The sequence below is a fragment of the Telmatherina bonti genome (genome assembly GCF_933228915.1).
Source record: "Telmatherina bonti genome assembly, chromosome: 9".
Classification (NCBI taxonomy): Eukaryota; Metazoa; Chordata; class Actinopteri; order Atheriniformes; family Telmatherinidae; genus Telmatherina; species Telmatherina bonti.
Window position 1 is genome coordinate 6,210,627 of NC_136627.1, and position 144,179 is coordinate 6,354,805.

The window sequence follows — 144,179 nt, forward strand, 5'->3', positions numbered from 1 at the left end:
TCCCAGCAATTAGCAGAGGCAGGTCCAGACCCCACAACCCTGAATTGGACTCAGCGGTGTAGAAAATAATGTTCACAAGCTGCAATTTGCAAGTAACCAGCAGGGGACAGTGTATGGCCCAGTTTTACCAGATATAATGAAGCAGGATCGACAGTAGTCGTGATTGAAAGTTTAGAAGACAAATTTGTTGACAAAGTTTGAAATTATCTGAATTTATGCTACTTTTTTTTTTTTTTTTTTTAAAAGATAAAGAATATTGTTCATTGGCCAAACAAATGAAACATATTTGCCATTAGCCATGTTTACATGACACATGGCAATCTGGAGTATAAGTTTATGCTTTGCCTCAAAAGAATAATGTGAGAATTCTTTGAGGCTCTAGCGTGGTCATCCTGACGGGGAGTCCATCAGCTAGCTTTAAAGAAAAGCATCGATTCACTAATTCTCTGTGAATGTACGTAGACCACTGGCATAGCGCAGGAATGTAAAAGGGCAGTGTAGTCATCTGCCCTTTAATGTAAATGAACTAACTGTACATGCACAAACACAAATCGTTGTGATTGGAAAATCATAGCAGCACGGTGCTTTCAGTGGAGACGGTCACCTTAAACGTGATACGATGAAAGGATGTTTTGTGGCTTCTCTGTCTGGTCAAGAGGAGGTGCTGTTGAGTCATTTTCATTTAGCGATAAAAAAAAGCTCCAAACACTATCAGTTTCAAATTAATAAGTAATACAGGTTTAAATAAATAATAATTAAAACGATTTTAAAAACCCACAATGAAAAAATATCAAAGGTCATTATTAAAATGGAGCAATTTGACTTAATCCTTTCTGTCCTGTGTAGGCACTTCCTACCCTGATTGTACATCTCTGATGTTTACATGGCTAATTAGCCATTTTTATTAACACATCTACATGGCTAAGTAGTCATGTTAACCAACATGTTTACATAACCTATTCGCCATATTTACTACCATTTTTATGTGGCTAATCAGCCATGTTAACTGACACGTTTACATGGCTATTTTGCCATATTTACTAGCACGTTTATATGGCTAATCAACCATGTTAACTAACACGTTTACATTGCTAATTTGCCATATTTACTAGCACGTTTATATGGCTAATCGGCCATGTTAACTAACACGTTTACATGGCTAATTCGTCATATTTACTAGCACGTTTATATGGCTAATTAGCCAAGTCTACAAGGATGTTTACATGGCTAATTAGTATGTTAACATGGATAAGCACTTATGTTTACTAGCATGTTAATATGGCTAACTAGTCATGCGTAACAAACACCTACAATAAATGATGTTTATTTTGCCGTAACTTGAAAATGAACCAAATACTATCCTCCTCTTATGTCACCATGTTGCTTTGCTAACCCTCTACATGCACCATGAGTCTTCTGATGTTCCCCCTGGTGGAAACCTCTTGTAACAATAAGCATAGTATGCTAAGTGTGAACATTTAGGCTCATGATGGCATTGGTAAACCTCATGAACGTGACGTTAAAAAGAACATTTATTCTCAACCTCAAAGGAAAATGTCATTTAGGTTTTTTTTAAAAAAAAAAAACAACAACCCAGCCACCTGTCCAGGGTGTTCCTTGCCTCTTGCCCAATCATCGCTGGGATAGGCTCTAGCTTCCCCATGACCTTTGATTGAACTAAGCGGTTAAGAAAATTGATAGCTGGGTTGATGGATGGTTAGTTGGACAAAGCTACTGGCGTCATATTTCACAGAGCACAGAAACTAAATATTACTGTAGATGTCATCGTTAGCCAACACTAGAACCTGTATGAAACACTTAATGCACTCAATGAAAATTTCTGCCCATAATTTTACTCAACAATTATTTTAAATGATGATCTATAGCAACCAGTGATGTAATAACAACCAAAAAGTTAAAAAATTTTGGCTATTTTAAATTCAGTCATTACATTTTCAAAGAAATTTTGATAGTAGGCCAATAACCAACAACTAACATAATAACTTATCAGTTCAGGCATTTATCGGTTATTGGCAAGTTATTGTATTTAAAAGGAAAAAAAAGTTTAGTTACTGGCAGGTATCATGTTATTAGTTATTATTACAACATCAGTAGCTACAGGGACAACATATTCACCTTTGTGGATGCCAAGCAATGTGCGTGGAAATGTCCCACACCTGTTCACATCTGCTGCAGGTGAGCTGCAAAGTCCAAACCAGCAGGGTCCTGACCTGTGAGGTCCAGCCCAGTGAGGTCCTGACCAACCAGTGAGGTCCTGACCTGAAAAGTCCTGACTGGTGAGCAAAGTCCTGACCAGCGAGGTCCTGACCAACAAGGTCCTGAATGGCGAGCGAGGACCTGACTAGCGAGCAAGGACCTGACTGGTGACCAAGGTCCTGACTGGTGACCAAGGTCCTGACCAACGAAGTCCTGACCAATGAGGTCCTGACTGGTGAGCGAGGTCCTGACTGGTGACCAAGGTCCTGACCAACGAAGTCCTGACCAGCGAGGTCCTGAATGGTGAGCAAGGACCTGACTGGTGACCAAGGTCTTGACTGGTGACCAAGGTCCTAACCAACAAGGTCCTGAAGTGACATCACTGTAACCATGAGGTATGACATCACAGTAAATAAATGAGCAGTTTTCTGAGCTGCATATAAACGTGTGATAAAACCGTCAACCTGAGACACAGATGTTTTATTTCTGCATGCTGCTATATTTCTGTCCATATCATTAAAAATAAAAGCTTAAAAATAAATAGATAAAACTGGAAGACATGTTAAATATGATCAGAGCTCGTATGAAGAAGCTGCTGGACCAGAATCAAAATGCTGCTGATTGTCAATAGTGCAGGTGGTCCGACAGAAGATGCTGCCGGTTCATCTGGTCCCACAACAGAGATGTTAACGTAGAGACGTGTTGTTATGGAAGCATCAGGACAGTTCCTGGTGGACACTTGAAGGCTCTGCTGATGTGTCCACTAACGGTCGCAGGAGCAAAGATGCCTCTGTAAAATAGTTCAGAAGCAGCTGATTCCGCAACCAGGACTCCCCCCAACCCATCATACTCCCACAGACTGCCATGGGGATGTGGGGGGTGGTTTCATTGCAGGTTTGTAATGGTGGGGTTGGAGTGTCAGTGCCGTCTGTAGGAGTATGATGGTGGTTCAGATCAGATATCATTCCTGCATGAGGGCCTCCCTCCAGTCGAAGGTGTGGTTTGGTCCGTGTGTGAGGGGCAGGATGGGAGGGTCCACCAACTGCCAGACCCCCGTGTCTCCCTGCTCCTCGCAGGAACAGAAGCCCAGGTATGGGATCTGAGAACCAAGCAGAGGCGTTAACATCACAAAGGTTTCTTACTGTCACACCAGATAACTCCGTTTCCTCATAACAAAGATTGCTTAAGATTGTTACATCCTCCTAGAGAAGCCAGAAGAAAAACGTTGGTTTTGGTTCGGTTTTTCCTCCACAGGAAGCTTTGTCTGCACCGAGGATTGCTGCTATGAACCCAATTACTTAAGATTTACTGTGAAACTTAACCGTGGCAGGATGAGACAGTGAATGCAACAATGTCTCTGTCTTTAAACACGTTGTTAAAACATGTTCCTACTTTCTCACCAACTTATCCAGCTGTTCATCAGAACTATTTGTTTATTATAAGTGTCAACTTCATGCTTTTCCTCAAAGTCAGACCAATCACACAACACTTCTTGGACAGAACAGGCTTTAGAAAGGTTGGAAGAGACTGGACAGACTGGTTGGAGATGATAGAAAGACAACAGGAAGTCAGATAAGCACTGGTTCCAACCAAGATATGCAGAACATCATCTCTGGACACACAACACGCCCAATCTGGAAGCAGATCAGGCCCACAGCGGGTACACTTCTTGTCAGCCTGGTGCTGAATCAGTAAAAAAGTTTCCTACAGGTTCCATTTTTGCAGTCCCAATAAACAGTTTGGACAATAATGCTGGTGGTGGTGTTGGAGGGGGGTGTATAACTGTCATGTGACCAGAGGAAGAGGCTGTATTGTTTAATGGCTTTACAGACCACCTCTGCCAACTGGACTCTCTTCTGAGACATCATCACGACCCCCTGTACCCACTGGCTTGTTTGTTGGAAACTCGGAGGTGAACTCTGCCCCCTGCTGGACAAGTCGGCTAACAACCATGCTAACTAAAGTAATAAAGTTAATAAAGCAAGGGAAGGGACCACTAAGGGAACATAAATGAGCCTCAAAGTGATACCTTCTGCCACAGATATCTACAAGTCTTCATCATCCACCGTCGTTAGATGTATTGCTAGTTGCTATTTCTAAATAAGGAGATGCTAAAGGTTCGAAAGTTTTGCTAAATAAAGCAACAAGGTGGTCAACCATGCTAGCAGCAGCGGAGCGGGAGTTACTTCCAGACTGGCCTTCAGAGAGAAAGAACTGTGCACGTTAATCTGAACATTACACACATAAAACTGACGAAAGACCTTCACATATCGAGTGTTTCGTCTGAATATTTCACATGTCAATACTTTTTTATGGAATCAATATCATCAGGAACGTTCACATCAGTGACCAAATTTCTTCCTGTGATTTAGCCATTTTTTATTTTATTTTTTTATTTTTACATTTTTGTTGATTGATGAGGTTGATTTTTCTTAATATTCACATCTATCTAACAGATACATAATCGACCAATCAGAGGAGGTGTGTTGACAGTGTCACCTGAGTTGGTCGCGAGTAATGCAGGCGTCACTTTGTCACTGTTACTTAATTCAAATTTTGTATCACCATGGCAACCATGGCCGAGCGTCTTATTGTCTTGTTTTTCTCAAGCTATCAGCTAGCCGCTGAAGTAGATCCTCAAACTGTCCTGGGTACATCCTAAAGTCCATTCAGTAGCGGTCGTGGTCCAGCTTCAGTTAACTGGACTAAACAAGTTCTCTGTTTTCTGGATCAGTTCTTACAGCTGCCACCAATTTCCTCTGATCACTCCACTCATTCAAGTATGGGAAATCTACTCTGGTATCACCTGGCTGGGATCGCCTCCTCCTCGCCAACCCACCTTCATCTGTATCAATAAGTGGCTGCCCTCAGAACCAATGACAGTTCTACACATCTCCACTCCAGTATAAAGAAGCTGCAGCTCATCCATTCCATGGCAGCTGTGTTCTGGATACGGGTTGCCCAGTTTGAGACTGGTTGTTGTTGTGCAGAGCCTTTAAGGCCTTTTGTGCTTTTCTGTTGGCTTTTTGCATATTGTTTTGAAGTAGTTTGGTTGTTTCATCTATGTGTTTGATGTAAGCTGCACCACCTGCCCCTCTCAGTTGGGTCTTTATTGATTTTCTTTCCCTTTTCATGTGGCTCAGTAAAATTCCTAAAACCAAGGCTTTTATTTTATGTTACGGCCTTTACCCATAGCGAGCCGGGCCGTAACACAGCACCTCTTCTTTCTTTTTTTTTGCAGAATCACAACAATATTGTCGTCGCTTGATGTTTGTTTTTGCCACCTTGTCAGTTTGTTTTAAAATCTTCATAATTTATTCACAAGTTAGCAAATATCTTGCCATATAAAAGCATATAAAGGCTTTTAAATGGCAAGATTTATAGGTTTTTTCTTCAATATCCCTGTCTTTGTGACCATTTGGAGCCCTATCAGATATTACCATAGTAACCGGTAGATCCTGATCAACATGGTGTGTCTCCATCTTCAAAACACACTAGCATTTCTGTCTGACATACTCTCTGGGACCACTGTAGGGCGACAGAGAGCTCCGCTACGACATGCTGATGCGTATTTAAGATCGATAACACAGACTGTTTATTGTTTTAATACGTCTAAACTTCGATGGCGTAGACTGGTGATCACCAGGTGGACCTGATCATGGTGTTTATATTAAGTTACTTGGAAAAAAAATGAATAAACTGTTAATTTATGCAAAAGTGAAATAAAATCAATCCTGAGTGACTTTATAAATATGATGACAGGCCTTAAAATGGAGTCTTTCATCTGTCAGTTACATTTCTGATTTAATTTACAGAATAAATTCATTTCTGCCATGTTTCACAGAGTTCAGATGAAGCCAGATGGATACTAGGAACTGAATGTGGGATGAAGTGACCGCACCTTTCGGACCACTTGGATGAAGTCCTTGGCGTTCTGTGGGCTGCGGCCCTGCAGCTGCCGTGTGCAGGCCTCTAAGGAAGATGCGTGGGCTACAATCAGCACATTGTTTCCTGCAGAGCCAAACCAGACACCATGCACATAAGCACATGAAACTGGAAGAAATAATTCAGCTGAGATAGCAGACAGTGTCTCCTACCAGTGTTTTTGCAGTCTGACAGGATGTCCTTGGTCACCTGATAACTCCGACTCATGTAGTTGTTGTAAGATTCAGGCACGGTGAGCTTACTGACTGGAATCAAGGGCCTGCACACACAAACTGCATTTATAAACAGAGATGTAGCATTTCCAGTTGGACCATTAAGGGGCAGTCATCAGGATCGTCTGCTAGACCCGGTCCGATGGAGGACTTGGCTCAGTTGTAGGGGGGTGAATCCATGCAGACTGAGATCGCATAACTCTGTTTGCTCCACTTGAGAGCTAAAGTGGAGACGAAATTATTGCTGTTTTGGTTTTTATTTTGTTTAACTGCAAGTATACTGCAGAAATACGCCGCAACAATGGACGCAGTATGAACAGACGAGGCAGAGGACCCTCAACACGATCGCTATGTATTTACCCACAATGTAATGCTACGCCAAATGCAGGAAATGACTGTTTTCTTTAGGTCCACTTCCTGTATTTGGGCCGCTTTAAACAGGCCGAGACTTGTTTTTAAAGGCGGACCGAGTCTACTTCAAATCAGAATATGTTTGGCGCATTCACATTTCCCCAAACAAAGCAGACTTTCCGGGCAAAAGGACTCAGATTCCAATCAAAAGGCTGATGTGAATGTGTCCTTAGAGATGGAAGCAGTTTCACAGACTTCTCCAACATTTCTGATGTCGCTGATGAAGATATGAACAAAAACATGAATTAAAACGTATTGTTTTAACTCGTCCGTGTTTTTGGACTTTAGACTCTCTTTGGTCTTGGCCATGTTAGTAGTTGGAGTAATACCAATTGTATGAGGTGGACAGGTGTCTTGATGCAGCTAACAACCTCAAACAGTTGCTTCTAATAAGTGGAGTGGAGGTGGACCTTTTGAAGGTGGACTAACAGGTCTTTGAGGGACAGAATTCTAGTTGATAGACGGTTTTTTGAAGAGGACTTCATGTTCCTCTTGTGGCCTGTAAGGGAGGTAAACTGAAGCGACTCCACAAGGTTAAAACTAACATTAACAACAACCTTCAGCTCCAGCAGATCTCACCTGTAAGCGGTGTCCACGCTGAAGTCAGCTGCTGCCAGGTCGGTGGGGGGTATCCATGCAGGCAGTGAGGTCCCGGACACCCACTTAGTCCACTCGAACAGACCAGGTTCCACTCTTACCTTCAGCTTACCGTCCTGCTGCAGACCTGCTTCCACCAGCAGCACAAATGAAAGGATTGATGCTCCTCCTGCTCCTGATGATGCTGCAGAAGATGCAGGTTTTTTACCTTTCAGGATGTTGTGTGCAGTCTGAACACATCTCAGAGACGGCGAGCAGTACACCACATCTATCAGCGTGTTACTCTCCCGCAGAGCCTCACCTGCAGAAGCAGCACCTGCATGTGAGTGACCCATTTTCACCTCGTTGTGTTTGTGTGTTCAGATCATGAGGACGCACCGGTTAGTCGGGCCTGAGTGGATCCAAACACAGTGATGGGAGCGTCCATGTCATAATCTCTCTGTCCTCCCCACAGAGGCAGACTGGGAGGCATGTTCAGGTTGGATCGGACATATCTACCTGCAGGGCAACACACTGGGTTATTTGACCCAGTAGGGATCCAGGTCTAACTGGGAAAGCCTCCACAGGTACCGGACCCATCCTCACCTTTACCATCTGAGCAGAGGGAGAACCAGTGCTTCCCAAACACCACATCCATCCTCTCCCCGTGCCGGCAGACCAAAAGCGTCCGCTTGGGTTGCCGGGGGTGACCAGTGCTGAGCCGCAGGACTTGCTGGAAGTCAGACGGGTTGATGAGTAGCAGGCCGAGATGCCACAACGGTTCTGATCCACTTACACATAAAAACCCCAAACTACCTGCATGGGATGGCAGATGAGGCTGAGGGTGGGTGTGTCTCCGGGGTTGTCAGGGCGATGGCTGTCCAGCAGTCCATCAAACACCCCTCTGTCTTTACTAGTCTTGTCACTGGGATTGCAGCTGAAGAACGAGTGGGACCTGCAGCAGAGCAAGACAGTAACCCCTTCACATCTGTTTTTCTTTTTCCTTCTTTAAATTAAAAAACTAAATAAATGCAGTAAAAATGAAGAAATACTAGATTAAAAAAAAAAAACATATTAAATACACGAATAACAATAAAAAAAATAATTTAAAAATAAATAATAGTAAATAATCAATAGAATAATAAGAAATAAAATAAAAAATACCAGAAAAAAAGGGGATAATTTTTATTTTTATATATTTTTAGAGCATCAGTGATTCAGAGTATGTTTATAGACACAAAGTTCTGGACTTGGATCAGTATTTTATGAAAATTATAATGACACCAGTCCAGAATAATTCATTAAATAAGAAAAGTTGGCACATATGAGAAAAATGTTAAATGGTCTGATTCCTCCTCTAACTCCTCCGACTGCTCCGATCTGGTCTTTGCAAAATTTGTGAATCGTACTCTTTTGGATCAGATGGGAAGCTGATATGTGTGGAAAGTTAGAATAATGATGCTGAAGGGTATTTTGAAGGCTGCTTTCATGTCTGACCACGTTTCTTTGGAGTCAAACGTAGCCGGGCGGTGAGGTTGACCTGCAAGATGCAGCTTCAGACTGGAGTATGAAGCTAAACATGACTTATTCAGTAAAAATAATGATAAAAATGAACACATGCTGTGGTACCTGTAATAATTAAAGCTCTGTAACAGTGCTAACTATATTCTATGCTTCCTCTCAGTCCATATAAGTGAAACTTCAGAATTACCAAGCGATTTCAAGAAAAACAGTAGTGTGGTATGGACTGAAATAAACACATTTAGACACTTGTTGATCTTTGGCTGCTCCTGATTGGACATCACCATCAGTTTAAGCTCTCTGATTGGTGGAAAGCCTGACAGGAAGTGTCTTCATCACCATGTCCAGGTGAAAATAGAGGTCTCTTAGCAACATAGTAGTGATGAAGATGTGCTAAATAAGGGTGTTATCATGGATCATTGGGGATTATTCTCTGAATAAACACTACATGCTGTGTCTGGATTGTGAACCTCCTGGACCGATAGAAATGCTGGAAAACCCCCGTAGATCAGCTACAATGGTCAGATATCCATCACAGAGTTACACACTTCTGTTCCTGATGGTAGAAGAGACAGACCTCACGGGATCTGATTGAGGTTTAAGGGTTAAATCCATATTTAGACACTTTGAACAGCAGAGCATCATCTTGAATTTAAGATCAGGTCATTGACGGGATTAATTTATTGAAGTACAATTTTTACCCAGAAAAAGAGCCTAAATTCCTGAAAGCATGTATAATAGGGGAGAACAGGGTCGGATAAAAACAGTAATCAATCATCTTCCTACAGACACATGATGTTAACTCTGTTTCAGTGTAAGGACCCAATATGGTGTTTTGAGTGACACTCACCCGTGGAAGACCCAAGTGTCGGACTCATCCGCCAGGCTGACGTAATTCTCCGGCAGCAGACCAGACAGCCCGCTGCCCAACGAGGTCCCGTACACCCATCCCTCGCTGGTGCTACTCTGATCCATGGAGGACATGAAGATGTAATCTCCAGGAAGAAGCTCCAGCTCGTCATCGTTCTGAGGTGTGTAGGGGTACATGACCCTCATGGTCTGCACAGTGACAGAAACCAGTTACGGCCCATATTTCAACTGTTGCAAACAAGTGTTCATCTGAGTACCTGCTACCTCGTGATTAGCAAAACGAATGTCCCGTGAGAAGAGGACAGCAAGCCAATCACAGCCCAGCTTTACTTCGATGCCCTTCGCCAGTTTCTCCAGGGAGGGGAGGTGGTCCGAGGGGAAGTTGTAGGCCAGAGTCACATGGAGCTGCTTCTTGTGAGCCTCCACGTGGACGTCTGGAAGAGATAGACAAGATGCTTGGTTGCAACATCTGACGGGTCTTCTGACTGAATGTAAATTTTGAATGGGACAACAGGTCTTGGACCTGTATTACAAACCAGGCTGTCGAACACACATAAGCACAACTTAAAGTGTTGCTAACCAGCCCCACATTGCTGACAACTCACAGTGTGACTAACCACCCAAAGTGCTGATAACCATCCACAGCTGTGCTAACCACAGGGTTGCTAGACAGTCACAGTATTGCTAACGACCTACAGTGTTGCTAATCAATCAGTGATGCTAACAACCGACAGCATTGCCAACAACCTAGCATGCTGCTAACCACCCACAGTGATGCTAAGTACTTACAGTGATGCTAACTAGCCACAGCATTTCTATTGAGCCACAAGTTGCTAATTAACCACAGTGTTGCTAGCAACCCACAGCATTGCTAACGACCTACCGCATTGCTAATCAGTCACAGTGTTTCTAACAACCTACACTATATCTAACAACCCAGAGTGCTGGTAACCACCCACAGCGTTACTAATCAACCACAGCTTTACAAACCCCTTACGGTATTGCTAACTAGCCACCACATTTCTAATGAGCCACAATGTTATTAATGTGCCACAGTGTTGCTAACAAGCAACAGCATTGCTAAGAACCCAGAGTGCTGCTCACAACCCACAATGTTGTTAATTTGCCACCAATTTGCTAACCACTTATAGCGTTGCTAACTAGCCACTGCAATTCTAATGAGGCACAGTGTTGCTAACAAGCGACAGCATTGTTAACTAGCCACCTCTTTGCTAACCACTTATAGTGTTGCTACCTAGCCACTGCATTGCCAATGAGCCACAGTGTTGCTAAAGATCCACAGCATTACTAACAACCCACAATGTTGTTAACTAGCCGTCACTTTGCTAACCACTTATAGTGTTGATAACTAGCCACTGCATTTCTAATGAGTCACAGCGTTGCTACTGATACCACAGCGTTGCTAATGAGGCACAGCATACAACCCAAAGTGCTGCTAACAACCCACAATGTTGTTAACTAGCCACCCCTTTGATAACCACTTGTAGTGTTGCTAACTAGCCAATGCATTTCTTATGTGCCACAACATTGCTAATGATGCCACCGCATTGCGGAAGATGCACAGCGTTGCTAATGAGCCACAGTGTTGCTAATAATCCACAGCATTGTTAACAACCCAGAGGGCTGCAAACAAACCAAAAGTTGTTAATTAGCCAGCACTTTGCTAACCACTTATAGTGTTGTTAACTTGCCACAGAGTTGCTAAGGAGCGATAGTGCTGCTAACTACCAACATGGCCAGATGTGTGAACAGCCACATCTTATACAGCTTAACAGCTTATAATGGTGGACCTTCTTAACAGTTTAGAATTGAAGAAACCTTTTAGACAAGACAAAAAGAAGTCCAGAAGCCTTTGATTTAAGCTCAAACTGCAAAGACCTGGATGACAATCTACACAAACATATTACTGCCAACTGCATTCCACATGACTGATACAAACAGATTCTTATGTTCTTGCAAACAGGATAATTTAATTCAAAAGATGTGAATTAGGACAATTTGTATGAGTGAGTGATGAAAGATGAAGACGTGAATAATTTCCATCACATCTCAGCGTCACTGAATAAAGAGCAGAAAGAAAACATTTCTCTCTGCTCGACAGGAAGCAGATACCTCAATGATTTTCTTGGCTCTCACCATGAAGCAGAAATGTGACGGCTCTGATCTGATCTGACACCTGCTCATTGCCCTCATTTAACACCGTTTAAGGCCATCAGCTGAGTGAACGCTTTAATTTACAACTTTGAAGGCCATCCATGCCGGTGACGGCTGTGAGGTCTCCACATATTACACGGTGGCTCCTCAACATAAAGCCATGCAGACAGTCAGCTAACAACTTATGATTCCTACCTGCCTTACTGGCCGCCTCAGTGGAGAAGTCAGCTGCAAACTGCTTGAGGACGTCGGCCACCTGCTCCTCCACGAAGAGGCCAATGAAGTTAGAGGATGTGTAGAGCTCCAGAGGCAGCGGGCTGGGAAAGCGACCCCGCCACTGCTGCACTGTGGCCTGCAGGGCCTCGCACAAAGCGTCCACTTTGTTGTCTGAACACTGAGGGAAAAGAAGAGGTACAGGACTGTTTCATGTAGATCCAGTAAAAGTTCTGCATTGTTCCTGGTCCTCACATGTGGCTTCTTCTTTGAAAGATGGAGCTTTAACCTGCATGTGTGGATTTCAGGGTGAACTGTGTTTACAGACTGGATTTCTTGAAGTCCTCCTGAGTCCATGCTGTGATTTCCAGTAGAGAATAATGTCTGCTTTTATATGAGAAAATCACCAGCATCCAGCTTTGCCATCTAGCATACAGAGATTCCTCTTGATTTTCGGAATCTGTGGATGATATTCTACACTGCAGATGCTGGCATCTCCAAAATCTGAGGAACATTATTTTGCAGTTTTTAACTCCAGTTTGTCTCAGACTGGTGAAGCTCTGTCCATCTTTCCATCTGAGGAACTCTGCCTCTCTGAAATGCTCAATTTATCCCCAGTCATGTCACTGACCAGTTGATAATTAACCTGATTAGTTGTTTCTGGTTTGTACCAGTTACTTTTCCAGCCTCCTGTTACCAGAGACATAATTATTTGCCATATGAATACAATAAAACTTAGTCATCTGAGGGGAATTAAAACATCTTCATTATAGGAAGTTAAATTTGTTTTAGTTCAGGGACCTGCAGGAAAATCTGATCAGTGCAGGAAAATAACAGCATGACTTCATTTTTTTTTTTTTAGGAAAGATGTGTAAAACTGTTTAGATTAAGGATCTTTTGGGTCCAGCTGGACTCACCATGAAGAACTGGCAGAGGGTGATGTGTGGGAAGATGTTGTGGGCTTTGTTTTTGCCACAGGTGACCCGACTCTGCTGCCAGAAGTGGGAAAGCTGGTTCTGTAGCGGCCCGCTGGGTCGCAGGTAGAGGACGAACTCCCTGGGCAGTGGGTCGTCTAGAAATGGGTCGTCCACGTGGGAAAAAAGCCTGCACAAGACAAAAGCTTCTCATCTGGTCTCACACTTTTATTTTCAGTCTAAGTGATGCAGGTTTTCAGAAATCGCCTGCGGTTGAGGTAAAGTAACAGCGGCTGCTTTTATTTATTTATTCATTTCTACTGGTGACACTGGTGATGCCTCCAGCAGTGACAGCAGAAATACTCTTGGTTTAACCTGCACCTCCTGAGGCTGCAGGAAGCCCATTAACCCACTGAAGGGCTGCAGACCTCTGTGCTGAGTGTATTTTGTCTCTATATAAATGATTTAGAGGCTAAAGTGGGCAGAACATGGTTTCACAGATGAGCTGGTTTTGTAAAGCAGCAGATCTCATGAATCTGCTTTTAACATCTCGCCACACTCGCCTAAAACTGATGTTAAATGTAGAAAAAACATTCTACTCTGATGCGTGGAGGAAGCACTTAAAGAAAACTTCAATTTTTTATGACAGTGTTCATAATTTAAGGCTGTAAAGCCTGTAAAGTGGTGCAAAGGTCCAGCAGACGGCGCTGTAATGTACACTCACATGATGAGGATCTGTTTAAACTTACCAGTCACATGCTGCCTGCACGCTCCGGCCTCCAGTTGACACCAAGGCTTTCAGCCTGTAGAGGACAGAACATAATGGTTTGTTTATGACTGGAGCATGTGAACACGCAGCAGGTCTGTGATTGGATGGATGGATGGATGGATGGATCATTGATGGATGGATGGGTGAATGGATGGATTAATGGATGGATGGATGGTTGAATGAGTGATGGGTGAATGGATGGTTGATGGATTGTTGATGGATGGTTGGATGAAGGATGGATGGATGGATGGATGAAAGATGAATAGATGGTTGGATGGATAGATGGATGGTTGGATTGAAAATGGATGGATGGGTGAATGGATGGAAGATGGCTGAATGAATTGTTGGTGGATGGTTGGATGAATGATGAATGGATGGATGGATGGATAAATAAAAGATGGATAGATAGTTGGATGGATGGATGGAAAATGGATGGGTGAATGGAAAGAAGGTGGATGGATGGGTGGATGGGTGAATGGATGGACAGATGGATGGATGGTTGGATGAAAGATGGATGGATGGATGGGTGAATGGATGGAAGATGGAAGATGGATGGATGGATAGATGGATGGTTGGATGGATGGATGAAAGATGAATAGATGGTTGGATGGATAGATGGATGGTTGGATTGAAAATGGATGGATGAGTGAATGGATGGAAGATGGCTGGATGAATTGTTGGTGGATGGTTGGATGAATGATGGATGGATGGATAAAAGATGGATAGATAGTTAGATGGATGGATGGAAAATGGATGGGTGAATGGAAAGAAGGTGGATGGATGATGGATGGATGGGTGAATGGATGGATAGATGGATGGATGGTTGGATGAATGATGGATGGATGTATGGATGAATGATGGATGGATGTATGGATGAAAGATGGATGGATGGATGGTTGGATGAATGATGGATGGATGGGTAAATGTATGAAAGATGGATGGATGGTTGGACGGAAAATGGATGGGTGAATGGATAGAAGATGGATGGTTGGATGAATGATGGACGGACAGATGGGTGAATGGATGGATGGTTTGAATGGATGGATGGATGAATGATGGATGGATGGGTGAATGATGGATGGATGGGTGAATGGGTGAAACATGGATGAATGGATGAATGATGGATGGATGGATGAATGGGTGAAACATAAATGAATGGATGGTTGGTGAATGGATGAATGATGGATGGATGGTTAGTGGATGGATGGATGGATGGGTGGATGGGAGATGGATGTAAAAAATTAAAACTTATGTAAATTTTGTACTTTTAAATCTAAAACCAATGAAACATAAAAAGTCGAATAAAATAAACAGAATTAATAAAACAGCTTCAACAGTCAAACTGAGAAATTTCTGAAAAAATAAAAACTGTCAACATGATCATTTTTACTGTCTAAATTTCTCCATTTAACAGGAGTATAAACGACACCACTCGAGCAGATTAACGTAGGCGTACGAAGGACATGCAAACCTCTGATGTCAGCAGTGTTTGTGACGAACATCTGGGTGACATTCACGGTTCAAGTCGTCAGACTGAAAAACGTCTGAGACAGAAGTGGAAAGGAGAAGTGGATCATGTGACGTTTTGGCCATTCGCTCTGTTATCATGACGGTAAACATTTACCGTAAAGCTGGTAAAAGCAGTCTCACTTCTGGTTTTTACTCACATTGAACTCTGCTTATTGGCTTGAAATGATGTGTATGTAAAGTGCCCGGTGACAACATTGTCGTAAAGTGGCGCTAATACAAATAAAGCTGAACTGAATTGAATTATATTGAGTTAATGTGAGTAAAAATGTGAGTTTAATGAGATACGACAGGAAACAGCTCGGTCCAACCCTGATCGACTGAGAGTTCATCTCCATGAAAACTGGAAGCAGATCTGTTTCCTCCTTTCTGTTTCATCATGATGAATGCTTTTTCACATGGATGCAGAGCTGTAAAAACGCTTCATCCTGATAAACATCCAACATGAAGCCAAACGTCCCCAAATCACAGCAAAATTAATTAAAAGTAAAAGCTTTTTAGCAATTAATTATAGAAATTTATTCTATTTATTAATTCCTTACAGTAATTGATTAATTTCTTTAATAATCTTTGTAATTTCATTAGTTTGTTGCCAAATTAATTTATGTATTTTTAGAATAAATTTTATTAATTTATTTCTGTACTCAGGCACGTCTACATCTTGTCAGGTTTTTATTTCTAACCTGCAGCGACAAAAGCTGCACTATAATACACACACAAAGGAAGCAATGATCAATTAAATAAAAATATTTAATTAAAACTGAGTTGATATATAATTATATAAAATTTGTAGTAAAAAAAGGAAAATTTTAATTCAGTAACACATATTTATTCACTTCTACATTATATCCATGTTTATTTCCATAGTAACAGATGTTTTTATTGTTACCACGTGTTGAGTGTAAAAAAAGGTTGTCCTTCCTGCTTTTTAAACGTGTCTTTTTGCATCAATAATAATAAATAAAGAAGTTTTAAACAACAGTTTTCAACAGTCATTGAGTAAACTTCTCATCTAACATTTCGGGTTGTTTTTAGACGACTCAGGTTTATTTCTGCTTGATGGATGATATTTAGAAGCAGCGCTACTAATAACGTTCTCGTTGTACAATCTTTTTGTAGGAGTGGAGATCGTTTACGCGTGCCCGGGGAGCTTTGGCCTCATATGGCTGTAATGATGGGAATTTTTAGCAAGACTCGCTCATTCCAGACCTTACGTTGACATAAAAGAGTTCATTCTAGCTGCCGTGTCTCGCTTTCAGCTCTCTGTGAACTGGATGAGTAACGGCGGTCAGGTGACTAAAACACAAAGAGGGGAATCTTCGCTGCTGGTAGACATCATGTCATACTGCTGTCTACTCTGAGATTTAAAAAAAAAAAAAAAAAAAAGACCAAAAAAAATAGGTAAATAAATATAAGAAAATAATGATCTCGGCTGTTACACAGAAGCTGTCTGGTAACTGTCAGGGACGGCTGTGACCCTAAAGCTGAAAGTGTCCTGAAACTGCTAAATATTGTCCAGTGGAAGAATGTAGGGCATTAATCTTTACACTAGTGGCTTTATTTACAACTTGTTTCCAAGAAAAGTTTGTCCAGCCATCCAGGAAGTCATAATTAGTCCTTCAGCAAGACTTTCCTTCAACAGAGCTGGGGCAGTATGACTCCACTTAGAGGAGAACAAGACCCAGCTTTGTGGTGAAGGAGAAGAAAAACATCAGACATAAACAAGTGATGAATATCCGAAAGCAGCAAAGTAGATGAGTAACATGGAGAATGTTCCGTCTGCGGAAAAGCAAACATTCCTCATCATGACCTGAATGAGGGTCGAGCGGCATGACAAACAAATTCCTGTTTCAGTCGGATCACAGAAGGTCAACATGTTGGTCTGACGAGACCCACAGATCTCAAAGATGCAAATAAAAAATGGAGTTTAGCTTCATCAAGACTGAAATGAAACCAAAGTTTCATCTTTCTGCATCTTTTTAGTAAAAACAAGTCATGTGTGTATTAATGTTGTTGAATTTCTAGTTACATATTAGCAGCGTGGCGAGGATGAGAAACCATATCACTGCCCAGCATCACCTTACTGCACAACGCAACACGCTAGCAGCTACACACAACACGCTAGCAGCTACACGCCAACACGTTCCACATGCTTCACTAGGCATTCATGCAAGAGATCTCAAGAGAACATTTTCAGAGGAACAGAAGAAACAAAACAGAGGAAAGAACAGTTAGAGAGAAGGGACAACATCACACTGACTTTTATTGGCTTGAGAGATCTCAGAGAAGAAACAGGACAAAAATTATGCCAGATTAGCCATTACTATGGGAGATCTCAGAGAAGAGACAATGAAGATGATCAAATCAAATTAAATAAAACTTTATTTCTTGAGCACTTTTCATGCCACGGGCAACACAAAGTGCTTTACAAGATAAAATCAAGTCATAAGGATTAAAACAAACAGTGGATAACAAGGCATTTAAAAATAATACAGACACAAGCTCTTTCCACACACACACACACACACACACACACACACACACACACACACACACACACACACACACACACACACACACACACATTCCCCGAAAAACATCATTCCCTGAATACTGTCTCTTTAACCAAATGCAAGTTAATTAAACAACTAAAAACATTAATTAAGTGAATTCTGACTTGGTGCTGATGTGAGGAAACGATACCTAGGGATCCATCCACACCATGCTCATAGGGGCCGCTGCCACAGCAACCGCACAACTCTCAGGCAGCAAAGGGGCAACCCCGCAGCCGTGAAGCTGCAGTGCTGGACCCCGCGCCACCCAAACAGCAGTGTTCGCCACGACAACAGCCCCCAGACCAAACAGACACTGCTCGTTAGGGGAGAGGGTTAAAATCTATCTATCTATCTATCTATCTATCTATCTATTTTTGACGATATGCTTTTGTCCCGATTCAATTCGATTCTGATTTTTTGGGTGCCGATTTGATTTAAATTGCAATTCTCACAATTCTTCCATATTTTTGTAGATTAAAGACAAAAAAAAACATGTACACAACTTTTTTTGCTAGTCACTTTTCTTGATTTCAGTTAGGAAAAAAACAACGCAGCAGCCAGACTGAAAATTTAACTAGACTACCTATTCCTAAATCAACACAACTGTGTCTACTGGGAGACCAGTCTCTCGTGCCTCCTGGATCTCCAAAGGAACTGTTTGGACTTGTGGTGGACGGATCTGTTGTGGATGTGCAAGACTTATTCTGTGAAGCTGGAAGAGTCCCCACAGGCCTCAGATTGAGGATTGGGTTAAACTCATGATGGAGACTGCATCGTTTGAAGCTCTAATTGCTAAGCTAAACAATGTCCAGGTAAAAACAGGCCAAATATGGAGTTGTTTTCTGTCATTTATCACATCACATGACTTTGCTTCCAATGTTTAATACCTTCGAATGTGCCATTTTTCCTTTTATGTCAAACTATGTTACTATTCTCGTAATATGTTTGCTCTTTGTTCACTTGTATAGAAAATCAATAAAACTTCAATGACAGTCACCAGACCATCATTCTGCTGCTACAATGACCAAGAAGACAAGTAAAAAGATCAATAATAACAATTAAAATGAAATTTTATACATTTTTTTATAAAGGATTATTTTTATGTATTAAAAAAAACAACGATTTTTTAAGCAAAAAAATTCTGGTATTCAATTTTTTTCATTTGATTTTCCCACCCCTACTATCTATATATCTATGTAGATAGGTAGTAAATGTAAATGTCCATCTTGTGTCTTCCACTGCATCATGTCTTCTTGTGCAACGCATGTTCTAGCATTGCTCTAAACAACCTCTACTTCTTTTTCCTCATGCTGCACTTCCTTTTCCTGTGGAAGTCGCTTTTTTACAAGAGCTTGACGTTGAGTCACACATGGCATGTAGAAATTAGCGGGTACCTGGGGAGGATCCATGTAAACACACTGCAAGGCTTGTTTGGGATGGAAGCTAATTTAATTTAGTCATAAAAGGAGTTTAGGTTTATGTGTCCAGAAGCCTGATGTTAGGTTTGTTGATGAAAGCAATGGTGGATTAGGTCTGATGGAAACTGAGAAGTGGCTCGCTGAAGCTACAATGGCCGACTACTCACCAATCCTCACTCTACAAGATGACGGTGCAACTTTGTGCTTCAGCCTACACACTTTTACAGAAACTGTGCTAAGCAGAAGTTAGTGGCTTAAAGGAGTCGCTACTACAGCATAAATGAAGCTGTCAACTAAAACCACCAAAAAAGGACACAATCTATGAGATTGATGCTCATTCACACGCAGACCGGCTCTCAAAAACCAAAGGTCACGTGACAGTCAGAATATTTCACCCGTGTCTGACAACACATGTAGACATGGTGAAGATGTCCAGCAAGATAATGCATCATGTCACATGGCTCAGATCATCTCCAACATGATGGTGTTGTCACTGTACTGCAGAATCCTCCATAGTCACTGGAACGAGCTGTTCATATTTCCACAGTGGGAGTTTTCACTGCAGAATAACTAAAACCTTCCTATGTCATACGGAAACATCAACAAATATGAATTTAACCGCAAAAGCTCAGATCAGATCTTCCTGACGTCTCTCTGTTCTATCATCAGGAATGGTAATGTGTGAATATCTTCCCCTTCGGGTGATCTATGGAAGTTTTCCAGGCATTTATATCCCATCCAGGAGGTTTACAATCCAGCCACCACATATAGAGTTCATTCAGAGACTCCATATGATAAATCCACAGTGATCCATGATAACACCATAATTTATAACACTTTCATTCCTATCACTACTATGTTGCTAAGAGACCTCTATTTTCACTTGGACATGACTTCCTGTCAAACTGTCCACAAATCAGAAAGTTTAAATTGATGGTAATAAGTTAGCAGAAAAGCAGAAAAATAATTATCCTCTATGGCTGGAATAAAGCAAAGAAGATGTTGAGGTGGAGGTGCTTTAGTGAGGATAGCAGGTAAATGATGTGCAGAGGAGAAAAGGCTTGGTCACTGTTGATCTGTGTGTTATTTCTACAAAGTTTTGTTTTCTTTGTCTGGTTAGTGTTTATCATTACATTCATTTGAAATAATTTTAGTCTCATAATCTTTTAGCTGAGGCTTAAAACATCACGTCTGCGTGGAAACATCATGTCTGCATGTAAACATCTGCATGGAAAAAAATGTCTGCATGGAAACATCATGTCTGCATGGAAACAACTGGATGAAAACATCATGTCTGCATGGAAACATCTGTATTGAAAACATTTGCATGAAAACATCATGTCTACATGGAAATGTCACATCTGCATGGAAACATCTGCATGAAAACATCATGTCTACATGGAAACATCATGTCTGCATGGAAACATCTTGTCTGCATGGAAACATCATGTCTACATGGAAACATCATGTCTGCATGGAAACATCTGCATCTAAACATCATGTCTACATGGAAACATCTGCATGAAAACATCATGTCTACATGGAAATGTCACATCTGCATGGAAACATCTGCATGAAAACATCATGTCTACATGGAAACATCATGTCTGCATGGAAACATCTTGTCTGCATGGAAACATCATGTCTACATGGAAACATCATGTCTGCATGGAAACGTCAAGTCTGCATGGAAACATCTGCATCTAAACATCATGTCTACATGGAAACATCTGCATGAAAACATCTTGTCTGCATGAAAACAGCTGCATGGAAACTTCATGTCTGCATGGAAACATCATGTCTGCATGGAAACATCTGCATCTAAACATCATGTCTACATGGAAACATCTGCATGAAAACATCATGTCTACATGGAAATGTCACATCTGCATGGAAACATCTGAATGAAAACATCATGTCTACATGGAAAAATCATGTCTGCATGGAAACATCTTGTCTGCATGGAAACATCATGTCTACATGGAAACATCAGGTCTGCATGGAAACGTCAAGTCTGCATGGAAACATCTGCATCTAAACATCATGTCTACATGGAAACATCTGCATGAAAACATCACGTCTGCATGAAAACAGCTGCATGGAAACTTCATCTCTGCATGGAAACATCTGCATGAAAACATCATGTCTACATGGAAACATCATGTCTGCATGGAAACATCTTGTCTGCATGGAAACATCATGTCTACATGGAAACATCATGTCTGCATGGAAACGTCAAGTCTGCATGGAAACATCTGTATCTAAACATCATGTCTACATGGAAACATCTGCATGAAAACATGTCTGCATGAAAACAGCTGCATGGAAACTTCATGTCTGCATGGAAACATCATGTCTGCATGGAAACATCTGCATCTAAACATCATGTCTACATGGAAACATCTGCATGAAAACATCATGTCTACATGGAAATGTCACATCTGCATGGAAACATCTGAATGAAAACATCATGTCTACATGGAAACATCATGTCTGCATGGAAACATCTTGTCTGCATGGAAACATCATGTCTACATGGAAACATCAGGTCTGCATGGAAACGTCAAGTCTGCATGGAAACATCTGCATCTAAACATCATGTCTACATGGAAACATCTGCATGAAAACATCATGTCTGCATGAAAACAGCTGCATGGAAACTTCATGTCTGCATGGAAACATCTGCATGAAAACATCATGTCTACATGGAAACATCATGTCTGCATGGAAACATCTTGTCTGCATGGAAACATCATGTCTACATGGAAACATCATGTCTGCATGGAAACGTCAAGTCTGCATGGAAACATCTGCATCTAAACATCATGTCTACATGGAAACATCTGCATGAAAACATCATGTCTGCATGAAAACAGCTGCATGGAAACTTCATGTCTGCATGGAAACATCTGCATGAAAACATCATGTCTACATGGAAACATCATGTCTGCATGAAAACATCTGCATGAAAACATCATGTCTACATGTAAACATCATGTCTGCATGAAAACATCTGCATGGAAACATCAAGTCTCCATGGAAGCATCATGCCTGCATGAAAACATCTGCATGGAAACTTCATGTCTGCATGGAAACGTCATGTCTGCATGAAAACATCATGTCTGCATGGAAACATCATGTCTGCATGGAAACATCACATCTGCATGGAAACATCTGCATGAAAACATTATGTCTACATGGAAACATCATGTCTGCATGGAAACATCATGTCTGCATGGAAACATTATGTCTACATGGAAACATCATGTCTGCATGGAAACATCATGTCTGCATGGAAACATTATGTCTACATGGAAACATCATGTCTGCATGGAAACATCATGGCTGCATGGAAACATCATGTCTGCATAAAAACATCTGCATGTAAACATCTTGTCTGCATGGAAATTCATGTCTGCATGGAAACATCACGTCTGCATGGAAACATCGCATCTGCATGGAAACATGTCTACATGGAAACATCTGCATGGAAACATCATGTGTGCATGGAAACTTTATGTCTGCATGAAAACATCACGTCTGCATGAAGACTTAATGTCTACATGGAAACATCTGCATGGAAACATCACATCTACATGAAAACTTTATGTCTGCATGGAAACGTAAGTCTGTATGAAAACTTCATGTCTGCATGGAAATGTCACATCTACATGAAAACTTCATGTCTGCATGGAAATGTCACATCTGCATGAAAACTTCATGTCTGCATGGAAATGTCACGTCTGCATGAAAACTTCATGTCTGTATGGAAACTTCCCGTCTGCATGGAAACATCTGCATGGAAACATAATGTCTTCATGAAAACTTCATGTCTGCATGGAAACGTTACGTCTGCATGAAAACGTCACGTCTGCATGGAAACATCACGTCTGCATGGAAACTTCACGTCTGCATGGAAACATCACGTCTGCATGGAAACACCACGTCTGCATGGAAACAATTTGTCTGAATGCTGACTGGGATTAAAAGCTTCAGCTTCTACAGGCTGGTTAATTTGAAAAAAGGTAAAAACAGCAAAAAAAACCCAAAAAAACGTAATTTTTTAAGAGTAAAATAGTTCTTTAATGGCGTATTTGCATGAGATGAAATGTTTTGGCAGCATTATAAAATGTAAACAGTTTAGGAAGCAGAAAGAGAAACATGGCTGCAGACTTCCAGTCAAACTGTGTTTACAGAGTGTTGGTGGCGACCGCTCCCTCCATCCCCTGATGCAGCGGCACATGCACAGCTGTTTGACCAACAGTCCAACACAAACCCTTCCCACCTGCTAGCATGCAGCATGCAGGCTGAATGAAGCGACTGTAGGAAAATCCCTCCTGGTGATGACTTTCCCATCACTAACAAAAAAAAAACAAACTGGAAAAGTTCTGCTGAGTGCGTTTCTAAAGAGAAAACATGAAACCTTTTCTACTTCTAGCTGCTGCAGCTGTGGAAGACAACACTTTCCAGCTGTTATCAGCTTCTGCTGAGGAAGAAGAGGAGGAGGAAGAGGTCTCATCCCGCTGCTACACAACAGAGTCTTTATCTTTAATGAACTATGAGAAAAACGTGTCATTCTCACCACAGAAGAAGCAAGTTTTCCAGCGTACAGATTCTCGGTTAGACCGACTCAGACAGGAAGAGAAACCAACCCAACAGAGTGCTAAACACCCACGTATCAGCGCTCAGACCTGTTCATCACACAGCGCCTAACACTCACCTTCCAGCTCAACATTAAGCACCTCAAAGCAAATGCAAGCGCATCGAACAGTCTAAATAATGGAAACAGTTGCAGACTGACAGCCGGCGATAAGAACCGCTGCGTCTTCTGACTTTATCTAAAAAAACAGACCCAACGTCTCAAAGTATCATCTAATAAATAGAAGTCTCTAAATAACACGTTTATCATGTCAGACAGTAAAAACCACACAGCATTTCTAATGAACTTCAGCTCTGAGGTGTGGACCGCACCAGGACCCACCCACCCCCACCCCTCTCCATCCTGTCATGATGAGATCTGGACTCTGACTGGACCACACCAAGACCTCCTCTCCTTCCATGGCTGCAGGTGTCCAGATGCTCATACCTTCACTGAAATGCTAATAATGATGCGCTTTGCATTGAATCCACCACCACCAAAACATTCATAAACCAGTAAAGTCGACACTGAAGAGACAAGGAGAGCCAAGTGTCTGATGGTGGGGGTGGGGTGGGGGATGGGGGGGCTGTCCCTACCATACGGATGCTGGCGCTTTAAAGGCACCGTCAACTGTAATTAAAAAGAACATGAGAGAATATTGTCTCAGATGGTGGAGCTCATTTTCCAGTGAACTGAACCAGTCTGAGTCTTTCATCCTGAGTTAAAAGGAAAATAAGTAAATCAATAAAACAGTTTTTTAATTTTTCATTTTGAAATTTTTTTTAGCATTTGTTGGTGAAACGGACCTAAACAGCTTCCTTCCATCCCAGCTTTAAAAAATAAAAACCTAAAGAAGCTGTCTCTCTTTTTTCCCATGTTTTGCATCTTTCACAGATAGAAGCCGTCTCTAAAAGATGCAAAACATGAACCTGAGAAGCATCTGAAGCGTAAAATACAGAGGTTCACCGCTTGGATCCAGACCCGGTGGTCTGGATGTGGAAAGGATGCACTAAAGCCCCTCCCTCCAAAGTCTGACACCTGCAGAGGCATCATGGTTCACCTGTTTCCACAAAGCAATGGAAGAGGTGTAAAAACAGGCCCTGATCGCAGCAGCTGCACCGTCCATGTCCACATGAGGACATCGACATGACCCAAAACATGAATAACAGCATATTTAAACCTCTCTGATGAGGTCATGCTGTTTATCAGCTGTTCTACAGAAGACCCCCACCCACCCCCCCATCTCAAAGGAAACACACCACCCACTCACAGCCAGCCTCTGTCAGTGTGGGAAATCCCACAGCTCAGTGTCCTCTAGATGCATGCATCCTCACACTTCCTGTTTACAAGTCTGACAATACACAGAAATGTCCAGGAAGTGTCAGAAATGGAATAAGGAACTTGGAATCAGGTTTGGGGACGATCGGGATCACCTCCCAGTTCCAGGAATGATTCTTTACTAGGAACATGGAGGATTTTACAGTTTGAGCTTCAAACTCAGAACTAACATCACTGGTGCAGGTCTGAGCTCTCTTAGTGACTATAGTTTCCTTTGTCCTTTTCTTTCTGTGAATGTCCCTGAAATGACTCCGTAGTTTTCCCTGTGACACACTAAATAAAAAAAAAAAAACTTCACCATGACGGATTGACATCATAAATAAACTTAAATCCCACAATTTTGATAGATTATTCAGGGCCGTTTCATGAACAGATTGATAGGACCATTTCTGGTTTAGCTTTAAGCCCCGCCCACTTCCAACAGGAAGAGCTTTTTTTTTTCAACATTGTGCAATTATTCTCTAATAAACTTAAAACACCTGAAACTGCTTCACAACATGTAGGACCCTTTCAGGATGCCACTGTTAAAAGCTGAAGCTGCTAAGCCAAACAACCCATGGTGAATAAGGCTCCAAAGCCATGAAACAGGAAGTACCTGGAACTTAGCCAGAAAACTTTAAATCTCAACCAGACTTTGCAACCTTGATGGCAGTCACGCTGTTAACGGAGTCATGTAGAAACATGTTGACAAAGTCTTAATATAAACAGATAATGCTCCGCAGAATATTTTAATTGATTAGCCCTGCCCACTCCAATGAGGGCTTGTATGAGGACATGCATATAATTTGGTACACAAGTGCTTCTTGCTAAGACCTACAAAAAAGCCTCTTGGACCTATACCATAGACTGTATATAAAGAGATGGACGGAGTCTCCGTGGGCAAAGAGGAAGAGCTGAGAGGGCAGCCGTGAGTGTCATGGCTGATGATTGACATCGAGCGAACTCCGAGCTTTCTGTAGCTAAAAGCTAACCAAGCTAACCCCGAGATAACGGGAGCTACCCAGCTAACGGAGGTAAGCGGGCTGAAGCTAAGTCACGTTGTTAACCGGCTAAAAACCACGGTTGTTCTATGTTCTTCTTACTTGAAGCCAGAGATTGGTACCTGTCAAATTTGCCAAACTTCGAGATTAAATTACTTTAAAACGGGCAAGTTTGAAAAAAATTCACTCCCCCCACAGTTCTCATGAAGGTAAACCTGACCTATAAACTGAAAATGGATTTTTGAACCAGGCTGTAAACATGTTTATTTCTGCCATGAAGTTGGCCTTTTTAACATGGGAGTCTATGGGGATTTGCCCGGTTTTAGAGCCAGCCCCTAGCGGATGAAGGGGGAACTGCAGTTTTATGCACTTCCGCATAAGCTTCACTTTTAACCGTCATATATACGTTAACCGACCTATACGTTAAATGAAACAGGAACTCAGCCATTTTGAAAAAAGTGCCATTTTTGGCCATTTTCTTAACCTGTCCATGGATTTTAACATTCCGACAAGATGCTCAGAAGGCGTGTGGGATTAAAAGTTGTGTTATCCGTTTACAGGATCCAAGGTGTGTACGGGCGGCGGAGCCTCAAAGCCATGAGAAAAGGAATGAAATAACTCCAACATAAAACAACATATATGCAACAAATTTCATACATATGACGCTAGTTCCATCTGAACCACGTGTTCTTCCCAGTCATTCAAGTACAAATTAGCTCCGCCCACTGGAGACAGGATGTGACCCATTTTAAAGCCCAAATCACCTGATGTGACACTGGCTGTAGGTGAGGGTGAGAGAAGCATGGGGGAGGTCACCAGGTGGAAATGGGCTAAGTAGCACTGTAGGTGTGAGGGACTTCATCATTGCCTGCAGCTTTTATATAATCTTGAAATTTGGCATAATTTAGGGCGCATCCTTTTGACTGACAGGAATCGGATATCCGGCACCAAGAAGACAGAATGAAGCACCATCGTGGTTTTTAGCCGGCTAACAGTGTGATTTAGGTTTAGCGCTTAGCTGGTTAGCTCCCGTTAGCTCTGGGTTAGCTAGGTTAGCTCTTAGCTACAGGCAGATTGGAGTTCAATAGACGTCAATCATCCATCACAGCCCCCCTAATTGCCCATTTTTGTATTTTCTGGGAGACATGGTACGAATTAGGCTGCCAAGATAACAATGGTAGGAACTGCCCAATGAGCCTTAAGCTCTTCAAAAACCTATGAGTGATGTCATGGAGGCTCCGCCCATCTTTTATAAACAGTTTGTGGTTTTCAAGCAGCTTTGCTATCTGTTAGTTGGCACAGAAAAGGGAATAATACAACCGGTTTTCAGTTGTATAGCTGGTACACAACCAGCAAAAGGAACAAACCAGAGAGGAAGAGGAACAGGAAGAAGATGGTTCAAAAACCACCAAATAGACATCTGGAAAAAAACAAGATAAAAAGTTGAAAACAACAACAAACTTTTGCGGTCTTCATCTCTTTTTGTTTTTTCCAGATGGTTGTAAACAACTTGATGAACTTGGTACATTACCGCTACCAACTGGTGTCAAAATGTAGAAGTGAACTCTGTACCGCTCACTAGTGGATAAACTGACTTAACAACCATGGCAACGTATAAAATACATGGAAGTATGAGGATTATGATGAATGACAACGTCTAAAACGGACGCCTACATTTACGTACATAAGGGAGCAGAAATAGGCCGCAAGACTTCACATTGCTCTACTTTTGATTTGCATCATCCTGCAGAATGTCAGCCATCAAAAGTTTATCAAACTTCTCTCTGTTTTTCCATCATTTACAGCAAATAAAAGACTTAAATCGCTTGTAAAAAAAAAAAAAAAAAAAAAAAAAGTAATAAGGAATTCCTGCTGGGATTCCTGAAAACATATTGGAGCTGTTGGAAAAGCAGCCAATCGAGCAGCGCTGACCAGCTCCATCAGCTCTGGCTGGATAGGCAGAGGTCTTGTTGCCATGGTGACCCAGCATTGTGTTGTGTGAGGCAGTGGGGGATCCAAACTTCCGTCCGACTTGATAATCTCTTTCCTGTGTTACTGTACATTGTTCCAGAGAGTCTGGACAAAACCAGGTCAGGATCACCAGGATATGTTGAGGATTTCATAGACCTGCAGGGTTCTGGTTCAGTTCTTTGGCAGCATTTATCAAATGAGACAAACTCCACTCATGATGCTTTTACTTCACAAGGAAGTATATGATGGCTTACGTCTTTGTTGTCTCGTACTACAGGTTTTCTCCTGCAGAGGTCTTAGGCCGGCTCTACCTCTCTGAGACGCTTCTTTAGCTACAACTTTAAAAGGTCTTTTATTCATCCTAAGAATAACGTCATGATGGGAACTTCATTACTGCCCTTTCTCCTCTAAACTCATTTACGTTAGTTGGTTGTCACTGTAGAAACACACCTGATGTTCCGGCTAGACATTCAGGTCAGCTTCATTCAGCCACTGAATATTTATTATGGGTGTAACAGCACATTGATTTACCCTGATATATCAATCAGGTGGTCAATAAGCCTGTAACATTGATCCAAAATGCAAATATTGTTAAAAAATGAATAAAATAACCATTTATCAAACCAAATTTTAATTTGAAAATTCTGTATTTTGAGTTGCCTTCAGTGCTGTCTTTATTATACAAACTTTTTCTTAAGTTTAAATTAATTGATTTAAATATCTTATCAAAGGAATAAAATGGGTGCTTTTCTAGGTGCTTTTAATATGATTTTGATATGAATAGTAATAACAGTTAGCTGTAATGTAATTTTAATATCAACCAGTGAAATCGGATTGTGAACAAACTGAAGGAATCGGCAAACATTATATATTGTATGACAATCAAACTGGCGATTTATACATCTATTATTCACACATGTTCATGCAAACAGTGGGGACGGAAAAGCAGAGGTGAAAAGAAATGTGTAGAGTTTTTAAGACTTTCTGTTGAAGTAGTTTCAATCTCATCATAATTTACAAGAACCAATGAAAGAACAAACCGTGAGGTGAACGTGTTCCCAGTGTGTCCATGATTATGAAATGAAACTCCTGGACTAACCTAAAAGTTACATTTGTTTAACGCCTTCTTCACCAGAACCCCTGTACAGAAGCACCAATGCCAGCATGCAGCGTAGCTGCAATGCCAACATGTAGTAAAGCAGCAATGTTAACATGTAGCATATCAGCAATGGTAACATGCAGTAAAACAACAATGTTACCATTTAGCATAGCAGCAATGCTATCATACAGTAAGTCAGCCGTGCTAACATGTAGCTAAACAGCAATGCTAACATGTAGTAAAGCAACAATGTTAACATGTAGCATATCAGCAATGTTAACAGGTAGCATCGTTGCAATGCTAACATGCAGTAAAGCAGCAATGCTAACATGTAGCATGGCAGCAATACTTACATGCAGGAAGGCAGCTGTGTTAACATGTTTTCGTAGCAGGTGTGCTAACATGTACCCAAGCAGCAATGTTAACATGTAGAAAACCAGCAATGTTAACATGTAGCTTATTAGCAATGCTACCATGTACCATAGCAGCTATGCTAACATGTATCATAGGAAAATGACAGGAGAAACTGCTAAAAGACTTGACCAGCATCAACATTCAAACGCAGTTCAAACCCCAAATAGAAAACAAGAGAACATCATTTCCACTTACAGCTTCTGATCATTTCTCCACACAGACAAGGAGTCATATGAAAGCAGAGACTCTGTTGGCTACAGAGACGTCTGTCTCATCAGAACTGACTTTACGCATTTCAAGGACGACTTCATACTGACACAGCAACATCAGGTTTATTACAGTTTTTCTGTTGCTTTGCTGCTTTTCTCTCAGCATCCTCATAAACTGTTAGTTCAAACTCAACAATCAGTTCTTCCAGCATATCAGAGCAGCATTTCTCATTCAATTTTCTGTTTTAATTTCGTTTTGTTTGCTTTGCTCTTATCAGTCAGCATGAAGTAAACTAACAAGGCTGGAAAGTTAAGCCCCAAAGACTGATCCTGAGTCATCACATACATAAGAAATGTCAAAACGTCAGAGAAGAGGATTCTCCACTCTCGGACAACTTCAGATTGTGCCTCGGAGATCTGACTGTTTTGTATTCAGAAACACTTGTTAGTCTTCAGTGGTGAGTTTTCTCTGACAGTTTCATTGACATAAATACTTGCTTTTAAGAAATAAACTCTCTTTAATAAGTCTGCAAGTTCTGCGCCAGGTTCTGCAGTTTGTACCGTTTTGAGAAACACATTACAGCTGTGCAAATGTTAATTCTGTTCAGAAACATCCCTCACTTGGTAAAGTGTTGCAGCAACTTGGGAGGAGCAACACCTCCAACCATCATGCAGGTTTTTGACCGAACTTCACCGACATGAGTGGAGGATCTACATGATCATCAGACTGTGGCCTGATGAGTCAGTGTTTTCACATTATAACATCTTTAACTCTTTATCAGGCAAGTGACTATTGTTGATCACTGTGGTTTGTTTTTCTTTCATTTTCACCATAAAACAAATAAAAAAAATGTAACAGAATGAAGGTCTTGGAACACACCAGAAAGACAATTTTAGGTTAAAATGACCCTATAAAGGGTTAAAAAGGGAAATTCTGATTGGTTAAAGGTAAAAGTCAGTTAAAATGGTGGTAAACAAGAAAATAAAGTGTTAAAAGAGACAAAAGGAACAAGGATTTTCACACAAGGGTGAACCCGTGTGACAGCACACCCACAGTGGCCCAACCACGGTCATGTATGTAAAAGTTCACACGTGTGGAACTGAAAGACAGCGAAGGAACAAGAGGCTGAAACTTCACAGTTCTGCATGAACTTTACTGGATAAAACTTCTCATACTGTTATTTACTCAGTGTGCATGGTGTGTGTGTGTGTGTAGCCTTTACGGCTCTGGGTTATGTGGAAAATGTGTTTTTATTCCTTGTCAGGTTGCATGATGCAGCTTTTTTCTCTGAAGCTGGAAGTCCAGACAGCGGTGTTGCCGACGTCTATAAGCCAGAACACAACCAAACTGAATAAAAGCCAGTAAAAACGAGTAAATGCATCAGAAACATGTTTAGAAACATTACACCCTGCATCTGGTCTGGTTCCTCCTCCTGCAGGACGGAGCAGGAAGCAGCTCCGACACGGAGAAGCCGATGGAGGGAGTTGGCAAAGCTACGGTCAGGACAGATGGCCTCGTCATCACTGAACACATGCACAACCGAGGACGACACATGAACACACCCACAAACAGGAATATGTGTGTGAACACACACACAGGCCACATGGAATTAGGGATGAGATTAAACGACGCATCGGTTTATCTGATGACCTTTCCAACTTGGTCTTCCTGCTTTACACAAATAAAAACAACAACTCTGCTCACAGATTAGCTGTGATGTTGGCTGGAGGAACTCTGGCCGTGATCTCCAGCCCTCACTTGAGCGATTCGCAGCCGAGTGTGAAGCGGCTGGGATGGGAATCAGCACCTCCAAATCTGAGACCATGGTCCTCAGCCGGAATAGGGTGGATTGCCCTCTCCAGGTCGGGAGTCAGGTCCTGCCTCAAGTGGAGGAGTTTAAATATCTCGGGGTCTTGTTCACGAGTGAGGGAAGGATGGAGCGCGAGATCGACAGACGGATCGGTGCGGCGTCTGCAGTAATGCGGACTCTGCGCTGGTCTGTTGTGGTGAAGAAGGAGCTGAGCCAGAAGGCGAAGCTCTCGATTTACCAGTCGATCTACGTTCCTACCCTCACCTATGGTCATAAGCTGTGGGTCGTGACTGAAAGAACGAGATTTCGTATACAGGCGGCTGAAATGAGTTTCCTCCGCAGGGTGGCCGGGCTCTCCCTTAGAGATAGGGTGAGGAGCTCGGTCATCCGGGAGGAGATCAGAGTAGAGCCGCTGCTCCTCCGCATGGAGAGGAACCAGTTGAGGTGGCTCGGGCATCTGGTCAGGATGCCTCCTGGACCTCCCTGGTGAGGTGTTCCAGGCACGTCCCTCTGGGAGGAGACCCCGGGGAAGACCCAGGACACGCTGGAGGGATTACATCTCTCAGCTGGCCTGGGAACGCCTCGGGATCCCCCCGCAGAGTTGGCAAATGTGGCTGGGGAGAGGGAAGTCTGCGCTTCCCTGCTTAGGCTGCTGCCCCCGCGACCCGACCCCGGATAAGCGGCAGAAGATGAAGATGAAGAGTCCTGGAAAATATAAACCAGTCCCAGAGGGTCCTGGAAAACCTTGACTCTTATCAAGACCTGGTGAGTCCTGGAAAACCTGGGGTCTGAGCCAGACCCAGAAGATCCTGGAAAACCTTAAGACTGAACCAGTCCCAAAGGGTCCTGGAAAACATCCAGACTTAATGTGACCCATATTGGATCATTCTATAACAGTCAAGATGGTTTTTACTGAAAGAATATATGTTTTCATGTGTAAACTGATGGTGATGATGATGATGATGATGAACTTCCCACCGACATCATCATACCTGAACTACTGCGGTTATTCATCTTTGTATTTCTTCTTCAATGTTTAAAGCAGGTTTATGTGAAGTCTAATGTGAAACTGTCCTCTTGCGTAGCAGAGGGAGAGGAATCCGAACCAAACCAGCCTGGTCCTAAACACAACCTGGCAGGAGCAGCCATGTGATTGGCTGGTTACATGTTCAACCAGCCGTTGAGGAGGTGTGGCCTCTGAGCAGCGCAGGAAATCCAACAGGCAGCATATAAACCAGCTGAAAGGAGGGATGTGGGTGTAACTAAAAAACCTCCTTACAGAGAAGCTACTTCCTCTAAATAAGACATGTTTGTGGGTAGTTTGTAATAAAACCACCCTCTTCCTCCACAGTTGCACTGTTTTGAGTTAAAATGATGACGGTAAGTCATGTGAGCGGCTCTATAATGTGCTTTCCTGCTTCCGGACATGATGAAGCTGATATGATCTGAGCTTCATCCACACCGGGATGCTCCTCCTGCTGCAGGGAGGATAAGATGTGGACGAGCTCCTCACTGAAATATGATAATGGAAATTCAGACATAAATATTTAATAAACAGCTTTGCAGATCTTCTGCATTCCCTCACTGAAAAGAAGAAAATAAACAAGGAAATGACTCAATAATTCATGAATCAGCAACTTCCCACTGGAAGGACAGAGCATGCTCACATCGGCATGTCCACATCTTCCTCCTGCAGGTCTGCACAAACCAAGCTCTTCTCTACTTAGGCTCATCTGAAGCCGTGTTGGATTCCACATGTTAACACCTCAACACTCTGCTGGTGTGTGTTATAGTTTATCTGCACACACACTATCTATGCAGGAAGTGAGTAGGCGTATATTAACACAAGAACACACACAGATAAACCCACAACATGTGTGTGCAGAGAAAACATCAAGCTACATACGTGTGTTACATGCAGAGGCTCCAGTAAGGACCAAAGCATGAACCTGGGAGGAAAAATGCATCCAGTTTGATTATAAAGTCAATAATTCCTCAAACCTAAACTGGAAGGCAGGTGGGGGGGGTGCATATGTGCCACATTTTCTTAATTTAGGTCGTATAATAAGCCGACACAGTTCAAGTGGTCAGGATTTCTACACGCGTGTGGAAATGTTCATGCATGTACATTAAATAATAGTGTTTCTCAGTGGGGGATGGTATTGCCCCCCAGGGAACATACACAGACCAGTGGGGGTTGGGGGACTGGGAGTAATATTGCTGCTCTTAAGGGGGGCGTTGACAATCCACTGCTGATGATTGACACTTATTACGACCAATCAGGGAAAAATGAAGGTTAAACTCCAAATTCACATTGGAAAAGGATCCAGAAGGAAGTGAACCCAAAGGTGGTTTATTGTAAGACGATGACACACTCGAACCAAATGAACTTTTCATCTTTCTGTACCCTGAACCTTTGTGAGTCAGTTCCATCTAACAGAGAGTGAATAGACAAGACCTGAGCAGCCTTTTTCCACCCAGAATTTAAGCTTTCACCACAAAATGGAAAACATAAAACAGAACCATAGACCGTGTGTAAAAGATCGGCGGAGCCTCCGTGATGTCATGCATAGGTTTCTGAAGAGCTGAATTGAGGCTCATTGAGTGATTCCTTCCACCACCAATTTGGCAGCGTCACACGTGGCGTCTCACCCTGAAAATACAAAAATGGGCGAAGAGGTGAAGCTGAGAGGGGGGCTTTCAGTGTCATGGTGGATGATTGATATCAAACTCTGAGCTGCCTGTAGCTAAGAGCTAACTGAGCTAACCTAGAGCTAACAAGAGCTACTAACCAGCTATAAGAGGTCAACGGGTTCAAGCTAAATCACACTGTTAGCAGGCTAAAAACCACAGTTGTGCTATGTTCTGCCTTCTTGTAGCGGGATATCTGGTACCTGTCAATCAAAAGGACACACCACTAAATATGCCAAATTTCAAGATTAAAATACTTCTAAACAGAGTTATAAAAAAATTCACTCCCCCCAGTTGTCATGAAGGTAAACCTGACCTATTAAACCGAAAATCTTTTTTGTACCAGGTTCTAAACATGTTTATTTCTGCTATGAAGTTGGTCTTTTTAACATGGGAGTCTAAGGAGATTTGCTCTGTTTTGGAGCCCCTGGTGAATGAGGGTAGAACTGCAATATTTGGCACTTCCACATCAGACTCACTATCACCAGAGGTTGCCACTTGGGCAGAATTTATGATTTTTATAAAGTTTTTAAGGTTTTATTTTGGCTTCAGTGGATGTGATGCTTGACAGCAGGAAGGTACGACATCAGGGTTCAGTCGGGTCTTCCATATGAAATCCAGCCGTGATAAATGTGGGGTCATACGTAGAGCAGGCATCGCATAGTCCTCCACTTAGCCTGTGTTCTGATGGTTTGGCATACCTAGTCAGAATGACTAGTTCACATTTATGGGTTAATCTGTAGGTTTTGGCTTATTGATTGAAACAGCAAATTAATTATGCCTAACCCAAGCAGTTTCCCTAAAATGAACCACAAAAGACATTACAGAAGACTTTGATGTTAGCTGTCATACGTTTCATGTGCTTAGTTTCATGATGGTATGATGCGCCTTAAGCAAAGCTTTGCCATCATGATGGGTATGCTAAGCTGGCCTGTGATGCAGGTCACCTCCTGGTCTATAAAGACCACCAAACTCAATTGACTTTTAAAAAGTAGTGTAATTACTGTCATTTGTGGGGGTTGATGGTGGAGATAAATTACTCTGCAGTTCTCCGTTTACCTTACCGTGATTAACATCACTGATTTCTATTGGATGCCTTCAATTCAATTCAGCTTGATTTACAGATCAATTAATAACAGAGTCATCTCAGAGTTTCACAGACATCATGGAGACTGACAGACTGGTTATGCTGTTTGTGATCTACAAAAGTACTGGGAGAGCGCAGATTTCCCCCAAGAAGCACATTTCCACCCAATACTTCCACAATTCCTTCCACATCATTCCCAAATTTTATGGAATCTAAGTTAATTTTCAGAGAAAACATCACAAAATCCAACCAGTAGTTTTTGTGTAAAGTTGCTAACAGACAGATGCGGGCCCCCATGATGGAGGTAATAAGACTTCATCTGATGTTCACGTTGTTGAGCGTTGCACATGTACTTTCTGTCCACATGTTGCAGTTTCACTGCAGGGCTTTTAGGATGCCGACATTAGATATTCTGGGAGTAGACTTCAACAACCAGGGCTTTCAAGTGCGCCCATCATAGTTGCACATGCGACCAAAGGTTTGTTAACTGCGACTGACTTTTTCTTTGTGTCACCAGAGAGCCTGATGTCTCACAGGTCCAGGTGAAGGACTTTAGTTTAATCTCTGAATGTCTGTCTGCATTCATTCCCTGCTTACACGGACTCAGAGTAGAATAATAGTGTGATAAAAAGGAATGGGGCTCATCTATGACCCCTACTGTACACCATGTTGTATGTTGGTTTGCACATCAGTATAGTGAAGAAGGACAGACGAGAAACGCGGACAGAAACGGTGATCGACTGTGGAATGTGGTTCAATATGATCATGGAGGATTGTCATCTTTCAGATCCATGGTCCATTTAAAAGATACACAGACAAGACTCACAAACAACAACAAAAAATAGACATTTTAAAACAAACAATCATGCTGGAAAGGAGTCGCACTTCAGGGACATTACTAGGTGCTGGTGGTAGTGCAACGTTGCCCTTTAGTGCCATGTTTTGTAGCACATGCCCTCCCTGGTGCACGCCTCTGCAGGTGTGTAACATGGGCATCCTCCTTGGACATCGGGGGACCACCACCCGCTTATCAGCAGCTGATGGTCCACACTGCCGTTTGTTTTAATAAATCCCAATAGTTGATTGTAGTTAGCGAATGATGGGTCTAATATGTACGCCAGCTACATAAAGTAGACCCCAGGAACCATAAACTAAAAACCAGAGAACAGGAACGACAGAGTTGGAACCACCAACCAAAAACCAGAGAATAGAAACCCCAACAAAGAACCATAGAATAGAAACCACAGACCAAGAACCAGAGGCTAGAAGCCAAAGACTAAGAACCAGAGAACAGAAACTATAGACCAAGAACCAGAGAATAGGAACCACAGACCAAGAACCATAGAATAGGAACCACAGACCAAGAACTAGAGGCTAGAAGCCAAAGACTAAGAACCAGAGAACAGGAACTATAGACCAAGAACCAGAGAATAGGAAACCACAGACCAAGAACCAGAGAATAGAAACCACCAACCAAGAACCAGAGGCTAGAAGCCAAAGACTAAGAACCAGAGAACAGGAACTATAGACCAAGAACCAGAGAATAGGAAACCACAGACCAAGAACCATAGAATAGGAACCACTGACCAAGAACTAGAGGCTAGAAGCCAGAGACTAAGAACCAGAGAACAGTAACCATAGACCAAGAACCAGAGAAAAGGAACCACAGACCAAGAACCAGATAATAGAAGCCAGAGACCAAAAACCAGAGAACAGGAACCATAGACCAAGAACCAGAGAATAGGAACCACAGACCAAGAACCAGAGGCTGGAAGCCAGAGACTAAGAACCAGAAAACCGGAACCAGAGACTATGAATCATAGACTAGGAACCAGTACTAGAGACTAGGAACCAGAACAAAAATATCTGCAATCGCCCTGACCTGACAGTTACTGCAGATCCTTGTGTCCAGGTCCAGCACACAGTCCTACTGAGACAAACTGACCCAACATGCATGTTTTTGGATCATAGAAGGAGAAAACCTACTCGTATATAAGAACATAGAACCCCCACACAGAAAGGCCCGCCAGGCAGCACGCCGCCGTGCAGCCGCTGCCTCAGCGTCAAACACTAAAATACGAGTTCCTCAAACACGAACTCCACATTTAACTTTAACACGTCTTTCTGCTTTAATATTAAATATAGTTTATTTTTCTTCTTACTGCCCCCCCACTTAAAATCACAGACCTGCGTGCCACTTAGAAAAGCGCTCAGACATCTCCTGACTTGTGCCACAGCGACGCCTGAGCAGCTGGAAACAAGCAGGACTCTGCTTCATGTATAATTGATCATCACATTAAGACTTGCCTGACATGCACAAGACTGTCATTTAGCGTGTCGGAGATGCAGCTCCTGACTTCCTGGAAATCAGTTTTCTCTCTGGAGAGCAGAACAATGACCGCAATCGATCCTGTTTTCAGACAGATTGAGACATGCAGGATCCAGCAGAAGGGATGTGATGCTTTTACTTCAGTTATACGTCATCTAAATGAACGTCTGACTATCTGACTGCTATCAAACATCTTATGAATTATTAAACACTCAGTGCATAAAAGATAATTCTGGATTTTTAATCATTGATCAGCTCTGAGTCTGTCTGCTGTTTATCCATCCTTAAAACTCAACACAACTTTATTTATAAAGCCCTTTGATTCAACCAGTGTTGAAACAAGGTGGAGTACACGACTGGGCGGAGCAGCCAATAAACAGAGAAAATAAATATATGATCAAATATTTGTTGATTTAAACAATTTAAAAACAATAAGCAATTATAAAAGAATAAACAGATGAAAATAAAACAAAAAAAGAATAAAACCAATAAATAAAACAAACCACAGAACTGAAATAAAAACAGTCTGATGCCAGAATAAAAACGGGTTTTAGGTTGAGTTTTAAGAATAAATGACAGGATATTTGTCAAATGTAGGGGGTGAGGTGGGGGTCAGGTCCCATATAGTTTTGGACCAGCAAATGAAAAAGCCATTTCTTGCTAAATCTGCTCCGCCTGGTTTATTTAATCTAAACCTGTAAAATATAAGAACTTTTAATCCCAGTCAGGCTGCAGAAATAATGTTTCCATGGAAACATGATGTTTCCCTACAAACTTGATGTTTTAATACAGACATGATGTTTCCAAACAGACGTGATGTTTCCATACAAACCTGATATTTCCATGGAAACATGATGTTTCCCTACAAACTTGATGTTTTAATACAGACACGATGTTTCCAAACAGATGTGATGTTTCCATGGAAACATGATGTTTCCATACAAACTTGATGTTTCCATTCAAACTTGATGTTTCCATTCAAACTTGATGTTTCCATGGAAACATGATGTTTCCATACAAACTTGATGTTTTAATACAGACATGATGTTTCCAAACAGATGTGATGTCTCCATGGAAACATGTTTCCATACAAACTTGATGTTTTCATACAAACTTGATGTTTCCATACAAACTTGATGTTCCCATACAGACATGATGTTTTAATGCAGACGTGATGTTTTCAGCCTCAGCTGTCAGAATATGAGGCTAAAATGATGTAAAAATGCAAAAATGTATGAATAGATATAGAAGCATGAAGAGCAACCAGAACAAGAAAATAACACACAGATCAACAGTGACCAAACCTTTTCTCATATGCACATCCTTCTCTCATGTCTGAAACAAACACACAACACAAACTATTTACATATTTACCCTTTCATTCATTCATTCATTTTCCTAACCACTTAATCCAATCAAGAGTTGTGGAGAAGCTGGAGCCTATCCAAGCAGTCTTTTGGGCAAAAGGCAGGGTATACCCTGGACAGCTCACCAGTCCATTGCAGGGCCTATTTACTCTTTTAATTAGCTAAATATTATCACATAATATTATCTGTTAAACTTGAGACTTGACCTTGCAAACATCTTTTTGTTAACATGCTTTTGGTGCATCACAAAACCAGGACTTAATTCATATTCAAAGAAGAAAGCAGCGGGCCAAGTACAGATCTCTATGGGACACCTCTGGAAATCTTAAAACTGCATTGAAAGGCATGTCCACTTAGCCTTTTTGATTCGAATCCTAGTCTGTTTGCTCGGAAAGTCCGCTACGTTTGGGGAAATGTGAATGCGCCAAACTAATTCTGATTTTGACCAAAGAAGCGGACTCGGTCTCTGGAAGCAGGTCTTGGTCCTTGAACTTAGGGTGAACTTGAAACTTAGGGTGCATTCACATCAGGATAGTCCACTAGACTTGGTCCGATTGGGGACTCAGTTGTAGGTGGGTGTATCCATGCGGACCATGCGGATTGTGTTCACGCTGCACTTTGGTCAAACGAGCCAAACCTTGACAATAATATATCCCCATTCCCACCAAAGGTGGCACTGCACTAGTATTTAACAAAAGAGAGGACAAGACCCGGGTAAAGAAGAAAATGCCATTTCTATGTATTTACCCACAATGCACCGCTACGCCAAATGCAGGAAGGGACTTTTTTTTTTAGTCTGCTTCCTGTATTTGGTCCGCTTGAAACAACCAGAGACCTGCGTTTGTAGGCGGACCAAGTCTGCTTCTTTGGTCCGAATCAGAATTTGTTTGGCACATTCACACTTCCACAGAGAAAGCGGACTTTCAGAACAAACGGACTCCAATGAAAAAGGCTGATGTGAATGTGTTCTTTTTGGCACTGAAACAAAAACACAACAGAAACTATTTACATATTTACACTTTTACCTCATTTCCAACTATACCTGCTACTATGAACCTGCTATCCTCACTAAACCACCTCCACCTCAGCTGCATCACAAACACCTTCTCGGCTTTATTCCAGCCATAGAGGATCATTATTTTTCTGCTAACTTACTGACTAAGGCTGCAACAATTTGTCGACAAAGTTGACAACGCTGACAATGAAATTTCGCGTTATAAACGCCCGTAACGGCTTTGCTAATAAAACGGTGCGCCAGGCAACTTAACGCCATTTACCAACCACGGCTTTACAGACAGTATAAGAACTCTAAACACCAAGCAAATGACGCAAAGCACCACAGGAATTGCTGGGGGCAGTATTGTCATTTTGTGGAGCGTCTTTGTTTAAACAACAAAGAAAAAACTAACGGCCCCCAACCTATTAACAAAGTTTGGGGTTATTTCACATTAAAGTGTCAAACAGGTGAAATGTGTCGTCTGCCACGGCAGCATGACAGACTCCCTCCAAGGACTCCAGAAAGGGTGGGTACTCTGAACTGCTGTTCGGCGCATAAGCACAGTGTTGTGAGGGTCTGCTGGGAACGTCTGGCTGAGTCCCCTGTCAGAGCGAGCTTCAACGCCCACCTTCAGCAGAGCTTCGAACATGTCCCGAGTGAGGCGGGGGACATTGAGTCCGAATGGGCTGTGTTCCATGCCTCTATTGCTGAGGCGGCCAGCCGGAGCTGTGGCTGTAAGGTCGTTGGTGCCTGTCGTGGTGGTAATCCCAGGACTCGTTGGTGGACACCAGCAGTGAGGGATGCAGTCAAGCTGAAGAAGGAGTCCTATCGGGCCTTCTTGGCCTGTGGGACTCTGGAGGCAGCTGATGGGTACCGACAAGCTAAGCGGCATGCGGCTTCGGCTGTTGCCGAGGCAAAAACTCGGGCATGGGAGGAGTTCGGCGAGGCCATGGAAAAAGACTTCCGGACGGCTTCGAGGAGATTCTGGTCCACCATCCGGCGGCTCAGGAGGGGGAAGCAGTGCTCCATCAATACTGTGTACAGTGGAGGTGGGGAGCTGCTGACCTCAACTCGGGACGTAGTGGGTCGGTGGAAGGAATACTTCAAAGACCTCCTCAATCCTACCAACACGTCTTCCGATGAGGAAGCAGAGCTGGTCGACTCAGGGGTGGACTCTCCTATCTCTGGGGCTGAAGTTGCTGAGGTGATCAAAAAGCTCCTTGGCAGCAAGGCCCCGGGGTGGATGAGATCCGCCCGGAGTTCCTTAAGGCTCTGGATGCTGTGGGGCTGTCCTGGCTGACACGCCTCTGCATCATCGCGAGAACATCGGGGGCAGTACCACTGGATTGGCAGACTGGGGTGGTGGTCCCCCTTTTTAAGAAGGGGGACCGGAGGGTGTGTTCCAATTACAGGGGAATCACACTCCTCAGCCTCCCTGGTAAGGTCTATTCAGGGGTCCTGGAGAGGAGGGTCCGCCGAATAGTCGAATCCCAGATTGAGGAGGAGCAGTGTGGTTTTCGTCCTGGTCGTGGAACAGTGGACCAGCTCTATACCCTCTTTGGGGTCCTGGAGGGGGCATGGGAGTTTGCCCAACCAGTCTACATGTGCTTTGTGGACCTGGAGAAGGCGTTCGACCGTGTCCCCCGGGGGCTCCTGTGGGGGGTACTCCGGGAGTATGGGGTACCGGACCCCCTTGTACGAGCTGTCCGGTCCCTATACGACAAGTGTCAGAGCTTGGTTCGCATTGCCGGTAGTAAGTCGGATTCGTTTCCGGTGAGGGTTGGACTCCGCCAAGGCTGCCCTTTATCACCGATTCTGTTCATAACTTATATGGACAGAATTTCTAGGCGCAGCCGTGGTGTTGAGGGGATCCGACTTGGTGGCCTCAGGATTGGGTCCCTGCTTTTTGCAGATGACGTGGTCCTGTTGGCTTCATCTGGTCGTGATCTCCAGCTCTCGCTTGAGCGATTCGCGGCCGAGTGTGAAGCGGCTGGGATGAGAATCAGCACCTCCAAATCTGAGACCATGGTCCTTAGCCGGAATAGGGTGGATTGCCCTCTCCAGGTCGGGAGTAAGGTCCTGCCTCAAGTGGAGGAGTTTAAATATTTTGGGGTCTTGTTCACGAGTGAGGGAAAGATGGAGCGCGAGATCGACAGACGGATCGGTGCGACGTCTGCAGTAATGCGGACTCTGCGCTGGTCTGTTGTGGTGAAGAAGGAGCTGAGCCAGAAGGCGAAGCTCTCGATTTACCAGTCGATCTGCGTTCCTACCCTCACCTATGGTCATGAGCTGTGGGTCGTGACCGAAAGAACCAGATCTCGTATACAGGCGGCTGAAATGGGTTTCCTCCGCAGGTTGGCCAGGCTCACCCTTAGAGATAGGGTGAGGAGCTTGGTCATCCGGGAGGGGCTCAGAGTAGAGTGGCTGCTCCTCCGCATCGAGAGGAACCAGTTGAGGTGGCTCGGGCATCTGGTCAGGATGCCTCCTGGACGCCTCCCTGGTGAGATGTTCCAGGCACGTCCCTCTGGGAGGAGACCCCGGGGAAGACCCAGGACACGCTGGAGGGATTATATCTCTTGGCTGGCCTGGGAACGCCTCGGGATCCCCCCCTCAGAGTTGGCAAATGTGGCTGGGCTTCCCTGCTTAGGCTGCTGCCCCCGCGACCCGACCCCGGATAAGCGGCAGAAGATGAAGATGAAGATGAGGTATTTCAAAACCAAACAGCATTCTTGGTAGCTTCTTGTTTAAATGGCCCTGGATCATGTAGCAATAGCTTAGTGTGAAATGTGAAAATTTTATTAAACATAGTTGATGGTTCCGAAATACACTCACTGTCAAGTACATACGGCATTGATTCCCCACATTAGCTTAAAGCTAATCTCGTGCTAGCATAGAACTAGCTTGTAGCGTAGAACTAATTAGCACTGCTATTGGCTTTGTGCTAACGTCAGGTTAACAGCCTTACAGAACATTAGTTGTACCCACACAGGGACAAATCTCTGCTAGTAATGAGCAGAAACATGGAGATATTTTTAATTAAAATGTTTGGTTTTTTTATTTCAATTAATGGTTCTCAACTTTGGTTCTGCGTTGCACGCGTGCTGTGAAAGCTGGAAGCTGACACACATGTGGCCAAGGCCAGATTATCCAATAGACATTATGGGCACAGGCCCAGGGGCCCGGGCCCGTGCCCACTTGGGGCCCATGTAGGGAAAATACCAGCAGTTTGGACATAAAACAAAATGTACATAAAACCCAGATAGTTACACCACAGTGTCCAGTGTGTTGCTATTGGTACCACTGGCTGAGAGATTGTTAGAAATGTTGTTTCTAACATCTCTCAGCCACAGTGTATCATTCACAATTTTCACAATGTTTTGATGGGGAAGGGGGCCCCTGGAATACTCTGGGCCCAGGAATCTCTACACTTTTAATCCAGCCCTGCGTGTGGCAGCTGCTTTCTTCAATTTATGTCAAAGTTTTTACACATTAACTCATTTATCCAGATGAAAGTAAAAGCAGCAGCTGCCCTGTGGCCACAAACAGCCGCATTGTCGTTGTTTAGCCAGCAGCTGACGGGACAGACGTGAATTCCCTGATCTGGCCGAGTTTCAGGACCCATATGACCCCACCTCCACGCGCACAGACCCCAATCCACACCGGGCTCTGGCGACACGCAGCTGGATTACAGCTGCACACTGCTCTTAATCTAAACCTTTACATTAAAACCGACCGTCATTTTGGACTTCCAGGACACCGAGCAAGGCTCGCGCTAACTCACGCGCAGCCCTGGTGACAGCTGCGCGTGAACATGGCTAAACAGGACGCAACTAAACTCCCTAAAAACTGCAAACTAGGATCAAATCTGGCTTCTAGCGTGGGAAGACTGCAAAATGAATTAAATCAGAGTAAATTATCTGAAATATGATGGTATTTAAAGTGGTTTTCATCTAACCTTACGCTCATGTTTACTGTTATTCTCTTTAAACTAGTTTTTCTTTCTCTCCTCTCAGCTGATGGTTAAAAGCTCCTCCGCCACTTCCCCAGCTGTTTAAATTAATTGTTCCCGCATATCTGGCGTGTTTTTCAGCCTTATGAACGGAGGAGCAGCTAACTGCGGGCGGTCCGATGCTGCACCGGTCCGTTCGCTCTCCTCCTCGAGCCAGAGTGCTCCCATAGCGGCGAGCTGCACCTCAGATGACCGTTGACTTCCATGCAACCCTCCATCCCGCACACACACGCACATATCCAGCCTCTGGGACAGGCTACTTACGCCCTGGGTTTGGGGAAGCCCATGGACAACAACACGTCCAGGTTGGAGCCGCCTTTCACCGAACCCAGCCGGTTCTGCCGGAGCCTCCGCGGGATGATTTTACTGTACAGATCGTCTTTGGCAGCCATGGTTCTCCTTCCTCCGGCAACTCCTGCTCCGCTACGAGTCCCACGCGGTTCGGCAGCAGATGTCCTGCTAGTCCGTCAGCTCCAATAGGCGGAGGGAGAAGCATCAACACGGAGCGGGGCTGAGAGCTGCGCCAAGCGGACACACAGAGCCGTGTTACTCCGCCCTCTGGAAGAAGCTGCGAGTTAGATCCGCTTACTCAATCCACGGTCCCACATCACAGTAATACACCACAGTCACATCCTTCAGTGGATCCTTTATTCAGCCGAATGGTTTATCTTTACAAACACTCATATAATTACAATTTAGATTAAAATAATCTATAAAAATTTACATTATTATACAAATGTACGTTTATTTGGTATCTTTCTAGGTAATTACAGCATCAAGGGTAACATATTAAATTGGTCAGAAATTTTGTTGATAATTTAACATTAAAAGTTGAAAATTATGATCTGGTTACTATGGAATAATAATACCAGCGGTAACCCTGGTTATTGGTTCAGTTACATCTCATTGCCATGACGGATCCAATCAGGTGATCCTCTGGTCCTACAGCAGACACATGGAGGCCCACAGTCCTGTCCGAGCAGTGAGGAGGAGCATGAGGTTAGCGTTGACCTCCCACAGCCATGGCAGATGGATTGTATGGCGTGATGATGCAGAACACGCAGCCTGCCTCCTGGAAAGCTTGCCTCATCTCCACCTGGTGGGCCGAGCACACACTGCATCAGTCACACCTCACAAACCTGACCTGAATCATTACTCCAATCACACACACTTTTTATATTCCCCACGGAGCTCTTCCTAAGGCACACCCACCCTCCACTTCCTCAACTCCACCTGTTCTACTTCCACTTTACACCAATATCTAACCAGCCAATCACATGGCAGCATGTAGTCATGCTGGAAGTTCAAACTGAGCATCAGAATGAGGAAGAAAGATTTAAGGTTGTTGGTCTGATTATTAACTGCGATTTTCACTAGGAAACATCTCCAGGGTTTCCATTGAAGAAGAGAAAGCGTCCAACAAGCAGCAGTTGTGTGGACCAGAATGCAGCAGAAGACCACACCGGGTTCCCCTCCTGTCAGCTAAGAACAGGAAACTGAGGCTATGATTCTCACTACCTGGGTTCCCATCAAGCAGCAACCTCCGCAGCAGAAATAAACATGTTTCAGGACGGTTGAGTGAGTAAAATTAGGTGGAAAATAACCGTCCTGAAACATTATTCCACATTAAAAATGTCTTTTCTTAAAGAAAATCGACATTTTTCTTTCAGTAGAAAAATGCGACTTGAAGCCATTAAAGTCTTTCTGAAGCAACATTTCATGACTCCGAATGGGGCTCCCTCATGGGAAGACGTGTTGGTAGGATTGAGGAGGTCTTCGAAGTATTCCCTCCACTGACCCACAACGTCCCGAGTTGAGGTCAGCAGCTGAAGCCGCATGCCGCTTAGCTTGTCGGTACCCATCAGCTGCCTCCAGAGTCCCACAGGCCAAGAAGGCCCGATAGGACTCCTTCTTCAGCTTGACGGCATCCCTCACTGCTGGTGTCCACCAACGAGTCCTGGGATTACCACCACAACAGGCACCAACGACCTTACAGCCACAGCTCCGGCTGGCCGCCTCAGCAATAGAGGCACGGAACACAGCCCATTCGGACTCAATGTCCCCCGCCTCACTCGGGACATGTTCGCCCTTTATCACCGATTCTGTTCATAACTTATATGGACAGAATTTCTAGGCGCAGCCGAGGTGTTGAGGGGATCCGACTTGGTGGCCTCAGGATTGGGTCCCTGCTTTTTGCGGATGACGTGGTCCTGTTGGCTTCATCTGGTCGTGATCTCCAGCTCTCGCTTGAGCGATTCGCGGCTGAGTGTGAAGCGGCTGGGATGAGAATCAGCACCTCAACATCTGAGACCATGGTCCTCAGCCGGAATAGGGTGGATTGCCCTCTCCGGGTCGGGAGTCAGGTCCTGCCTCAAGTGGAGGAGTTTAAATATCTCGGGGTCTTGTTCACGAGTGAGGGAAGGATGGAGCGCGAGATCAACAGACGGATCGGTGTGGCGTCTGCAGTAATGCGGACTCTGTGCCGGTCTGTCGTGGTGAACAAGGAGCTGAGCCAGAAGGCGAAGCTCTCGATTTACCAGTCGATCTACGTTCCTACCCTCACCTATGGTCATGAGCTGTGGGTCGTGACCGAAAGAACGAGATCCCGTATACAGGCGGCTGAAATGAGTTTCCTCCGCAGGGTGGCCGGGCTCTCCCTTAGAGATAGGGTGAAGAGCCCAGTCATCCGGGAGGAGATCAGAGTAGAGCCGCTGCTCCTTCGCATCGAGAGGAACCAGTTGAGGTGGCTCGGGCATCTGGTCAGGATGCCTCCTGGACCTCCCTGGTGAGGTGTTCCAGGCACGTCCCTCTGGGAGGAGACCCCGGGGAAGACCCAGGACACGCTGGAGGGATTACATCTCTCGGCTGGCCTGGGAACGCCTCGGGATCCCCCCCGCAGAGTTGGCAAATGTGGCTGGGGAGAGGGAAGTCTGGGCTTCCCTGCTTAGGCTGCTGCCCCCGCGACCCGACCCCGGATAAGCGGCAGAAGATAGATGGATGGATGGATGGATGGATGGCGAATGGGGCTTGACAGGTTCCCCGTCCTGCATCTTACCAGTCTGGTCTGGTCCAGACACAGCCCCACCACGGCCCCCCCACTGCCAGGTAGCTTCACCGCTGAGCCAAACTGTGAGAAAAAGCAGAACCTTTAACACCTCCAGCTGAAGGTGGAGAACAGACGCAGGACAAGAAGCGCTCAACCCTCACCTGCCGCGCCAGCTGCACCATCCGGAGATTTCCAGGACCCAGACAGTCATCGGTGTAGACAGACCTGCAGATGGCGTTAGATTGGTGTGAGTTGCAACCAGAATAAGTTTCTACACATGATAGAATATCTTCACTTATACTGACTGGAAATGTAAAAACAAAACTCCCAAAAAATATGTAAAAACATACACACAACCCCCCCCAAACTGAGCTCGAAAACTTTGTAGCATCACAGGACAAATGTTCCTAAAAGTTCCACAATAACAACAATTTTCTGATTATTTTATTCAAAGTCCATTTAATGATGCAAGTCATGAAGGAAAACATCAAATATCTACATTTTTAAATATATACAAGTTTATTATTTATTGTAATTATGCTTATACTTCTTTTCTTCTACGTCCTTTAAGCAGAAGAGATACAGTTCTGCTTCTAAGCCACTTTAGTGGCGGTAATACGGTTCTTCTGCTACGTTCTTTGAGCGGCAATGATACGGTTCTTCTTCTACGTCCCTTTAGTGGCAACAAAACGGTTCTTCTACGTCCTTTTAGTGGAAGAGATACAGTTCTGCGTCTACGTTCCTTAAGCAGCAGCAATATAGTCCTTTTACATCCCCCCTTAGTGGCAACGATATATTTCTTCTTCTATGTCTCTTTAGCGACAGCAATACGGTTCTTCTGCTACGTCCTTTGATATGGTCCTTTGACATCCCCTTTGTGGTGGTAATACGGTTCTTTTTCCATATTCTTTTAGCGGAAGAGATACAGTTCTGTTTCTACGTCCCTTAAGCGACGGCTATACGGTCTTTTTACATCCCCTTAGTGGTGGTAATACGGTTCTTTTTCCACATTCTTTTAGTGGTAGATGTACAGTTCTGCTTCTGATGCCTTTAGCCGTGGCGATATTGTCCTTATACATCCCTTAAGTGGTGGTAATACTTTTTTTTTTTTCCACATCCCTTTAGAGGTAGATGTACAGTTCTGCTTCTGCATGCCTTTAGAGGCGGCTATATGGTTCTTTTACATCCCTATAGTGGCAACGATACAGTTTTTCTTTTGTCTCTTTAGCACAGGGGTGTCTAAAGTCGGTCCTTAAGGGCCGATGTCCTGCAGGTTTTCCTGTATCCCTTTTCCGACACACCTGACTCACATTAGTCGGATCCAACAGCCAATGAAGTTTCTCACAGTGACGGCTTAATTAGAGTCAGGTGTGTTGGAGCAGGGATAGATGGAAAACCTGCAGGACATCAGCCCTCGATTTAGCAGAAGCGATTCTCCTTCAATCAAACAATCGGATTACCTTCGCAGCTCGAAGTTGTGGTCCATCAGCTGTGCCAGACGGTTCCAGTCTCGGTCCTGGATGGCCGACCTGAGGAGGAAAACATTTTGTTATCAGAAGCTCGTGCTTCTAACGCAGCTGCAGGAAACAGACTCTGCGTGTCATGTTTTATGGAACCGACCACGTGAAATTGATCCCCACCTCGCCTGATCAGTCAGCTCTGCAAAAGACTTCATGGCATCGACGACCATCGGTTCCCCTGCGGAAACACGTGAAAGTACAAAAAAACGTTTTGTTCCAGCTGAATTTGCAGCGTTTCAGTTTCCAACACAAGGAGCAAAGCAGAAGATCCTGATCCTTCCTCTGATCCAGAAGATCAGAGGAAGAGGTGCTAGCACTGGTGTGAGTCCAATCCAGCAGGTCGTCAACGTATCCCTGCTTCAACAGACTTGTTTCAGACTAAATTCAACCAACAGCCAATCAGGTTCTGCGTAGAGACTCACTAGTTAGTCAGGTGTGTTAAAATAGGAAACACTGAAAACCCGCGGAACTGCGGCTCTCGTAGGACTGGAACGAGTACCCCTGAACCAGGTTTTCATCAGGGCCGGTGTCTGCTGTGGCTCACACACTTAGGTTAAATCTCGCCAATAAACTAAGCTACACGCATGTGCATGTTTACTGGTTACCATATAAGTGACATCAGAGAACCAGTGGAGCTTCACAGTCTGATTGGCCAGAGGACAGCAGGATCAGCTGATCAGAGCAGTTTCACATGACGAACATGAGACAGACAGTCTGGAGACGTTCTGCTGCCTGCAACATCCTCCAGTATGACCAGTTTGGCAGGACAGTGATGGTCTGGGGAGGCAGATGCTTGGAGGACCGCACAGACCTCCGTGTGTTAGCCAGATGTACCCTGATGACCATCAGGTACTGGGATGAGGTCGGAGGACCCATGTCAGACCTCAGTAGGACCTGGTTCCTTCTGATGCAGGACACAACTCTTATTCTGCATCATCTGGAGGCGTTTCCATAGAAACTGGGTCAGACCAGGATCTAATCTCTGGATCCAGACCTCCATGTAGCCCTGGTTTCCATCCATCATTCTGATTTCATCCCTCTATGTGATGAATAAAGATTTTTCTGGAAGATTTCACTCATAGAGTTCCATCCCATCATATTAAACCAACGTAAACAATCTCACATGAATTTGTAGTTTTCTTATTATTTTAAAAACATTTTCATATCGCCATTTAGAGAAAAGATGCGGCTGCAGAGTCCAGTCATACCACTGAGCCAACGCTGTCTGATGTTGCTGTGGATGCGACCAGAGTCGCTGGGATCACTCAGGTAGGCCAGCCAAAACGGTGGGAGGTCCCTCATGTCCATAGAGACATAGTTACCTGGCAGAGAACAAACCACAGAATAAGAACATGCGGTATTACAGAGCCTTCACATCACCGTGTCTGACAGGAGAAAGCAGAGAACACGGAGGCAGACAGGTCCTGCAGCGTTCACACAACCTGCAAAGTCCAGGTGTAAATGTGATCAGTTACAACCCCACTTCCACATTAGTTGGAACTCTGTAAATATAAATAAAGCAGAATCCTATCAGCAGGAGATAAACAACATATAAGGTGATAAAACTGAGATCTTTTATCATTTGATGGAAAATATGAGCTGATGTGAATCTGATGCAGCAACACGTCTGTAGAAAGTTGGAACAGAAAGCTGGAGAAGTAACTGGTGCAACAACTGGAGGAGCAACTAATCAGGTTAACTGTCAACAGGTAACATGACTGAGGATGAAAGCTCCATCATATGTGAAGAGGATCCAGAAACACGCCGTCTTCTCTGGACCAAAGCTCATTTAAAATGTTCTGAGTGGAAACCTGGATGAAGATGTGGAATAGTTTGTGGACAGCATGGACGGCGTGTCCTGCAGACTAAAGAGGAGAGGGAGCATCCAGCTTGTTATCAGCCTGCATCTCTGATGGGATGGGGTTGCATTAGTGCCGATGGTGTGGGCAGCTTCCACATCTGGGAAGCTCCATCAATGCTGAAACATCTGCTCCCATCCAGACAACGTCTCTTTCAGGGAAGACCTTGCAGGTTCCACCATGCTGGACCACATCCTGCTGCCATCAGCTCATATTATGAGGTTTGTACATGACTTAATCTGGTTTTATTTACATTTTACAACCTTTACAGCATTGTTATCATACTTATTTGTTTACTGTTTACTGTAATGGACTTTGATAAAATCATCATCGGTACCGTATCCCTGCTCTTCCATCAGTTTCCTGCTGAAATCCATGTAGATCAATCCTTCATAGACCTGCAAACACAGGAACAATCAGTTCTTGTCAGTGTTGTTCTGAGCTGTCAGTCCTGACAGAAGCTGCTTGTTTACGTTCCTCACCTGCACGACTCTGTCCTGCAGCCCTGCGGTGATGAACAGCTCATCCGTCTCCACGTTGAGGATGAAGTTTGCTCGGATCGGTTTGGGCAGATCCTTCAGGACGAGAACGAAACAGAGCAGAAGCAATGAAAGAAACCTTTCATGAGGAATAAAAGAGGGACACATCAAACACACTTACATTGTCTGTGATGTTGTAGAATTCCATCAGACACTTCAAAGTAGCGGAGACGATGGCGCTGCAGCAGAAAAACATACAAAACTTAGGTTATTAAATTAAAGGTGAGAAAAGCTGCCTAACAAAGGAGATGCTGGAGTTATTTACCTGCTTCCAGCAAGACCCTTCATTAAAAAACAGAAAGAATGACATCAGTGACATTTTATACGGCATTAAAGTGCTTCATTTCTGCACATCTGGGCAGATTCTCACCACTTGCCGAGGAATGTTGGTGTCGTACTTCAGAGTGAAGTTCTGCTTTGTCAAAGCGATGCTGCAGAGAACACAGCAACATGTTGCATTAGTGATGTCGTCGGGAGTGATCCTAAAGCTAGAAACTCAAACTAGAAGAGAAAATCTCCGGCTGTTAGAGTGACACGTTTTAAGCCAACAGTCAGGTACGTGTCCTGACCCTCTCTGTCATCATGGTAGCACTGCTTATGGCTGGAACGCAGATCCTCTGACAAGAATCAGGTACAACATGGACAAAGCAGCAGATAGGTCCCTCCCTCAGGTAGTGACCCCATCGTTAGTAGGACCCACATTGACTTTTCAGCCCAGCCACTCTATCTGGCCTGGTTAAGCAACAACCTCCAGTGACAAAAAGTGAAGCCTATGTGGGAGTGCCAAAAACTGCATTCCCCCCTTCATCCACTAGGGGCTCCAAAACAGCAAATCCCCATAGACTCCCATGTTAAAAAGACCAACTTCACAGCAGGAATAAACTAAATGTCTACAGCCTGGTACAAAAATCCATTTTCGGTTTAATTGGTCAGGTTTATCTTCATGAGAATTGTGGGGGGAGTGAATGTTTTTAACATAACTTCTCTGTTTAGAAGTAAATTCATGTCAAAATTACGTCATGTCCTTTTGATTGACAGGTACCCGATAACCCGCTTCAAGAGGGCAGAATGTAGCATTACTGTGATTTTTATCCAGTTAACAGCGTGATTTAGCTCCAGCCCACCGACCACCATTAGCTGGTTAGCTCCTGTTAGCGCTGGGTTAGCTTGGATAGCTCTTAGCTACAGAAAGCTCGGAGTTCGCTAGATGTCAATCATCCATCCCAACGCTCACTGCCCCCCTCTCAGCTCCACCTCTTTGCCTGATTTTTATCTTCCTGGAGAGACGTTACATGTGACGCTGCCATGATGGCGGCGGGAGGAACCGTCCAATGAGCTTCAATTCAGCTCTTCTAAACCTACGGGTGATGTCACAGAGGCTCCTCCCATCTTTTATATACAGTCCCCAGAGACCTGCACCTTGTACAACATACAGGTCTTTGTGAGCCGCCCTTGATCTGGTCCCTCACATAGAACCTGTTCATCTTGGGTGGCCCAAACAGGGACATAAATTACCCAAAACTAAGTTCCTAGGATCCTTAAGTAACCCAACCCCTCCAGGAGGAACTACAGCTCCACTTTCTACTGCAGAGACTCTTAATTTATCCTGGATTTTATATTAAAACCCTTCAAAAAACGTCCACCAACATCGCCCAGTGCAATGTTCCACTCATTCCCAAAGTTACCCTGACAAAAGGATGGATGGATAAATGGATGGATGGATGGATGGATATATTTTAGTTTTTTAGTCATGGTTGTTTATTATTTAACAGATTACAGGGAGCAGTTTCCATCCATCCATCCATTTGTTTCCAGTTAATCAGAACTGATAAAAGGTGGGGGTGTAAGGCTTGTCTGGGGGGGGTCTGAAGGAAACAACACGATAACACCAGAGGTTCCAGTGATCTGTAGGGAAACTGATACTGTGCCATTCTCTACAGGAAGCTCATATTTCAGAAGCATGCCCTCTCTGCTGGGAAAGAAGTGCGGTGGAGGTGGTGCTGATCTCACCCTTGTTTGGAGCAGAACTGATAGAACTTCTTACATGTGGCCTGCAGCAGCCGCAGACCTCCCAGATACCTGCAGCAGCAACAAAAACAGATGTAAACATGCTGAACTTGAGACAGTCCTGCATTTCAGCCCATACTCACCCCTCCTTCCTGCTGATGCAGAACAAATCCTGTAGGCTGCCAAACTCTGTGGGGTCGTTGAGAGGATGAGGGACTAAAACCTAAAAAGCCACAGAACATTAGTTTCATCTCCATGCGTCCCTGATGGAGGCATTCAAGCTCCTGTGCAAAAAGCTGTTACCAGAGTCTGACTCTCCACCAGAGTGACCTCGGCCCAGAAGTTAGAGATGCTCATGGCGATGGTTTTCCCATGGAAGCCATCTGATGGATTCCCCATTAATCCAACCCTGCGAGGCAGAAAACATTTAGAAAACAGTCCTGAGAGGCAGAAATGGTGAATTGATGTTTTCTCACCTGGCATACGAACGGCACGTGATTGGTTTAGCAAGGTTATTTTGCTTCTTGGTGGAGTAGTGAGTAAGCCACTTGGTGTAATCCGACAGGCCCTGACGCAGAAACGCAATCATATAAATATGTTTCCTGAACACAGGGGCGGAACTAGAGGGGGGCAGTAATTGGACACCCCGTGTCCACCTCAAGTGATTGACAAGTCACTGATGGAGGACAGAAACACCACTACACCATTATCACCAGTATTACTACACCAGTATCACTATACCATTTTCACAATATCACTACACCAAAATCGTTACACCATTATCACTAGTATTTTGACACCAGTATCACCATACCATTATTACTAGCATCACTAGACCAGTATTGCTACACCATTATTACTAGTATGACTATACCATTATCACACTACTGCTACACAAAAATTGTTACACTGTTGTCAACAATATCGCTACACCAGTATCCCTATACCATTATCACAATATCACTAAACCAGTATTGTTACACCAATATCGTTACACCATTATCACAATATGACAACAATATTATCACTAGTATTTCAACACCAGTATTACTACATGATTATCCCCGGCATTGTTACACCAGTTTTGCTAAACCATTATCACCAGTATCGTTACACCATTATCACCAGTTTCGCTACACCAGTATTGCTACGCCATTATTGCTACACCATTATCCCAATATCACTACATCAAAATAGTTACATCATTGTCAAGTATTTCTACACCAGTATCACTATACCATGATCACAATATCACTCCACCATGATCACCAGTATGGCTACACCAGTATTACTATACCATTATCACCGGTATCGCTACACCAGCATCACCAGTTCCACTACACTAGTATTTTTACACCTTGTTTCCAGATTCTTCCTCCTTTAAAATATCTCCATGTTCCTGCACATTTCCAGCAGAGATTTTGTACCTGTGCAGGTACAACTACTGTTCTGTAAGACTGTTAACCTGATGTTAGCATGAGGCTACATAGCAGTGCTAATCTAGTTCAATGCTAGCACTAGATTAGCTTTAAGCAAATATGGGGAACACATGTCAGATTTAGTTTTCAGAGTGTATTTAGGGACAACACATCAACTGAGTTCATAAAGATTTTTACATTAAAACTAATAATAAACCATAAAGATACTCAAAGATTAGCTTAGCGCTGACTAAGTCTGCGCTACATGATCCAGTATCATTTAAACAGGAAGCTACCAAGCATGCTAGCTGGTTTTAAAGTAGCTACAGCATGAAAATATGGAGAAATATATCCTGTAACCGCATCAGGATCCAGTCTACCACAACCTGACAGCACAGCAGAACTTGTTTCAAAGCCAGGTATTTAATAAAAATGTTTATTTCTCTATGATGTGACCATAGTTATCACACAGAGGTACGCCGCTATATCCTGACCCTAATGAAAAAGTCTCCACCCCCCTGAGTCTACCTCTGACTGAAACAGATACAGACCACTTGTCCAATGAGCTGGAATCCAGTAGGAAGCTTCATCCCAAACACATCCAGCTGTTTCTGATTGATGATCCACTCCTGGAGACGAGAAGCAGATTCATTGTTTCCAATGTTGTTTCACCATTTTTCAGGATGAGCAGCGTTACGAACCCAGAACCATCCAAACGTTCTGTTGGCGGCGTCAGGCTGCAGGCTGAGGAAGTCTGACATGTGGACCAGCGTCTCCTTCTGGATGCAGTAAAACACCACGCTGGCCAGTCGAGACTCTGTCAGCCCGTCCTGCGGTTTCTCCAGGAAGCCAGTTATCCTGGAACAGAGAGCAGATTAAAAACAGATCCGTGAGGTGGAATATCTGAGCAGAAGCAGCCTCACCTGTTGGTGTCAGGGCAGACCTCCACCATGCCCCTGGAGCTGCTCTTCTCTCCTTCCTCCAGCTCGTAGTAAATGATCAGATCTCCAGGCTGCAACAACAGGATTAGTTTTAATGCAGTCAAAGTTTCTTCTGCAGACAAACATCTGTTCAAATCATCAGTTGGAAGAAATTAATTCCTCTTTATGGTTAAATTCCCCAAATGTAGACACCGTGGAGGTCTCACCTGAATATGAAATGAATGGATCAATAACAGGAGTAGCCGTAAATAAGATCCAATCTTCCTGCATGTGTGCCTCATCCTGGTCTAACCAAGTCCACAGAATCCAGCAGACAGATGCTGCATTTAGCAGTCAAGACTTCAAGATTCAGTTCAGCTTTATTTATATCTCTTCGCAACAACGTCATCTCAGGACACGCTAGAGACACCAGTTCCAGCCAGTTCCTAATAAATAACCTAGTTAGGCAAAACCAGCTGATTGCATCAAATCTGGACTGTGATCCAATCTGCGATGCTGGGCTGCACGAGACCACAGTGACGCGAGGATGCGGTCCTTCGTGAGGCGACGCGGTCCTTCGTGAGGCGACGCGGTCCATCGTGAGGCGACGCGGTCCATCGTGGGACGACGCGGTCCATCGCGAGGTGACGCGGTCCATCGTGAGGCGACGCGGTCCTTCGTGAGGCGACGCGGTCCATCGCGAGGCGACGCGGTCCATCGTGAGGCGACGCGGTCCATCGTGAGGCGACGCGGTCCATCGTGAGGCGACGCGGTCCATCGTGGGACGACGCGGTCCATCGCGAGGTGACGCGGTCCATCGTGAGGCGACGCGGTCCTTCGTGACACGACGCGGTCCATCGTGGGACGACGCGGTCCATCGCGAGGTGACGCGGTCCATCGCGAGACGACGCGGTCCACCGTTCGTGGGACGACGCGGTCCATCGCGAGACAACGCGGTCCATCGTTCGTGGGACGACGCGGTCCATCGTTCGTGAGACGACGCGGTCCATCGCGAGACGACACGGTCCATCGTTCGTGAGACGACGCGGTCCATCGCGAGGTGACGCGGTCCATCGCGAGACGACGCGGTCCACCGTTCGTGGGACGACGCGGTCCATCGCGAGACAACGCGGTCCATCGTTCGCGAGACAACGCGGTCCATCGTTCGCGAGACGACGCGGTCCATCGTTCGCGAGACGACGCGGTCCATCGTTCGCGAGACGACGCGGTCCATCGTTCGTGAGACGACGCGGTCCATCGTTCGTGAGACGACGCGGTCCATCGCGAGACGACGCGGTCCATCGGGAGACGACGCGGTCCATCGGGAGACGACGCGGTCCATCGCGAGACGACGCGGTCCATCGCGAGACGACGCGGTCCATCGCGAGTGACGCGGTCCATCGCGAGGTGACGCGGTCCATCGCGAGACGACGCGGTCCACGCGGTCCATCGCGAGGTGACGCGGTCCATCGCGAGACGACGCGGTCCATCGTGAGGTGACGCGGTCCATCGTGAGACGACGCGGTCCATCGTGAGGTGACGCGGTCCATCGTGAGGCAACGCGGTCCATCGTGAGGCGACGTGGTCCATCATGAGGCAATTCTTCTGGCGAGTCCTTCAGCACGAAGGCATCAGCTGTTCCAGAATAAAAATGCCCCTGACTGGATTTCGGGAGTCTGACAACAATACGCAGAATGCCAATTAGACCACACAGGACCAGTCTGATCACACGATTCCAGTCTTTATGATCATCTTAGAGATGCTGCATTCTACTGGAGCACAGGTGCGTTAGTGGCACTGGGAACGGATCTTCTGGGAAACTGGTCCGGTATTGATACCAGTACCTGATCTACTGGAGCACAAGTCCATTGCTGAGACTGGCACCAGATCTACTGTGGAACAGGTCCCATAAAGAACTGATACATCCAATCTTAACATTTCTGCATATTTAAGTTTTTCTTTCTTTCCAAAATAAAAGTCTGGTTTGATGATTTTTTTTCTGTTTTCTGTCAAACTGAAGTTAAACAAACTAAAATCTATCAGGGTTATAGATAGATGTCATAGATATCATTAGTGACCAGATAAACCTCAGTAAAGAGCTGTCAATGATTGATCAGGTTCTTGTAAATACACTAATGATCTCCCTCTCAGCTGGACCTTGTTGAGCTTTGATAAATCATCATAATAAAAACTTTATTTCCATCATCAGAAAAACACGGTCATCAGCTTTAGCTGGAAATGTGTTGGAATTTATTTTCTAGTAAAGTTGCGCTGAGTCCTGTTTGGAGGTGAACTTATTTTACTCTGAATGTTACGAAATGCAGGCTGGAACTTTATTTTCTACTTCAATAAATAATAAGATGACTCCTTTACAGTTACGAAAGAGACATTAAACGTGTCAGATAATAATCACACTGTTAAAGTATGTCATTTTTAACTCAATACACCTATGTGAGATGGTGGTATGAAGCTGATCTAACTTGTGAAAACTTTGGAGGATCTCACCTTTGACCTGAAGAAGCGAATAACCTGAGCCAAGTCAAAGTTCTGGTCTGCACACAGCATGTCTCCTGCAATCTGCTCACATGCAGAGGACATGCTTTTCTTACAACACGGAACATCTGCATCAGAAAACATGAAGAAATCAAGTAGAAAGACCCTTCATACCACCATGATGTCATCCTGCAGTTTGCGGCTCCGGACGGCCAGCTCCAGATCCGCCACGGCCCCAAGCCGGTCCTCCAAGGTTGTGCTGCCATCATTCACCACATTTTCCACTGGGAAGTCGTTAGCTGTGGCCCAGCGCTCATAGTGCTTGTATCTGGAAGGAGGAGAGATGAAAACTGCTTTCAGCTGTGAGGAAACATCTCATCCACATCAAACTGGCGGTGAGACTCACTTATCTGCATTAGTGACCAGATAAACCTCAGTAAAGAGCTGTCGCCTGGACAAGACAAGAATCCATGAGTTACAGAAGACAATACAGATGCACAGACAGAAATGTGGACATGATCTCCAACTTACATGTTCACAGCTTCCCACCAGAAGTCAAGGATCTTCTTCCCTCCAATGCCAGGAAGTAAAGCCTTGGGTACCCCTGTCAGGTGGCTGTATAAACCTGTTTCATCATTCTGAGCAGAAAAAACAAAATATATCACCAATTATACGCATTAGTTCATTCATTCTCACTTCAAACAGAACCACTGCTGGACTGTCAGGGTCCCCATCGAGCTGCTTTGCTGCGCCGCTTCGGACACAGATACCAAACTCCACAGCACAAGTTGACCATTTTAGGTTTACGTCCAAATTTTAGTAAATACACGATGTCATCAAATTGCTTAAATATGCTGTCTCAAATACAGCATTTCTGGCCATGATTCGGCATAACAAATAAGGGATAAAAATATTTTATTTAGACAAAAACTCAACTTTCCAGAGTTTAATCTCACCGTAATGCTCGGCGCAGAACTGCGCGCTAGACAGACGCAGGTTATGCACATAACGTGACATTTTAATAAACTTATACATTATTTCAAGATCATATATGAGCCGATCTCCCCACAGTGTGGTTCAGATCAGGATAAAGTAGTTGATGACAAGCTACAACACAATGCGAAGGTAGAAACATAGCGGTGATTAAAACGCCAACTTGCTGAAGGCAGTTCTGCGGCTGCTTTCTAAAGGACGTGAACTTTGCACAGTTTCGAGTTGTGCAGAAAAACAAGACAAACTAACCTTAATCTGCGTCTCTAAAACTGCGCCGTGACCGGCTACCAGCAGAATACAGATCATCTGGGAGACGTGTTTGTCCTGATCTGGTCTTTTAACTGTAAAAGAAAAGCCTCGCTGCAGTTTCTGCAACACCTGAACGTAAAGCGTCCGAAAATGGAACCAGTTCCGGTAAGACCCTTCAGAGTAAAATACCTGAGCGCATGAACACCTTTACAATTTAAATAAACACAACTGAGAATTAATCTGACATACAGTACATCATTTTATATTTTATTATAAAGACATCCAGTCTAGGTTACAACCCATTTATCTAATTACTTACATGCCGGCAATGTCATCATTATTACCTTCATGAAACATAGAAAAAATACAAAGAAAAAAACCCAAACTATGACTTGCATGACAAACTTGGTATGAGAAGGTCAAAGTGACACTTGACAAAAGATATGCATACATTTGGAGAAGTTAAAAAGAGTGCATTTGATATGAAGAAGCGCAGTACTGCAGAGCTGAAGCAGAGAGATGGCGGTGTTTTACAGAGCTTACTGTACTGGAGGATGACAACAATCATGTTGGAGGAAGGCATTCAATGAGGGCTTCTGTCATGTTAAATGATTGTAATTACGAGGTGAAGGACTTAAAATGCTCTAAAATGTTTCATAAACCATCTTGAATCGAGTCCAGAGAAGATGAATTTGAATATTCAGGATCTCCCCACAAACATTTCATGCAAACCTGATGACAAGATAAGTATCTCAAAGCATTTAAAGTCTTTTGGCCCATATGTGGTGGTCCTCAGATACTCCTGGTCAACAGGCCTCTCACTGGGGGTCTGAGCTGGATGATCCCACAATGCCGTGCTGTCGCAAAAGGTTCCTCAGGATCTGATTCTTGGATTTCCAGTCTTCTACCTGATAAGGACATGAAGTTTAAGATCAGATCAGACTTCAGCTACGACGGACACACAAATATCTACATTTACAAGTTTATTTCCTGATTTTGTCCCCAAATTTCCATCAGTACACTAGGAGACGGACCAGGGATGAGGACACCACGTCCACATTGAGATTAACGGTCCAACACCATGCAGTCTGATTGGTCAGAGAACGCCCGGACCAGCTGATTGGCTCCATGTGGTCTCCATGGATCAGAGCAGGTTCACATGGAGGACATGAGACAGAGGTTAGACAGACCTGAGACAGTCTGGAGACGCCGTAGGGACGTTCTGCTGCCTGCAATATCCTCCAGTATGACCAGTTTGGCAGTAGATCAGTGGTGGTCTGGGAAGGCAGATCTTTGGAAGACCACACTGATGGTCATTATGGGATGAGGTCCTCAGAGCCATGTCAGAGACCTGGTTCCCTCTCATTCAGGACATCCTCTGCCTCTCCTCAGACCTGAAACCAGTCCAGCACCTCTGAGACATCATGTGTGGCTCTATCCATAGACTGTCCAGAGCTGAACCTGATCCTGGTTTGGGAGGGGATCCAGGAGAACATGGTGTTCTCATCAGAAGTCCAGACATAGGAACCGCAGACCATGCACCACTAAATCTCATTCTGTATCATCTGGAGGAGTTTCCATAGAAACTGGGTCAGACCTCCATGGAGTTCTGGTTTCCACCCATCAGTCCCAACACATTCCTCTATGTCATCTGGATCATTTTATTAATGAGAATACCCCCGTGGAGGTAATGCTGCTACGTTCGGTCCAGACTACCCCACAGAGACAAACTGAAGAAGGAAATCCAGAAAAACTTTTATGAACAGCTGATAACTGATATAAATGAGGACGTGGGTCAGCCACATCAAGCCTGCGGAAATCACCTGACCACCACATATAAACAGGAAGTTTCGCTGCAGTCTCTCCCCATCAGCAGTTTATTTATACAAATTTTCTCCAGGAGCAGCTCAAACACACAGACTGACTTTGATGGAATACATTTTCCAAACATCTGGTTGTTCTACAACACGGTGCATTAGCATTAGCAGCTAATCTAAGAGCTAATAAGCCTGCAAAATAAATAACATATAAAGGCTTTAATTTGCTTTTATTCTCATTTCCCACTGCTGCCCAGACATATAAAAATACTAAGACACGTTTGGACCTCGAGCGGCACCAAAAGAACCACTGAACTTATCAACTCAGGACATGACACATCCTGTTATCCTATAGACTGTATATAAAGAGATGGACGGAGCCTCCGTGACGTCACCCATAGGTTTGCAAATAAGCTCGGTGAATTGAAATTTGAAATTGAAGCTCGGTGGGCGGTTCCTACCATTGCCATCGTAGCAGGGGCATTCTTGTTGTCTCGCCCAGAAAATACAAATACGGGCAAAAAGGTGGAGCTGAGAGGGGGGCTGTGAGATAAAAGTCTGATTAATTGTCCAGCCCTACCTCCAGGTATCGGACCTGCAGCAACATCTGATTCAAATAAAAAGGATCTCCAGCAGCCTGAGCTATGGAGTATGGATTATCAAGTTGTTTGCTATGAGCTGCAGCTGTCTATGAACCCAACAACAAGGAAACAATTGGAGTTGGTTGTACGTCCAACACATTTATGATGAACTCTGCCAGTCTTGGCCTTTCTCCCAAGGTTCTCTCGCAAACCATTGGGCAGAATTTCTTTTGTTTTCGCCAATTTGAATGGGAAGGGGTCAAGGGTGTGGTCAGGTGACAGTGATTTCCAGGAAATTAGCATTCTGCGATAGCATGAGCAGTGGTTTAGCATTAACAGGGGTGACTAGCAGCCATGTGTGAAGCAATTGTGATGTAAAGGAGACACTCCTTCCACAAGCTTGGTGGGATTCCTCAATGGGAAATGGCTGTTCATCTCTTCTTAGCTGCTACAGAATTTGATTGATAAAGTGGAGGTTGCCTGCACTTCTAGTTCTGTTCATTCCCTGACTGGGCCTGGACCAGTTTGCACTGGAAGAGTTGGGTCCCATTATAAAATCAACCCATGGTCTCCAGATATTGGTCAGGTTTTCGGCATGCATGTGACCCACCTCCTGTCTGAGCAGCTGGTTGTCGGCCCGCAGACGATCCAGAACACCGATGTCTTCCCCCAGCTTCAGGTTGCTCTGTCGGAGCTCCTTGATGTACTCGCAGGCTTTGGATAAGATTCCTCCTTTACTCTGAGACCGAAACACACAGACTGAACTTCTACCGTCTGTCCATCCTTCCTGACACACACAGCCGGAGATATGAAGACCTGGACCTGGAGCACTCACCTGACCCGTCTTGGTGTAGTCGATGTTGCAGTCTGGGATGGCCTTGGAAAGCTGGACGATCCAGTTGTTGATCTTGTCTCTGCGCCGGCGCTCAACTGTTGGAACAACGCTGGGATTTACCACCCGCACTCAGACATAACCTTTCACCCTGCGACCGAGGCGAGGACTAACCTTCGTTGTGCTGCGCTCGCCGCTTCTCATCCCTGGAGCCCCGAGGCGCCTCCTGCTTCCTGGAAGTCGGAACAATCACATGAAACGAACCCCACCTGCCGATTTTCTAGTTAATTACTTTCAGGCGTAATGTAATTACGTGATGTATGGCTGAGTTCGAGGTGCGATTGTCCTTTGATTGGATCCTGTCAAAACTTCCTGGGGAGACATCATCACATAAACTTGTCCTGTAACAGAAAGGCCACCGTCAGCTGCAGAGAACAGCCCCGCAACTCATCGTCATGAGCTAACACAGCTCGTCACAGCTGACAGATGTACAGACCTGTTGGTGTGGTCTGTCCCAGCAGCGTGTCTGATGCCTGTACTGTGGTCACCATGGTGCCAGTGGTTGCATCTGCAATGGTGGCTGGGTAGTAAGTGTACTGCGTCTCAGTGCTGCCGTCGCCCTCCATCGCCTCGGACTGGGAAAAGACCGCCTGAAAGCAGCAGAACCGTGAATATTGAAGGTTGTTTTGATGCATTTGGTCATGTAGACGTGGTTGAAACAACTCGCTGAAGCTCAAAGTCTCAGCATGAGGAGGAACCAAGCGGCAACCTCTAAATGTGAAGCCTCTGTGAAAGTGCCAAAAACTGCAGTTCCCCTTTCATCCACTAGGGGCTCCAAAACAGAGCAAATCCTCATAGACTCCCATGTTAAAAAGACCAACTTCACAGCAGAAATTAACATGCTTACATCCTGCTACAAAAATAATTTAGGGGCGATTAGGGACAATCAAATTAGGGGCGGAGGGTGATAACACATCTGCTTAGATGTTATTTATTCTAAGTAATTGAGGGGTGTGTCCTTCTGACATGATATCCATTGAATAGAAGGCAGAGGTGGCAATTCCTGGTCCAGAAAGTCCTGCCATGTTTTTGGATCTACCTATACATTTAGAACAGGTGTTTTCACCATAGATTGTACATAGAGAGATGGGCGGAGCCTCCGTGACGTCACCCGTAGGTTCCTAAAGAGCTGAATTGAAGCTCAGTGGGCGGTTCCTACCATCGCCATCTTGGCAGGGGCATGTGTGTCGTCTCGCCCGGAAAATACAAATATGGGCAAAGAGGTGGAGCTGAGAGGGGGGCTGTGAGCACATGGCGGATGATTGACATCGAGCGAACTCCGAGCTTTTTGTAGCTAAGAGCTAACTGAGCTAACCTGGAGATAACGGGAGCTAACCAGCTAACGGAGGTAAGCGGGCTAAAGCTAAGTAACGTTGTTAACCAGCTAAAAACTGCGGTTGTTCTACGTTCTTCTGACTTGAAGCGGGAGATCGGGTACCTGTCAATTAAAAGGACACGCCCCTAAATATGCCAAATTTTGAGATTAAATTACTTTTAAACGGGCGAGTTAGAAAAAAATTCACTCCCCCCACAGTTGTCATGAAGGTAAACCTGACCTATTAAACCTAAAATGGATTTTTGAACCAGGCTGTAAACATGTTTATTTCTGCTGTGACGTTGGTCTTTTTAACATGGGAGTCTATGGGGATTTGCTCTGTTTTGCAGCCCCTAGTGGATGAAAGGGGAACTGCAGTTTTATGCACTTCCGCAGAGGCTTTACTTTTAACTGCTGGAGGCTCCGTCCATCTTTCATATACGGTCTATGGTTTTCACTAACAGGCTGGTTTACCTGGCAAATAAACTCTGCTCATTACATTCAGCTCGTTTAGTGACTGGTTGGAACAGCTGCCGGACAGGACTTTTACTTTCTGGACCAGGATGAGTACTACTTTCTGCTACCTCTGCTAGAAGGCGAAGTGTAGCACAACGGCTAACAGCCAGCTAACCTTAGCTTAGCCCGCGTACCTCCGTTAGCTAATAACTCCAGGTTAGCTCGGTTAGCTCTTAGCTAAAGTCAGAGTTTGATGAGTGTTAATCATCCATCCTCACAGCCGCCCTCTCAGCTCCATCTCTGCGCCCATTTTTGTATTTTCCTGGCAGTATAACATGTCCAAGATGGCGAGGGTGGGAACGGCCTACGGGTAACCTCACCGAGGTGGTGTCCAACTTTAAACACAGAACCCATGGGAAGACCACACCGGGTCCACTCCTGTCAGATGAGATACAAAAAGCTGAGTCACACAGACTCACCAAACCTGGACAATAGTAGATGTAAAAACTGGTTTCTATTTCAGCTCCACATTCACATGGAAGGGTTACAAGTTGCTGGAAACATCAAGGAAACATTCATCCAACTTCTTTTCCCACTTTGGGCCAGTTCTAACATAGTTTAACCACTACAGACTCAGTCTAGCATCTTCTGATGGAAACTTCCAGCAGGTTGACGCACCATTTAGCAAACCTCACGAAATCTCCTACTGCTGACGTCTTTATGTGTTCAGTGGACTACATTTTTTAACCTGCGCTGAACCTTTTACCTCAGTATGAATACAACAGATGCACAATGCACAGCTGAAATCCTCTTTTAGCTTTTCTCTGGGTGCTGAACCAGCATGCAGGGGCAGAGTTTAGAAAAACTGTCTGAGAGGTGATTTTAAAGATGAGTTACGTAACTTTCTCACCTTAAAACTGCGTTTCTGACTTGTTCAACAACACGGTGACATCTATCGTGTATTTCTAGAGCCGCTGCTTCCCAGACAAACCAACACTATACAACTTTTACATCCGGGACGCTGCGTGACGGTGCAGCAGAGTTTCACACACACCAGTTAAACACACAACATCGCTGATTCAGCAAAAAATACAAACACAAGAAGATTAAAAGAGAGAAAGAGACAAAACAAGAGTCGTCGTCAGATCATCTTCTGATGGCTGGAAAGAGCGAAAAGGTTGGGTAGGATGCAAGATGTAGGCTGGATTAGCCGTCATAGGGAGAAAAGTTCTGTAGTATGTCTTTAACTGGTGTGGAAAATCAACAAACTGGCAACCAATCAGTGTCGTCTCACCTGCGTGACAGTCTGGGTAGTTGCAGGGAAACCAGCGACGAGGCTGACGGCAGCGGCTCCATCATTCTGACCCTCCAACTGGCCATCTGACACCTGGATCACTCTGTAGGTCACCTGCAGCACAACACAGAACGCTGAGTGGTTGATATCTGATTACCACACCTGGACAACACACACACACACACACACACACATCCGTGTTTTACTTCTTCTGTTGGAGATTTACAAGAGATCTGTCCCTTTTGCCAAACATGTTAAGTCAAAACCAAGCCATGAAATTCCAGGAATCAGTGCCAGATGGTTGTATGTGACAGACATGAATGCATTTTCTATTAAACCCCCCAATCATATTATTGTTATTAGGGTTGGGGAAATCGAATAAACAAATCAAATATCAGGATTTTTTGTTTCACAATTTTAAAAGAAATTGATCTTTTTCTGGTTAAAAAAAGTAGAATTTTTTTTCAAATTAATAAAAATCATCCAATATGAAATTTTTTTTAGTTTTTATTGATCTTTTTATTCGTCTTCTTGGACGTTATAGCAGCAGAATGATGATCTGGCTATTGGGTTGTTTTTTCCTCATTGAAATCAAGAAAAATGACGAGCAAAAGAAAGTTTTGTACTTTTTTTTTGTTTTTAATCTACAAAAATCAGCAATTGAGGAATCATAAGAATTGCAATTTAAATCAAATTGGGACCCAATCAGAATAAAATCGGGACAAAAGCATATCGTCACAGCCCTGATTGTTATAATGGTTTTTATGGATTTTTTGAACTGAGACAAGGTTTTGTGTTAGATCTGGAAACAAGAGCAGAAAACTATCATTCTATCATTGTGATGGAGCATAAACTGCAGGAACAACAGTGAGTGACTGCTAGCACCGTTTCTAAGATTTATAGTGCCGGATTTCCCAATTAATCATGATAATGATCATGAAGGTCCTTCAGTAAAATTCACTTTCCATACAGTCTCATGTCAGAACCATACAGTCAGGTCACCACAACTCATACATGGAACAAAGCTGCACAACATTCAGGAGTTGTGGGACTGTCCTGGACTGCCAAATGAACCATTAGCCATGCTCGATCTGGTCGCATATTCCCAATTCTCCTCTGTCCACTTAGCTGTGAAAACCTGCAGCTGGATCTCTGAACCATTTTCTAAGGTCAAACTCAACTTCTGATTGGTTATTAATGTGTTTGATTGCGAGCAAAACTGCATACTTCCCACTATTATGAAATGAACTCAACCAGATGGAAGTCCACATCACTGCATATTAAAGTATTAATTGGTATTTTGTCACTTTTCGTCACCATAAGAACTCCACAGGCCAGAAATCTGGTGTCTTATTGGTTTAGCGTACCCATTATAGTAGCAAACCGTTGCTTAATGAGCATGTGTACCATTGAAAGTGGTGAAACTTAGTGAATCATGCTTATAACAGTTTACTAACATTAAAGTCATCTGTAATGTCCTTTTGGGGTTAGTGTCAGGGAAACGGCTTGGGTTAGGTGTAATCGGTAGTTGTTTTGATAAAGAAGCCAAAACCACTAAACAACTAAACCAATGCAGGAGCCATAATAGTATATTTTGAATATTCATGAGGTGGGACAGGTGACGCTCAGCATCAGCATCCAAGTGGTGGATGTGTTATGGCCCTTTTCCATCAGTAACAGCTGTTCTCAACTTAACTCGTCTCGGCTCGGTTTTTCGGGTTTTCCACGAGGCTTTTGTACCCGTTTACCGGTACTTTTTCTTGTAACTCCTCAGCCCAGGTTCTAAGCGAGCTGAGTCGGGTTGTGTGATGTCGCCAGACTGCATGCCGCTATTGATCAGGGGCGTGGCCAACCAGGGGCCAGGGAGTGACATCACTGGAAGAGCGACTCCAACTTGCAAGTTTTTTACATTACGTGACAAAAAATGGTGTAAAAAGTCTGTTCCCTGGTCGAACACTGAGGTGGAAACGTTTCTTTGGTTGCTGAGGAAAGGATACAGAGGGAACTAGATGGAGCGACATGAAATGAAAAAATCTATCAAGAGCTTTCCGACTCAATGTCTACGGCTAGCAATGGAGTTTTCAGCAGTGTTGAGAGAAGCTGAAAAAGCTCCAAAGTGACGATCGGCAGGTCAACCACGTAGGTCAGAGTGGATCAAACAGACGAGACTGGAAGTCGTTCCAACAGATGGGTATGATTTATGGTCAGCGACCGGCGAGCTGCAGACCAAGTAACAGATTGTCTCTAGGTCCTGTGTTGTTATAAAGCTTGCCGTGCACAACGCTGACGTCACAGTGATTTCACACCAACCCCGCCCATTTTAGACCTGGTACTAAACTGTAATGGAAAAGAAACAGGACCAAACTGAGACTAGTTAAGTTGAGCCAAGCTGATATGAATGGAAAAGAGGTATTAGTGTGTCACAAAGGTTGACATGTACCATCTCACCTGTGTTCAGATGAATAGATGAGGAAGTGGGGTGAGCTTGATGGTAGTCAAATTTTTTGTTAATCGTGCATCACATATTTTATAAGAGTCTGTTTAGTCAGTATATTGTTTATTCATTCGTTGGATGTGATTTTGGAACTGTGGATTAGAGAATAAAGGTATTGCTGCTGATACAGAAGTACTTTGGAGTTTATTGGATCACACGTCTGGCAGGGAACCTCGAGTTTTGCCCTCAGACTCGTTACCCTTTCCCACAACAACCTATAAATGTGAACTTGTGACACGCTATTCCGACAAGGGAAGGCCAAACCAGCAGAACACCAGCATGGCACCGGCGTTCTACCAGTTTGGGATTCCCATCAGGAAGGCATACTTTTGCTTAAAGCGCATGCGTACCATCAAATGGGGGCAAAACCATAAGTGCGTGAAACATATGACAGTTTACTAACATTAAAGTAGCCTGTCAAAGCCACAACCTACAGATAAACCTGTAAAAATGGGAACTTGTGGTTTTCCAAACGGACAGACACACTTTACGACCGGTGTTCACCTGTTTAAGCCAGCATCCGCCAGAGAGCATCACCTGAGCGATGAAGCCGACGCCACTTTTCTGAGTAATTTATGCATATTTAGACAGACTTGAACCAGCGCGTATGAGCCTACCTGGCCTCCAGCTCCTTCCGTCTTGAAGAGGTACTTGATAGGTTGGTCAGTGAAGGTGGCAGCAGACTGGATGGTGGCGATGGCTGCAGGATCCTCTGCAGTGGCAACAGACCCTGAAGCAGCAGCAGCAGCACATTTAAACATCCATCACTTTGTATTAAGGGAAAATCTGGTTATTCCATCATCATATTAAACATCTACACTGAAAATACTTGCAGTAAATGTTATTACAACACAAATAAAAAGTTGTAAACTGGGTTTAACTCCTGATGAAAATGTACCTTCCTCATTGACGGTAACAACTCCGTCTGGTTCTGGGCTTTTCTGTTGGCTGCAAACAGGAAAACACAACAAAGAAGACGTGTTTTGTTTAATTACACTTACATTAACTTCTGGTATGTGGATATTTATTATTATTTTATTGTTATTAGTTAACAAAGACGAGCGCACCTCTTCATCTCTGGCGAAGCTCTTGTACAGGAGTCACTCCCACAGCCAGGCTGCGGAGACAATTCACAAGTTTGACCAAAACTAAAAGAAATATCAGCTTAAAATTAAACGAAACTGAGTGTCTGGATAGCTGTTAACATTATTTGTGCAGGTGTGGAGGAATAAAGCTGGAATAATGTTGGAAAACGTAAGGAGTTAGCTAGCAGGACGAGCCGCAACTACCATTACCGTGGGTGAAACCGGAAACTCCACAAACAGCCCTTCAAAATTACAGCACAAACTTGAAGAGTATCAAACAAACAAGCCGCGGATTTGGAACAACATTGCTAAATAACACGTTTTAAAAGTCCTCTTTTGATTTAGGTTTTAATTAATTTACAGATTCAATGTGTTTGATTTCCACAAAGTAAAATAAAATAAGGCCATCTTAGTATTTTGGAGTTCAACCGGAAGTGGAATGCATAAATATCGGTATTTGACAAACATTCTACCTTTTTACCACTCGGCCCCAGCGGTTTTTACAGATGTTTAACAAAGCACACTAGTTTATATTCTCTATGTTGGGTTAGTTTCCATAGCAAGTAATAAACTAATACTCGTAAATGACAAGAGTACTTCATGCGCACGTCGGTAAATTGTTGCTAATTTATTCCAGCCTGAACAAAGATGCACTTACGCTGCAGTGGTCCCTCCTCCGCTGTTTGTCAACACCAGCTTAGTCGTCGGTACGCATGCGCAACAGGACATGACGTCACTCCAGATAAGACGCAACACATTCAACTTTTTCATGTTTTAAAGCGGATTGAAGTGAGAGAAAAAAACACGATATAAACAACAAGCGCAACATTAACGTGAAATGTTAAAAGACATAAATGTATTTAATTATCACGATGCATTTGAAGAACTGAACGTAGAGTCCTGAAACCTGACACGTAATTTAAGTAAACAGTGCGTCCCAGTCGACAGGGTTCACTGTTGGCTGCTGGTGTTTTTCAGCCTCGGGTTCATGTTTATTACCAGAATTTACATTTACTGAAACGTTTTTTCCTTCATCAGTAAAGGCAGAGTCTAGCTGAAGGAATAGGAACTAAATTTTTGTTGTTTCAGAGCTTTGTTTCACTCACACACGGCTGTTTTCTCTGGTCAGCTTACTGTAACTGTGGCTGTAAATTTGACCATTTTCTAGGTTTAAGAGTAACTCAGACAGCAGAGGAGGCAGATGACGGGGGGAATAAAGAGAGAAAATGAAGAAAAGTAAAGAAGTTTGAGTAAAACATACTGGGCAGCACTCGTGGTTTGAGCCCCGTGAGGGACTGGAGAACTCGACAACTAGTTGAGAAGAAGTAACCACTGAGCTAAACCAGTACAGTCACTGGGTAGAGGAATTTGCTTTATAAAGACTACAGTACTGCAGACGACTCCCGACCTGAAGAGGAGAAATAATAATAACTAAATCTGTTTATGTAGTCATCAACGTGATAAAAGCGATGTTTTACCTCTTGTTTTGGAAACAAGCACACCATTCAAACCAGTCTCTGCTCTTCTTTCCATTACTGTGTACAACATGAACCATCAAAACGTGACCCTAAAGCCAGCTATTAACCATCGTTTCAACCCACTGGATCAAATATTTCACTATCAATTCAATAAAGTCAGATTTATTTTTACAGAAAAAGTTCACAACAAAGTCATTTAAAAACACAATTTACTTAAATACGATGAAACACGATCTGCATTCTTTTTATTGGTTTTTATTAACTTTGAGCTGCTATGATTATTTATCAGAACCAGGAAGAAAAACCTCCATCAGGACCAGAACCAGGTAGGAAATACTTTTATCAGGACCAGAACCAGGAAAGAAAACATCCACCAGGACCAGAACCAGGTAGGAAATACTTTTATCAGGACCAGAACCAGGTAGGAAATACTTTTATCAGGACCAGAACCAGGTAGGAAATACTTTTATCAGGACCAGAACCAGGAAAGAAAACATCCACCAGGACCAGAACCAGGAAAGAAAACATCCACCAGGACCAGAACCAGGTAGGAAATACTTTTATCAGGACCAGAACCAGGTAGGAAATACTTTTATCAGGACCAGAACCAGGAAAGAAAACATCCACCAGGACCAGAACCAGGAAAGAAAACATCCACCAGGACCAGAACCAGGTAGGAAATACTTTTATCAGGACCAGAACCAGGAAAGAAAACATCCACCAGGACCAGAACCAGGAAAGAAAACATCCACCAGGACCAGAACCAGGTAGGAAATACTTTTATCAGGACCAGAACCAGGAAAGAAAACATCCACCAGGACCAGAACCGGGTAGGAAATACTCTATTAGGACCAGAACCAGGGCTAGGATACCTGCTGCCTGATTAGTTTTTGTATTTTGTATTAAACATGTTCAATCAGAATTTCTGTGTTTTTATAATAAACATGATTAAACGTGAATAACTTGTATGTTAACTTTCAGCATGTTGAGACAGAAATGTAAATACATCTTTTAACGTAAAAAAAAAAAAAATCTGATCTGAGCTGATGATGTTAGTCAGGACATCAGTTCTGCCTCCCAGCTCATCATCCTCAGATGAAGATTCTGCCATGGCGTCGCTCAGCCTGATCGGACCGGACATGTTTCTCTTCACAGGGTATGAAGAGAAGAAACTGAGAATAAAAAGTCAGATCAGCTGAAATGTTTGATGGTCGGCCAGAAGCAGATCTTCATCATCATCACAGCTGGACCTCGCTCAGTGGACCAGTGACACGGAGTCAGGATATTGGTGGGCTTGGTACATTTATTAAACAAAGAGAAGGAAATTGGACTAAAAAATATGTTTTCCATAAAGTAAGAAGCTACACTGGTCAGCGCTCGTGGTTTGATCCCATGACAGGATGAATGCAGCTAATCTTCTGGGAAGATTGTTGAACGAAGTAACCACTGAGCTAAACCAGTGCAGCTGCTGCAACTTAGAAATCTGCTCTATAAAGATGACAATGTGCTGTTTTAGCACTCCCCTGTGGACATCTGAGGAAAAACAATCAGCATTCATTTCTTAATTTCTTTCTTTCTGTCTTTATTTCGCTCATGGTTTGCACAACAAAACAAATCTTAGTGCGCCACCATAATTGAAAAGAAGCAGGAAGAAAGAAAACTTATAATACCTGCCCCTTTCTTACACAAAACACACATATAAAAGGTCTGTCAGCTAATTGCTAACACTCTTTCACATGCTCATTTAGAATCCACATAATACCCACTGCCCACTCTGCATCCGTCTGCCTCTGATGAGGGGGAAGAGTGTTAAAGGTGGAAACACCCTATGACCCAGAGCAACAGTACTGTTGATGCGTCCTAAATTCAACACCCCTCTTTTTCCAACCTTCTTACATGGGTCTATGAAATGAAAATACTTTATTAATCCCCAAAGGGAAATTCAATATTGTATTTTATAATTAACTTGATGTCTTGTTCCGGAGGCTGATGGCTGCTGGCTGCTGGCAGGAATGATCTTCTGTATCTTTCAGTCTTGCATCGGACCTGAAGAAGCCTCTCACTCAACACACTTTGTTGTTTCTTCACTGTGTTCATCACATCATCTTCATCAGCTTGTGCAGCATTCTTCTTTGGACAATCAGCTCCAGCGGCTCCAGAGTTACTCCAAGCACAGAAGCAGCTTTCTGGATCAGTTTGTTGATTCTCTTCAAGTCTCTGGTTCTGATGCTACTACCCCAGCAGATGCTGCAAAGCTGACTGCACTCTCCACAACAGACTTATAGAAGATATGCAACATCTTGGTGCAGACGTTAAACCATCTCAGCTTCCTTAAGAAGTACAGTCTGCTCTGACCTTTCTTGTAGATGTAGTCAGTGTTGCATTTCCAGTCCAGTTTGTTGTCCAGCTGAACTCCAAGATACTTGTATTCCTCCACCACCTCCACCTCCTCTCCCAGGATGGAAACAGTGCTTTGTTTATTCTTCTTCCTCCTGAAGTCAACAATCATCTCTTTTGTTCATTATTAATAGAGGAGAACAAGAACAACCCTAGATTTCTTTTCAGCACTGTAACCAGACTGACTAAGAGCCATAGTGCTGTTGAGCCATCTATTCCTTTCAATCTCAGCTGTGATGACTTTATGAGTTTCTTTGTAAACAAAATAGTTTCCATCAGGAAAGAAATCAGTAATAACCTTAACACTACTAATGCTATTTCATCTGCAGCAGCCTTAGAAACATCTTTAGAAGCTGATTGTCATTTGGACCATTTCTTGCCTGTACAGCTCTCCGAGTTAACCAGTCAACCTGTGTTTTAGACCCTATCCCAACCAGATTATTCAAGAAAATATGTTTCTTCATCAATACATCTGTACTGTACGGAAGCGTAGAGCTGTCATCCTCATAAAAAAAAAGTTTGGGCCTTATTACGTTATAACATAATAAGTTTATTGTAAAAATGTGAAACGTATCACGTTATAACGTAATAAGTTTATTGTAAAAATGTGAAACGTATCACGTTATAACGTGATATGTTTTATTGTAAAAACGTATAACCACTTGAACGCTGGAGGGATTATATCTCTCAGCTGGCCCGGGAGCGCCTTGGGACCCCCCGCAGAGTTGGTGAATGTGGCTGGGGAGGGGGGCTTCCCTGGTTACTGCTGCGATCAGACCCCCGATAAGCGGTAGAGGAGGGATGGACAGATGGCACAACTTATTACATTATAACATGTTACGTTTGACGTTTTTACAATAAACTATCATGTTATAACGTGATATGTTTCACGTTTTTACAATAAACTTATCACGTTATAACGTGATATGTTTCACGTTTTTACAATAAACTTATCACGTTATAACGTGATACGTTTCACGTCTTTACAATAAACTATCACGTTATGACGCGATACGTTTCACTTTTTACAATAAACTTATCACGTTATAACGCGATACGTTTCATGTTTTTAGAATAAACTATCACGTTATAACGCAATACGTTTCACGTTTTTACAATAAACTTATCACGTTATAACGTGATACGTTTCACGTTTTTACAATAAACTTATCATGTTATGACGTGATACGTTTCACGTTTTTACAATAAACTTATCACGTTATGACGCGATACGTTTCACGTTTTTACAATAAACTTATCACGTTATAACGTGATACGTTTCATGTTTTTACAATAAACTTATCACGTTATAATGTGATACGTTTCACGTTTTTACAATAAAACTATCATGTTATAACGTAATAAGGCCCAAACTTTTTTTTTTTTTTTTTTTATGAGGATGACAGCTCTACGCTTCCGTAGTACTGGACCTGATCAATTCATCTCTAGTAATAGGATTTGTACCTCAATATTTTAAGACAGCTGTAATTAAATCTCTCCTTAAAAAAACAACTCTGGATCCAGGAGTTTTAGCAAATTATAGACCAATATCTAATCTCCTCTTCTTGTCTAAAATTCTTGAGAAAACAGTTTCAACCCAACTATGCGCCTATCTGAACAGAAACAATTTGTTTGAAGAGTTTCAGTCAGGATTTAGAGCTCATCATAGCACAGAGACAGCAACTGGTGAAAGTCAGTAATGATCTTCTTATGGCCTCAGATAAAGGACTTCTGTCTGTACTCATTCTTTTAGATCTGTGCTGCATTCAACACTATTGATCACAATATTCTGCTACAGAGGCTGGAACATGTTATTGGGATTAAAGGGACCGCATTAGACCGGTTCCAGTCATATTTATCTGATAGATTTCAGTTTGTAAATGTAAATGATGAGTCTTCCTCACACACCAGGGTAAGTCATGGAGTTCCTCAGGGTTCTGTACTTGGACCAATACTTTTCACATTATACATGCTTCCCTTAGGTAATATCATCAGGCAGCAGGGTATAAATTTTCATTGCTATGCGGAAGCCAGATGAAACCAATCAGTTTCTTAGATTACAAAGATGTCTTACAGACATCAAGACCTGGATGACTCTGAGTTTTCTCCTTTTAAACTCAGACAAGACAGAGGTTATCTTCAGGCCTGAAAAACTTAGAACAAAACTATCCAGTTATGTAATGAATCTGGATAGCATTAATCTGGCCTCCAGTACCACTGTGAGAAATCTTGGCGTCATTATTGAGTTTTTTCCTTCCCACTGTTGCCCCATACATGCTCAGGATGGGGGATTGGATCGAAGTCGTGACTCGATGCAATTAGTTGGTTTCTATTATAGGATATCTATGAATTGGCTTGAAATGATGTGTAAGTTGATTCGTGTATGGAATGTGCCCTGTGACAACATTGTTGTGAAGTGGCGCTATACAAATAAAGTTGAATTGAATTTTGTTTTGTTGGTATTTAATATGAGATGATTGTCACCGCACCATTTAACAAACTGACTGACCAGTTCTCTGTACTCTGCTTCTTGTCCATCCCTGATACACCCAACAACTGCAGAGTCATCAGAGTATTTCTGCAGATGACAGGACTCAGAGTTGTACTGGAAGTCTGAGGTGTACAGAGTGAAGAGGAATGGCCAGAGTACAGTTCCTTGTGGTGCACCAGTGCAACTGACCTCCATCTCAGACACACAACCTTTCAGTCTCACAAACTGGGGTCTGTTTGTGAGGTAGTCATAGATCCAGGTGGTTGTGGAGGTATCCACCTGGAATTTATGGAGCTTCTCACACAACAAAGCAGCTGAATGGTATTAAAAACACTGGAGAAATGAAAGAACATGACCCTCAGAGTGCTGCCTGAATGGTCCAGATGAGAGTGTGCTCTCTGGAGCAGGTATATGATGGCATCTTCAACCCCAACCCCAACTTGCTTGTTGAGGTGAGCCAGTAAGAGTCTCTCCAGGACTTTCATGATGTGAGATGTCAGGGCAACTGGTCTGTAGTCACTTGGTTCAGCTGGTTGTGTTTTTTTAGGCACTGGAACAAGGCAGGAGGTTTTCCACAGCACTGGGACTCTATTTTGTCTCAGACTGGTATTGAAAAGGTGCTGGAGAATCGGACATAGTTGTTTTGAGCAGGTCTTGAGAACTCTGGGACTGACACCATCTGGACCTGCAGCCTTGTTCTGGTTCAGTTTCTCAAGTTGCTTCTTAACCTGATTGCAGGAGACAAACAAGGTGGAGGTCTCAGGATGTCCTGATGTGGAGGGAGATGAAGCTGTGTTCTGGTCCATGACTGAGCTGCAGGGTGACAGATTGGAGGCGTGACAGGAAAGCAGTGGGCTTATGGAGGGTGTGTGGTCTGTTGGGCTGGAGGTAGGGGGTGAACTGAACCTGTTGAAGAATATGTTCAGCTCATTAGCTCTGTCCAGACCTCCATCAGGCTGGTCCCCCTTTAACTTGAAGCCGGTGATCTTCTTCATTCCAGACCACACATCCCTCAGGTTATTCTGCTGGAGCTGACTTTCTAACTTCTTCCTGTACTCCTCCTAATTGATTCATTTCGCTGGATAATAGTGTTTTGTTCATAATGCTGTTGTGAAAGCTTAAATCTTGTACTGTATACTGTGACGGCATATCTTTAAAATTAAAATGGGGTCTGTTGGATTCAAGATACATGTATTAACCCTCCCAATCAATGTCACTACAAGCCGTCACAGAACAGGAGCATGCCTGGAGTTTTTAATTTATTTTGTGTTGGTAATTGTAATGCACATGGATATGTATATGTAAATTTGTGTATGTGTACATGGCTATATGTATGAGTATGGGTATATATATATATATATATATATATATATATATATATATATATATATATATATATATATATATATATATATATACATGTCTATCTGTATATGTTTATGTGGTCATACATGTGTATATGTACATGTGTGTATAGGTATGTATTTGATTTCAAGTATGTTATGATGGCTTATGTGGATTTATTGAGTTGTGTGAATATATACTTCTTTTATTATCACCTTGTAGGATATATGGACCCTAGAAAAAATAACTGCAGCTAAGCAAAAGCTAATGCGGAACTTATTGAAACAAACAAACACAACAGTGTTGTGATGTCATCTGATCTGTGTGATGCCACAGTTTCATCTGTGAGCCTCCTTTATGATGTCATCTTAATCTTTGTGATGTTTTAATAAAAAAAAAACATGATTAAATGTGGATAACTTGCATGTTAACTTTCAGCAGGTTGAGACAGAAATATAAAAAATCTTTTAACGTAAAAAACTTTTCTGGGCTGATGATGTCATGACATCAGTTCTGCCTCCCAGTTCATCATCCTCAGATGAAGATTCTGCCATGGCGTCGCTCAGCCTGATCGGACCGGACATGTTTCTCTTCACAGGGTATGAAGAGAAGAAACTGAGAATAAAAAGTCAGATCAGCTGAAATGTTTGATGGTCGGCCAGAAGCAGATCTTCATCATCATCACAGCTGGACCTCGCTCAGTGGACCAGTGACACGAGGTGGGCTTGGTACATTTATTAAACAAAGAGAAGGAAATTGGAGTGAAAGGGAATTTCTAAAAAAGGTATTTTCCATAAAGTAAGAAGATACTCTGGACAGTGCCTGTGGTTTGATCCCATGAACAGGATGAATGCAGCTAAAGATTGTTGAAGGAAGTAACCACTGAGCTAAACCAGTGCAGCTGCTTTAGCTGTGAAATCTGCTGAATAAAGACAACAGCATGCTTCTGCAGCGTCCCCATGTGGACATCTCAGGAAACACTACCAGCATTTATTCTTTTACCTCGCAGATGGTTTGCAAAACAAAACAAATCTTAGTGTGCCACCATTATTTAAAAAAGAGCAGAAAGAATGATTGTGCTGCAGGAATGACTACAAAATACATAAAGTCCCAAAAGCTCAACTGCAGTGAAAGAAAAACTCCAGTAAAAAATTATGTAATAAGAGAAATTGGTAATAGACATATTGGACAAAATAGGCCCGTTCGATATGTGTTGTAAGACATTTCAGCTTTTAAGTCCCCGTTAAAAACTCACCTCTACTCCCTGGCCTTCTCCTCACATTATTTACTAGGGCTTTTGTCCCGATTCGATTCAGTTCAATTCGATTCAAATTTTTTTTCCGATTTGACTTCAATTCCGATTCTTGCTCTTCTTCCATATTGCTAACTTTTGTAGATTAAAAACAAATTTTTTTTTTTTTTTTAAATTGTTGTTTGCTTTGTTCTTTTTCTTTGCCCTGTGGTATTTTTAACTCTGTAAAGCACTTTGTTCAGTATATACTGTGTTTGAATGTGCTAGATGGATAAAACTTACTTACTATGAATAAGGATGGTCTACGTTATCAGAAAAGGAGTTCACCACGGCAATATTTCTGTGATGCAAACAGGTTGATGACCATTTCATTAAAGTCTGGTCTCTTCCTGAGAAAGTCCTGGTCAACAGAAAGCACGGCCAGGGCGTTTAGTCTCTTCAGAAAAGACTTTGTCCTCTTCAGGGTACTAAAGCACCTCTAACTGCTGATGTCATGGCGGTTGTGATGGCTATTTGTGTCAATTTCAGAGTTTCAGGTAAAATGTTTTGAGGATCATTCCCTGTTAGAATCTTCAAAAGTGTCACTGCAGACGTTAATTCTCAAACTCTGCACTGCTGAACATTACCGTCAGTTCATCCTCAAGTTTCTCTTTGCAGATCCCTGGGAAATGTTGACGGGCGTCAGTCATCCAGTTGTTTTGGGGGAGCTAGTGAGATTTGAAAGCAGCACACTGTCTTGGCTCGTCCCCCTCCAATCAATTATCTGTTTGACAGTTCTTCCTAACACGCTATTGATATGCAGGGTGTGGCTATCAGGTATGCGCGAAGAGGGGGAGGAGGGGAACCGGGAGAAGAAGCTTACAAAATATAAGAAATGAACATTTGGCCTGAACATTTGGATTGGTCAGGGTTTTTACAGATTTACAGTAAATTGAGGGGTCTAACTATATTTCTTATTGTTCACGATTCCAAAATGTATAAACTACTATTAGGACAAGGAACTATTTCACCCAGTGTAAAAGAAAATGGTCTTTTAAAAGGAATTCCAAAATAGAGCATTAAACATTTGCAACTCATCCAGATTGCTTCTCCAAGAGCTTTAACTAGGACAAGGAGATCTGAACACATCACACCCTGTTTAAAATCTTTACACTGCTTTCCAGTCAATCACAGGATAGATTTCAAAACCCTACCAATTATTTACAAATCCCAGAATGGTTTAGGACCAGAATACATCTGTGATATGTTCAGAGAATATAAACCAAGCAGAGCTCTTTAAACCAAAGACTCAGGTCAACTAATCCAGACCAGAGTCCAGAGTCCAGACTTAACATGGAGAAGCAGCATTTAGCTGTTACGCTGCAAACAAATGGAACAAACTGCCAGTGGAGATTAAACTCTCACCAAATGTAGAAACTGCATTGACTTTCCAAAAGTCTATTATAAAGCGAGGTGAGCCATCAGGTTTTGTTTCGATGAGACATGTGGAACTCTAAGGATTTGTACTGGTTTGGCAATCCCATGTGCCATCATGTACTCAATCTCCCTTTCCATTAAAGCCCTCTTTATGATGTTGACTATGGATGTTGTTTAATGGGTCTGGTGGCGCCCACATCAACGTCATGAAGCTTGGCAGTAGTACGGGTTGGGACATCATTAGACAGCACAGGAATACTGCTTACCAGTGTCACAATGTCATTTTTCTGATCTTCGGACAAATGAGTAAGTGTTGTAGGAAGGTTTTTTTTTTTATTGTCTCAGAGTTTATGAACCGAGGAGTTTGTCTTGAAACAGATCGCAATGTCATCAGAATCACGACCACTCGTTACTATAATGGCAGAGCTGCCAGTAGGGCCGGTCACAAGTTCGAAAACCTCTGCAGCTTGAGGAGAAGATACACCAGTATTGTACGGTTTTAACATGTTGATGTGACAAACACGGGTCTTTCTTCTTCTTTCAGGAGTTTCAATTACATAATCAGTCTCACGCAGAAACTCACGAATTTCATTTCATAGGGACCTGTAAACTTAGCAGTTTAAGGGCGGCAGAATTCTGGATCAGCTGAAGGCTAAGGCGAGGGTTGTTTTTGTTTTCCTCTATCAATGATGAATAGTAAGCTGTTCTTGCCGTACGTAAGGCTTCTTTGTATACAATTAAACTTCCTTTCCTCCTCCAATCCTGATGATTTGTTTTCCCAACGCCTTGACGCCTGTTTTAGAGCTCAAACCTGGGAATTAAACCAGGGAGCCTTCATAATCTCACCCAATTTCTTTTTCTTTAGGGGAGCAACATTATCCAAGGTTGTACGCATTGAAGCTGTTATAGTATCAGCATGTTGATCAATCTGAGCAGGAGTAAAGCTTAAAGGAGGACTCTGAGTCATGCTAACACATGGTAGAGGTGAATAAATTGATTGTTTAAATTTTGTAATGATATTGTCTGATAAACATCTACTATAGTAGGATTTATTTTTGGTCAGTGAGTAATCAAATAAAGTGAATTCAAAGGTTATTAAGTGATCAGACAAGACATGGTTTTGAGGAAATACTTTGAGCTTATCAGTCTCAATACCATATGTTAGAACAAGATCAAGAGTGTGACCATGAGAGTGAGTGGCTTCATTGACATTTTGTGAAAACCCAATTGAGTTTAGAATAGAACTAAAGGAAATGTTTAAACTATCATTTTCATCGTCAACATGAATATTAAAATCACCTAGTACAATGACCTTATCAGTAGTCAGCACTAACTCAGACAAGAGATCAGAGAATTCGGTCAGAAACTCGGAGTAAGGTTCTCAGACTTTCCACTATGAACCTGAATCACTTTCACTGGTACACGTTCCGAAGTACCGGCTGGTATTTATACACACACTCATTCTAGGCTCAGATAAATCTGACAGGAGGACATGTAGGACAGAAGATAACCCTAAACAACACTATTGTGATATCATCCTGATCAGTGTGATGTCACAGTTTTGTGTCTGAGCCTCCTTTATGATGTCATTTTCATTTTTGTGATGTTTTTATAACAAACATGATTAAATGTGGATAACTTGAATGTTAAAATTTCAGCAGGTTGAGACAGAAATGTAAAAGATCTTTTAGGGGAAAAACTCTCATCTGGGCTGATGATGTCATGACATCAGTTCTGCCTCCCAGTTCATCATCCTCAGATGAAGATTCTGCCATGGCGTCGCTCAGCCTGATCGGACCGGACATGTTTCTCTTCACAGGGTATGAAGAGAAGAAACTGAGTTTACAGAATAAAAAGTCAGATCAGCTGAAATGTTTGATGGTCGGCCAGAAGCAGATCTTCATCATCACACAGCTGGACCTCGCTCAGTGGACCAGTGACACGGAGTCAGGATCTTGGTGAACTTGGTACATTTTTTAAACAAAGCGAAGGAAGTTGGAGTGAAAGGGAATTTCTAAAAAAGATGTTTTCCATAAAGTAAGAAGATACACTGGACAGCGCCTGTGGTTTGATCCCATGACAGGATGAATGCAGCTAATCTTCCAGGGAAGATTGTTGAAGGAAGTAACCACTGAGCTAAACCAGTGCAGCTGCTTTAGCTGTGAAATCTGCTGAATAAAGACAACAGCATGCTTCTGCAGCGCCCCCATGTGGACATCTGAGGAAAAACTACCAGCATTTCTTTTTTTATCTTGCAGGTGGTTTGCAAAACAAAACAAATCTTAGTGTGCCACCATGATTAAAAAAGAGAGCAGAAAGAATGGAAACTTCTAAAAACTGCACCTTACTTACACACATATAAAAGGTTTGTCAGCTAAGTCAAAACTCAATGCACTCAATACAAAAAGAGAATTTTTTTTTTTTTTTTTTAATAATACAAACTTTTAAGCCAACAGATCAGAACAGTTTTATTGTGTGAAGTTTACATGTTTTCCCCAGGTTCTCTGGGTTCTTCCCACCCACAAGACATGCATGTTTGGCAAAGTTATCACTCATCACATGTACTGGTGAGTCACGTTGGATTAAAGTTTCTGCCTAATGACGGTAGAATAGAAAGTGTCTGTAAAAACACTGTAGTGTTTAGATGGGAGTAGGGGATGAAACACATGCACTATCAAGCACTTTTCTTTAATTTCACATCTCTTTTCCAGATATGTGTTTTTTTTTCAGGAAGTTGTTCAGTAATGCTACTCTAGAAAAATATCCCCCAAACATTAACTAAAATAACAACGTTTCTGGTTTTTACTGTTTTATTTGTGCAGCACTTTGGAAACATTTTATGTTTATAAAATGTGCAACAGAAATAAAGGTTGGAAGCCAAGAAAGTTTCCATAATCTGCTGAAAAGGTCCTCAGAGTTTGCGAAAAAATCCAGCAAGAGCCTAAACCCCTTTCACTGGTATACTGTGTGAAGTACCGGCTGGTGTTTATGTACAGATACATCTGACAGGAGGTCCATATACAAGGCCGGATTATCCAGTGGGCATTATGGGCACAGGCCAAGGGACTATACCCAATTGGGGCCCCTGTGGGGTCAATGTAGCGCATACATCAGCAGTTTGGACATGTACATACAAACAAAATGTACATAAAAGCCAGATGTTACACCACAGTGTCCAGTGTGTTGCTATTGGTACCACTGGCTGAGAGACGTATCCTTCACAATTTTTACAATGTTATGTTGAGGAACGGGGTTCCTGGAACACTTCGGGCCCAGCCTGTGCACTTTTAACACGACCCTGTCATGATTCGGGTTTTTTCTGTGCTTTGTTTTCGGGCTTCCTGTCTTATTTTGTAGTTTTTCCTGTTTAGTTCCCTTGGTTCTTGTTTAGCTTCATAGATTTCCTATTGATTTAGTTCACCCGGGTTCATTTAGTTAATTTGTTTCACCTGTGTCTCGTTTTGTTCTGTGTATTTACACCCCTCAGTTTCATTCCTTGGTTGCTGGATCATTTTGTTACCTAGTTCGTTGTGTTAGTTCCTTGAGTTTGTCCTCCAAGTTCCTGAGTTAAAATAAATTAGTCTTGAACCTGCATCCCTGTTCCCTCGTCTCCACGTTTGGGTCCACTCCTTCCACATTTTCACCGCCCGCCGTGACGCCCTGTCCATATAAGCTCTTACGACGTGCGGCGCGGAGGCTGAGACGACACCTCAGTGTGTCTGTATTAACTTTTTTTAAAAAATTTTTTATTTTAAATGTCTATTTTAATCGCCTGCATTGTTTTTCCAAGAATATGATGAATAATACGTGTATTTAGACAATTATTTAGAGATCAAATTGGTATTTCCGGATAAAAACCCGACGTAAATTGCTGTTATGAAGCCATCTGTATTTGTGTAATATCACTAATCTGTGTTTGATGCATAAGCAACATGTATGACATCATATTCATTTGTCTGATGTCCCTTGTGATCTGTATCTTATTTTGGAAGCACATTTGTGATGTCATCTGTATCTGTGTGATGTCACAGGCTAATGGGGGGCTAATATATGGTGTGTGTGTGTGCATTTCTATTCTGTTCATAATAATTGGGATTGGAGAGTATGTTGTATTGTGTTGTATTGTATGATTGTAAAGCGCAGTGAGTCGCATATTTTCTGTTCATAAATTAAGTTGGATCTTCATCTGTGTTATCATTGATTATTTGTGTTTAATATTTGAGTCGTGTTTATGATGTCATCGATGTCTGTGTGATGTCACAAACTGATGGCTTGTTCTTTAAAAGCAGGTCAGATTAACAAGAAGGTTCAAGATCATTGTTATATTTATATACCAGTAAAAGAAGCCTAAACACTCAGTATCTAACCAACCCTCTTCATCATCCTCTTCATGATTTAATAGCTTTGGACATCAGTCAGTCAAGCAAATGTCCCCCTGACTGTGAGGGAGGAGCTTTGAACCAAATGACAGGTATGATGTATATGTGTGGGAGAGAGACACTGAGAAAGAGAGAGTGGACTGTATATCGTCACTACATGACAACACCTAATAAGTGATATCATTATAAACCAATAAAACCAGTGGTCGGACCATTAAATGCATCCCGTCTCTAATTCAATGTATATTACTGTATCTGGGGAGGTGTGTGTGTGTGATTCTAATCTTACATATACACACGACGACTGTGTAGACACATCTACAGTGTGATGTATGTTGTGTGTGTGAGAGAAGGAAAAATAGAAGGCAAGGCTGTGAACAGTACACAGTGAGTGTGTGAGGGTGAGTAAGTCAGGGTCGGGAACCTTGGCCGTCACTGAAAGTTTTTGATGTCTCCCTGCTCCAACACACCTGATTCAAATGAACGAATCAGTCTGTAGATCTTGATGAGCTGCTGGATCCACGAGATTTAAATCAGGTGTGTTGGAACAGGGATACACAGAAAACCTGTAGGATTCCAGCCCTCAAGGACCAGTGATCCCTACCTCTGATGTATAGTGTGTGTGTGTGTGTGTGTGTGTGTGTGTGTGTGTGTGTGTGTAAAGAAAGATGCACGCATCTGTAAATATCCACTATATGAAAGCGGTTATTGAGTGATGTGAATTATAAACGATAAAACAGCGTAAAAAGATTAATAGATGCAGTTTGGATTGGATTTGGAACTATGAGTGGCGGTTGCTGTGGTGACCGGCGGTGGTCACGTGATCAGTAACCAGGAGAGAAAAGCCTGAATCGCCATCAGAATGAGTCCACTATATAATGTGCCGCTTTATGAAGTAAACGAGGGTTTAGGGACTAGTGTGGACGTTTGGACACAGCCATAGTTTCTGTAATCAGCTTCTTCTTCTGGTACTTTTAGTGGTTTCTGCGCCGTCGTCTCACTGCTCTTCTTCTTTGGTGTCTTCCTTTCGCTGGTTGCATGTTCGTTTTCTACGTCATGTGATGGACAGCTCAGCTCTTTGAAAACAGACCAAATTCAGCGTGTTTGACGCAGGAGACAGACAAAACTATTTGAAACTATCCCTCTGCACGTCTGGCCTCGGACATGTTTATTCTCTAAAAAATGGCTGTTCCAGAAGTATTTGCATTGTTATGGAGCCTCAACGTTTAGGGGATTTACCAAACAGTTGTATTAATCCAGAATTATTTGGAACTACTTCTCAGTTGTTTCAAGTTTTTATTCCACTTGTGTGCACTGTTAATGCCGCACAGTCAGAGTTAAAGCAGAACCATGTTTTCATGAAATAAATCTGAAGTTGAGACATTTCCTTGATTTGTGGCTCCTCATTAAGGGTGATGGTGAATCTCACAGCAACACCCGCTGAGAAAGCATCATTTTAACTAATAAGCATCATCCACATGTTACTTTCATGATGTTCAGAATGTCTGCATGGATGAAGTGCTCTTCCAGGAGCAGACATCATGCCAGACGTGAGAAAAGTTGGTTCCTTTTGCTGCTTGGTTGCATGTGAGAGGAAGGATCGGAGGTCTGAAGTCAGGTTTCTCATCATCTGATTGGCCCAGTTTTATCAGGTGCTGGAGATGAGTGGAGTGGTAACCGTGGTAACAGTGGTAAAATTCTTGATTCTTGAAGCCATCATATGAACCCACCCGAAAAATCTGATGTTTTTAATAAACGCTATGATGTTCAGTGTTATCAGAACAGAGTTATATAACTTTTTATTGTGTTAAAGTGATGAACATACAGTTATTGCATTGACATAGATGAGTGTATAAACACACTAAGCCAATGTGTCTCAGTCCTGGTCTTCAGGATCTGCAGCTTTGCATGTTCCGCATGTTTTTCACATGTTCCTGCTCCAACACACCTGATTCACTTTCATATCAAGTTCTTATGTTCATATCAGCCTTTTAACGAGCCATTCATTTCATTCAGGTGTGTTACCGTACCTCTAAAAACCACCTGTTCTCTCCACCACAACTGGTCTAGGCAGAAGTCCAGCCTCCTTGAGCTGAGCTCCGGTCCTGGTTCTACATGAGGGTTTTCGTTCTTGTTAAAAGAAGATTTTTCTTTTCCAATGTCGCCTCGTTCAGCTCAGATGGAGGATCAAATCAAAGTCAAGATGCAACCTGTTGGTCTTCCTGAAGCAGGATGTTATTGTTATTAACTGATTGTATCTACGCTAATCGGATCACAATGAACTGACTGGATGTAAAGTAGCCTGAGATGATGAATTTGTTAACTGGGACTTTACCAACAAAGCTGAACTGAACTGAACTGACGGGGGTACATGAAGACCAGGATTGGGAAACACTGACTTTAAGCCATTCCATATATGAAAAAACCAACAACAGAACAAAAGCAGTGTTTGTTTATCAGCATATAAATCATATGATTGGATATAATATGAGCCTATAGTGAAACGTAGGAATCAGAAGTACATTATGTACTTATCAACACTACATTGCTGTAAGAGACAGTAAAAAGCTTGTTTTGGGGGTGTGGAATCTGGACCTTCATGCAATCTGCCTGTCTGAGACGAGGACGGTCCACAGAGACAGAATCACCACAGGACACAGTGGGGACGGTGCGTAGTGCAGCGGTAAGCCTGTGGTGTCGCGACATGGCTTTAAAGGGTCTGGAGAGAAAGAGACAGACGTTAGACTCCATCAGCCATTTCTCTTCTGTAATACAAGACCTTTTCCTTTCAGGGTACTTTTGGTGATGGTGATGTTTTTCTTTTCGTGTCGTTGTCTTCTGGTCAGTATGCACATGAAGTTTATGGGGGTCGTCTGAGGAAATTCTATGAAATGTTCACACGGGGAGTGCACGTCGACTGCTTGGAAGAGGAGCGACTGGTTGGACGTCAATAATTTGCAGCTGTAGGATGTATTGTCTTCACAGGAAGCATAATGGCAGTTTAACCTTCCAAACAATCAGATGAGATGCTTCAATTATGATACTTTTCATTTAAAGATGCACATATTGTGTTTCAAATAATAATAACTCTGTTTGAACCTGATACTGTCGTTCTTGATGCAGGCAGTAAAAATACCAAAATCTCCTTGTTTTTTGGAATATACCGAACCTGCAATCGGATGGAAAACTTTATGACTGTTTATCCCGTCTATGGAATGATAGCCAGCAGGATAGTAATATTCATAAAGAAATACAAAAGGAATTTATGAACAATATAGAAAAATGAACATGTAAAAATAAAGTTTAAAAGATTGTTGTCTTGTTTTATTTGATATTCTGATTGCTGTAGCAACGTACTAAATGTGAAGCACAATTCTCAGAACCGGGTCTTGGACCTGCTGTCACTCAGCTTCTAGTCAGTTGAAGACTAACAGAAATGACACGAAAAAATACTTTATTAATCCCCCCGAGGGGAAATTAAAATGTTTGTTTGTCACATATAGTTAGTTCCATGTTGTGATGACTTCCTGTTCCTCTCTGAAGAAACCTCTGACTGAACACACTCCCTCAAAAATCCCCCGCCACCAAATACATACAGAACTGATCAGATTTGACTTCATATTTTAATCTCCATGACAACAAAAGAAAATAAAGATGGAAGATGGTAACTTTGCTGTTGATAAATGAGCATTAATGAGATGGCAGGATGCAGGGAGTAATAAAGTCACTTCTGGGTTCCACTTTTTAAGTGATGTCATTGATGGTGTCTTTGCTTCTGAGGCACCAGGGCTGAACAGGTCTGTTGTAAACCAGACTCAGATAATGACGTTATAATTATGTCTGGATGCTCCTTGTTCAGAGTAAAAAGGATGTAATCAGATCTGAAATCTGGTTAGCAGCTGTTCTGCTGATTGATGAGCAGTTACAGAAAAACCAGTAGCTAAAAAAAAATTCTGTTAGCTCTTTCCTGGATGTCAGAGCTGGGAGTCCCTCTGCTTCCGTCTTCTCAGGTTTACACAGTGGTGCAACTGGAAAATGGTTTCCCAGTAGCCTTAGATTATTGGTCTGAAATAACAGTTGTGGAATTTAAACTTACCTATGAGGAGGAAGAGGAACGGCGCAGATATGAGCATTTTTCTGGTCTGTCAGAAACAGAAAACAATGCAGTCAAGGGAGGAAAATTCAGATTCATGTCCAACATACGACAGGACAGGACAGGACAGTCAGTGATGCCAGATTCAGGAAGTCTGAGAAAAATATCACATTTCTGGACAATTTTTACTTAATTTATACTTACGTATATCAGAACACTTAAAAACTTCTCTTATGGTAAAGTTGTTGGTTCTAACCAGAGCCAGAGCCAGAGCCAGAGCCAACCAGAGAGTTTTATACATGAGGGGGTAGGTAATAGGGCATTGTCAGGTCTGGTCTCCAGTCTGGTGCTGGTAGACTGGTTCCTGGGGTAGTAGGGCATTATCAGGTCTCGTCTACAGTCTGGTGTTGGTAGACTGGTTCCTGAAGGGGTAGTAGGGCATTATCAGGTCTCGTATACAGTCTGGTGTTGGTAGACTGGTTCCTGATGGGGTAGTAGGGCATTATCAGGTCTCGTCTACAGTCTGGTGTTGGTAGACTGGTTCCTGATGGGGTAGTAGGGCATTATCAGGTCTCGTCTACAGTCTGGTGTTGGTAGACTGGTTCCTGAAGGGGTAGTAGGGCATTATCAGGTCTCGTCTACAGTCTGGTGTTGGTAGACTGGTTCCTGAAGGGGTAATAGGGCATTGTCAGGTCTGGTCTCCAGTCTGGTGCTGGTAGACTGGTTCCTGGAGTAGTAGGGCATCATCAGGTCTGGTCTACAGTCTGGTGTTGGTAGACTGGTTCCTGATGGGGTAGTAGGGCATTATCAGGTCTCGTCTACAGTCTGGTGTTGGTAGACTGGTTCCTGATGGGGTAGTAGGGCATTATCAGGTCTCGTCTACAGTCTGGTGTTGGTAGACTGGTTCCTGATGGGGTAGTAGGGCATTATCAGGTCTGGTCTACTGTCTGGTGTTGGTAGACTGGTTCCTGAAGGGGTAGTAGGGCATTATCAGGTCTGGTCTACTGTCTGGTGTTGGTAGACTGGTTCCTGATGGGGTAGTAGGGCATTATCAGGTCTGGTCTAATCTCTGGTGGTGGTAGACTGGATCCTGATGAGGTAGTAGGGCATAATCAGGTCTGGTCTACTGTCTGGTGGTGGTAGACTGGTTCCTGATGAGGTAGTAGGGCATAATCAGGTCTAGTCTACTGTCTGGTGTTGGTAGACTGGTTCCTGATGGGGTAGTAGGGCATAATCAGGTCTGGTCTCCAGTCTGGTGGTGGTGGGCTGATTAATATTGAGGTAGTGGGGCATCATCCGGTCTGGCCACTGTTTGGTGGTGGCAGACTGGTTCCTGATGAGGAAATAAATGCTGGGCCGGTGGTGGTGGTAGACTGGATCCTGATGTGGTTGCAGGATATATGTCTCCAGATTTTCAAGCTGTAGCTACTTTAAACCCAACTAGCATCCTTGCTAGCCTCCTGTAGCGCTAACGTAGTCAGCACGCTATGCTAGCACTGAACTAGATTAGCTGCTGTGTAGCTTCATGCTAATGTCAGGTTAAGAGACTTACAGAACATTCGTCGTTAACCTGCAGAAAAAATTCTCGAGATTCTAGAAATGTGCAAAATCAGGGAGACATTTTTAAAGGACTGGCCTGAGTGGAGATCTACTAGCAGAGCATCGTACAAGAAGGCAAGTAACCGACTCCATGAGGAAGCTGAAGTCCTTCAGACTGTGGAACAAGTTGGTGGAAACTTTCCACCTGCTTGTTGCAGCCAGCAGACTGTGTTTGGGGAGTAGCGTCGCAGTCAGCGACAATAATGGCCTGAATAAACTGACTTAGAAGCTGCATGTGTGTGTTTCAATGGACCAATAAGTCAATATAAAGCCTTATAAGCAACAAAGCGCTTAGCAGTGAAAATGAAAATTAATTTTTTCTAGGCTCAGATGATGGAAAACAGTTTTTTGAGGAATTCTTTGCTGGTCAGACTGAATACACCAAAAAGTCTGTTCTGAGACGAGTTGCCTTAGCAACCAAGGAAACAACACATGACATCAGGGTTAAGGGAACATTCACACTGAATCTGAGTCTGTTTGCTTGAAAAGTCTGCTTTGTGTGGGGAAATGTGAATGTGCCAAATGGACAGAAGAAGCGGACTCGGTCTGCCTACAAACACAGGTCTCAGCCCGTTTTAAGCTGACCAAATACAGGAAGAGGACTACAAAAAAAGTCACTTCCTGCATTTGCCGTAGCATTGCATTGTGGGTAAATACAAATTGATGGCGTTAAGGGTCCTGTGCCTCATCTGTTGTTCATACTGCGTCCATTGTTGCAGAGTATTTCTGCAGTATACTTGCATAAGACACAATAAAAACCCGAAACAGCCATAGTTTTGTCTCCATGTTTAACTCGCAACAGAGTTTCCTTCTTCACGCTGGTCTTCTCCTCTCTTTTGCTAAATACCAGTGCAGCGCCACCTTTGTTGGTAATGGGGATATATTATTCTAATGGTTTGGCTCGTTTGACCAAAGTGCAGCGTGAACACGATCTTGGTTTGCATGGATAGACTCCTACAACTGAGCCGGGTCCCCAATCGGACAGAGTTTAGTGGACTATTCTGATGTGAATGCACCTAAAAGTTTGTTTGACTGCATTTGCAAAAAGTCCAGAAGAAGAGGTGTGAAGAACTGATATAAAATCCAGTACAGGGGGGAGAGACACGGTCACAAGGCCCGAAATGATCCAGAGCTTCAACTAAGCTGTTACATACAGCAAAACGAGCACTTTCTTCTTGTGGGGCTCCGAGAAGTATTGTGTGATTGGGCATACATTTCAGGTGGGCGTGGTTAACAAAGAAGAACATAGAATAGCAAACAGGTTCATTAGATGGTTTCAGTAAAACAACTGAATGAGGTGGTGAGAAATTACTAACATTTTTACAACATTGTGGCATTCAGACACGGGGACCCCCGTCACATGCACAACCCATAAAACTCATGATGAGGACCGCTTCGCCACAACGTTCCTCAACTGTGCAACAGAGAAGCTACAGAGACTGTTGATGTTTTAAAACAGAAGCTTAAGACTTTTTTTTAAGTTTAGCTTTTAACTGAATTTTTGTTTATTTTAGTTTAGTTTTTTCTATTTTAATTGTATTTTGTTACCTTCATGGTATTCTTCTACTTGTTGGTAAAAATTTTCAGTATTATTTTTAGGTTTCTTTGTTCTAACATTATAATATTTCTTCAACACCGGGGGCTCTGCCTGCTGGGAGGAGTGGAGGAGCATTTGTTTGATTGTGTTTGAAGGAGATTATTATATGGTGTGTTTTTAAATTAATTGGTGTGTGAAGGTTTTATTTTAAAATGCAGACATGGTTTTTATTTGATAAAACTCTCTGTGTTACTGGTTACATGAAAAGAGCTTTATAAATAAATTTGCTGTGATTTAATTTGATAACGTGCCCTGGTGTGGATGAAGTTTCTTTTTAAATATGAAACAACCAGATTGCACATAAAAGTCACCCCCGCAGTGACCCCCGCCCTGCTGCAGATGAAGCTTCTTGGGGAGTGAACAGAAGAAAATGAACATTTTTGTTGCTCTTGCAGTCTCGAGAGCAAGAACAAAGTTCTGGTTTCTCTTTGAGGATGTAATACGCAAGCACATGTTTTGTAGAGGCAGAGCAGAGGATGGGTGGCCAGTCAGTGATAACTCGGCATACAACGCTGCTGTCCTCAGACAGCTACCGGAAATCTTTCATTAATCCATAAAATGCTTTCCTCTCTGGGCTACGGACACCGGCTGGACTCTGCTTTATCCTTCACACAGGTAATTTACATATTTATATATGTGTCTAGCTAACAGTTACCACTCTGACAAACTCTAAAGACAGACACTCCAACAGGTCTCACACACTACTTTAGGCACAAAGTTTATATTTATAAAGGGGTTTCAGAGTCTTACCGTAGCTCTTTGCTGGTTCAGAGACACAACTGTGGATGTTAGAAGTGACCGAGTCGGTGTGAAGGTTTGGGCTGGGCTTGATGAGAAAACCATCTGGACCAGAGCCAGATGGGAGGGCGGAGTGGTGGTGTGCTGTACACAGCATGCTAAATGAGAACTGTCTGGGGACAGACAGTTTGCCACTCAGACCACTTACATTTCTTCTTCTGTTTGAAAGTATCAGTAATATGTTGTGATGAGGAGGATCATCACAGATCATATTTCTCCCAATATTTTTCTTCATCGGCTTCCTGTTAAATTCACACTAGACTTCACATTTATTCTCTTCTCATATAAAAGTCCTAATTTTATATTTTTTCTTATTTATTTCCTTTTAGATTTAATGGAAAATTGTGTCCAAACTTTTGACGATTACTATTATGACTTCAAGCTAACTTTATCATGACCTGTCATCACCTGTCCTCTCCTGGTTCTCGTCCTACCTCTCAGGAAGATCCTTCAGAGTATCCTGGCGAGGAGAAGTGTCCAGCTCACATGAGTTGAAAACAGGGGTGCCTCAAGGGTCGGTGCTCGGCCCTCTTCTCTTCTCATTATACACCTCCTCACTTGGTGCAGTCATAAGTTCTCACGGCTTCTCCTATCACTGTTATGCTGATGACACTCAGCTTTTCCTCTCCTCACAGCCGTCTCAATGAGAATATCAACTTGCCTTGCTGATATCTTGGCATGGATGAAGGCTCGCTGCCTTCAGCTCAAACTGTCCAAGACAGAGCTCATTGTCTGTCCAGCCAATTCTTCATTACATCCGCAATTAAGTGTGAAGCTTGACTCTGTCAGACTTGTTCCTATGCCTGCTGCCCGGAATCTTGGGGTCATGGTGGATGACCAGTTGACCTTTAAGGTCCATGTTGCCTCGGTTGCCCGTACCTGTTGATATGCTCTCTACAACATCAAGAGAATCAGACCGTACCTGATAGAACACACAACTCAGCTGTTGGTTCAGGCTCTGGTCATCTCACACATCGATTACTGCAATTCCCTACTGGCAGGTCTGCCTGCATGCTCTGTTAAACCTCTGCAGATGATCCAGAATGCCGCAAACAAGCTCATGTCACTCCGCTGCTAATTGCTCTTCACTGGCTTCCGGTCGCAGCACGCATCAAATTCAAAGCTTTGCTTCTCACTTACAAAACAATAACTCAAACGGCTCCCGTCTACCTTCATTCCCTAATCCAGACCGACACTCCCTCTCGACAGCTACGTTCCACCAGTGAAAGACGCCTCGTGTTACCACCACTTCGTGGGACTAAATCACCAGCCAGACTCTTTTCCTCTGTTGTGCCACGATGGTGGAATGATCTCCCAAACTCTGTCCGCTCTGCAGAGTCCCTGTCTACTTTTAAGAGCAAGCTGAAGACTCAGCTCTTCAAGGAGCACTTCAACACTTAGTATGGCTGTATTTATTGGAAAGTTGGAGAACTTAGCCCAGTTCTTTGCAACAAACGTTATGGTATTAATTCTTTGTATTGTAACATAGATAGGTGATATTATGTAGTGGGAAGGGAGTAAACAAAAAACAAACAAACAAAACAAAAAAAAAGCCTGTAGCACTTCATGCAAGGATCTGCATCCAAGTGGACAGTCCACTAGCATCTTCCTACGATGTCCTCTACTGTTTGATTTTGTGCTTGTGTTGTTCTCACTCATATGTAAGTCGCTTTGGATTAAAGTGTCTGCTAAATGACTATAGAATAGAATAGAATAGAATAGAATAGAATAGAAAAAACAATCAATTTGAATAATCATTACACACAGGAAGAGTGTAATTTACAGTTCTGAACTACTTTATTCACAGTTTTCAGCAACATTTCCTGGAATATTTCAAGTTTGTTTTTATGTTTTACCTTATCATAAATCCATCAATCAATCAATCAATCAATCAATCATTCAATCAATCAATCAATCAATCAATCAATCAATCAATCAATCAATCAATCAATCAATCAATCAATCACTCAAACGATCAATCAATCAATCAATCAATAAGTTTAGTGCACTAATAAGTGAGAACGTCTTAATTTATTTTCATCATCATTCAGTTGTGGTAGTCTATCCACATGTTTTTCCATCCAAACTGGCCTTCATGCCACTAATGTGTTCTAATGGGTCATTAATAATGGACGAAGTGTGTTTTTATTTCCTGGAGCTTCTTCTATAAACAGGAAGCAGAAAACAACACAATGGTGGGAGAAGGGAGAGAAAACTGCAAGACATCTCTGAAAGTCAACGTTAATATGGACGCACCAGTTTGTCCAATCATACAACAGCTCCTCCCCTTTTACTCTGTACTGGTGCATTGTGCAGCGGTAGTGATCTTGGTTCACCCAGTGTGTGTGTGTGTTTGAGTTTACCAGCATTATTGTGAGGTTTTCTCTTGTTGTCAATAGAAGCTCATAAAGATGAATAAATTCATCCAACTGGACTAAATCCTGCTCCACACACTCTTCCTCTTCCTCACACACTTCTCATGTCCCATCATCATCATCTTCCAAAATATCATCTTCATCATTACCATTGTCTTCCTCCTTCTCATCATCATTATCCTCCTTATCGTCTACATCACCACAAATCCCCCCTTTTCCTCAATAATAATAATAATAATAATAATGACAAACTTATAACTTTCATGTGGATAATGGAAGTATTTTTCCATTAATTTTTCATAAATGACTGATGACCAGTGACCACTTGTTCAACCAGATTAGTTTATTATATCCAATAACCATTAGTTTCATACAATAGAATGCGATACTAATCCAGCTGTATAGGAGATGTATTAGAGTACTAATAAGCAGGTACATTTTGGTCATTATGGTAACATAAAAAATCATTCATTTAACAACTGTATGTATAGCTTCAATGGAAGGAATCAGCAGTTTGTACTTGTTGATGGCCGACCACAGTTCATTCTTTAAGCTGCAAAAAAAAAATAAAATAACGTTTAGAAATAATTATGTATATTGCTCACATTATACAAATCTCCTCATTTTAATGCAAGATGGGATTTTTACATAATTAACTCTGATCTGTGATCCTAAACTAATCCTGTAACAGTTGCATTAAAAGCAAAGTTAAACAGCTTTGTTAGGGAATTTGTTTTTTTTTCTCTCCTTTTATAACACCAAGTGGTTTTCTTCTCCATGTGGTTAGAAAGCCTAATTGGTTACCTTTACAACAACATGGAAGTTGTAAAGATGATGCTTCTGATTAACACAGCTGAACGTTTGGGTATCTCTTTGAAATCCTTTAGTTTCAGGTTCTCTTGTCTTGGGGACTAATAACTGAGGTTTCTGTTTTGTTGTAGTTGAACTGTAAGAAATTCTCTGCCATCCATGACTTTATATCTGAAATACTGTTTCAAAAAGTATTAACTGGCTTCAGGAGACATGGCAAAGTACAACTGTGTATCATCTGCGTAACTGTAGATGCTGATACCGTGACTCCTAAAGACAGGTCCAAGCGGAAGCCTGTAGAGAATGCCTCTTTTTTTGCCCCCCACCCATCCTTTCCTCACATGATTTTTTTTTCTCATGCTACATGTAAAAGGCTAATGTGGCTGCTGCTTCAACCTCTCAAATCCTGTTTATGTTTATGTGTATGTAGTTTGTCTACTCTTGGAGGGGTTGTACTGGAATCATTTGGTTGTCCAAAGATGACAATAAAACCTTCTGATCTGATTCAGACCACATGACCTTCTTCCAGGTCCAGAATCCAGTCTTTCTGCTTTTGATCCAGTTCTCCTCTCTGATCAGTGGTTTTCTTCTGGCTCCACAGCTGTTCAGTCACATTGTTCACGTGGAAATGTTCTTACTTTCACTATGAAACCTGGTCCTGAGTTCTACTGTTGTTTTTCTTCCATCTGGTTCCAGCAGACGTTCCAGTGATCACCATCACCATCATTCAGGATGTTTTTCCAGCACATTTCTTCCTGGAAGACGATGCTTCCCCACCATCCTTCCAGCTTTTAATGCTGTTTTTGGACACTTCTGAACCCAGTTCTAGTAGTTTCTGCATCTCCTGACATGATTTTTTCTGCTTAATGCTGATGTTGTGACCCTTTTTAAAAAGACTGACAGTTTTTTGCTTGTTTAAGAAATGGGAAGCTGCTTGTTGCATCAGTTGTTGTTAAATAACTTGTTGCAGTTGAAAGAAAATCCCCCTGCAGGGATCTTCCTATGGGAGGCTCCAACCTGTTAGCTTAGTTAAATCCAGGTGATGACTTATTTTGGTCAAACAGTGTGTAGTTTGTTACCTTAAGTAGCCACGATGTATTCTGTCTGAGCTCGGTCACCTGAGAGAAAAAAAATAGTTGGTGAAACAACAAGAAACTCAACTTTTGAACTTGTACGAAAAATTCAGCAGATTTGGGGATTTACTAGGCTGGTAGTAGTCATAGAGTGTGACTGTAGCTGGTTTGAGGTTTTGCACCGGGACCTGCTGTACGAGCACCAGGCTGTGACTGACGTTTGCACCCTTAAAAAACTGAACAAACAGAAACTCAGATCACATCGCTGGTATTTGGTAACACATATGATTCAATGCTGTAAACTCTTCTCACCTCCTCAAAGTACAGCAGAACATGATCGTTCTTGTGTTCAACAAGGTTCACCTGCTGAGCTTGGCGAAGCTGTGAGGAGACATTCAGATACTGAGACATTATCGTCACTATGGGCGAAGAGAGCTGTTCCTTTGCTGTTCCTATAACGCCTGTGTTCAGGTAAAGTCACTGTAAAAACTTACATTTGTTAAAGACCTCAGGTCCGGCTCAAATCCAGAGGGCAGGTCGATCTTTAGGATCATCATGTTTGTATTGCTCTCTTTACCGCTGTATCTGTAAGGGAACATTGATCATATTATCTGATCAGCAAGTAAATAAGAAGTTAGGATAATGGTTGCTTTCTGTTCTGTTCTCTGTCAAGAAGATCCCACAGTGCTTCAGTAAGGTTGAGGTCCAGGCTCTGGAAGGATCTGTCCTCCATTGGACCTGTTGATGTCTGAGTTCTGGGAGGATGTGTCCCTCCACTGGACCTGTTGGGGTCCAGGTTCTGGGAGAATCTGTATCTTCATTGGACCTGTTGGGGTCCAGGTTCTGGGAGTATCTGTCTCTTCATTGTACCTGTTGAGGTCCGGGTTCTGGGAGGATCTGTCCCTCCATTTGACTCATCATGGTCGAGGTTCTGGGAGGATCCATCACTCCATCTGACGCTGAAGTCTGTGTTCTGGGGAGGATCCCTCTTTCAGACTGACTTATTGAGGCTCTGAGAAGGATCAGTCTCAGTCGGTCATGTTGAGGTCCAGGTTCTACATGAAGATTCATCCCTCAGTCTGACCACTTCTGGTCCAGGTTCTTAGGAGGTTCCTTTCCGTCACTGGACTCACCAAAGTCCAGGTTCTGAGGAGGATCCGCCCCTCCACCGGACCTGTTGAACTCCAAGTTCTGGGGAGGTTCCATCCATTATAAAGCTGATGACACCGCCGTGGTGGGACCCTGTCCCACAACAACGAGTCCCTCTGGAGATAGAACTGAAAGTGGACTTGAGGCTCTGATGTGGAAAACGTTCAATACCTGGAACTGATAATCTAACAAGATCCGTCATGGTCTCACCTGATCAGCACCACGACGTAAAGACGACTGAGAGACTTTAAGCTCCCACTCAGAGTGCTCAGTGACTTTATCTGCACCACTCAGAGTGCAGAGCATCACCTGGATGGGAAACTGTCCAAAACAAGGGTTCTTGCTCCCTAATAGGAGGACCATTCAGCTGAACAGACTATCAGAGCCTCCCTTCCCAATCTGCAAATATTCATGAAAAATATTGAAGATGGAGGCTGAAGAATCCTTAAACGGCCCTGCCAGACCTTGTTGCCACTGCTGTCAGGCTGATGACAAAGAGCTTCATTCCACAAGTCATTCACCTGCTAAAGCAGCATCACAGCTGAAATAATGCTCAATACCTGTTCATATACGTTCTATTTTTTATCAAATTTCAGGCAATCATTCTGTGTGGTTTCTCCACAAGCAGCAGGTAGAGAAACACATTAAACTGTAGATTACTATGTTTAATTGTGCACTTGTTCTGTCTCGTCTTGTCCTGTCCTACGTGATCAGTATACTCAAATGTTTTGAGAAAACACCAAGCTGAGACAAGTCTTCAGCTAAAAACTTGTTGGGAATTATCTTGTTTCCCAACTTAAGTTGTTATCATTTGCATTTCCCATTGATACAAAAAAATAATAGAAACAATGACACATCCTGGAAAAGGTAAACTGAAAGATCTTCCTTTTATAAGTTCCATCATGTGTCGACACAACACTGGTTAATCTGCTGAGCCTTTTCCTCAGTAATTCAAACATCAGCGACACAATAAACACACACACAAAAAAAGGATGCCTGAGTTATCCCGCTTATTGACCCCGTTATCCAGGAAGATGACTGTCCTCCCTGGTTATGGACGGACAGACGATCGAACGAATTATAATTGGAGTATAACAAACTGAATTGGACTGTAAAACCTAGAGATGATTTTGTTGTGAACCAGTTCTGTAAAAACTGAAATGAAAATAAACGATTCTCCTGAAAATGGATGATAAAGTAGAAAAAGTTGTGCAGAAAGCCGATTGATTAAAACCACCAAACATCCGTTCACCACCACTTAATACATTCTGGTGAACCTTCCTCGATCACATGTGTAGCATGAGAGATGATTACTTACAGTGACATGATCTGCAGGGAGACTTTGAGCCTCTTGCTGGCAGAGACGACCACTGGTCTGACTTCCAGCCTCAGGCTGGTGACATCGGAGGGCGTAGGGATGTTGTAGTGATGAGAAACCTGGAAACAAGTAACCCAGGATTACAGTTCCTTCTCTTAGAAAAGTTGTATTGTGATTGATTATGATTAAAAATAGTTATGACAAATGCATCCAGTTTCATCCGCTTATGATAACAGAAATAATCGTCAGTCTTCACGAGAACCTGGAAGATCACCGACCTGCACCGCAGCACATGCAGTTCCTTTCACTTCCAGGACGAGCTTTCCTTTCAGTTCCTGCAGCGTCTTCTCCTGGTAGAGCAGTTTGTTGAGCGGATTAACATCAAACGTCATCTGGCTTTTGGGAGACCGAACCATCACTGTGCTCGAACCCTCAGGACTGAACACCAGGGTGGAGTAAAGAGCCAGAGCCTGAAGAGCCACCACCGTGTCCTAAGAAGAAAATCCAAAATTAAATCACAGTTTAACTATAAAAACCAGCAGCACCAAAGTCAAAACGTTGATATTCCAGCTGTGTTCAGGACACATGTCACTACAATTCTCTGTAAGACCTTGGTGTGTTACTGGGAGGAAATATGTATAAATTTCATGTGGACTGATAAAGTGATTTTTGAAACCTAATTAGTCCAAAGTAAACGTTTTTGAGAATGTTGTGGAGAATTTCATGTTCTAGCTTAGGTATTCATATATTTCATAATCATTAGCATATATTCATCCCTGATAACTGCTTGGTAGGTTTGAAGAGGTGATGATGACTTAAGAATTTAAAGTGGAACTATTATGTGCATTTCAGGCTAATTTATTTTTTATTTCTGAGACCAGAAGGGCTGGGATTGATCGAGTTATTGTCACAAATGGCTTTATTTACTTCAGACCGACCCTCTCCGTAGGCTGTCAGATCAGCCTGCGGGCAAAACGAGTGGATTGAGACTCTTCCGCATTAAGCCCCGCCTCCCGCCACTGCACTACATCGGAAGCGCGCACCGCAACTGCTTTCACCGTCATTGTAACATCTCATACACAGAAGGATTAGGCTGATATGAACTCAATTAAAAAAAAAACAAAAAACTACAATGTCAACACATAGCATGCAGCCCTACATGTTGGAACCTGAATCAGAGCCTGAAAACGAAGTGGAAAACAGCAACCCACAGCAACGAATGCAGCAGGATGTCTCTCTTTGGTAAACTCACCAGCCATCGTTGGAAATAACTTTATCCCACGTTTTCCACCCGCCTGATGTATTTGTACATGCCCTTGTTAACCAGTAGAAGGTAACCAATCACCGAACCTTATCCCCCGGGACGTCACAAGGATTTCCAAGTAGAAAAAACTCTCTAAAACGAGGCGTTTTTCGTCACCATGGAAACCGAACGGAGAGAGTGCTGGAACTCAAACTCAAACTCAAACATGCGTTTAGGTGATAAAAAACAGCGCCGTTCACATGTCTGATGAGGATTCAACACTGTAACACTGTAGAAAGCTCAGAAAACTCCAAATACCATAATAGCACCCCTTTAAGCTTAGTTCACAGTATCTGCTTATTTGCCCTGACTGAGTAGATAATGGGTAGAGGCCCAGAGATGTCTGCATCCAGACATGTTGAATCTGATTAACTAGCACACTGGCTTCCCCCTTTTTACTACTAGAGAGTCAGAGGCCACGGAGCCATTAGGGAGAACATAATTTTGTGGTCAGTTCGACCCAACATATAGAATAACAACAAACCATTCAACATAGATTATGACATGCAATTAAAAGGGGGGTTTAGTTTAGGAATCATTGACAGCTACTTCAGACTTCTGCGTTGTCAGACCTCTGAACTGTTCTCTCCAAATTGCAATTTGTAATACTCTGTTCCTTCTTATTTTCTGTTCGATTTCTGTTTCTTTACTTGAAAACCAGACTCCTCATCATTGACAGACTTTTTTCCTCGACACGGATAACGGCTAATCAACTCTGAGATTATTTAAAAAAGAGCCACCATTTCACTGATTAGTAAAATATGATTGTAGCTGCTGATGCTATAAATAGTTGTAAAAGGTTGTAATGACGTTAAACAAGGGTCCATCCATCCATGATCCTAACCGCTCAATCTAATTAAGGGTCACGGGGAAGCTGGAGCCTATCCCAGCAGTCTTTGGGCAAAAGGCTGGGCACACCTTGGACAGCTCGCTAGTCCATCGCGGCGCCACACAGAGAAAAAACGTTAAACAAGGAGTTCTTGAATATCAGATCCTGTCAGAGGTGTTAAAATGATGATTTATGCTCAAAACTCAGAGCTTTCTGATCGTCTTCTGTGTTTATTTCAGCATGTTTTCAGTTAGCTTGGGGAAGTAAAGCCAGACCATAGACTGTATATATCTTAGCTGGGTTAGCTTGGTTAGCTTTTAGCTACAGGGCAGGTTGGAGTTTGATAGATGTTAATCATCCACCCCCACACTCAGAGTCTCCCTCTCAGCTCTACCTCTTACTGTCACCATCTTGGCACTGGCAGGACACTGACAGGAAGGCCACGGTAGAAACCGCCCAATGAGCTAACTGCAGCTTTTCAGAAACCACAGGTGACGGCACAAAGGATTCATCCATCTCAGGAGTCAACTCCAGTTCTTGAGGGCTACCAACAAGCAGGTTTTAATGGTGGTTTTACCTTTTCATTTGACACTTGATTCAAATAAAAACTTTTCATCTTCTGCACCTGCCTGTTAAAGATTTGGGTCAGGTGTGTTGCAGCAGGGAAACACTAAAACCTGCAGGATGGTAGCTCTTGAGGACTGGAGTTTTTGGTATTGACTCACTTTTGGATTTATGGCACTTTCACATGTAGGTGGGTAAACAGCACTTCTCACTCATCATCACTCTAACAAGCATGTCTCAGAGAGGCTGTGAAGCATGCACACTAAATCAATAATACCGCGCATGTGTAATTCATGATATGTAAACTGTGTTCAAAAATTTGTGCATCACTTTCTGTAGCTGTGATTATGTGTTCTTTGTATTCTGTGCACACAGGTTTGAACTTCATACTCATTTTGATTGTTTTGGTGTTCATGGTGGAGTGTGGATGGCAAAATAAGATTTTTACTAACTATACATGACAAAAAAAAAAAAAACTCCCTAAGGGTGCGTTCACATCAAGATAGTCTGCAAGACTCTGATTGGTGACTCAACTCAGTTGTAGGGGGGCGTATCCATGCAGACCGAGATAGCATTCACGCTGCACTTTGGTCAAACACACTAAACCTGTACAATAATATATCAACATTCCCACCAAAGGTGGCGCTGCGCTAATATTTACCAAAAGAGAGGACAAGACCCACGTGAACAGGAAAACTGTTGCAAGTTAAACATGTAGATGAAACCATTGCTTTTTTGGGTTTTTTATTTTGTCTTATGCAAGTATACTGCAGAAATACATGGCAACAATGGACAGTATGAACAACAGACGAGGAAGAGGACCCTTACCACTATCACTATCTATTTACCCAAAATGCAATGCTATGCCAAATGCAGGAAGTGACTTTTTTTGTAGTCCTCTTCCTGTATTTGGTCTGCTTGAAATGGACTGAATTCTGTGTTTGTAGCATAGATCGTAAATGAAAGATGGATGGAGCCTCTGGCGGTTAAAAGTGAAGCCTATGCGGAAGTGCATAAAACTGCAGTTCCCCCCTCATCCACTAGAGGCTTAAAACAGATCAAATCCCCATAGACTCCCATGTTAAAAAGATCAACTTCACAGCCGAAATAAACATGTTTACAGCCTGGTACAAAAATCCATTTTTGGTTTAATATGTGAGGTTCACCTTCATGACAACTGTGGGGGAAGTGAATTTTTTTCTAACTCTCCTGTTTATAAGTAATTTAATCTTGAAATTTGGCATATTTAGGGGCATATCCTTTTGATTGACAGGTACCTGATCTCCTGCTTCAAGTAAGAAGAACGTAGAACAACTGTGGTTTTTAGCCGGTTAACAACGTGACTTAGATTCAGCCCACTTACCTCCGTTAGCTGGTTAGCTCCTGTTATTTCCGGGTTAGCTCGGTGAGCTCTTAGCCACAGGCAGCTCGGAGTTCGCTCGATGTCAATCATCCACAGCCCCCCTCCGCCCCACCTCTTTGCCTTTTTTGTATTCTCCAGGTGTGACGACACGAATGACCCTGCCAAGATGGCGATGGTAGGAACCGCCCACCGAGCTTCAATTCAGCTCTTCAGAAACCTATGTGTGACGTCATGGACGCTGCACCCATCTCTTGATATACACTCTATGGTTTGTAGGTGGACCGAGTCCGCTTCTTTGCTCTGAATCAGAATTTGTTTGGCGCATTCACAGCTCCCCAAACAAAGCAAACTTTCCAAGCAAACAGACTCAGATTCGGATCAAAAAGGTGAATGTGAATGTCCCCTTAATTGCAATTCTGGAGTTGTGCCACTCACTGCAGGTCATCCCAGCTCTTCAACCAACTTCCTATCTCTCTACTGTTAATTGGCCACTGGAGCCAAAGATATTTATGTATATATTTGTATTTGGTGTTGTACCTGTGTGGAGAAGAAGCCTCCATAGTGGTTTTGCTGCCTTGTCAGCCACCTAACAATATTTGCAGAGTAGCCCAGGTCTTCAGCAGAAAGAGAGGTACTGAGTTTGGCCATCAGCACATAGGAGCTGATTTCCACTGACAGAGACTCTGATGTCTCTGATGCTGTCTGAGACCAGTGGATGAGACTTCCTGAAGACAACCAAAGACACAGTTGGAGTTAGATTCAGGAACTTGACTGATTTTCATAACATTAATGACTCACCTTCTCTTATAGCCACTCCATCAAGGTGCTGCAGAAGGTAAGAACGAGTCTTCATATCCCTTGCCAGTGCGAAGACATATGCCAGCAGAGCGGTAGTGTAGGTGTTACTGAGATCACTCATGGACTCTCTGAGGCATGACAAGCTCTTCTTCACCACAGGATCCTTTATAAGCCATAAGAGCTCAGTGTGATAAATATGATTTATACAGTGTCTGAGACAATTTTCATCACTTTATAGGAAAAACTGCTCAAAATCCAATTGAACACAATTTGATTCTTGTCTCTTAACGAATAACAGAGTAGAAGATTACACATCCACATGGTAATAAATGGAAAATATTAATAAAATACTAGGTCCTTTTTGTTACATTTTGTTTAAGGGACAAATGAAGACCTTATGTAAAAAAATCTAACTCTTATTTTCATAATTTTTTCATGGGTCGGATCTTAAAAGGTTAACAGTTTGAAGGACAACAGATTCTTCTTTTTTTCTTTCTTCTTTTTTTAAACTGCCACAGTTGCCTGGCAGACACACTGAATTGTGCCGTGAAGCAGAGCTGACTGGAAGAACCAATATGGAGGCAACGCAGACACGAAGTGGTGGTCCAGAGGGTTGATAGGAGGGACTGCACTGGACCCAGGTGAGGTGGGAGATGAAGCCAGGAAACTTTGACCCGCTCCAGATCAGTCCCTGGCTCTGCATGCAAAACTGCAGTAAAACAGCATCTCCATGATTTTTGTGGTCCTCGCAGATGTTTGGGGGTAGTTTCTTGTTGGACTCCAGATACTGCTGCTGCTTTTAATCCTTGGAAGCCTCTTGGAAAACAGTAATTTGTTAACCTGCTGGGTCCTGTTTTGGCCGCATTCTACCATGTTCCACTATAAACCGTATGGAGGATGGACTCACATGCAGGACTACAAGATGAGCAGGCAGGCGGATCAAGGTGTTTGGACAAACAGAAAGATGGGAGATTTGTGACTGATGTGATTCTAATTGATCGGGGAATTACAGTTACACACCTGATGAAAACTGTTCATCCCTGATGATTCAGTTTGACTGGACAGGAACATCTGCCAAGTCCACCAATGGTTCCAAATGTCCATTCGATGATGAATATTACACTTTTGCTTAGTTTTTGAAGAATATTTGGTGTAGACTTTTCACAATAAAAATGTGCACCTAACAGTAAAATCAGAGCAGTATCAGATTTTTGTCATTTACTTACATCTGTAGATATTTTCATCTCCAGGAAGGCAGCAGTGATGTAAGCACTGAGCGTGACTTCATCGGACACGCCACCCTGTGGTGACAGAGCATCACAGAAGCACAATCATTAATATTTCTGTGCTTATAAATACACAGACAGCAGACGATTATGGTGGATTTTTACCAGAGACTTTGACAGATCATTGCAGACATATTGGACTCTTGTACTTTGCCAGAAAATCATAATTATATTGTTGCGTGACGACCCTACGGGATTGATTGGTTTTGTTTTGCCCGTTTACTTGTTTTCTTTTCCCTTTGCAGGGTGGTGGGTGAAGCCCATCAGGCAAACGAGGAGCCCCTAGCAGGTCCTTATATGTCATCGCTTGTAGCTTGATGGTCCCCCTTCCTTCTTCCCTTCCTGCTTCCATTGGTGCTTTGGTTTTGTTTGGCACTTTGAGTTGTTTAATAATATATGTTTTCTTTTTGAAGGAGTTTAAAAATCTTGGGGTCTTGTTTATGAAGGAAGGAGCGTGAGATCAACAGGCGGATCAGTGCGGTGTCTGCAGTAATGCGGACTCTGCATCGGTCTGTCATGGTGAAGAAGGAGCTGAGCCAGAAGGTGAAGCTCTAGATTTACCAGTCAATCTACGCTCCTTCCCTCACCGATGTTTATGAGCTGTGGATTGAGACCCGAAAGAACAAGATCTTGCATGCAGGAGGCTGAAACAAGTTTCCTCTGCAGGGTGGCCGGGCTCTCACTTAGAGAGCCTGGCCACAGGGAGGAGAACAGAGTAGAGCCGCTGCTCCTCCGCATCGAGAGGAATCAGTTGAGGTGGCTCGGGCATCTGGTCAGGATGCCTCCTGGACGCCTCCCTGGTGAGGTGTTCCAGGCACGTCCCTCTGGGAGGAGACCCCGGGGAAGACCCAGGACACGCTGGAGTGATTATATCTCTTGGCTGGCCTGGGAACGCCTTGGGATCCCCCCTGCAGAGTTGGCAAATATGGCTGGGGAGAGGGAAGTCTGGGCTTCCCTGCTTAGGCTGCTGCCCCCACAACCTGACCCCAGATAAGCAGCAGAAGATGGATGGATGGATGTTTTATTGTTGGTTGTAACTCTGCATCGTATCACTCCTTTGTTATGGCTTTTGAGCGGGTCATGACAGTTAATCTGTTTAAATGAACATGGGATGAAATCGCTCTTCAGAAATGTGACCCATGGTAGTTTAGTTTCGGACCTTCTGATCCTGACTCTACCCTAAGCATTCATCTCTGTCTCAGTGCCTGACTAGAGTAATAACCAAACACCAGTTGTGTCTTCTCCAACTGGTGGTTTGATCAAAGGTTCTCTGCCTGGAAGGTGCTAGCTAAAATCTCTGCTCTGGTCTCAGCTCTTTACATCGATAACACTTCCTGTTACGTCTGGGTTTTTTTTTTTTATTTGTTTGTATCCACATTAGCCTGTAGAAGTTATCTACTGCTGTTCTTCTTGGGGTCCTTTTGTTAAATACATTTAATAGTTACATTTACATATGCACAACAACACATCCCTGTATAAAAAAGTCCATGAAGTCCATGCTAAAAAAAACCCTTGACAGAAAGAGAAGCAGACTGAGTACTGCTGTGGTCAGATGACTGAGGTATAAAGAAAAAAAGGCTAATCATTTTACCTTCATTCTGTTGTTGAAGAGTTTTCCTGACATTTCAAAACAGCCATTTGGCCTTTGTCTCTGTTGCAGCCAAGTCCTGGATTGTTGGATGGTTGTCGGGTCAATGTAGATGAAAGACTGAGCTTGGAAGAAAGACCTCAGGACAAAAGTAGTCAGCCTGAGGAAAACAACGCAAACATTTACTGACTTGTGATGCAGAGCAACATGTTACAGCACCAAACATGAGTTATAGCTAATGTATGTGAGCAAAAACTGTATGATGTTATATTCAGAATCAGAATCTGGAAAGAACCCACACATGTGTGCAAACTCCACACAGAAAGGCCACTGACTGAACCCCTCCCCAGCCAGGGATTGAACAAGTGACCTTCTTGCTGTGAGGCCACAGTGCTAACCACTGTGCCACTGTGCAGCCCTACTAATATATATATATAATGAAAAGGAAAAAAAAAAAATCTTCCTGGCCCCAGTAGGGCGGGTGGCTGTTCATCTCTCTCAAGCTCGGGTTCTCTACCAGAGTCCTGGGAGCTTGAGGGTCCTACGCAGTATCTTAGCTGTTCCTAGGACTGCGCTTCTGGACAGAGATATCTGATGTCTCACCAGGTATCTGTTGGAGCCACTTCTCCAGTGCTCTAATTACTATGGGTACTACTGTTGCTTTTCACCCTCCAGGCCTTCTCCAGTTCTGGATCTGGAAGTCCCAGAGGATCTTAGACCTCTCATTCTCCACCACCTTGGGAGTTTCCCACTAGGACCTAGGGGTCTCCAGTCCATATTCTGCACAGATGTTCCTGTACACTATGCCAGCTACTTGGTTATGGAGCTCCATGTATCCTTTGACTGCCAGTATCTTGCACCTGCTGTGAGGTGCTGGATTGTTTCAGGGGCTCCTTTGCATAGTCTGCACCTGGGATCCTGCCATCCCATGCCTGGGCTTTTCCTCCCATGATGGTTCTTCCATCTCGTGTTCCTCCAGACTCCATTATTTGAGACATTCACTAATGTCTCACTGATGTGTATATATATATATATATATATATATATATATATATATGATAAATACATAAAAAATATCTTTATCTCTATTTATCTTAAAGCTGATTCAAATAAAAGCGGTCAATCTTCGACCTTCATGAGGAGGTTTCTAAATGTTACTTTTTGGGTGTTTTTCACGGCCTGTTTTCATGTTGTTTTTCATAATCACCGTATTTCCTCTCTCTTAACACAGCTAAGTTAACAGCTACCAGCTAAAACAATTCCCCTCGTAATAACTGCACAGTGTTTTGAACCTATGCTTTATTGTGGATGTTTACATGTTGCATTGGATGTTTTACAGACTGCTATCTCTGTTCTGATTAAATCTCCGTTTCATTTGATGTCAGCTCCAGGCAGAATGGTTTCCTGTACTTTTCCAAGTAAATGAGACTGCAGTCTACTGATATCCATCTATTGCCTTTCTGCAGCTTATCTGGAGTCATGTTGCAGGGGCAGCAGGCTAAGCACGGAAGCCCAGACCTGCGTCTTCACAGCCACGTTTGCCAGCTTTTTCTGGCTTTCCCAGGCCAGCCGAGAAATATAATCCCTCCAGCGTGTGCTGAGGTGTCCTCCAGCAGGGATGTGCCAGGGACACCTCATCAGGAAAGCATCCAGGAGGCATCCTAACCAGATGCCCGATCCACCTCATGTGGCTTCTCTGTATGTGGAGGAGCAGCAGTTCTGCCTTGACTTCCTCCTTGATGACTTTTCACCCTGGGAGAGCCCAGCCACCCTGCGAAGGAACTCATTTCAGCCACTTCACACTCGGTTGCAAATAGCTCCAATTCGATCAAACGGCTAGATGAAGCCAACAAAACCACATCATCTGCAAAAAGAAGACACGGAATCCTGAGACCACCAATCCAGATCCCCTCAACACCGCAGCCTAGAATCTGTGACAAAGAGTAGCCTGAGAGGAGTCCAACCCGCCAACCTATCTACCTAAAATAACGACTAAATGTTTTTCACACAACTCTCCTGAAAAAGAAACAGGCTCCATTAAAATGAATAACATTAATATATCTTTTTCTAGGATTTGAGTCATGCCTTCCACATCTTCAACATAAACCAGATTTCATGATTTTGATGTAAATATTTCACCAGGTGTTCCCCGGTCCTGATCCAAACGTGCTGTACGCCCCTTCATTATCTTTGTAGGTCAGTTGTCTCTGGTAACCTAGGCAACAACAGAACAGCATCAGCATCACAGCACTGATGCACACTGTAAAACTTGGTCGAACTATAATTATTTTTTCAGTATTCTGAGTGAAGTTGTTGATCTGTAACCTGTGGATGTGAAGACGTCACTGAACAGCTGAAAGACTCACCGCTGGTCAGGAAGTTGGTGGCCTTCTCTGTGATGGCTGGAGTCAGCTGCTGTGTGTTCTTCAGGTAATGGAGGATGTAGATGTTGGGGGCCAGGAGAGCCATGTTCTGCTCTCCACATCCGTACGGCATACTCAGCAGTCCTTCCAGGTTCTTCAGGGCCCGGCCGAGGATGTCGCCTGGACAAAAACACAGAATCTCTAAATCTGAACATGTAAATAACAACATGTCTGACTGACTGGTGTCTCTAAACTCTCACAGGGAGTGTCTGTCAGTCTGACTGTGTTTTCCATGTGATGGACTGGGCTATACTGTGACTCTGGACTAAAAGCAACTGGGACAGACAGGATTTCATAGTATAGATGGATGTTTCTATAATTCTACAAGAAATAAATCTAAACCACCACCATTGTGTTTCAACTCATATACATCTCTGCTGACGCCATAACTCCTCTCCTGTGTTAACCCGTGTAAAAGAAATATTCATACATTCATGTTTTTACAAGTGCATCACACAGTATTATGCTTATGTTACTCCCTCTAAAAACTGATCCTGCATGTCCACATTTCGGCCATCCTTTAACCACCCCCTGAGCCCCAGCAGAGCCTCAGACTAAAACCTGAGACATCCTCCACGAGAAGTGAAAACCTTCTCGTTCTCAAGGCCCCGAGAAGAAAATGACGTCATTTTGTGCTCAAAGACGTGATTGAAAATGGGCCTGGACACATCAGGCTGGCAGAACTTTCTCCTTGTGGGGCTCCGAGACGTATCGTGTGATTGGTTGGATATTTGAGGTGGGCATATTTGACATGGAAAATCATGAAGTGGAAAGTTGCTGCTTCTGCATTTTTCCTGTTGCAGGTAAAACTGATTGTTTTGATAAAACAGCTGATTGGTGTGGAGAAAAAGTACAAACATTTTAACATGTGGCATTAAAACACACACACATACACACACTCAAAAATAGAGGTACCAGCTTGTACCTAAAAAGGTACAAATGCTTGTCGCTGGGGGTGTACTCTTTTGAGAGACATTTCTGTACCCTTCAGTTCTGGTCTATTTTTGTACCTCAACCTCACCTTATCAAGTTATGTTTTTTTTTATGTTTTTCACAGCATTAGGCCTGGTCCATGCAACTTAGCAATATTATCTTATCTTTAATCTAGAAATAATCTTCAAAAACTAAAATACTGACCAGACGTACACTTAGTTTGCAGCATCTGACCTTCATTGTCTGGTGTAGTAAATGACTGTTAAGTAGTACTACTGTCATCACTCAACTCTGCTCTAGTTTGTAACATTACAGCCATTAACATTACATTTTTCAATGCTGCAGGTTCCCTTATGGTCAAAATGGTACAAATTTGTACTTTATGTCACTTTGAACCCTTTTTCGTACTCTGGAAGGTGTGCTTCTGGTCTCTTAAAGACCAGTATTGTACTTTTGAGAGAACATTTCTTTAAAATGTACCTATAGGTACTGTTAAGAAGACAGGACTCTATTAGGACTATTTGTGGTTGCATTGTACCTTGGGTGCAGTTTTCAGACCGACCACCAGAGGGCGTGGCCGCTAGTGAGCTAAAATGTGAAATAATTGTTTTTTATTAGTTTGGTCCTAAGCTACGGGGATGGTGGCATGTTCTTTTGTGGGTTTTTATTTTAAGTGTGCGTCCATGAGACAGGTGGGTGTCTTACAGTGCGACATAAAAGGTTCTACATAAGTTTAATGGTTTTATGATTATGCTGTAAGCTTTATTTCTTGATTATTCCTGTTAGCACCAAAGCTAATGTGTAAGCTAACCACGACTGTCCGGCAGACTTCGTACATATAGTATTTGATTGTGTATACCTCTTCATATCCAACATCAGTACCGACTCCTTTCTGATGGCATTGAGAAGGTTTATCTCTCGACGTGGAAAACCCGCTGAGATACTTTGTGACCAGGGCACTAATTTCCGAGGTGGAGATTGCGAACTACGGGAAGCCTTCAATGCCCTGCATCCATCTCTACAAACCCGACTAGCAGAGTACCAGCTGAAGTTCTGCTTCAATCCTCTCAGTGCTCCTCACTTCAGTGGGTCCTGGGAGCGGGAGATTAGATCGATTAAAGCCGCTTTAACATCAACACTGGGTTGTCAGGTTGTAACAGCTGAAGTCCTTCAGACGGTGTTGGTGGAGATCGAAGGCATCCTCAACTCAAAGCCATTAGGGTATGTCTCATCAGACCTGGCTGACCCTGACCCCGTCACCCCAAACCTATTACTCATGGGGCGGCTTGATCCCTCGCTTCCCCAGGTGGCATATCATGATTCTGAGCTGATTGGACGCCGGCATTGGCGGACGTGTCAAGTGCTGAGTGACCGCTTCTGGATACAGGTTTTGCGCCACTACTTGCCAACCCTGCAGACCAGGTCCAAGTGGCAAAGGGACACATCTCCAATTCAGGTGGGTACTGTCGTTATGATAGTAGACCCACAACTCCCAAGAGCCTCCTGGCCTGTTGGAGAAGTCAGAAAAGTCTTTCCAGGAACTGATGGCTTGATCCGCTCAGCTTGCATCAAGTTGAAAGACCGCACCTATGTACGTCCTGTTAGTCGTCTCATCCGACTCCCTGCAGTTCCAGAACAAGACGGACAATGAATACTACCTTCAAACTTGCTGAAGCAAGTTTGGGGCGGCTGTGTTAAGAAGATGGGACTCTATTAGGACTATTTGTGGTTGCATTGTACCTTGGGTGCAGTTTTCAGACCGACCACCAGATTGTGTATACCTCTTCATATGGGTGGAATAGCCCACTATGTTAGATTTGTACATGGTGCCAGACATCAGGAATGTGCTCAATCTTATTTCGGAATTCTGAATGGACCCAGGCAATTAGTGGTGATTACTTTGAGGCCTATCCAGTGCCTTTAAGCAGAGCATGGCTGCTTCTTTATGTTGGAATTGACCTGCATTATTTCTGTTTATAATTTGGTTGTGATTTTATCATCTGTGAAGTTTGTATTACTAGTCTCATATCTTCTTTATTATGTGTGTTACAGAACCACACGCATACACACCCACACATGTATGTACCATTTAGTATGTGAACCATGGCTGGGAATAAAAGAGCCTAAAGGATTCCCCTGGATTTTTTTTCTTGCATTTTAACTGATGCACACTCCGCGATCACAACAACACTGAACCAGATCAGCGTAGGAAAGTCCCCAATACAGGTACAGAAATGTCCTTATCTTGTACCTCTATTTTTGAGAGTGCAGACCCAGCCTTGTGCACAATCCGTCCTGCTGCGGACAAAGTTTCTTGTTCAATATAAAATAAAAGGGTTCATTGCACACCATGCGATGGACTGGCGAGCTGTCCAGGGTGTACCCCGCCTTTCGCCCAAAGACTACTGGGATAGGCTCCAGCTTCCCTGAAGCGACTCTGAATTGGATTCAGCAGTTAGGAAAATGAATGAAATGAATGAAAATGGATGGATGGGTTCATTGCATATGAAGCAGACATCACCAGCCGCAGTGATCACTCCCCACTGCAAATGAAGCTTCTCTTGGAGTATGAATGAACCAGATGAAAAATAATTTTTCTCATGTTCTTGCGAACTCGAGAGCAAGAACAAAGATCTCGCTTCTTTTGGAGGATGTAACGAGCTTTAGTTAGAGACTGTGTGGCTATGCTTATTTGTACAAGTTAAAATAAAACTCTCTCTTTTCTGCTCATGCAGACTCTTGTTAAATTGTCTCTATGATGCACATTTCAGTCTAATTAGTTCAAATATGCAAGTCCAGAAGGGCAAGAAATAATCAAGTATTTTTCACAAACCCCTTCATTCATTTTGTATTGATCCTCTCAGATCAGCCTCTGCCAGAAAAAAGCAAATATAGAAAGCTCCGCCCCATGTCCTGCCTGCGGGCTGCGTCTGATTGGTCAATTGCTCGGAGTAGTTCTACTGAGCAGGAAAGGTGGCTTTCCTCTAATGAATGTACACAACCTAGAGAAGATGACCAATCCTTGAGTCCCTCCCCCGGGACGTCACTAAAATTTCGAAGTAGAAAAAAAAACTCTCTAAAACCAATAGCTACCGTCGCCATGGAAACTGAACATAGAGAGTGCTAAAAAAACTCAATCATGCGTTTAGGTGATTAAAAAAAACAGCGCCGCTCATATGTCTGATGAGTATTCTACACTATAACACTGTAGAAAGCTCAGAAAAGTAGAAATAGCATCATAGAGCCGCTTTAAATATTCCCCTGCACACCTGTATGTGCGAACCTCATCAACAGCTCTAACCATGGTGGGTCACAGCGGTGAGTTTGTGCTGCAGAAGCTACTGAACCACACAAATGTTTCCATTTTAGCTTGATTTTGCACCATCCTTTTCTTTATAAAAGCTTTGTTTACATTGCAGAGGTTTCTGTGCATGCTTCTGATCTCTGGTTGCAGTGGTATCTCATTGGCAGTGACACAGCACCACCTGCAGGCCAGGTATGTGGAATTCAGTATTATCATTGGCTTTGTGTGAATGCACGTTTCCTGAACTGTTCCTTCTTCACAGAAAAACTTATAAAAAGTGAAATCAGTTCAGTCTGTGTGTAGCTGACGCCTACGTGCAGGATTTGTTTTAGTAAATAAAAACTCAGTTCAGACGAGTTTGTTGGTTTACCCAGCACTGAAACTGTAGCACGAGCAGATCCATCAATCATCTTGTCAGGGAGCTGCATCTCCATTTCCTCTGTCAACATGTTTCCTGTGGACAGACAGAAACAGGAGACACACTCCAGCTGAAGCAAAGGTCTAAAGCGAAGATGTCACCGTCATCTGTCACTGCATGATGAACTGGTGTAGACCAGTTCTGTGACTGTGTCCAGTTCTTACTAAACTGATAAAAACTCATTAAATGAACTAAAGTAACATTTAAGAAAGGAAAAATCAAATGACATCCAGGGTTTTCTGGATGTCATTTGATTTTTCTCTTTCATCAAAGCGAACCATGATGGGAACCAGACTGACCTTTAGGACAGAGCAGCCAGTTGTGTGTCTTTGTGATCTCAGTTCCTTCAGCCTGAAATAGAAATGTATCATTTTTAATGAGATGCAGATAAAATTATTCTAAAATCTTTTAATTTTATAATAATAATAAAGGTGCATTTGTTTTGTGGTCCCTAACAGGAACATTACAAGAGTATTTATTTCATTTATTTTTTATTTATTTAATTCAAAACAACATAAAAATAAATACAAAATAAGACTGCCAATTAAATATGGCTTGAAAGAAAAGGAGCAGAAAGAAGAGCAATCTTATGATGTCTGCCCCTTAATTTCATGATCATCCATTTAACAATATTCACATACAACATCCAGTTGTTCCAAAATTTGCATTAAATACCCATTACATTCCTTTCTTTTAATAGTTTTAAAGACATTTACAGATATTCAAAATGTAACACCATCGTAATTACTCAAAGTAATTCACATTATGTCTCTAACTCTTCATAAGTCTTTTATATTATTCTTTTCATTTATGTTTTTCATTTAGGCTTGTAAATGACACCACTTCACCCTGTGATGGACTGGCAACCTGTACCTGCCTCTCACCCAGTGATTGCTGGGATAAACTCCAGCTTCCCTGTGAACCTTAATCGGATTTAGTGGTTCGGAAAATGAATGAAACCACTGCTTCTCTGGATAAGAAGAAAACCTGTGGAGATACTTCTAGACCTGCCTTTTGACACTGTGGATCATCGTCCGCTAACAAAGATATTATATAACACAGCGCTGTCTGATCCTGCAGTACCTGTCACAGAGAACCGAGTGTTAATGAGTTTCTGTAAAGAATGAGGTGTAGGCACCTGGGCTGAGCTGCTCTGCCTCTCTGCTGAGTCTGGTCACAGCTGCGGCCAATTGGGGATCAGGACCAGTGACACTATAAAAGACAGTCCTGCTTACCTGGAAGGGCGGACCCGAGAGCAAGCAGGGTGGAAGTGACAAAGAGTGGTAACGTATAACGTTTTAGTTGTCATTGTAATATTGACATTTACTTTGGGTCCTTGATAAGACCATTAAACAAGAGCCACTCACCCTGGCTGCTCTTGCGGAGGTCTGTTTTATTGTACATTTGTTTTTTTGTATTTTAACTGCTGTTATGTTCCCTTTTAGTGGTCTCCTGTCGTACAGAGTTGCTCCACCTGCCTGGTGGTCGGGTATAATTTTAGATTGGATTGTATTTTAATGGTTTTATTGCATGTGGTTTTAGTGTTTCACTTTCTTATTAGCGTTGTTTGTTTTTACCAGTCTGGGATTAAAGCCCAGAACCACTGCAGGTGGCAGCTACGGACTACATTTTGTAATACACAGACAATAAACCTTTTTAATCTATTTATCCTGTCTTGCTTGGCCTGCTGAGGTGCTCTGACCAGGGGTGTCCTTATAGGGGAAGCTTAAGGGGGACACAGCCCCTCTTCCCCTTTTTGTACGTGCTACATGAGGTACCTCAGGGCTTGGTACTTGGCTTGCTCTTTTAATTATCCATAAAAATATGAATGAGGAAAGAATCCTTTTTATGCAGATGACGCAGCTTTATCTTACGATACATTATCAAATGATGTATGACAGACGTTACAATCCGCTTTTAATCTTTTGAAAGTTAAATTTTTTTTCATTTTGAGATGGCTTTTAATGCCAAAAACATCTTAATGCTTGTGTTCTTACTAATTCTGAGACTCAGTGTTTCTTGAAAATGTGACAACTTATAAGAAAACCAGAGCAGTTACAAAGTATTGATATGAGGAAATCTGCTTTGAGGAGACTTTTACTTTTAATTCTTAGACTTTTCACTAGTTACAGCAGGTCTTACTGAATAAAGTCCAGGACGCAAACAGGGAAAAAAAAGGAAAGTTTATTGAAAACTTCTGAAAATTTCTATCAGCAATAGGCTTGTTTATCATTGTGAGATATGAAAATATATTTTTCTATAGGTGAGTGCTCAAACTAAATATCAATTTCATCTGGATCCACTGTTCTACGCTGCTTTAACCATTTATGGGGTAAAGTGACTCATATTCAGTATGAAACTACTTATTTTTTTGTTAATGTAACAGAATGGAGGCCCTGGTACATATCAAAGACAATTTTAGGTTAAAATGTCTAATTCCAAGGTATTGAGTTTCCTATAAAGGGTTAAGATCTGCTAGAGGTTTCAGACCTATAAACTCAACATTGTCTCTTGTATTCTCATATTGGCTCATTCTAGGCCATATGTGGGGCACTGGAGCATTTTCATACATAATGAAATACATGGTTTTCTTCCCACCTACATTTGCAAATACAAAAAAAAAACCCCAAAAAAACCATAAAATATATGATTATGTATAAAAAATGGAAATTAACTTGCTGTTATCTTCAGTCGAACATTGCAGGTTATTCATCTCGAGTGTCAGGACTGCGATTGGAAGGAAAACTTCTGTGTACTGCCCTGGTCACCAGGAACAGGACACAGAATAGCCTGAACTGGCCCAGTTTGGTGAAGTTATGTTAAGGTGTATGGGGACTGCTCTGTAAAATGAGACCTTTACTGTTATCTTTAACCTCATATTTTTTTTTACCAACCTCAGTTGGTCAAATGAAGGTTAAATCGACAGTAAATAACAAACCTTTACTCTGAGAGGCCGTGTGACCACGTCGATGCGTCCTCTTTCTGGAACGCTGACAATCTCATTGTTACAAGAAGTGTGGGACGGTTCAGCCTCAGCACTCACAGTCACATTCACAACCCCTAAAAAGATCAGTAAAGATCAGCTTTTCAGCTCCAGTTCTTCATTTACATTTAACCACTGAGGTGGATCTCACTGAGTTCATAGAGATGAAAAGTGATGTACAGAGGGTGAAGGGACAACAGTTCCTCCATCCTGCCATCCTTTAACATCTACACCAGACTGGATGGAAATCTGAGCCTTACCTAAGGTTGTAGGGATCATGGTCCAGCTGAGGGTCTTACGCTCGCTGCCACACAGGCAGGATGTGTACTGGTCCCCAGAGAGGGGGGTGAGGGTGTAATCTGAGGAGGGGGCTGCAGTCACTTTAACCTGTTAAACAGATACATAACATCATTATGTTCTAAAACTGGGATAAAGAGAAACAGAGTAATAAATACCAGCTCATCAGACGTCTGTTGGATCATCACAAGTATTTCGTTATTGTAAATAAATTACTAGACACAGTTTAAATTCTAAAGATCTGTTTCCAATTTTATTGTTCATATTGTGCCAGAGTAATGTCAAAATGGAGCACCTGCCGCTTTGCCCCCTCGTGCGACAGTACCCTTTTGTCCATGTTTTGTGTGTGTTATGTGAAAGTTTGTACGTGTGGCCGAAAATAACAAAACAAAATAATAATTTAGATCTCCCTTGGGTAAGTCACATGATCCACATGTTAAGGTCCGTGGAGGTGCGGGAACCCAGTTGCAGGAACAGAGAGGCAGGAGCCGGACCAGATGAAGGACACAAGATTTATTCCGACATATACTTGATGGAAGACAGGACAGAAAAATCAAGGCATTTACAGAGAAGAAAACACAATGACCCAGAATTGAGAACAGAAACTAAAGGCTAAATGGGCATGGGCAAATACAGACAGAAACAGAACGGGACACAAGTGTAGACTAATTGAGTCCAGGTGAGCTTAATGGGAAACAAAGCTCAACATAAACCACAACTTCAAAATAAAACAGGAAACAAGAACCAAAGACACACAGAGACCAAACCAAGACACCACATAGATGAGTGGTGTGCAACTCTGGTCCTCATGGGCCGCAGTCCTGCAGATGTTCAGAGTTTCCCTGCTGCAACACACCTGACTTAAATCAATGAGAAATAAGCAGACTTGTGCAGTTTACGCAAGTCTGCTAATTAAGACTGATGTGTGTGAGACAGGAAGTCCCTGTAGCTGAAACATCGCTGGGAATTCAATTGGATACCGCCGATCAAACATGGCTTGTAGGATGACAGTCTGATAGATAGGTCACACTATGGCTCTACAGCGCCCCTAATAATATTTAAATCAGTTGGCTGCCCACTGCATTGACCTAAATCAGGGGTGTTCAGCTCCGGTCCTCAAGGGCCACTATCCTGCAGGTTTTCCATGTATCCCTGATCCAACACACCTGACTCATATTAAGCACTCACTGTGCAGATCTTCATTGGCTGTTGGACCCATTTAATGGAAGCCAGGTGTGTTGGAGCTGGGATACATCTAAAACTTGCAGGACAGCTGCCTTTGCAGACGGACTTTAGACATGTACAGGGATGAAATTCAGCACATAGAACACTTGAGAGTCTACAAAAAAAGCTTCCTGAACCTAAAAGGTAGATTGAACAGGAAGTCTGCCATTTTGAAGGGAGTGTTTGCAGTTCCATCCTGACCACATCTACATGTCCAGATGTTGTAAACACCATAGCAGCTACACCCCCCACATGTGACTCATTCTACAGCCGCAGTAACCTGCATTACTCTTAAAAACATCACTATGATGACTCATTTCACATGATTATCCTGCCCAAGATGTGATTACAATAAAAGTACTAATATTAGAAACAATAAGGTATTTTTAAATAGATTAATCAACAATAGTTGACATTGCTATGCTGACAGACTCTCTGTGATTGTGCCATGCTGTGATTGACAGACATGTCATCGTTACCATGATGCAGCTGGTCAAGAAGCTGAAGACAGTCGCCTTCAGTTCAAAGTTCTCCCCCCGGACGATGGAGTAGGGCAGCGTGAGCTCCAGGAAGAAGGGCTGGAAGACCGTAAGCTTCTTACGAGGAGCCAGACCAAAACCTTCAGAGGACAAGCAGAAAGCCTCCGTCTCCCATGTGGTGATGGTGTCTGGGACAGTGACGGACACGTCCTTTCTACCAGACTCTCTGCAAAGCAGAAGCACAAACACTGTGCATCAGATAGTGACTCCAAATACGAGAAGAAAAACATGTAAAAGTATGATTTTGATCATCTTCCTAGACATGTAATTGTGTATGTAATGCTGAGGAAGACAGAACGGAAGATATTTCTGCTGCTGTTCTCCAAGAGGTAAATCCTCTTGTAAATCCAGTGGTGCATACATGTTGGTCTGTGGGAAGCTCTGCTTTTTTTATATTCACAGTGTAAACTTTTTAATTCATGAATCAGTTAAACCAACTTTGAATTTGTTTGATTAAAATGTATATACAGGTTTTTTTTTTTTTTTTTTTTTTTTTTTTAAAAATCAACATTTAGTTTACAATTAAAATGAAGACTTTAGAATTCCTCAGCTTATGGAGGCTTGTTTACATTTTTTGTACAGTCAACTAATCCATAACCTCTTTAGATAATATATGTACTAAATGCAATGTCACCTTGTTGCTTGAAAGGGTTACGGTTAATCCAGTCAGACCTGGTCCTCTCTTAGAGCACATAACACTTTCTGATTTGTGTTGTATGTTTGTTCTATTTGGAAGAGCAGTGTCAACTGATCACCACCTGGTGGTGAGTTGGCTCAGGTGGTGGTGGGGAACGTCTGGCAGAGTCCCCTGTCAGAGTTAAGCTGAAGAAGGAGTCCTATCGGGCCATCTTGGCCTGTGGGGCTCAGGAGGCAGCTGATAGGTACCAACAGGCATAGCGGCATGCGGCTTCGGTTGTAGCCAAGGCAAAAACTTGGGAATGAGAGGAGTTCACCAAGGCCATGGAGAAGAACTTTCGGATGGCTTTGAGCTGAGTCTGGTCCACCATCCGGCAAGTCCGGAGGGGGGAATCAGTGCTCCGTCAATACTGTGTACAATAGAGAATGGGAGCTGCTGACCTCAACTCGGAACGTTGTCGGTGGAAGGAATACTTTTAAGACCTCCTCAATCTTACCAACACGTCTTCCGGTGAGAAAGCAGACCTGGTGAACTCAGGGTTGGACTAAGTTAAAAAGTTCCTTGGCAGCAAGGTCTCGGGGATGGATGAGATCCACCCAGAGTACTTAAGGCTCTGGATGCTGTGGGGCTGTCCTGGTTGACACGCCTCTGCAGCGTCACGTGGACATTGGGGACAGTGCCTTTGGACTGGCAGACTGGGGTGATGGTCCCCCTTTTCAAAAAGGAGGACCGGAGAGTGCTCCAACTACAATCACACTCCGCAGCCTCCGCGGGTCTATTCAGGGGTCCTGGAGAGGAGGGTCCGTCGGGCAGTCGAATCTCAAATTGAGGAAGAGCAGTGTGGTTTTCGTCCTGGACGCAGAACAGTGGACCAGCTCTATACCCTATTTGGGGTCCTGGAGGGGGCATGGGAGTTTGCCCAACCACTCTACATGTGCTTTGTGGACTTGGAGAAGGCATGTGACCGTGTGCCCTGGGGGCTCCTGTTTGGAGTACTCCGAGGTTATCCTGCACGACAGGTGTCAGAGCTTGGTTTGTATTGCCAACAGTAAGTTGGATTTGTTTCCAGTGAGGGTTGGTCTCTGCCAAAGATGACCTTTATCACTGACTCTGCTCATAACTAACATGGACAGACTTTCTAGGTGCAGCCGAAGTGTTGAAGCGATCTGGCTGGGTGACCTCAGGATTGGGTCTCTGTTTTTTGTGGATGATGTGGTCCTGTTTGTTTCATCTGGACGTGATCTCCAGCTCTTGATTAAGCAATTTGCAGCTGAGTGCGAAGTGGCTGGGATGGGTATCCAAATCTGAGACCATGGTTCTCTGCCGGAATAGGGAGGCTGCTTTCATGCCGCCATGACATCAAGGACTGGAAGGCATTGAGCTTCTTAAGTTTTAATGAGAATAAGACAGAAGTTGTAGTGTTTGAGCCAAATGGCTCTAGTGGCCCCTCCAAAGTTGATCTGGGTCCCTTGTCCAGCTTTTTAAAACCTGCCATCACTAACCTGGGTTTTAAATTGGACAGTGATTTCAAACTGGATAGGCAAATTAAATCAGTGGTAAAGTCAAGCTTTTTTAATGTTTGTCAACTCGCGAACATAAAGTCATTTATAACCGCTCCACATTTTGAGACAGTAATTAATGCCTTCATTACTTCACAGCTGGATTACTGTAATGCACTTTATCTGGGGGTTGGCCAGTCGTCTCTCTCTCGTCTCCAACTGGTCCAAAATGCTGATGCTCGTCTCTTGGTTGAAGCACGTAAGCGGGAACACATTACACCTATTTTAGCATCACTTCACCGGCTCCCCGTACATTTTAGAGTTCATTTTAAAGTTCTTTTATTTTTTTAGTCCCTACATGGTCTGGCCCCTCCGTACCTCTCTGAGCTGCTCTCCCCATACTTGCCAGCCAGGTGCTTCAGATCAGCTGATCAGCTCCTCCTGGAGGTACCGAGATCTAGGCGGAAGCTCAGAGGGAGCAGAGCATTTGCAGTTGCTTCTCCAAAACTGTGGAATTCTCTGCCGCTACAAATTAGAGAAGCCACATCGCTGCCAACTTTTAAAACACACCTAAAGACCTATTTTTATGATTTGGCATTTTATCCAGTTTGAAACTCTGTTTGTCTATTCTCTCTTATGTACTGCTTTATTGTTTTTGTTTTAATGTTTTAATTTATTTTACTTTTGACTGCTTTTATTGTTTCATCTTTTATTCCCTTAACGTCTATTGTTATAAGCACGCTGCATGTCTTTACTGTTCAGCACTTTGTTGCAGCTGGTGCTGTGTGAAAGTGCTATATGAATAAAGTTGAGTTGAGTTGAGTGAATGGAGGAACAATATCTTGTATACAGAACAATATCTCATTTCTTCATTTCTTCGGAGGAAATTAGTTTCCTCTGCAGGGTGGCTGGGCTCTTCCTTAGAAATAGGGTGAGAAGCTTGGTCATCTGGGAGGGGCTCAGAGTAGAGCTGCTGCTTCTCTGCATGAGAGGAGCCAGTTGAGGTGGCTCCGGCATCTGGTCAAGATGTCTCTTGGATGCCTCCTTGGTGAGGTGTTCTAAGCACTTGCTGCTGGGAGGAGACCCCGGGGAAGACTGAGGACAAGCTAGAGAGATTATGATCCCCCTGCAGAGTTGGCAAATGTGCCTGGGGAGAGGGAAGTCTGGGCTTCCCTGCTTGGGCTTCTGTCCCCCTGCCCCAACCGCGGTTAAGCGACTGAAAATGGATGGATGGATGGATGATTCAATAATTGTTTTGTTGTTTTAAATTGGCTGCTTTAGTCTGACCTTAAGTTTGGTTCATTTGTTGTTAAAACATCATTTGAGCAAGAAACAAACAAAAACCAAAACAAATTAAACCAACTGAAAATGTTTCTACATTTTACTATATTTACCTGATAAACACATTTTTTATGGCATCCAGGTTCAACAATACTCTGAAGGTAGTTAATCAGGACTTACCCAACTTCCACCAGGTCCCATATCCAAGTCTCAGGGAAGAATGTACGGACTGTCTCTATTGGTTCACCAAGAACTTGTCCATATGACCCAACTGAATTCCCAGGAGGAACCCCGACAAGTCCAGATCCTGCACCACTACCTGGTACAGCACCGAATCCTGCATGACCAAATCCTGCACCACTACCTGGTACAGCACCGAATCCTGCATGACCAAATCCTGCACCACTACCTGGTACAGCACCGAGTCCTGAACCACCAAATCCTGCATCCCCACCTGTAAACCTAGCAGTTCCCACAGTTCCCACAGGTCCCACACCAAATCCTCCTGGATATAAAGGGGGAACATAACCAAAATGACTACCTGTAAAAGAAGCAGCAAAAATAAATGAGATGCAAAGAACAAAAATGATACAAACTGGTGCATGTGAGAGAATCCTGAGGGTACAAGCTGGTAAAGTGGAGGCAGAGACAAGAAAAGCTTTAATTTCCATGTAACGTCTCAACCTTTCCAATAAAATTTCTCTTGTGTTTTCAACATTTACCTCTGGACTTAAAGATACAGATCAAGTCTTAAAAGCATTTAAATGTGGCCAAGGAGGAGAAATCAAGTATTTTGTGCAGGCTGGGTGACTGTGGGGCTTATCAGAGAAAAAGTGACAGAAGTTCTTTTAAATACTTATTGGATGCTGAGAGTTCTCTACAAACACAAACATGAGTTTTCCTGGGAGATTTCTTTAGGCAGGAAACTATCTGTATGTTTAAAAATCACACTATGGATTTATTATTCTGTTGTTTATCACAGGCTGGATGAAATGATGTGAACAAAACGGAAAAAAACCTCACCATACGCATTGCCTCCATAATTGTATATGCTTCCTCTGAATATGACACATGTGGGAATTCCTAAAATCAAGTTTGTTACCACCTTCAGTCCTATTTTCTAGACAAAAGAAACACATGATAAACATCAGAAAGCAGGTACAAAAACAAACTTTTTCATGAATTCACAGCTAGAAATACCTGGAAAACTGCACGAAGCTCACTCGTCTCTCCACCAGGATAAATAGAAAATGGCAAAATGGATCTCCTTGGTCTCACACGCAAACACTCTGTTGGGTCATGATCATCAGTGAAATAGTGTATTGGGTTCAGAGGCAGCAAAGTGAATATCTGAAAAAAGAAACACAAAGTCATAAAACGTTAGAGATGATTGAGAGGAAGCCTTGTTTTTAGACACATCATTAAAAGTCTGGATTCTGCAAACACCCCAAAGTGGGATTTTATTTATGGAGTTCACATCTGCACCCTGATGGATCCCTCAGGCATTCAGTTTTGTTTTTGTTGTTTTTTTTTTTTTATTTTATTTTTTATAAAGTCCTTTTAAATGGTTATAAACATGCAGCTCCTCCAAGGTTGTGTTTAATCTCCCATCCTCTGCACATACAAATAGAGCCCGTAGGGTTGCCACCTTTCAGAAATGAAAATAAGGGACGCCCACCACAGTCTCAATGCAGGTAGATGGGGCGCCCACAGCATGGTATGTTTAGTGCTAGTATCTTAAATAACCTAAAGAAGTTGTTAAGTAATCAATGAATCAAACTGAAAGATTGAAAGTCTTCATTAGAAATGAAAACATTCTTTGTTGTGTAACATTGTTTGATATAAAGTTTTGCTAATTAGGCGACATAAAGCTGTGATTACATGGATCTCTGCTAACACAAGAAAAATACTTTATATAATAAAGTGCCATATGTAAAATACTTAGCTATTGTAAAATAAATTAACCTTAAAGAAGATTTCTGTGTGTTAAGTGTGCAACACTAAACTTTACCAAAAAAAACACCTGTGTCACTTCACCTGCATGCAGTATAAGGGGAGGAGTGGAATGACATTTATACCATGGTCTCTAATAATTCCTAAAGTAAATTACTATTACATCATTTGTAATGGGCGTCACCATAGCAACGCGTTAATCAGCTGGTTCAGGGCAGCTGACTTTTGACAGGTGAACAAACAAAAACACTTGACAACAGCTGTTTGGCATAAAATTGACATTGAGGCGAACATAAAACACTTCCTATAGTGATGTATATTTTGCAAGTTTTGTGAAAACAGCAAAAAACATTTGTTATAAAATATTTACCATGGTGCGACCATGGTGGGTCATGCAGCATCCAGGATGCTGCGTGCGAAATGTGGCTCTTCGTTGTTTAATATTTATATTGGACTGAATTTTTTCCTGCTTGTTTCATGATGGGAAATCATGTCATCATAACAGTTTAACAATACTAATAAAATAATTTATTGAAAAATCACTTCACACAGATTCCTTTGAAAAAATGGAAATAAAAACAAAGCATAAACATTTTAATGTAGGAAGTGAATATGTTTTAAAAATAAACATTTCCCTATATATTTATTTCTGCGTGCATTTATTAACTTTTTATCTAATAAAGATATGTTTAATTATGGCCATATATGGAATTTATTTAGGCTAATACAGCATATAAATAAATAATCCTGCTCTCCTGATGCATGCTGTTAGATGTCGGACAGTCCACCGTTCGTGACTGAACAGTCGCTGACACATTGCAGCAAAATTGCAAAATTTGCCTTGTAAACATCTTTACTGATGTCGTGTTTCTCCCCTATCATGTCTGTTTAGCAGCGCTTTTGATTTTGAGGACTGCCCAACATGCAAGAGCAGAGGGAAGGAGACTGGGACCTGCACAGATTCAAAAGACATTTTTTGTTGGCTGCTGTATTTTCTGTGTTTTATTTTGTTAATTATTGTTAGATTGAGTGTGACCGACGTGTGTAGACTGTTGGAAAGTTATGAAAATACGGAACAAAGTGCGTCCCATACTGGTTCAATCAAATGTTGCAAACATTTCTTTGTCAATTCAAGGACGATCCTGTATTTTACGGGACGGGTGGCAACCTATAGGAGCATCATCATCATCATTAGCTGTGTTTTCGTTACAACTAGACCTGCACAAAAACTAAATATGGCAATAAAAACTGATAATGGAAAACCTTAAATGTTGCTACAAAGTTTGTTTGCCCTGATGAAGTGGTATTTCAGATATGTTCATATGAAAGCATATCACAAAGGTGTAACGGGAACACTTTATTTGAATGCCCAGATGTGACATAGGGGGGTCACATGACCAGTTTATTTCAGATAAAAGATGGCAAGGTAAGGAAGGACAGAGCAGGAGATGGAAATCTATTTATAAATAGTTAAAGAGAACAGAATAACAACAGTGAAATGAAACATTTTACAAGGAAATAGGAAAACATGAGAGGGAAGGGCTTCATAAAGCTGTGGAAAATCCTCCACAGAAAGTGGAAACCCTGAAACAACGCCACCTTGCTACATGACAACCTGGCAAAAAATGTAATACTCGATTTGACGAGAACTGCAGCTTAAAGCGCTAAACATCAGTCAATGGAAACAATTGTAGTTTATTTAAATTATTAATTTATTATTAAAGAAATATTGCTTTTATTTAGCAGAAACCGGTAACAGAAACACAGCTACTGGCTTTCTTCCAGCTGCTCAGCATCCAGGGACAGATGGAGGAGCAGGTTGAGTCCTTAGATGGACACACAGACGTCTCCCTCTTCTTAAAGGCACAGTGACACCTCCAGCTCTTAAATACCATCCTGGTCACAGAGGACACTCCTTGTCCTCTCCACCACTACTTCCAGTGGCTTCCATCGATCAGAAGATCCCACTGGCCCCGAAAAACATCTACATAAAATCATTCTGCAAGAACCATTTTGACCATACTGCAACAGACTTTGCAGTTTTAATTCTCCTCTTTGTCTGCTGCTCTTACGTTTAAATCACGTTAGGAGTGTGTGGAAGTCTGACTATGTCAGAGCCCCGCCTGTCACCACTGGAGAAAGAGAATAAAGTTTCCCTATTCTGTTCTATTCAGAAAGTAAACATTGTAAACCTTTTTACTGTGGATACCTTCTCTGCACTCAGAGCCTTTCCAGGCTCCTTGATGACGACACTCTGATCAATGATGTTCACACCACACAGAGAGTCTGACTGAGCCATCAGCTGCATCTGGATCGCCTCTCCTGGGACAGCTGGGGACACCGAAAAGTCCAACGAGACCTGAAACACACGCAGACAAAGGGACACAAATGAGGATTTATCTGCATTAATCACAGCTGAGTGCAAACAAATGAGCAGATGCAGCAAAGGTTTAGTTTTCATCACGATCTCATAGAAAATCTGGACATTGCATGGTGCCGTAGGGCTTCAGGGTTTGTGTCGTCTTCACATTAGCTCTATCTTACTGAAGACACTTGTTTTGATGTTTGACCCAACATTGTTCCAATACTGGCATTACGTCTTGCTAGAAAAACCATGATCAGGTGATCTGTGTAGGTAACTTGGTGGTTCACAAGATCTTGTTGCGTTTGCTGCTACATGTAAGGATTAACAACGAGGAGGAGCCGTGCATTACATAGTTATAATGCACGACACGGAGTCTAGAACACCACAACGTGCAGTGGAGTTATGGTCGTTTAGACATTACATGGTTATAATGCCCAATGCTAGAACACTACTTTGTAGTGTGTTGTCGTGTTCTAGACTCCACGTTGTGCATGACAACGGTTTAATGCACAGATCCGAGTTGTTAAATCTGGTCATATTACATGGTCTCACACAGTAAACACTTTATAACAATAATTTAAAAAATAATTTAAAAAAATAAATGAAAAAATTTAAATAAAAAACCACTATAACAAATGTGGGACAAAACTTGCTAAATTTGCTGAAGTATAAGAACTATTTCATGTTGGTCCTGATGTAGTTTTTATGATAAACAACTGTTGTCAAGCTACAGCGCGTTTCACTCCTTTACCTTTAAAAAAAAAGCTGATTTGAATAATAATCAGTTGAATAATGCATTGCTATGGTGAAGCCTGTAACGGAGTGATATTAAAGTGATTTAACTTGCAGAACTACATGTACGTATATACATAAATAATGCAGCCAGTTGGTATTAGAATTATCACTGACCATGATACAAGTGAAATAAAACTATTTAACATTGCATATTTACTTCTCATTAATGAATCTACACTTGTCTAATTCACATTACGATGAAGCTGCCCATTTAAAAGGGGAGGGACCTGAAATTGCAGTGTCAGTCATGTGAGGCGTTGGCGAGCCATTTGACCGCCTGGTCTAAAACTGGGTAGAACGATTCTTTTACTAACAATAACTTTTATTTACAGATTTTTTTCAGGTGTTTGCACATTTTATCCACATACAAACATAATTTTCACGTTGAAACATGAACCTTTAAGAATGGTGAGAACATTCGGTGAACCCAGCTGTAGCATCAAAGTGTGGGAAGCATAACCAGCGACGTTTGGTCTCCACCAATCGGTATAACAATAAAATGCATTTCCACTCTTTCCCTAAAGACAACACACTTTGTGTGCAGTGGAAAGACTGGATATTTGGTGACCAAACATGCAAAAGTACACAGATTCTTTGTAAATGTAGACATTGATTGCAGTCTTAAAGGAAGATGATTGGTTGCTGAAAGCGCTGTGTCATCACTAGGAGGAGTTTGAGAAACTGCAGGTGCTAACTCTTAAGCTTGTTACATCCTCCACGAGAAGCAAGAACTTTTATCTTGTTGTAGAGGCCCCGAGAAGAAAATTACGTCATTTTGTTCTTGCGGATGCTTTTGAAGACAGTTCTTGACACATTGGGCTGGCAGAACTTTTTTTCTTGCGGGGCTCCGGGAAGTATCGTGTGATTGGACGGACATGTGAGGTGTGCGTGGTTAACACAGAAAAAGCTTCCGCGTTTTTGTTGTTGCAGGTAAAACAGATTATTTTGATAAAACAGCTGATCGAGGTGGTGAGAAAGTAGGAACATTTTTACGTATCATTAAAACACTCGGACCCAGCCACGTGCACAACCCGCCCTGCCACGTGCACGACCTGCCCTGTCGTGGACAAAGTTGCTCATTAAATATGAAACTAGTAAAGCACTCGGAGAGCAGAAACCTCCGCCAAGCACAATGTTAAAGAATCCTTTTAAAACATTCCTGGATCCAAACGGTGATCCGGATCACCACCAGAATTTAATCAGTTCTTCATTTTCACATTTCCAACAACTTTTGAAATGTTTATAAAAATCCGTCCGTAACCTTTTAAGTTATCTTGAGCACAAATACGACCGGAAAAACATAACCTTCTTGGTGGATGTAACAACTGGGTTCATTACATATAAGCAGACATCGCCCCCCACAGTGATCCCTCCACGCTGCAGACGTGCTTCTCGGGGAGTATGTATGAGCCTGACAAAAAAAAAAAAACATTTTTTTTTTGTTAATGCAGCCTCAAGAAGCTTCATGAGGAGGATGTAACAAGCTTTAGAGAGCAGCTTCAAACTCCAGCGCTTTGCTTCATCACCAGAGGACGAATAGCTTTTACATCAAGTGAGACATCTTCCTAGTTAGTAGACCTGCCCTGCATCCCAGCCTCTACCAGCGTTCCGTGTACCATCTCTCCATCCCAACAATAACAGCTTCACTGTGTCCTGTCATGTGTTTGCTAGATGTCCTTTGTATTGTTAGTTCAACAAGCAATTATTACTCCTCACCTTTTCATGCACAAACATTTTGACACTCTAATAATATAAAGAAGAAAGTACTGCAGAGGAGAGTTCAGAGTTGCCCATGCTGTTATAATAAATATGTGTTTTTGTAAAGGAAAACTGATTTGTTTCCACTCTTGCAGCCCAGTTGGAGACATAACTAATAAATACCACAAGTACTACAGCAGTGTTGCAGCACTAAATGCATGTACTGTTGCACTGAAAAGCCAAATGTTTGTAAGTGCTGGAGTTTTAGACCAAGTCAAAGAAATCAGACATATGTTTTCCTTCTTCTTCCACTGACGTTATTACTGAAGCATCCCTCAGTCGAGAAGTCAGCACTGTCAGCAATGACGTCATGCTCTTTGGGAAGGACAGCATAAGCCACAACCTGGACCCTCTGTGCCATTTCTGGAGACACTTTCAACTTGAACGACACCTCACCCTCAGTCACTAAAACAGAAACCAAGAGAAGAGGAAATCAATGTGGTCAGTGACTTGTAATGTGTACTTTAAAGGTGGAATTACAAGTGTTTACACACCTGCTTCATCCTTCACTTCAACTTGTTTAAGACCATGTGCAACGATGTGTCCTCTGGATAAGACCTGAGTAGTTGAAGAGAAAGATTGAAAGCATTTGATTTAAACAACATGGAAAAGCTGAAGGTGCTGCAGAGGTAAAAGAAAATAAAATAAACTCACGACAAAAGAAAAAAAAACCATATTAAGATGAGGTGATGGTAAAATCAGATGGAAGAAAATTCACAGTAGAACTCAGGGCCATATTTAATATTGAAACTAAGAACATTTCCACACAAACAATGTGACTGAACAGCTGTGGAGCCAGAAGAAAACCACTGATCAGAGAGGAGAACCGGAGGAAAAGCAGAAAGACTGGATTCTGGACCTGGAAGAAGGTCATGTGGTCTGATGAGTCCAGATGGACCCTGTTCCAGAGTGATGGAGCATCAGGGTAAGAAGAGAGGCCGATGAAGTGATGCAGACATCATGCATTGTGTCTGCTGTACAAGCCTCTGGGGGCAGTCTACGATCTGGGGTTGCTGCAGTTGGTCATGTCCAGGTTCAGTTCTAGGCTCCTAGAATGAGGTCAGCTGACTACCTGAATGAGCAGGTTATTCCATCTTTCTCCAAGATTCATGAGGTCAGAGTGTAAAATAGTGGTTCAGGGAACAGGACACACATGGATTGGCCACATTGAGATTCACATTGAGGATCTTTGGGATGTGCTAGAGGCCCGATTCTCCATCATCAATATGAGATCATGGAAAAGAAATAAATCAACATTTCTGCTAATGTTGCAGAAGGTTCTGGAGAACATGACACAATCATGCTGGAATCAAAGGGGAAGGACGTCCAACCAGACGTCAGAGTGGGACTTTGTTCTATGGTGGCGCTTTTTTGGCCAGATGTTGTAGATTCTACTATTGAATTTTACAAAGTACTTTCACGCTCACTACACATGACTTTGTTCTAGTCAGATACCAATAAATGTTATAAAGGAAATTTATAAAGATTTCCAGAAGACAAAAAAAGTCAAAATCACCTACCAGATACATCAAACCCACAGAGCCCAGGGCTTCTCTCACTAAAGTGTATTGGACAGAGATGTCCTCTTCTTTGCCACAGGGAAGGGGTTTATCCTTCTGTTTCACCTTCAAGGAACTGGCTGTTTTAGAATCAGCAGAAGGACGTTGGAATGCCGAGAGTGTGTGAGAGACTGTTTCATAAAAATCTGGTGTGTCCACCCCTGTCCACCACCCCAGTGATCCCAGGTTGCTTACCTAGAAAACAAGGGAAAATGTCAAATAGACCATGAAAATGTGAAATTTATATTTTTCTTGTACATGCGGAAGTTTAAAAACAGCTTGTGACTTACATGGAGTTTGATATCTCCTCTAAAATGACTTGTGCTCAGTGAAAATGTGGCGATACCATTGTTGTCTGTAGTGAGAGCCTGCAGTCGGTGCGCTGACCACATTTCCCCCACATACAGGTACAGCAGCAAGTTAGGGATGGGCGTATTGTTGTAGTAAACTGCTTTAACCTGTTGAAAGTACAGATGTATCACTGAGGCTGCAGGAATCTGAAGATGTCGTCAACGAGGCCTGGAGGCAACGCGCTGCCCTTACTTTTCCCTCCACGTTTGATCCTTGTTCGTAAAACTTGGGCATGTCAACAAAGGACAGCTTTCCAGTAGGCGACAGACTTTTAAACTTGGTTTGTTCTTGTGAAATTCCTGAATGAAAAGTTTTACATTTACAACCATTAAGTGCCTGTCCTACTGTTTAACTGCAGGTTGTTTGATCCTTTCAGAAGAAATCATGAAACTCACCCGTCCCCTCCTCTTCAGCTTTGGCTGTGATGTGTAAGAACTGAGTTTGACGAATCCTGAAGGGGCCTGACATCTTGAAGGTAAATACAGCACAGCCTGTCTTCTCTGTCTAGAAAGCAGATGAATAAAATAAATCATGTATACATATGAGTATTTTGACAGCTTAATGAATGTTTTTGTTATCTTGAAACATCCTGGTCATCAAACCAACTAAGCAATGCCTTCTTTACTTCTACAATCCTTGAAAGGAGTTCTTTCAACTCAGCTTTGAGACCATTACCAAAAATCTTGTCGGATCTCAGTTCTATTAATGATCTGCTTATTGATCAAAATAATTCAGTTGCAGAGCATCAGACATGTTATTGCTAAAAGAAACTACATCAGGCTGGTTAAATTATATTTATGTGACAGACTTCAGATTATTTGTGTAAATTTGATTTGGTTTAATTAGATTATAATTACATTATTCTGAATTATAACTTGACTAGGTAGAACTAGATCATCAAAATGCTCCCAGCAACAAAAAAATGTCAGTTTCTTCATTTTAATAAATGTGTTTCAGCAGAGAGACGAAAATGAAACAGCGGGTTCACCTCCTTTGTCTTTGTGTCACAAAAACTACTTTCAGGCAGCCCTTGATAGGAACCATAATAATAGGTCTGAGGAGGTCCGCACACTTTCACTGCGACACTTGCTCGTACAGGCTGTCCATATGTGTACCTATGGAAAATAAAAACAATAATGAGGAAAAAAAAGTTGGATCAGTCACCAAAGTGGACCAGTTTCAGATTTTGATTATTAAAATCTGCATAATAATTTGTTTTTCTTACTTTACACATGCTTCAACCTCAAAGTCCTGCTGCCCAATACTGATTTCGTCTGCCACTTTGATTGTTACATCAAATTTGGGTAAAACTGGACACAAAACATACGTTATCCTTTATAATGAATCACAAATAGAACTGACATGAATAATGGTCTGTCTGGCTTTGTTGATCTTTACTTTTGCTCATGTAATTATTGGTTCCTTTTGTGGTATATTTTTTTCTCTACCTTCCAGCATAGACAAAGCAGAGGACCTGTATCATTACTACACCTACATTTTGTCATCATCATCATCATCCCAGTCAGTATTTGTGACCAATGTCACACTCATTCAGTGGTAAATGGCAGCCAACTTTTCATCTGACTGCTCAGGACCGCTGCTTGCTTCAGTCTTTTCCTGAGGATTTGTGTCATTCTGCTCATATTGTCCGAGCAAAAAATACTTTGGTGATTTCCCTCAAAGCCTTGTCCAAGTGTTCTTTCGGGTTGGCCATTTTGGGTCTCGGTTCAATCAAAGACATGACAGAACCATCTGGCCATGGAGACCCTGCAGGATCAGACACACTTAGCTTCTCTCTGGTTTCCATCTGTCTCTGCAGAGACGCTTGTGTTTGTTGCAGGCTGTTTCAGAGGCAAAACTTCCCTTTAGCCTCCTGCTGGTCCGCTCCATCCACTCCTTGTGCCTCATTGTCCGTCATCACATACCAGTGGATTTTGCCACCAGCTTTCCTCCATCTCAAGGTAAGACCCCAATCCTCTATAAAGCTTATTGTTTCTGAAAAGGTGTTCACTACATCCATTCTCTAAACATCCTTTGACTTTTGATATGGATAAATTATTTTTAAGCATGTTTTTCAGTATGCCTGCAGACATTGTCCATGATTGTGGTCCCCAGTTGTCATCTCAGGCCTGGAAAGCATTCTGCAGCGCACTGGGTCTGTCAGCCAGTCTCTCCTCTGGATATCATCCCCAGTCTAATTAGAAGATTAAGCCAGTCAATCTGAACCTTAAGACAGCCCCGAGGTGTTCCAACGTTCCCTTTTCCTTCACAAGAATTGGATCCATTTATCCAGGAGCATGTCCAATGTTGCCAGCGAGTGTGGAAGCAGGCTCTGGATGCTCTGAGTATGACCGCCAGGAACCAGCACCTGACACAGTACCCAGACTCCAGAGTATCAGGCTGGTCAGAGTATTTGGCTGTTGTCCAAAGAGCTGCCTCTCCAGGTGAATTCTTGTAAACCTGTTTGTTGTCATTTTGGCCCCTTTCATGCTGATGAGACCTTCAATGCTTTGGCTTTTACTTTCTGTTCTCTGAACATCCACCCCAGCTTTCATGTCTCTGTCCAAAAAACTTGTTCCTTTACGCACCTCAGGCCCTCTGGTAGGTTGTTGATTGCCACCTGGATTTTACATGATATGATTTTGGATGGGCATCATGGATGGTGCCTTCAGTACTTGGTGGGCTAGGAAGGCTTTGGTCCAAAGAAGACTATTTGGATACAGCACTGCCACATTTTAGACCCTGATCTGTTGAGGTCTCCTTACAGGGTAGCTTTCAGAGTTTGAAGTTTCTACAGTTTAATTCACGTATTTGTCAAGAGAATACATGTAACAGGTATGCTTGCACCGCATATGATCATATTGTTGTCAATGTAGGAGAAGGGATTGTTTTCCTTTGCAGCTGCTGTCTGAAGATTCATATCAAAAGAATGACAAGTCATAAAAAAGATGTAAACTTCCAGCATTTATATTCATAACCATGTAGACTAAATCAAGTGGATCATTTCTAAACCCAGATTAGCTTTCCTTAACCCAGAACCCACCTCATGTGCCGTTGAGAGCACATATCAACATGAAGGAAATAAAAGAGACAGGAAGTAGTTCCTTGTAATAATTATTTTACAAAATTCCATGATGTGTTTTAAGTTGTAACTTGAAATATGAAAATCTTTCTTTATGCCTTTTGTGATCTCTTCCTTCCTTCAACATTTTTCCAGGCAATAGTTGCATTTCCATTACACCTTGTTTTGTGTAAAAACCAAATATTGCAATAAAGAAAAATGCTCATTGAAACACCTACATTTTTCAAAAAAAGTCTCAAGTATGGCTAAAATGTTCTTACACACTCAGGGTGTGGGTTTTCAGATGTTTTGATATAGAAATATATATCAAAAGTGTTATGGAAATACTACTTTTCCATTTACGTGTCCCGAGACGAAACGTTGTCGTGACCAGTTCATTTCTGCTAAAGATGGCGCCATGCGGAACAAACAACAGCGAATTTCAGAGATTTAGAAAAGAAAATAGAGAAGAAAAGCCTTGCCATCATAAATTCTCTGCAATAAGTAGAATACTCTAAAATAACGCTACGTGACTACCTTGCACAAGTTGCAAATTTAGCAAAATCTGATCTGCCGGATGAAATTTTTACAGAAACTGAGGCTTATGTGCTTAACATTGTTCAATGGGAACACCAGCAAATCACAATTGGTGTTTGTCGAAGCTTACAAATATTACTTTTATTTGGCATAAAAATTGTAATGAAAACGCATCTAATCACAGGATAAGAAGGTTGCATTATGGTACAGGAACATAAAAAGAGACGTGTTGTAAGGTTTCAATGTGTGAACAAATCAAAACTGGAGCTGCATTGTGTTGCAGAGCGAGGGACACTTAACTGTTTCATTTTTTCTTATGTTACAGACACCTTTTCTACAGAAAAGAACCCCTGACTTACCATATTTCTCCACCTTGAAGGTGTGAAATAATTCTTCTTCATCAATTTTTACGTTTATGCTGTAGAATCCTTCATGAGCCTCAGAGCTCAGAGGATAAGAAAGCTGCAGTATTTTACTGTTGGATGTTTCTTTCAGCCACTGTCCAACCCTGTTGCCTTTAGGATCCTGTCCAGGAAGATCAACCAGAAGGATCATTAAGAGGAATGTTGAGAATTCAGGCTGCTTGTTTTTATATTTCTTCAGCTATTGATGAGGAAACTTGTTAATACGTTCAGTTTAGGTAATTTCACAAACTTGAGAGAAGAAATGCTGATTAGATAAGAAGAAATGATTTTACCTGCAGATAGATGGCATCGTACTAGAGGAAAACAGAGATGAACTGTGTCATTTATGGCAACTTAACTTTTATGGCCAATGTGCTGATATTTTAATGAAGAATTTATTTCTGTCAGATAAATTGTAGATAGTTCTAATTTATTTCACTGTGACAGCAATAGAGCTCAGTTATCAATCAGCAGCAACAGTGTGGTTTACACTGAAAGTCTATACAATGTGTGAGGAAGAGGAAGATGTCTGGACACTCACCAGCCCACTGGCAGCTCTTAACTTGCTGTCCAGAGTGACGAGTCTGAAATGAACTGAGAGAAATTCACAAAATAACATCAAACTTTCACTCAATGCGTAACGACCTGACAAGGTACACAAGCTCACACCACCAATTTGAGGTCTCAGAACTGGGCAACTGAGAGAACAGATGGAGTCATTCTGGTGACATGGCACAAAATACCTATACATCAACCTCTCTAATCTAGTCTTGTTTTATCAGAGCTGACTTTTACAGGCATACTGAACTATGATCTATTGAGGTTTAGCGTGTCCAAAGTCGGTCCTCGAGGGCTGCTGTCCTGCGGACTTTCCATGTATCCCAGTTCCAACACATCTGGCTTACAGTAAATGGATCTAACAACCAAGGAAGTTCTGCACAATGACGGACTCATTTGAGTCAGGTGTGTTGGAGCAGGTATATATGGAAAACCTGTAGGACTGTGGCCCTCGAGGACCAGAGCTGGACACCCCTGGTTGAGAGTTATAACTGCATCACTTGTCATCCTCCTGAAGGCACTTCTGCAACATGTTGGGGGACTACCAACCCACAAATGTAAAAAAGAATAAAAAGTAAAAAAAAAAATAAAAAAAAAAGCCACTTTGATTCTTATAAACTCTTTCACTCTGACTTAAATTTCATTGCAGACAGTATAAACCAAAGACATTTAATATATAGACTAATCAACTATATTTAATTTGTTGATAAACATTTTCAAAAGGTGTGATGGTTACCAAGTTGTCTCATAAGAACAACTGGAAAAGCACTCGGAGAGCACAAACCTCCGCAAAGGGACAGTGACCCTGGAAGGATTCTTTAACATTGTGAAGAAGGGCCACTGGTGGAGGTTTGCGTTCTCCAAGTGCTTTTCTAGTAAGAGGTTAGGTTTTAGCATGGCACTCAGGGCAAGCAAACCTCCGCCAAGGGCCAATGGCCAACAGCCAATGGCCTTACCTCACAATGTGAAAGAATCCTTTAAAAAATTCCTGGATACAAATGGTGATCCAGATTACTACCAAAATTAAATAAGTTCTTCCTTTTTACATTTCCAACAGCTCTTGAAAATTTCATAAAAATCCATTTAAAACTTTTTGAGTTATCTTGAACACTAACAGACAAACAGAAAAACGCCGGGTAAAACATAACCTCCTTGGTGGAGGCAATCCTGTTCAACTCTTAGCTGGATGTGATGTTGTATAAGTGTGTAAGCAAGAGAGAGAAAGCTTGTATAAACGTTTCAGTGGTAATTTCTCCATTGCACCATTTATGAGACAACTTCTGATTGGATCTTCTTATGGGTAATTACCACACACCCATAACAACCCTGGAAATATTCAGACCTTTACAGATCACTGGATCCAGGCAGTGTCCTCTTTGTTTTTCTTTCAGATGCTGAATAAAGAACACAACACATTTCTTTCCTGCCCTTGGCCATGTGGTTATCAGCATAAATGTTGAAATCACCAACAGCAACTACATGATCAGAGTCAACACAGAGTATTGACTGAAGTTCTGCAGTCAGCAATAAAAGACACCATCCCTGATTTCCACCCTATTTTACTGAGGCATGTTAACCAAGACAGTCCACAGCATGAAGCCTGAGGGGGATCTCAATCGCCCCATGACCCCACCAACAAAGAGCTTTTTCACCATATCAGTGACTTCAGGCCCAGAGATAGAAGAGCCCGAGACCGCCAACTCTGCTTCCTCGTCAGAAGCTGTGTTGGTGGGATTGAGCACATCTGATATGTATTCTTTACACCAACCCTCAACATTTCAAGTCTAAGTGAACAACCCGCCCCATCTTTACTGTGCACAGTGCTGATGGAGCTCTGCTCCACCCCCCCGAGCCGCCAGATGGTGGAACAGAATGTCCTTCTTCTTGAAGGCCTCACTGAACATCTGCTTCACTTGAGTTTTACTTCAGCGATTATACTCTGCTTCGCCCGATGGTACCTTTAGGTATCAGTTTTTCTACTCTGATTAAAATACATGTTATTAAATTTGTGTGCATATCTGGACAATGTTCACCTGAAACAAATATACCAACAGATTTTTTCAACTCATAAAATCACAGAAATTGTTACAAAAAATGATCCTTTTCAGAAAAAACTTAACTCAACAAAAAATCTTATTTTGCATTATAAATGTCTGTTCATTCAGATTTACTGTCCAGTCAGTTATATGGTACTACAAATAAACTTAAATGCAACAAAACACTTGTCTTCTAGGGGACTTTGTGGATCACTTTTCCCACCAATTTCAAAATCCCACTCGTGCACTTAGTGTTGAGCAAATTTTCAACCATGTGATGATGCAGTAGCTTTCAGAAACTGTGTTAAAAACAATTTGAAAAAATGTTAAAGGACTAAAACAGGACTGTAGACTGAGGGAACAAATCATGGAAAAGAAGGAACTGAGAGTTGAATTATTGAAATAAATGAAAAAAAAATCTGATTACTTTCATGAATCACACACTGTGACATGTAGAAGTAGATTTCAGAAGGCCTGTTTGTGCTGTTAAAAATGTTAAAAACTAAGATTTTCAACAGCAGCAATTTCAGTAGCTTAAAGTATAAGACTTTGTTTTGTAGTAATTTCTCTAAATAATTTTCTGCTCGTATGTACCTGTCTGTCCAGGGAGGTAGATGGGTTTGTCTGTTTGGACAAATGTTCTTGGTTTATGGATTAGGACTGTGATTTTCCTGACTTTTTTTGAGTAAAACTGACTCCCTCGAAGCTCCACCTCAAAGTTCTGTATTTCTGCGGTTTCCACTAGCGGAGCCTGCAACAGAAACATGTTTGCCAGTAGTTTTTTTTTTATTTTACACAAAACAAAAGAAAAAATATCAATAAATAAGAATTGATAAATGTTTTGAGATGTTTTTCAAATAAACAGAAGTTATTAGAAAAACTATCTGGGTGACCTTGAAGTGACTGCATGTGTGAAACTCTTCACTGGATGTCTTCTCAAGAAGGGTTACGTTCTCCTTTTGTGATCTCAAAGTGACGGTCATGACCAAACTGGTCCTGGGCTGCAGGAGACTTGCACAGAACCTGGTCTCAGCTCCAGCTTCAACAAACGCAGGTACGGCCACAATATAATGTCTACAGGCAAACAGGTTCAAGCTTAGTGGATCTGATGTCGAAGAGGGTCTTCATTTATCATATTTACACAGAACAGCTGTTAAGTGTCATGTTCATACTTTCATGATTACAATGTCAGTGACCGTAAAATAAATATTAACTCACGGCTCTGCCACCACTTGTCCAACATGCATCCCAGCCGAGATGACAGAAAGTGTCCATGTCCACATCCAAATCCCAGGACGATCCATGACTGACTACAATCATACGGTCATCGTACGGTGTAACATAGCTGCAGAGAAAAGTAAACCAAAGCCGAGTTCATCCCCAGCAGCTTCCATTGATTTGTTTGTCCATCAGTCAATCATTGACAAGGGGAATGGTTTCATGCATTTTATTAACTCGCTGCAGTTTTGATCCAGATTAAACAGCTCACCTCGGCATGCAGTTCCACAACAAGCTGGCGAACAAAACAAGTGTCTTAACCGTGACTTGACCTCTCAGCATTGTGGTTCAATGGAAAGTTGTATCTAGAGCATGTGGAGCATGTGTAATTGATGGGGCGGGTAGGGTGTGTGTCGGGAGGGAGTATGTGAGTCAGTTAGTATGTGTGTGTGTGTGTGTGTTGGTGTGGGTGTCTGTGTATGCCTGTATGTGCCCCGGGAGCACGGCTGGTGCACTGGGGTGCGGCCTGGCCTCCACTGTGGGCTAGACCCTCTGCCCGCGGGGGTTTGGGGGTTGCCTTCGGGCTCTTGGGGCCCTGGGGCCCGCACTCTGTCTGCCCTGGGCGGCTGGTGCCGGTCGGTTCTAGCCGGTCTGGGCCCGCTGGGGCCTGTTCCCCCCGACTGTAGGGGACTCCGGCTGGGGCTCCCCTCCGCTGCCTCTGGGGTGGGTCCATAGCTGGCTCCGGAGTGGGGTGGTTGGATCCTGTGCTTGGGGGTGGCTGCCGGCCACCTGGGTCTCGGGGTCCTCCTGGCCTGCTCTTTGCCTTTATGTGGGCGGGGTCACATTGACATGATCCATCTTCTCTGAACACGTTCCACTCTGTTCTGCATGTGATACAGTCACTGAGTTGTGTGCAGGATTATTCACTAACAGCAGCTTGTTTTCTTTGTCTCTCATTTATATTTAACCTGACAGTTTATGGTGCTCCTGACACTTGATAGTCTAGTTCTCTGCAGGGGCAATAAGAATCGAAGATTGGCCTGTTCGTGTCTATGTGTGTAAATGTGTAGGTACATGTACCTATATAGGCAAATGTGTATGGGTGTATATGCATACGTTTATGCAAATGTCTGTTTTTTCCTTCTTTCTCTTTCTATCTCTCTCTTTTCCTCTCTCTCTACGAGGTATTCTCTTTCCCTTTGTCTTTCTGTTGCGCCTATCTTCTCTGGTCTGATCCAGCAATAGAAACTGTATGACAATCATACAAAATAAATAAAGAAAAACTAAAAGTCCAGAAAATCAAGGGGATCATCATACCAGTAATGCTCCCCTTGGCAAAATAAATTTGCTCAGCAGAACACACCATCCAGACCACCATTCTGCTTGCTTAAATGCTGGACAAGACAAAAAAAAAAAAAAAAAAAATTGACTCCACCAGATTGTCTAAATGTTCATGTTCCCAGAACTACAGGTCGAGGAGGAGGTGTGGCGGCTATCTTTAATTTATTCCAGCAAGGAATAAGGGCCAAAGGAGACCATTGGTGTTAATTGTGCCAATCTTGGTCTTGAGAGTTTACTTCTTGCTACTTGCTTTACACATTATAGGTATTTGGCTGTGACAGCTTTCCTTGTGGCCCCTTTCTGGTTGCCATTCAATTGTAGTATGTCAAGGTATTTGAAACTCTCTTCCACATCTGCTATCCCACCTGGGAGTGCAATCCCTTCCACAAGGGTGTAGCCATCATTTTAGAAGTGAGAGGGACAGATTGCTTAAATCTATAGAATGATTTATCATCCCCTCGTATTCAATCAATCAATCAATCAATCAATCTATTCAAACTTTATTCGTAGAGCACTTTCACATACCACGAGGTAACCAAAGTGCTGTACGGGTAAATAAAATAAATCGAGATTAACAGCATAAAAATAAGAACAGTTGAATGACAAAACAAGAGAGAAAGACCCAGTGGTCCTACTCTGGAGTTGAAAGTCAACGTCTCTTTTTAAAAGAGACTTCGGTTGCATCTATCCTTAGCAGCTAAAGAACCACATAACTATAAACAGCACAAGGACCAGGGAACCAACTTTAGTTCTTTAAAATGAAATACTATTAAACAAGTCAAAATCTGAAATCTGAAGCTGCTAAACTGGTTGAGTTGACATAGAATGACCCTGGAGCGTCTACAGGGTGAGTAGTCAAATGTCATGTGCCAAATGACAACACTGAAAACCAAAAGTTTTGTAAAACACCATTCCTGTTTAAATATTTCAGAGCCAAAATGACATGGAAGTGACACGGCAACAAGCTAATAAGCCACATCATTTAATATAATGAAAAAAAGTGACAAGTGAAAGTGACACAATAAACATGCCAACATTAAGATGTAGCTATCTTATCATTTATTCTATCATCAATGATGACAGCACAGATGTGTAAACTTAATCAGTGAAACAGAATATTATGAGCAATGCCTGCTGCCAGCAGTCAAATTATATTTTCAAACAAAAGAATAATAAACAAATATTTTCTTTGAAATGACAGATAAACTACATCTGTCTAAGTATTTCCCTTTTGAACTCAGGGAATCAAAGACTACAGGCTCTCCTAAAAAACTATAATAAAAAAAATGATAATGAGCTCTAAACTTCATTTTGCACTCAAGCAGAAACAGTAATATGACCAAAATAAATAATTTATCTTAATATTTGAGTGGGGGCTATACCTAAATAAAAAAAAATGAATTAACTATACATAGTGTTGTAAAAGTGAAATTGTTGTAGAATTTATTCTCAAAATCCCTTTGATGCTATCAACCATCCATCCATCCATGTTCACCCTTGCTGCTGGTCTCTGGACCACTTTCTCCACCCTCACCCTGCTCCTTCTATTGTATAAAGATTTTTAAAAAATGTCCAAAACAACAGTCAACACAACTTCTGTGCAGAAATGAAGAGGGAATGGGTTAATTACTGGGGGGTAAATTAGCAAAAATTCAAGCAAGGGTATTGTTTCTTTAGAACAATGTTGTTTCCATAGAAGTAAAAAGTACCCATCCAAATAATTGCTTGAGTAAGAATAAAAATTTATCTAGAAAAAAATCTATTGAAATGCTGTGTAGCCTAACATCTGATTTTATTCATCAAATAACATTAATGCAATCATTCAATCAAAATAATAAACAGCAATCATAAAACTAATTTACTTTAAACTTTACCACAAAATTAAATGAAATATTTTAACAAATATAACAGTCAAAGGGAGACAAATAAATTTATATTCTTACTTTCAATCCAGAAGTGAGTAATCTTAGAGAGGCCTAAATAGTAGTGTGGTACACCACGAAATTGTGCAGTATATATGCATCTGATTTTATTTAATTAACAGGGATTTTATTAACATAACAGCTAAAGTTATGCTCCTGTGCCCTTAATATATCTGATGGGAGAACATGAGTGTATGCAGTACTAAAGCGGAACTGTGGACACAGGAAAAGCTTTGTTTGGTGTTACAGCTGTAACACCTCGTTGTTTTCTTTAAATGAAAAGCGCAAAGCTAAAAGTTTAATGTGAAGACCATGAACGCTACAAAAGGCGTTGGAATTTAAGAGTCATTGGCTTCCCAGAGAAAGAAGACGAAAACATACACAAGTTAACACCGTGCACCGCATAGGGAAAAGAGCCATCGCTGGACACTCCCAACAATGTTCCTCGTGCTGTCATCATACAGTTTGGCATGTGCACTGTCCACGATGATGTTTGGAATAAGTCCAAAGATGCCAAAGTCTGCAAGGATCTGCACATTAACTTCAAAGAAGATTTCTCCAATGAGGACAGACTCGCCCGATCCAAGTTGTGGCTGCTGGTGCAAGAAGCAGGGGAAAGTGAGCCTGACAGACCTTTTCTTTTTTGTTTTACGGTATGTCACACTGTTCATGGTTTAAAGGGCACTTTACATATGACCGTCACTGGCTGATTTAGTTTACTAACTCCTGCGCATCGTTCCTGACGTGTCTGCGCATACAGGTTGATTATGTTCTCCTTGTTATCGCTAAATACCAGGGGGTAAAAAAATAACATTAAATGTAAAGCTATTTTCTTATACTGTAAGGAACAGAAAACACACAGTTTTTCTTGCACAAAACTCATTCATCATGTGAGGATTTGCAATTTTAGAATCTTTAATGAGGAGACACCATATTACGTAGTCATGGTTATGATTCTGTTTAACAGGGTCTATTGTGGACCATGCTACGGATACAAATGGTCATTGGCTAATGACAATAGTGGAAATTAATGGCGTTTATTTAATTTTAGTATGTGTGTATGGGTACAACAGCAGAGCCATAAACAAATTATTTTATGCAGACCTTGGTGACAGGATAAAGCAGTGGAAGATAACATATATGACCGAACAGGTTATTGTTGGAGGTGATTTTAATGTGATTCCAGATAATGCAGTTGACTGTTTTCCCTTTAGAAGACAACACCATCTTGTTGATGACATTTTCAGTAATTTTGTTCCCAGTGTTATGCTGACAGACTGTTGGAGATTGAGAAACCCAACATCAGGCAATTCACTTAGTTTGATGCTTCTAACAACGGCCAGTGTTCACGGCTAGATTACTGGTTAATCCCACATGATATAACAAACAATATTATGCGGTGTGAAAATTCTACATCCCCTCTAAATGATCTTTGTTCAGTTACCCCGGTACTTTCATTGAATAAATTTAAATCCCCCTCTAATTCTACTTGGAAATTTAACAGTAATTTGCTGCACAAGGAAGAATTCTTCTTGGAAGTGAGGAATCTCATTAAGAGCATCTCTCTTCTTGAAACTTCAGCTCTAAGCAAATGGGAGTGGTTCAAATTTAATGTCAGATTTTCCTCAATAAAGCTCGGTAAACAAGCTTCAAAACTGTTGTTGAAAATACAAGCTCAACTTGTTAGTAATATTAATGTTTTATGTGCAAAAACTTTATTATCAACGGAAGAGCAAGGTCACCTTGAAAATTTGAAACTTCAATTAGACGAACTATTTCTAAATAAAGCTCAAGGAGCCTTTATTTGCTCCGGAGTTCAGTGGATAGAAAAAGGAGAGAAGAATTCGTCTTATTTTTTTAATCTTGAGAAACAGAGACAACGTAAAAAGAAAATTTCCAAATTAAACATTAATGGCACTACTACGGATGACCCTGAGCTAGTAAGTTAAACAATTAGAAGTTTTTATAGTCATTTATATTGTTTCAAGTATTCTGAAACAAGCTGTAAATCACTTTTTGATGAAGTAAGAGAACACATTGATACGATCAACCCAGATTTAAAAAACATAATGAAAGATGATCTTTTAATTGATGAGTTAGATAAAGCAATCCTCTGAATGGCAAAGGGCAAATCGCCAGGATCTGATGGGCTGACTGCTGATTTTTAGGTTTTTTCTGGAAAGATATTAGCTTGTTATTAAATGATGCCCTTCTGGAATGTATTTAAAACCAAAATCTCTC

The 144,179-nt window shown here is 42.5% G+C and overlaps 5 protein-coding genes across 8 annotated transcripts in view; 1 reads left to right on the plus strand and 4 right to left on the minus strand.

Moving 5' to 3' along the window:
• Positions 1 to 3,178: 3,178 nt before the first annotated feature.
• LOC306760056 (ubiquitin-associated and SH3 domain-containing protein B-like) lies at positions 3,179 to 44,656 on the minus strand (the record flags this gene model as incomplete). 3 transcript variants are annotated; one of them, XM_079245826.1, is made up of 14 exons in its annotated part: positions 3,179 to 3,316; positions 6,119 to 6,228; positions 6,315 to 6,421; positions 7,365 to 7,509; positions 7,591 to 7,683; positions 7,761 to 7,880; positions 7,968 to 8,094; positions 8,181 to 8,316; positions 9,733 to 9,941; positions 10,017 to 10,186; positions 12,123 to 12,321; positions 13,058 to 13,244; positions 13,804 to 13,857; positions 44,529 to 44,656. In XM_079245826.1, 14 exons carry the CDS (start codon positions 44,654 to 44,656, stop codon positions 3,179 to 3,181), a joined length of 1,923 nt encoding a protein of 640 aa, XP_079101952.1. The 3 variants fall into 3 exon arrangements, with proteins under 3 accessions (XP_079101952.1, XP_079101951.1, XP_079101950.1); XM_079245825.1 differs by having other exon boundaries at positions 8,178 to 8,316; XM_079245824.1 differs by having other exon boundaries at positions 7,968 to 8,077; positions 8,158 to 8,316.
• A 366-nt stretch (positions 44,657 to 45,022) lies between these two features.
• Positions 45,023 to 59,428, minus strand: gkup (glucuronokinase with putative uridyl pyrophosphorylase). Of its 2 annotated transcripts, XM_079246164.1 has the most exons (23): positions 59,309 to 59,428; positions 58,598 to 58,704; positions 58,473 to 58,517; positions 58,241 to 58,394; positions 58,079 to 58,150; positions 55,577 to 55,665; positions 55,355 to 55,511; positions 55,205 to 55,282; positions 53,712 to 53,803; positions 53,539 to 53,644; positions 53,379 to 53,458; positions 53,239 to 53,307; positions 51,599 to 51,659; positions 51,494 to 51,510; positions 51,350 to 51,407; positions 51,172 to 51,264; positions 51,027 to 51,087; positions 50,039 to 50,152; positions 48,951 to 49,008; positions 48,771 to 48,839; positions 47,472 to 47,535; positions 47,320 to 47,391; positions 45,023 to 45,360 (listed from the first exon to the last, which is right to left on the minus strand). In XM_079246164.1, the coding sequence occupies exons 1-23, from the start codon at positions 59,363 to 59,365 to the stop codon at positions 45,265 to 45,267; spliced, it is 1,869 nt and encodes a 622-aa protein (XP_079102290.1). In that variant the 5' UTR covers positions 59,366 to 59,428; the 3' UTR covers positions 45,023 to 45,264. The 2 variants fall into 2 exon arrangements, with proteins under 2 accessions (XP_079102290.1, XP_079102291.1); XM_079246165.1 differs by lacking the exon at positions 59,309 to 59,428 and having other exon boundaries at positions 58,241 to 58,416; positions 58,598 to 58,673.
• A 265-nt stretch (positions 59,429 to 59,693) lies between these two features.
• On the minus strand, positions 59,694 to 69,927 carry usf1 (upstream transcription factor 1). The gene is made up of 11 exons (XM_079246195.1): positions 69,901 to 69,927; positions 69,225 to 69,274; positions 69,056 to 69,105; positions 68,775 to 68,887; positions 65,664 to 65,777; positions 63,035 to 63,188; positions 62,852 to 62,939; positions 62,713 to 62,771; positions 62,542 to 62,636; positions 62,317 to 62,445; positions 59,694 to 60,216 (listed from the first exon to the last, which is right to left on the minus strand). Exons 2-11 carry the CDS (start codon positions 69,230 to 69,232, stop codon positions 60,127 to 60,129), a joined length of 900 nt encoding a protein of 299 aa, XP_079102321.1. The 5' UTR covers positions 69,233 to 69,274; positions 69,901 to 69,927; the 3' UTR covers positions 59,694 to 60,126.
• A 26,424-nt stretch (positions 69,928 to 96,351) lies between these two features.
• Positions 96,352 to 139,408, minus strand: LOC306760684 (alpha-2-macroglobulin-like protein 1; the record flags this gene model as incomplete). The annotated part of the gene is made up of 35 exons (XM_079246649.1): positions 96,352 to 96,389; positions 96,475 to 96,580; positions 96,657 to 96,725; positions 96,839 to 96,929; positions 98,812 to 98,930; positions 99,090 to 99,302; positions 103,408 to 103,595; positions 103,669 to 103,831; positions 104,895 to 104,969; positions 106,546 to 106,702; positions 108,682 to 108,757; positions 108,909 to 109,085; positions 113,573 to 113,656; positions 113,920 to 113,971; positions 116,559 to 116,680; positions 116,864 to 116,990; positions 118,604 to 118,829; positions 122,261 to 122,444; positions 122,543 to 122,621; positions 123,359 to 123,430; positions 126,243 to 126,392; positions 129,208 to 129,356; positions 129,446 to 129,509; positions 130,472 to 130,705; positions 130,801 to 130,968; positions 131,054 to 131,160; positions 131,257 to 131,365; positions 131,850 to 131,976; positions 132,087 to 132,171; positions 134,819 to 134,984; positions 135,157 to 135,177; positions 135,405 to 135,457; positions 138,052 to 138,208; positions 138,351 to 138,531; positions 139,284 to 139,408. 35 exons carry the CDS (start codon positions 139,406 to 139,408, stop codon positions 96,352 to 96,354), a joined length of 4,314 nt encoding a protein of 1,437 aa, XP_079102775.1.
• A 3,000-nt stretch (positions 139,409 to 142,408) lies between these two features.
• LOC306760685 (alpha-2-macroglobulin-like protein 1) overlaps positions 142,409 to 144,179 on the plus strand; it is a gene marked incomplete at both ends in the record, with an annotated part of 37,338 nt that continues 35,567 nt past the window's right edge. The window contains one exon of the mRNA XM_079246650.1: positions 142,409 to 142,556. Coding sequence (XP_079102776.1) covers positions 142,409 to 142,556 — 148 coding nt within the window. The remainder of the gene's footprint in view (positions 142,557 to 144,179) is intronic.

What these genes read in the sequence shown, in the direction of transcription:
- gkup (XM_079246164.1), bottom strand. Translation starts at nt 59,365, where the DNA reads ATGATCTGTATTCTGCTGGTAGCCGGTCACGGCGCAGTTTTAGAGACG. An exon ending in TGGTGGAGAGTCAGACTCTG is followed by an intron (nt 53,459 to 53,538) that starts GTAACAGCTTTT and finishes GTGGCTTTTTAG; the next exon opens with GTTTTAGTCCCTCATCCTCT. An exon ending in TCTACAACATCACAGACAAT is followed by an intron (nt 51,265 to 51,349) that starts GTAAGTGTGTTT and finishes CTCGTCCTGAAG; the next exon opens with GATCTGCCCAAACCGATCCG.
- usf1 (XM_079246195.1), bottom strand. An exon ending in CGGAAGGAGCTGGAGGCCAG is followed by an intron (nt 65,778 to 68,774) that starts GTAGGCTCATAC and finishes GTTGTGCTGCAG; the next exon opens with GTGACCTACAGAGTGATCCA. An exon ending in GCGAGCGCAGCACAACGAAG is followed by an intron (nt 62,637 to 62,712) that starts GTTAGTCCTCGC and finishes TTGTTCCAACAG; the next exon opens with TTGAGCGCCGGCGCAGAGAC.